At 34.7% G+C, this 139,202-nt stretch overlaps 14 protein-coding genes, 1 long non-coding RNA gene and 4 other non-coding genes across 30 annotated transcripts; 10 read left to right on the forward strand and 9 right to left on the reverse strand.

Moving 5' to 3' along the window:
* Positions 1-2,207: 2,207 nt before the first annotated feature.
* On the forward strand, positions 2,208-13,719 carry LOC122297405 (RNA-binding protein 42). The gene is made up of 7 exons (XM_043107457.1): positions 2,208-2,508; positions 2,705-2,936; positions 4,078-4,255; positions 5,736-5,833; positions 11,545-11,641; positions 13,196-13,281; positions 13,382-13,719. Exons 2-7 carry the CDS (start codon positions 2,715-2,717, stop codon positions 13,433-13,435), a joined length of 735 nt encoding a protein of 244 aa, XP_042963391.1. The 5' UTR covers positions 2,208-2,508; positions 2,705-2,714; the 3' UTR covers positions 13,436-13,719.
* An 8,872-nt stretch (positions 13,720-22,591) lies between these two features.
* On the forward strand, positions 22,592-23,377 carry LOC122301618. Its single transcript, XM_043113023.1, has one exon. The coding sequence runs from the start codon at positions 22,592-22,594 to the stop codon at positions 23,375-23,377; it is 786 nt and encodes a 261-aa protein (XP_042968957.1).
* Positions 23,378-26,729: 3,352 nt separating this feature from the next.
* On the reverse strand, positions 26,730-33,318 carry LOC122297413 (probable methyltransferase TCM_000336). Its single transcript, XM_043107465.1, has 4 exons — positions 33,194-33,318; positions 32,672-33,082; positions 32,290-32,562; positions 26,730-27,172 (listed from the first exon to the last, which is right to left on the reverse strand). The coding sequence occupies exons 1-4, from the start codon at positions 33,266-33,268 to the stop codon at positions 26,813-26,815; spliced, it is 1,119 nt and encodes a 372-aa protein (XP_042963399.1). The 5' UTR covers positions 33,269-33,318; the 3' UTR covers positions 26,730-26,812.
* Positions 33,319-41,589: 8,271 nt separating this feature from the next.
* Positions 41,590-45,582, forward strand: LOC122297422. 6 transcript variants are annotated; one of them, XM_043107491.1, is made up of 4 exons: positions 41,590-42,642; positions 44,475-44,556; positions 44,638-44,857; positions 44,976-45,582. In XM_043107491.1, exon 1 carries the CDS (start codon positions 41,682-41,684, stop codon positions 42,594-42,596), a length of 915 nt encoding a protein of 304 aa, XP_042963425.1. In that variant the 5' UTR covers positions 41,590-41,681; the 3' UTR covers positions 42,597-42,642; positions 44,475-44,556; positions 44,638-44,857; positions 44,976-45,582. The 6 variants fall into 6 exon arrangements, with proteins under 6 accessions (XP_042963425.1, XP_042963439.1, XP_042963433.1 ...); XM_043107505.1 differs by having other exon boundaries at positions 44,475-44,532; XM_043107499.1 differs by having other exon boundaries at positions 44,494-44,556.
* Positions 45,583-46,501: 919 nt separating this feature from the next.
* LOC122301619 (protein PELPK2-like) lies at positions 46,502-46,993 on the forward strand. The gene has a single exon (XM_043113024.1). It carries the CDS (start codon positions 46,502-46,504, stop codon positions 46,991-46,993), a length of 492 nt encoding a protein of 163 aa, XP_042968958.1.
* A 2,416-nt stretch (positions 46,994-49,409) lies between these two features.
* LOC122301620 (protein PELPK2-like) lies at positions 49,410-49,931 on the forward strand. Its single transcript, XM_043113025.1, has one exon. It carries the CDS (start codon positions 49,410-49,412, stop codon positions 49,929-49,931), a length of 522 nt encoding a protein of 173 aa, XP_042968959.1.
* A 439-nt stretch (positions 49,932-50,370) lies between these two features.
* Positions 50,371-57,755, reverse strand: LOC122297458 (ubiquitin carboxyl-terminal hydrolase 17-like). Its single transcript, XM_043107517.1, has 12 exons — positions 57,069-57,755; positions 55,326-55,462; positions 54,439-55,244; positions 54,248-54,336; positions 53,813-53,898; positions 53,559-53,712; positions 53,330-53,444; positions 53,009-53,166; positions 52,167-52,251; positions 51,870-52,079; positions 51,157-51,218; positions 50,371-51,057 (listed from the first exon to the last, which is right to left on the reverse strand). Exons 1-12 carry the CDS (start codon positions 57,338-57,340, stop codon positions 50,373-50,375), a joined length of 2,859 nt encoding a protein of 952 aa, XP_042963451.1. The 5' UTR covers positions 57,341-57,755; the 3' UTR covers positions 50,371-50,372.
* A 2,110-nt stretch (positions 57,756-59,865) lies between these two features.
* TRNAS-GCU lies at positions 59,866-59,947 on the forward strand. The gene has a single exon. It is a non-coding gene; the product is annotated as a tRNA-Ser (tRNA).
* Positions 59,948-64,813: 4,866 nt separating this feature from the next.
* Positions 64,814-66,342, forward strand: LOC122297467 (mitochondrial uncoupling protein 5-like). The gene has a single exon (XM_043107526.1). It carries the CDS (start codon positions 65,219-65,221, stop codon positions 66,203-66,205), a length of 987 nt encoding a protein of 328 aa, XP_042963460.1. The 5' UTR covers positions 64,814-65,218; the 3' UTR covers positions 66,206-66,342.
* A 682-nt stretch (positions 66,343-67,024) lies between these two features.
* Positions 67,025-71,888, reverse strand: LOC122297490 (protein CURVATURE THYLAKOID 1D, chloroplastic). The gene is made up of 5 exons (XM_043107564.1): positions 71,625-71,888; positions 70,597-70,829; positions 67,584-67,688; positions 67,401-67,472; positions 67,025-67,321 (listed from the first exon to the last, which is right to left on the reverse strand). The coding sequence occupies exons 1-5, from the start codon at positions 71,776-71,778 to the stop codon at positions 67,250-67,252; spliced, it is 636 nt and encodes a 211-aa protein (XP_042963498.1). The 5' UTR covers positions 71,779-71,888; the 3' UTR covers positions 67,025-67,249.
* LOC122302103 lies at positions 68,132-68,216 on the reverse strand. The gene has a single exon (XR_006240348.1). It is a non-coding gene; the product is annotated as a small nucleolar RNA snoR128 (small nucleolar RNA).
* Positions 68,526-68,619, reverse strand: LOC122302102. The gene has a single exon (XR_006240347.1). It is a non-coding gene; the product is annotated as a small nucleolar RNA snoR128 (small nucleolar RNA).
* Positions 69,542-69,679, reverse strand: LOC122302093. Its single transcript, XR_006240340.1, has one exon. It is a non-coding gene; the product is annotated as a small nucleolar RNA snoR83 (small nucleolar RNA).
* Positions 71,889-73,098: 1,210 nt separating the features above from the next.
* On the forward strand, positions 73,099-77,977 carry LOC122297474 (14-3-3-like protein GF14 kappa). 3 transcript variants are annotated; one of them, XM_043107537.1, is made up of 4 exons: positions 73,100-73,699; positions 74,612-74,734; positions 76,572-76,688; positions 77,664-77,977. In XM_043107537.1, exons 1-4 carry the CDS (start codon positions 73,214-73,216, stop codon positions 77,682-77,684), a joined length of 747 nt encoding a protein of 248 aa, XP_042963471.1. In that variant the 5' UTR covers positions 73,100-73,213; the 3' UTR covers positions 77,685-77,977. The 3 variants fall into 3 exon arrangements, with proteins under 3 accessions (XP_042963486.1, XP_042963471.1, XP_042963477.1); XM_043107543.1 differs by having other exon boundaries at positions 77,670-77,977; XM_043107552.1 differs by lacking the exons at positions 76,572-76,688; positions 77,664-77,977 and adding an exon at positions 75,057-75,413 and having other exon boundaries at positions 73,099-73,699.
* Positions 77,838-81,786, reverse strand: LOC122297498. Its single transcript, XR_006238799.1, has 2 exons — positions 80,569-81,786; positions 77,838-78,730 (listed from the first exon to the last, which is right to left on the reverse strand). It is a non-coding gene; the product is annotated as an uncharacterized LOC122297498 (long non-coding RNA).
* Positions 81,787-83,410: 1,624 nt separating this feature from the next.
* LOC122297502 (cyclin-D4-2-like) lies at positions 83,411-86,122 on the forward strand. Of its 4 annotated transcripts, none has more exons than XM_043107592.1 (7): positions 83,411-83,591; positions 83,729-84,081; positions 84,505-84,615; positions 84,726-84,824; positions 84,897-85,098; positions 85,228-85,349; positions 85,539-86,122. In XM_043107592.1, exons 2-7 carry the CDS (start codon positions 83,749-83,751, stop codon positions 85,779-85,781), a joined length of 1,110 nt encoding a protein of 369 aa, XP_042963526.1. In that variant the 5' UTR covers positions 83,411-83,591; positions 83,729-83,748; the 3' UTR covers positions 85,782-86,122. The 4 variants fall into 4 exon arrangements, with proteins under 4 accessions (XP_042963526.1, XP_042963517.1, XP_042963531.1 ...); XM_043107583.1 differs by having other exon boundaries at positions 83,412-83,570; XM_043107597.1 differs by having other exon boundaries at positions 83,412-83,570; positions 84,526-84,615.
* A 5,810-nt stretch (positions 86,123-91,932) lies between these two features.
* On the reverse strand, positions 91,933-101,426 carry LOC122297523 (ATP-dependent 6-phosphofructokinase 5, chloroplastic-like). 2 transcript variants are annotated; one of them, XM_043107619.1, is made up of 13 exons: positions 100,967-101,423; positions 100,526-100,616; positions 100,157-100,230; positions 97,974-98,085; positions 97,294-97,389; positions 97,046-97,147; positions 96,872-96,946; positions 96,132-96,272; positions 95,855-95,971; positions 95,676-95,780; positions 95,046-95,126; positions 93,710-93,838; positions 91,933-92,333 (listed from the first exon to the last, which is right to left on the reverse strand). In XM_043107619.1, the coding sequence occupies exons 1-13, from the start codon at positions 101,263-101,265 to the stop codon at positions 92,166-92,168; spliced, it is 1,590 nt and encodes a 529-aa protein (XP_042963553.1). In that variant the 5' UTR covers positions 101,266-101,423; the 3' UTR covers positions 91,933-92,165. The 2 variants fall into 2 exon arrangements, with proteins under 2 accessions (XP_042963553.1, XP_042963560.1); XM_043107626.1 differs by having other exon boundaries at positions 92,157-92,380; positions 100,967-101,426.
* Positions 101,427-102,644: 1,218 nt separating this feature from the next.
* Positions 102,645-103,898, forward strand: LOC122301967. The gene is made up of 3 exons (XM_043113307.1): positions 102,645-102,799; positions 102,906-102,985; positions 103,077-103,898. The coding sequence occupies exons 1-3, from the start codon at positions 102,772-102,774 to the stop codon at positions 103,632-103,634; spliced, it is 666 nt and encodes a 221-aa protein (XP_042969241.1). The 5' UTR covers positions 102,645-102,771; the 3' UTR covers positions 103,635-103,898.
* Positions 103,899-134,193: 30,295 nt separating this feature from the next.
* Positions 134,194-135,761, reverse strand: LOC122297534 (zinc-finger homeodomain protein 2-like). Its single transcript, XM_043107637.1, has 2 exons — positions 134,629-135,761; positions 134,194-134,492 (listed from the first exon to the last, which is right to left on the reverse strand). The coding sequence occupies exons 1-2, from the start codon at positions 135,338-135,340 to the stop codon at positions 134,467-134,469; spliced, it is 738 nt and encodes a 245-aa protein (XP_042963571.1). The 5' UTR covers positions 135,341-135,761; the 3' UTR covers positions 134,194-134,466.
* Between the last annotated feature and the right edge of the window lie 3,441 nt (positions 135,762-139,202).

Consider the following 139,202-nt stretch of genomic DNA (forward strand, 5'->3'; position numbering starts at 1 on the left):
AACTTCAAATCCAAATATGATATTGTACATATGTTATAAAAATATGTGTTATTTATACATTGATCCTATATACTAATATAAAACTCATATAGTTAAATTCAACATTATACTAATATGATCTAATTATTATAAAATTATATACTTATAATATAATATAAATAGACTAATAATTCAGTATATATAAACATGATAGTATTACTCTCATACATAATATAATAACATGTAATTAGATACTATAAATAACTCTAGCATAGAATTAAGTTAGACATTAGCTAAATATGTAATTAGACACTATAGTATAAGCCTAGCATAAAATAAGTTAAATGTTATTATAGAAATAAGTTTAGTATAATAAGTTCATAATATATAAGTTGTAATACTATAGCATAATAACATTTAATTAGACACTAGTGAATTAGTATTTATGAATAAAAATATTAAAAATTAAATTTAGTGTTGAGAAAAATTAATAAAAACCATAAATAAAAACTTTGTGGCAAAAAAAATTAAAATAAAATTTAGGGTAAACAAAAAAGGATTTGGTTTAGAGTTTAAGAAAATAAAAAGCCTAAAAAATGGTTTAAGAAAAAGAATTTGGTATAAAAGCCCAAAACCGCAGCAACCCAGCCCAAAACGCCTAATCCAGTCCATATTTAGCAAAATGACATCATTTTCAGGGGCACACAAGTTAGAAACCCTAACTATTCAAAATTACATGGTGTTAAGAGTAAAACATGACGCAATTCTCGGTTTCTAACCCCATTTCCTCGATTCCTTACACTGACACTCGAGTCTCTCAACTTCTCAAGTCTCAACAATCATCACCCCTATCGCCTCTGTCTCTTCTCCCACCATGCTGTTGTCCCTTCACTAAAGTCCCGACGCCTTGCACTCACACTCACTTAGGGCAAATTTAGTAAATAAGATGAGAATTTTAAATTTAGATAATAATTTAAAATATTATTTTTTAGTATTATTATTATTATTTTAGAATTTAAAAAAATTAAATTGAAATTTAAAAATTTTAAATTATTTATTATATTTTGTGTAAAAATTTGAAAAAATTATAATAAAAAAATAAAAAATTTGAATTGAGATATTTTTACCAACCTATTCTCACTCTTTCAAGTCTCAATGCCTCACAAACACAACACCCCCATTACCTCTCTCTCTCTTCTCCCGTCGTGTTGTTGTCCCTCAATTGCTCTCTCATCTATTATTGGAGAAACTCTTCAGCCTCACTCACTCTTGGATCTGTTAATTTCTTCTCCTATAAGTATCCCTCATAAGGTTTTAAAATCAATTCTATTATGATCAGAACAACTAGAATTTTCATGCCATAATAGTAACTAGCATGGTGTATGCGGGTATTTCTTCCCAAATAGAATTTCGAGTGTTTTGGATGAATTTCGATATTTGGGATGGAATGGGCATTTCTTTCTAGAAATTTAGGCTTGGTTTGGATGGTAAAACTTTTTTTTATCTCAATATTCAAATACTACAAGTTTACAAATACAATCATTATTCAATTTTAAATTTTTAAAATTCTCATCTAATCATTATAATTTGTCTAAACTTTTAAATAAAATAGAAAAATAATTTAATTTTTTCAAATGCCAAGACAAAAATTATATTTAAAAATTATATTCTCATGATATTTTAATTTTAGAATATTTTTATTGAATATTTTCTTTCTCATTTTTTAAAATCCATAAAATTTAGTAACTCAAATCATTTAACTATTATTTACGAATCATTTTACTACTATTTATAGATTATCTCATCTCATTTTTCTATTTAAACTAGGCCTTAACATGTGTCATTTTTTGTAAATAAGTTGAAATAGATGGCATTCTCATAATTCTAATAATTTCTAGGCGTCTTTTAGATAATGAATTGGGATGAAATCACTTGAGATGAAAGTTGAATAATATATTATAAAAATATTATTTTTTAATATTATTATTATTTTGATATTTAAAAAAATTAAATTATTTATAATATTTTATGTTAAAATTTAAAAAAAATAAAATAAAGAAATGATATAAGATAGATTTATAAATAATAATGAAAAGCTTTAAAAAAATTATAATAATGTAATAATAAAATATTAAATAATAATAAAAAATAATAAATAATTATAAAAAATAAATAAAAAATAATAGAATATCTTGAGAATGGATGAAGTTTCTAGTACCAAACCTAGCCTTAAAATACTTTCACCACCCCTTTGTTTCAGCCTGTTTCCTTTCAACTTTCCCTCAGATCTCTAAAAATATTTAGCTCTCTGTGACTCTGTCTCCGAACTCAGACGACCGGCGCCGACGCTACCTCCACGCCGTCACAGCTCCAGCCTCGTGTTGCTCCACACTGTCGCAGCTACTGTTGCTCCATCGAAATTCGGTGTGCTCGTGTTGCGCGATCCGTCCCGCCGCAACTTGTGTTCCTCCGCCGCAAGTCGACGTCCACGGTCCTTATCCACACTACACCGCACACTCCACACCGCAGGTATTAAAATGTCAACAGTAACTTTATGGATTGGAAATCCCCCTTTTGCTCTGTGTATTGAAAATCTGATATTGATGTGCATGCTATTATGGTTTTGTAATTGATCAAGAAACCCACATAGAGCCCCTTGATAATTCCTGAGATTACTTCTCTAATCCGACTCCGCTGACAAAATCTTTTCTCTGACTCGATTTAGCTTCCAAAACATGTCGTCGTCCCAATTTAACTACTCGAACGCAACGAGCAGCAGCACCACGGGCTCCTATTTTCCTATGCCCTTTCATCTCCAGCAATCTGCCGCAACGACGCTGTCTCAGTACTCCACGCCCAGTGTGGGCCCTGCACTCCCCGTAGTGGCCCCCGTCTACCCTGCCGCCCCGGCGCCGGCCCCCGCCCCCGCAGTTTACACCCTCCCTCAGTACCATCAGGTTGCCTCTCTCTCTCTCTCTCAGACATGAATGTTGTGAACGTCTATGTGTCCTATTTAAGGTTTGAACCTTCTACTTTTCCTTTTGGTGATACGGGTTTTAGTTACTTTGCTTAGTTTCGGTGTTAGGGTGTCTTTGAATCTACATAAATTATTTGTAATATGTGATTTGCTGTTTTTTTGGCTTTTGTGTGAGAATTTTTATGCGGATTGCTAGGATTTGATTAATATTGTTAGCTTGTTTGTTTGAAGATTCAGAAATATTGAGTTTTATTTTGGGGTTGAGTGGAAAGTTAGGGTTATTGGATTGGCTTGTTTGTTTCGAAGATTCATCCTGAAGTATGTACTGTACAGGCTCATAAACACGCAAGAAATTTACTGGAAGCAATTTTATGGTTGTAAAGAATGCTAGTTTCTCAATAAAAAAGTTAATAAATAGAAAATAAAATTAGCATTTTGTCTGAGAGAGATAACGTGAAAGTACTTATTGAAGATGGGACCTTGCAATTTGTTTGTAACATAAAGAAAGTGAAAAGGTTAAATGCTTGTTTGGCAACACAACTATTCTAAGTATTCTCATATATTTTCAGATATTCTTAGATATTTCCTTCTCAAATATCACTCAAACACTAACACTATTAATTTTAAATTTTTAACTTTTTCATCTAATCGTTACCTAATTATCATAACTTTCTCAAACTCCCAAATAAAACACAAAAAATAATACAACTTTTTGAAATTTCAAAACAAAAATAATATGAAAATTTTATATTCGAACAATTTTTTTTTGATAATTAATAAGAGATTTATTATCAAGAATAGATATAGCCCAAATACATGGGGTATACAAGAGGGAATACTTACATACACTAACATATATTCAAACAATTTTTTAACTTTATAATATTTTTATTTAACTTTTTCTCTGCCTTTTTCCAAAACCTAATAAAAAATATCTTAATTCAAATTATTTCACTATTATTTTCAGATATAATGAGATATTCTAACTATCCAAAATGAGCCTAAAAACGAAAACATTTGTTTGGGATATGAGATATTTCTAGTATGTGGATTCCGATCTTTGTTTTTTAATATTAAGTAAGGTTTGCATGTTTATAATTTGTTTTAGCATTTTTGAACAGGCCCAACAGTTGTTTCAAAGGGATGCACAGACTATTACACCAGAGGCACTGGAAAGTGTAAAGGCTGCTCTTGCAAGCAGTGAGATTGAGCACAAAGCAGAGACCAAGAAGAAAGCAGTTCCTCGTAAAGCTGCTGGCCAAACATGGGAGGACCCAACACTTGCAGAGTGGCCAGAAAGTATTAATTATTTCTCCATTCTCTTGTTCAATTACCTTGTTTAGTTAATCAATTTATTTATCAGCATCCCAGCTTATAAAATTGGCATGACCCTAGTAATATTTATTTGGTTGGGTTGTTTTGTAAAGAGTGCTCCGTTATAGCATGGAATAATGTCTAATTGCATGTTTTTATAAAGGAATGCTTAGGGAATGAGATGAGATGAGAATTTTGTGAATAGTAGTAAGATAATTTATGAATAGTAGTGAGATAGTCTGGGTTAAGTATTTAGTAGGTTTTGGGAAAGGAGAGAAAGAAAGTTGAATAAAAAATATTATAAAATACTATTAGAATATAATATTTTAGGCCTCGTTTGTTTACACAGTTCAAATGAGATGTTTTGTTGAAAATTGAATAAAATATGTTATAATATAGTTTTTTAATTTTAGTTTTGTTTTGGGATTTGAAAAAGTTGAATTATTTATTATATTTTGTGTGGGAATTTGAAAAGGATGTAATGATTAGATGAGATGAATGAGATGAGATAGTTTGGTTTTGTGTAATCAAACCAATCGTTAATATTATTTTTGTTTTTTTGAAAAAGTTGAATTGTTTTTTATTTGGAAATTTGAGAAAGCTGTACTGATTAGTTTGAAGATGTTTTTGTTTGAATATTGTTTGGAAAGGAAATGAGATGAGATGAGATTAGATGGGATGAGATGAAACATGTTTCCAAACATCCCCTAAGTAAAAGTGGCTATACATGAAGGATGGATTAATTCGGTTTTTATTATTTAAACTAATGCTTTCAACCTGTTTCAAATTATATATTGATTTTTTTATTGGAAAAAGTAATCCTACCAGTGAAATATGATACTAAGCTGACTGGTCATATCTCTATCCTGGAAATAACTGGTGTTGATGTAATTAACATGAAAATTCGAGAAAAGAAGTGGAAATTAACCAAAAAGAGCCTTTGGATGAAAGAAAAAGTCTTGGACAACATCTAATGTTATACCATAGCAATGAATCTAATTTAATTTTAAAACATGTCTTGCAAAACTGAAGGTACTCAAATATACTGTCTAAAAAATAACTCCTATTGAGCATGCTAACTTTGCATTCCCAAAATCTAAAAGCTTGTGATGAGTCTGACCATTCATGTGTTCTTGAATGATGACAGCTCTCCCCATCTTAAATTTAGGTGCTTGAGATTTCTTTTCTAAGTATTTAATTATCTTTTTGCTTTTTCCTTTTAAAGTTTTGTTACTTTTATAGAGATTTTGGGTAGGAGGGTCTCCTCTTCGTGGAGAAAATCCTTCCTCTCCTCTCTGCCCACACCCTCTCCCCATTAAAGAATGTAATGTTCATTTGTTCTTTATTTGGATGAGTGTTTTACACTGCTTGCATTTACTCCGCAAGATTTTTATGTTAGTATAGATATTCTTATTGTAGCCAGATTACATCTCTTACATCTTTTAATTGTGTTGGTGTTTTGCAGATGATTATCGCCTCTTTTGTGGAGATCTTGGTAATGAGGTTAATGATGATGTTCTTTCAAAAGCATTTTCACGATTCCCTTCCTTTAACATGGCTAAAGTAAGTTTCTATTTCATTCTATTACTGCAATTATTTTCAGTAATCTTTGTTGTGTGAACTTGCATTTTCTTCATAGATTTTTCTTTGAAGTGCTCACATCAGTTATTGATACATGTTTGCTAGGTAGGTCTTGTCTATGATTCAACATCGGGTTAGACATTTAACCTCGTTGTAGCTTTGCAAGTTGCAAATTGAATGCAGTAGTTTATTTTATTGCTTGTTCACTGTTTTTGTTTTAGTTGAACTTAAGGTGTTGGTATTTGTTCGTTAATTTCTTGTCAAATGTGATACTCCATATGATAAGGATATGGGTAGGTGGTGTATAGGATCTGACATTGCTTGGAAATGAGAAGTTCTTGCTCTTTATAATGGTTCCAATGGGCTTCTAATTGTATCATTGACGAGTCTTTTTGGAGTATAAGACATGTGGCTTGGGTGTTTCATTGTGATCTTACAAATGGTATCAGAATCTATCCAACAAAAAATGTAGGACTTGAGCTTTGCCATCTACAATGGATTGGCCCATTGAGGACATTGGGAACTTTTTTTTTTTGGGGGGGGGGATATCATATGATAAGGACAACCGTAGGTGGTGTATAGGATCCCCTATTGCTTGGAAAGGAGAAGTTCTTGCATAATTGTTCTAATGAGGCTCCAATTGTCCCTTTTATGATGAATAAAACTTGATTACCGATAAAAAAAAAATGAGGCTCCAATTGTATAATTGACTAGTCTTTTTGGAGTATAGGTCATGTGACTTGGCCTTTCATTAGGGTGTTATAGTAGCAGACACCTTAGGTTTCGTAGTCTTATATATATATATATTTTGATTGGTAAACAAAGTTGTTTTACACCCTCTTTGTCATGCATGAACCTGAAACTGGTTATGGGTGAACTTTTTTTTTTTTTTTTTTTGATAGGTAAAAAGAATTTATCGATCCACATTATTAGGCCTGGCCCAGATACACAGGAAGTATACGAGAGATGAACCTAATTACAAGCTAAGTGCTGTGAAAAACAGCATAAAAGTCATTAAACCTAATCCCGTTAAATACAATAGCTGAAGCGAAGTAACAATGTATAAAAGAAAAAGTTCCTGAACCCTTCCATCGAACGTTCCCTATTATCAAAGCAGCAACCATTCCTTTCGTTCCAAGTGCACCACATTAGACATAGAGGCACCATCTTCCATACAACCGCTATTTGACGATTGCCCTGAATACCTCTCCAACATGACAGTAAGTCTACCACCCTACTAGGCATGACCCAGGCAATACCAAGCCGAGTAAAGATTTCATCCAATAAAGCCTTAACATCACAGTGAAGAAGAAGAAGATGATCTGCCAATTCTCCATTTCTCTTAGCACCAATCCGCTTTAAAGGGACTGCGCTTTCTCATCTTATCTATAGTTAGTATTTTCCCATGGGAGGCCAACCAGCCAAAGAAAGGAACCTTGAGAGGATCATTACTCCTCCAAATGCTCTTCCATGGGAAGACAATAGTAGAATGGATTGACATAACCTTATTATAATAGGATTTGACCGAGAAGTTCTCCGAATGAATCCAAAGCAACCTGTCCTCCCCTCCAACTTTTAAGTTCAACACATATAATGCGCTATAAATTTATGTAATATCTCCCATCTCCCAATTCTGGACAGCTCTAATGAATCTCGCAGACTAATGAAGAGAACCAGGAGAAATGTCCATGTTTTTGGCCATTGAAGCATCCTTATCCAACCCAATCCTGTAAAAAGAAGGGAAAGTGTTCGTCAAGGCAACTTTGCCACACCAACTGTTGTACCAAAAACTGATTTGTGTTCCCCCTTCCACCTCAAATCTGAAATTGTTGAAGAAATCTTCTCATCCATTCCGGATAAATTTTCAAATTCCCACACCATATGTCCCTTTTACTTCATTTGAGCATTAACCTCCCCAAATGCTCCCATATTTGACATCAATAATATTCTTCCTAAGAGCATCGCCTTCCCTATGATACCGCCATAACCACTTCCCTAATAGTGCAATATTGTAGGTTCTCAACTTTCTAACCCCAAGATCACCACAAGATAAAGGGGTGTAGATCTTATCCCACTTAATCAAATGGAATTTTCTCTCATCCTCTAAGCCTCCCCACAAGAATTCATGAAAGATCTTTTCCAATCTATTTGCCACCCCTATAGGCAAAGGAAATAGAGATAAAAAGTATGTTGGGAGGTTAGATAACATGCTCTTAAGGTGATTCTACCATCTTTGGATAAATAAATCCTCTTCCAACTCGCCAATTTACATTCAATTTTTTCAACAATCCAATCCCACATTGCCTTGGATTTATGAGGAGCCCCCAAGGGAAGACTAAGATACTTCATAGGCAAGGATGACACATTGCAGCCCAAGATAGCAGCCAATTCACTTAAGTTATGAACCAAGCCAACAGGAACCATTTCAGATTTTGATAGATTCACCTTAAGGCCGGAGACAGTTGCAAAGCAAAGCAAAGCAAAAGAGCCCTCATGGAGCGAATTTGATCGGGATCCAATTGACAAAGAATCAATGTGTCATCAACGAAGAGAAGATGAGATACATTTAAGCAACTATTCGATGAATTGCCCATCGAGAAACTTAAGATAATGCCCCAGTCTACCACCGCCTTCGACATTGTACTCAACAGATCCATTACTAGAACGAACAGAAAAGGAGATAAAGGGTCATTTTGTCTCAAGCCCCGAGAACTATTCAAGAAACCTGTAGGAGTACCATTTACCAAAATCGAGAATTTGACCTTTGTGATGCAATGTTTCATCCACTGACACATTCTCCTCCTAAAACCATATCTACCAAGAATATACACCAAAAAACCCCAATTGACATGATCAAAAATGCCTTCTCCATATTCAATTTACATAGAATACCTGGGGTGCAGGCTCTGAGTTTACTATCCAAGCATCCGTTAACAATGAGTACCAAGTCTGGAATTTGTCTTCTTTTGACAAAATCATTTTGTGACTTCAAGATCATCTTCCCCATGACTTCACCCATCCGATTAGCTAGAACTTTTGAAATGATCTTGGATACCCCACTCACTAGATTTATGGGACGAAAGTCGTTCACCTCCACCGACCTTGCCCTTTTAGGAATAAGGGCAATGAATGAAGCATTAAGACATTTCTCAAATTTCATTAGCATGTGCAATTCAAGAAAAACCTTCATGATGTCCTCTCTAACCATATTCCAACGAGTCTGAAAGAAAGCCATTGTGAAGCCATTTGGACCTGGTGCTTTATCTTTTTCCATTCCTCTTAACACTCTAAACACGTCCTCCTCTTCAAACAATCTCTCCAACCAAGTTGCGCTTGATTGATCAATTGAATAAAAAACCAGCCCGTCAACCTTAGGCCTCCAATGGTATTGCTCCGTGTGGAGCTAAACATAAAAGTGAACATCAGCGCTGTCCGTAAGTACCATACCTTCCAAATGAAGGACCTCAATGGCATTATTCCTTTGATGGGAATTAGCTACTTTGTGGAAAAACTTTGTGCTCTTGTCCCCTTTCTTTCTATGACATCGGTGAGGTGGCCAGAGCGACTGTTGGTGAGCTTGAGGTTATCGAGCCTGAGATAGAAGGTTCTCAAGCCTGAGATAAGTTTTGGCCTGCCACTCAAGATGGACGAGCCTGTGTGTTGACAGAGCTACACCCTGCCGAAGACCTCAAAACCAAAGCAAACGAGGCACCTTTGTAAGGTAAGGACATCCCCGCATTCAACCCACTACCAGGCTCTCTCCCCCCCCCCCCCCCCCCCCCCCCCCCCCCCCGCGGCCCTCCTCCTCCTCCTCCTCCTCTTCCTTTTCCCTATGTCTAACACCAATAATTTGGCTACACTCTTCGCATTCTAAAAAATAGAGGCTTTGGAGCAAACAACCTATCTAAGGTAATACACGAAGCCTTCCCATCCTTTATCCTTCAAACCTTTAGGGATAGCCAATAAACCATTCCTACCATTCCCGAACTCAGCCAGTTGCAAAAAACAACCCCTGGAGTTGACTTGGCATTGAATGATGAGAACTCCGTTACCCATCCTTAGTTTTATGAAGTAACATTAATGCCGGGAAGAGGCTTGGCATTCCTCTTCCATATTTTCCACCCATAAAGCCGATGTCCCAGTTAAGGAAATAAACATAACTAGTATACTACTACTTTCAGTCATGCAAATACTGTAACCACCCTTTTTCGAGAAAATGAAGGTTTTTGATTCCATCGTTAAACACTTATCATCCTCCATTAGAGAAATTCTAAAGATGAAGGGATAGAAACAGAAAAGAAAATAAGGAGAGGGAGAAAAGGGATGGGAGAGAATTTCCGACGAGAAGCGTTGTGAAATTAGAAGTGGATTAATTGGAGTTGCGTATGGTCACGAGGACTGAGAGAATTAACGGTGCACAACTGGTGCCAAAAAAAGGTTTTATGTATGTAAATAATGTGAAGCTATCAGATTTTAAAGTTAAAATAAATATGGGTATTGATTGTAGAATGATCGCTAAATTCTACAACAAAATAAGCTAAACCTAAGGACAATATTCTAAATCTATATACAATCTCTTTTAATTTCGCTCCTCTAGCATCACCCATATACTTTTTAAACTTTTTCCTCATCATGCTTCTTGTTATGAAAAATGGGGAAGGACCGCGGGTGAGTTTCCAGACTCAATGAGCAGAGGAATTATATGTGTGATTTGTGAGCGATGTTGAAGGAAAAATAATGCAACTTGCACCGTTCTGATGAAGGTTATAGTCCTCTTCTCTCTTCTCTGTTGCTGCTTCTTCTCGTTCTTGCTCCCTTCTCCTTAGTTTCTTCTTTGCCTTTTCTTTAGTTTCTTCTTTTTCTTTTCTTCTTGTCTTCTCTTCTTCTTATTGGTTCCAATCTTTTTCAACATTGTGGTTATCCTGCATGAAAAGTCCAATAATAGTTGGGCTGCTTAATTTGGGCTGGCTGGGAATGACCCATGTAAATTCGTCCTTGGGGCTGGAGTGGAATCGTGTCTAGTGCCACTGATGTATTTGTATTGTGGTAGAGTTTGCTAAGAAAGGTAGTGAAAAAATCAAAAGAAGGATTTAATGGTTAAAACACGATTTCCTTGCTATTTAATCGTTCTTTATTTTTCAGTACTTTACTTCTATAGACCATAGCTATAGATTTTAATGGTTTGAATGTACATGATTTCCTTGTGACTTCTATAGCGACCTAAATAGGTTTTTATCTCTTGTATACAATCTTGTGTACTGGGGCTATGCCTATTATTATTAATACTACTGTTTACTTATCAAAAAAAAAACAAAACACGAGAAGGGGGTTTAAGACTAAGAACTTAAAAGGGCATTTTAATCATGACTCAGGTGCTTGTGATATGGGGCATTTTAATCATGACTCAGGTGCTTGTGATATGGGACTGAGGCAATACACTATGATACTTTGACCGTGTTTTTATTTTTGGTAGGAGATGGTTCATTTCATATTGCTTGTGAGTGGTGACATTAGGCTTTGATTGTTCGGGCTGTGCATTGCTTCTTTTGTCCTTTTATGTTCCTGCGCAGCATATAACTTATCAAGTTTGTGGCTTTTTGTTGCCTGTCATCCTCTTTTCCTTTCATCTACTTTCTGAAATGTGTGATTATTTTATTACTCATGCAAAATAATAATATATTTCAAATCTCCAGGTTGTTAGAGATAAGAGGACAGGCAAGACCAAGGGCTATGGATTTGTCAGCTTTGCCAACCCCTCTGACCTTGCTGCTGCCCTCAAAGAAATGAATGGTATTGTTCCTCTAACAAAGAATGCGCACTTGATAGTTGATTGTCTTTGCCTTAAAGTATGCTTTTATTGTTACTATGCCTAAGCCATGCTTAATAGGCCAAACCCTTGAAACAGTGGTAGCACAATGGTCTTCTTTGAGAAAGTGAGTTGTAGTCTAATGTTTTTTTTGTTGCCACCGGGTATAAGGGATCAAAGTCCCAACTAATCCCGGGTTGCACTGGTCCTCATCAAGAAATTTACTGCAAGTGGACATTGTGTAATTCAAAAGGGAAATCTCCAAGTCCAATGACCTCAAGGGTGTGAATGCGAAGTTTTGAACTTATAACATCCAGTTTTGAACCCACAAGGCTGTCTTTTTGTTTGGACAGCATCATCAGAGAAGATTCTGATTATAGACAACCTAAGGAAACATGGGTTTATCCTTATTAATTGGTGCAGTATATAAAAAGGGTGGTGAAACAGTTTATCATTTACTTGTACATCTTGAGTTTGCCATGGCCCTTTGGTATGGGTTTTTCAGTAGAGTGGGATTAGCATGGGTTATGCCCAGGAGGTGGTTGATTTGCTAGCTAGTTGGACAGGGATGTAAGGGTATCCCCTAAATTGTAGCGGTGTGGAAAATGGTTCCCATATGTTTACTTTGGCGTATTTCGAGGGAAAGGAATGACTGGGACTTTGAGGATCCAGGGTGCTCTCTGGAAAATAGTTTTTTCTTAAAAGGCTTTGTTCACATGGGCCATTGCCGTAGATTTTGATACTCTCACCTTTCATGATTTCCTTGCATCTATCTCTAGTTCCTAGCTAGGTGTGCTCTTCTTGTATACTTCTTGTGTACTTGGGTTTTGCCTATTTAAGTCCTAATAAAAGATCTTGTACTTGTCACAAAAAAAGTATTTATATACATTTGCAAATATTTTTTGTAATTTTTTTTTTTAATGTTTGAATCTTAAAACTATTTATGTTTTTAATTATTTTTGTAATAAAGTGGGCTGATGTTGCATTTATATGCCATGTATCAAATTCTGATTGGTTGCCAGGTGGCAACCATGCCGTTAGTGAATTTGATGGAAGATGGACAGAGGGAATTAATTGCAACAGATTGTAAATTCAAGGAGTTAATTTTGTTAAAATTAGAAAGGAGAGCTTTCACATCTGTTAGGACTGATTTTGCAATTAACTCTTGGAGTAGTCAAAATATCTACACCATGTTTAGCATGACTTAGTTTTGCATTATGGAGATGCAAATAGGAATATTTGGATAAACTTTGCAATCCAGATCGGTGCCTGAAATGAACCCTTGGGAGCTCTAGGATTTGGAATTGCTTATTTTAGGAGGTATTCTTTTTTCGTTTCACGTAATGAAATGTTTATGCGTCACGGATTGTCCTGGTAGTATCGAAGCAGTTTATATGATTTTATATGAAATTAACATTTTTTAATGAGTTGTGGAAGTTGGATGGGACCATGTTCTGTTCACCACAAGTAGTCACCCTTTATCGGTTGGACTATTTATTGAGTTGGTGTCTTAATGTTAATTGATTACTTGATGTCAGGTAAATATGTTGGAAATCGGCCAATCAAACTACGCAAGAGCAATTGGAGGGAAAGGATAGACACAGATGCAGTAGAAAGACAAAAAGTAAAGCAATTTTACTCATGGTTTGCTTTGCGGTTGAAATTTTCTTTTTTGCTTAATTGCTCAATGTGTGGTTCTAACTTGTGTGGAGTTTTCTTGACAGAACCTAAATCAAAAGAAACCAAGGCTTTCGAAGAAGAGTGTATTGCACAAGTGAACTCAAATGGCACTCAGTGCCATACCGGAGGAAGAATTAATGGAAAGCAGCTTTCGTTGGAACGTCTTCCGGTCAACTGCACGGAGGGATTCATGGTAAGGCTTGGCGGTGGCTGTTTCCAGGAGGAGCTATTAACTGTGATATTGTATATTTTTAACAACATAGCGTAAAAGAAACTATTGATGGAAGAAATTAGAAGGGATGTAATGGAAAGAAATTAAGGATTAAGATGTATCGGTACCTTGTTTCCGTCTTGATTAAGGGACTATGTTTATTATATGTTATTTTTCCTTGTATTCTCCTTTCTCTTTTGCATTCTTTTTTGTTTTTTTTTTAATGTTATAAATATTCTTTCAATATTCGGCCTGCATGTGTTCATCACTTCCCCGATGCCATGGCACGTAGGTATTCTCCACTGAGATTCGGACGAAAATATGATAAGACGACCTAAATATGAAAAACGTTCGTGTCCATGTTTAATCGTTTTTAGGGGTGTAACTGGTTTGATTTTGGATAAAATTTAGGATTATGTATCGGTTTTGTATTTTTTAAAACTGATTATAAGTATTGGTTTCTTTTTTAAACTAGTAGTTCGGGTTTGTTGGTTTCCGATTTGGTTTGGTCTAATTTTATCGGTTTTAATGCACTATATTATATATTATATAATATATATATATATATTATAGTATATTATTAATATATAATACTATAATGATAATATATTATAATATATAATAAAATATATATATATATATATAGATTTTTTAAAAGAAGAGCTAGAAGCCATCCATATAGCAGTTATGTTTCAAATTTATTAAAAAAAAAAATCTTCATTTATAGAGGAGGAATATTGTGGTAACAAAAAGGACACTTGGAGACATACAATAAACCGTTATAAATTAGCCCAAAACGAAGTGTTAAAAAAATTAAACAAAATTGAAGAAACCAAAACACAAGACATCGAACCTAACGCCAACCTGCAAATAACCAAAAAAAAAAAACTAAACACAACTAAACTGAAACACACAAAGTCTAAGAAAAACCACCTTAAGCAAGCCTATAACTGAATAGCCTGAAAATCAAGTTTATCCACTTTCAAAATTCCTTTTAGCAAATGCAGCACATCGTTGTATGAACTTTACGTACCATTTTTCTGATCAAACGCCAGATGGGCCAAGAAATTTGCTCCTGCGTCGCCGTCTTTGTAAACATGTTGTACCTTAACCTTCAAGGTTGCAACAATATCTTGTATCTTTTTCCAATAATCTTTAAGATACCATATACCACATCTCCTCTTTTGCAACCAATGAACCACTAGCAGCGAATCTAATTTAATCTCCACTTTTCCAATATCTAAATCCTTACAATATTGAAGACCATAACAAAGAGCAATGAACTCAGCTTCATTATTAGAGCTATATCCCAAATATTTGGCAAAAGCCCAAATAAGATTCCCCTTATCATCTCTAATTATGCCCCTGCACTCATGTGATCTGGATTTTCCAAAGAACTCCCATCCACATTTAATTTAAACCAGCCCGGGTTTGGTTTCATCCAATTTACAAAAAGAAGTTTTTTTCTCTTCACATGTTTAACAGGAATAGAGAAATAATTTAACACTCTTTCGTCTCCATCAGTTATCTTTCTACTAGCACGTAATCGGACACCCATCCATACAATGGCTACCTTAATTGAACCCCAAAGAGAGCTCACAACAACACGTTTACCTTCTATACATGCTTTACATCTCCACATCCAAAGGGATCAATTCATAATAATAGGAATAAGAGCAAGCAGAGTACCTTTTTGAGTCGAATGAGCAGCACGCCGAAACCACAATTCCATAGTTGCTCATCATGATCTCTGCGAGTCATAAGGTATCCCGAACTGTAGAGAGACACACCTCCAAATATTTGCAACAATTCTCCCATAGGCGAGGACATGGTTTTGATATTCCACACACCCCTACGTACAACATTCACATCGTGAAATCAAAGGAATGCCCAACGAGCTAATTCGACTATCAACAATAAGGCTAAAGTTAAAAGCCTTCCTAATGATAACCGAATATTTTTTTGGGAGCGCTGAATGCCAAATCCAAGTAGCCCATTCAGATTTTGGTGCATGAACACGAACACAATATCTCAAGCCAATTTTGAGGAACACAACCTCATTCAGAGTTAGCTTCCAAATCAATAAGTCTCCACCCTCTTTTTGTTCACCAAGGTAATTTAGAATTTCTTCCATTTTAGTTTCCCCCACCAATCTATGTAACAAATCCACATCTCAACCATTTTAAAGCCGACAATTCCTTACTTTCAATAAAGGATAATCCGATATTTCACAAGAATTTAAAAGAGCTCCCGATTTTAGCCAAGGATCTTGCCAAAAGGACACATTACCATCCCGCACCCGCTACCAAGAATTGCCTAAAATCTTTGGAATCATACCCACAATATGCTTCCAAAATAATGTTCCTTTCCGTTGATCTACCAATGTCACATGTTGATTTTCACATACTTCTGCTAGAAAAAATTGGCCCATAAAGAATCACCTATCAATAAATTCCAAGCAAGCTTCATAAATAAAGATTCTTAGACTTCCTCTAATTTTCAGGGATCCAAACCCCCTTCCCGAATCGGGAAACAAATATTGTTCCAATTAACCCATTGACACTTTTGTTTTCCATTCCAGGAACCCCAGAAAAAATTACTCATAAGCCGCTTTAAGGCTACCATGACAGCCTTAGGAGTATGCAAAACGGAGAGCAAATGAATTGGAATACTAGCAAGAATATGTCTCAATAAAATAAGACGGGTACCAGAAGATAAAAACCTATTTTGCCATCCTTCCAATTTTCGTCGAATACAGCACAATAAATCATCAAAATACAAGATTTTCATTCGACCTACCATAAGAGGGACACCCAAGTACTTGACCATGAAAAAACCTTCCGAGAACGATGTCAAAAGTAAATATCTCTTTTTCCGAGCATTAGTAGCATGCTTAGAAAAAAGATTGAGGATTTTTCTTTACTCACCACTTGACCAGACCAATCTTTGTATAACGCAGAGGTATCTCTAATTTCTTGAAGAGAAGATCTTCCACCATTAACAAAAAACATAATATCATCATCATATAATAGATGAGAAACAAGAGGTATACTTTAGGGATGAGAGAACGGAACAATATATTATAATTGTATAATAGACTATAATAATATATAGTGATATAGTATTAGTATAACTATTAATATGCACTATATAATATTTGTATAACTATTAATACAATAAACAAAATGATATAAGATTTTAAAATTTAATATTATATTAATTGGTAATTTATTATATAATACAAAACTATTTTATATATAGTTATAAGTTATATATAAATATTATATAAAATATAAAAAATTAAAATATATATAAACCGGTCCGGTCTAGTTTTAGAAAAAGAAAATTCGAAACCAGATCGATTTTGACCGGTTTTAAAAAAAATAAAATCGATACCAGACCGAACCAAACTCGGGACCGGATCGATCCCACCGATTTGGTTCGGTCCAATATGGTTTACCGGTTTATCAATTTTTTTTTACAACCATAATCTTTTTACAAAAATCTCACTCTGGTAGGTTTTAATTTTCATATCTTAATGGAAACGTCAATGGGGGCATGCCAACACGAATACATAAAAATAAATAAATAAAATAAAAAAATGTGGTGTGTGATGGGTGGATTTATATTTATATTTTATTATTATATATATATTTTCTAACATAAACAACAACAATATAAATTACTCGACTTATCTAAATTAGATCTTAGAATGTAGGAAAAAATTTCATATATATATATAGAAAAGAAACCATCACAGCTAACATATCCAATACAGTTGATTTAATTTTTAAAAATTAGACATATATATGGCTAACGTATTACAGTAATATGGACCGCAACTGGAAGTATGTGTTACCACACGTCACGACATATAATTTTATTGTTTACAGAGGAAAATAATCCCATATATAAAAGAAAGATATGAAAGGTTTGCTTTTACCCAAATTGGTCAGACCTTATTCAGCAGTGCCTTCAGATTTGCTGGTGTGCTGTAAGCTTCTCTTTGGTGTTCAGACAAAACTCAGAGCTTTACATTATAAGGAAATATCAACTACCAGCCAAAAAGTTGAAAACGTACACTGAAATGAACAAAAATACAATTACCTTTGCTGAGGCACATGTGGTTTGTTCTTTCAAGTCCTCTCCGGAATTTAAAAGTTTTAAATTGCTTCCCGTAAATTTCTTGCGTGTTTATGAGCTTCTACTGTAAGTACTTCAGGCTTTATGTCCACGTACACTACATGCCCTGTCAGTGCTGGGATTACCATTTGAGCTATAAGAGCAAGATTGAATAAATTTTAACTAAAATTTAATTAAAAAATTTACTTTTATAAATTTTAACTAACTATTTTTTACAACATCAAATAATAAATTTTTTATTATTTTATTAAAATATTAATTTTAAATTTTTTATATATTTTAATTCTAATTGTAATTTAAATATGATTATATTAAATATTATGGTCTGTGATGGCATAGGATAACTTCTCTCTAATGTATCAAACAAAGCAATACACCGCTATGTTTGGTTTCAGTTTCAGTATACCACTATGTATTTTCTCCCTCTATGTTCGGTTTCAGTATAATATTTTACTCTAAAAATAATATTTAGCTAGTCTCTTTGCCTTAATAAATTTAGTCAGCCAAATGGTTGATAGTCAAATTTATTGTATATTTATTGAGTCTATTGTAGTACTTTATTTCACATTTTAACTATTCTTTAGTTATAATTTAACTTTTCTACCAGTCGCGTGGTTATTGATATCCTAGCAAAGCCTATATAGCAAGAGATGCTTTCATGGCTCATGTAAGGAAATTTAAGACTGTGTAGATTGTAAATATAATTTATATTTCAGCTAACATTGAGATGTAAACTTTTCATTAGGATATTTATGCAATATGATTTTATTCAGTTCATCTTGTCTATTATATTATTTTTTGATTGTGAATGTAATTTATATTTCAGTTGACATTGAAATGTAAACTTTTCATTCGGATATTAATGCAATATGATTTTATCCAGTTCATCTTGTCTTTATTATATTATTTTTTGATTGTGAATGTAATTTATATTTCAGTTGACATTGACATGTAAACTTTTCATTCGGATATTAATGCAATGTGATTTTATTCAGTTCATATTGTCTTTATTATATTATTTTTTCAGATACACATACAAAGTTTGTCAACGGGCTTAGATTGGCTAACTCACACTAGCGATTGCCTTTGGAGCTTGAGTAGTGAGCGAAAATGAGACATTATGTCTTTAGGTACTTGTTCAAAGGGATAAGTTGGTTAATACAAAGATATGTCATCTTAGTGGGAGTCAAGATGCAGTCCATTGTATTGAGATGACCATGCATGGATACTCCATAATCTATGTAGCATGTAGTTAGCTAGATGTAAGATCCTTATTTACGTCTTGGAGGCGAGCAAATTGAGAAATTTGCCTGGAGCCATGCCCACTGTGTGGTAATGGGAGATGTAAATTGGAGGGGCATCCACTTGGGCAAGTGTCTCCTGTGCAATTTTGTTACATGATATAACGCATGGCCCTAATGGCCATCCGTTATGCCTGAAAATTAAAATGGCTAATGGCCACCTCATGAGGATTAAAAGCAGGCTTTTAAGGCCAGTCGTGAGTGGTGCGCTAGGAGGGTTATATATAGTCCCTTCTCAGTTGGTTTCAAAACACCATTCTTGATAAGCACAACAATCTCTCTCTATTTTCCATTCTCTCTTGAGTAAGTATTCAGGTTGTGGATTTTTTTAGTGTTATTCTAAGTAGTACACTTTACCATCAAGAAGAGTTGCTTGAAACTTGCTGGAATGTTGACCAGACTGGATAAACTCACTAAGCAACTTGGAAAAACTGTACTTGAGCTATTCCATTGTGCCCTCTAACATAAACAAATAAGCTAACAATATTAATCAAATCCTCGCAACCCGCATACAAATTCGCATTCGCACACAAAAGCCAAAAAATACAGCAAATCACATATTATATATCACGATGAAAGTGCAAATGTATGGTGTCAGAACGTGGGAGAAAGGCAGGGTGAAGGAGGAGTCCATCATCCTGTCAACTCAATCTAACAAAGCTTAGAAAAGCAAAAGAGAGGAAACACAGCATGCAGCACCAGTCTTTCTTACAAATTTAGAACAAGTTCACGGGCAGCACCAATTCCTATTTACTTCAAAGTTCACCCACCTTCAAAACCCTGTTTTTTTTTCCACTGTTTCTCTCCTTGACTGCATCAGACTGAAATGAACCCAATTCAATGTGCAAGTGGCCGTAGTACACCCTAGCTTTTAAAATCTGTCCCTTTCAACTTTGAACTATATCATAATTATAAAAAAAAAAAAAAAATTAATATTTATAATTATAAAATAGGTAAATATAGTATAATTCATTTTAAAAAAATAAATATAAAATACATATAAAAAACTTAATTTTTTGATAATAAATATTATCCTTTTTTAAAAGGGTTATTTAATAAATAAAAGGGTTATTCTTAATAACATTATAATGTTATTAAGAATTTTACACCAATGATGTGTCAATAAATAGATTTTTTTTTCATATTAAAATATATCAAATTCAGTCAATATAATCACAAATCATAAATATAAAAATGGAATACTTGCCATGAATAAATTACAATTCAATTTTTATATAGTTATATTTTAAAAGGAAAATATTTAAATAAAATGAGAAATTATTGGAAACAAAAAATAATAATAATAATAAATAATTGTAAGTCTGCCATTGTTCAGTCTCTCCGATCTCAAGCTAAACTAGATCATAAAAAATCTTTAGTACTGAAAACGATGATGTCTGTCTCATTGGATAAAAATCTCTGTGAAGTTATTGACCACAGAGCATTCAGCAGTCTCTGTTACTCAGTTTTCAGAAAATCTATCAAGGATTAAGAACTTATATATATATTATAGACTTGTTAACAACAGAAGATGTACTCTTTAAAAAGAGTGATGTAATATATAATTATAAAGTATATAAATATTGTATAGTTATTTAAAAAATAAATAAAACTTATTATTAAAAATTAATTTTTTTATGAATATTTTATATTTATTTATTTTTTTAAATAATTATGCAAAATTTATTTAATCACTATAGTAACTATTATTTTTTATTTTTAAGTGGTAAAAAACTGGCCGTTCCATGAGTTTAAGGAAGGCGCACGTGACCTTTCAAAGATTGTTGGCTACGATTCACTGTTTCTCCGTACCTCCTGCACGCCCATCGTAAATGACAAATTTTTTTTCAATAAAAAAAAAAAGAAAAAAGAAAAAGAAAAACATCGTAAATGACAATTACTAATGTCCTGGTCGTTGAAAGTTTGAATATGAATTTTGTTTAGAATGAGGAAGGTGGTAGTGTAAGAACAGATATGTGTCCATGAGTTGTCGTGGTGAATCTGGTGATGGCAGTAGCAGCAGAGTGAAGGATGAAGCAGCCTTTCTAGATTTTTAAGATTTTCTAAAAGTTTATTTGCAATGCAATGAAAAGTGCAGCGCTCAACCTGTGTCCTTTCTATTTTTATTTGATTAAATAAAATGACATGACAGATTGATATTATTTGCCACGTCAGCAGGTTATTAAAAATAATAATAAATTATTTATAAATAGTAATAAAATAGACTGAAAATATTTAAAAACATTTATATTTTTAAATAGACTTGAATTGCACCAAAAATACATTGGTGCTGATGTATGAGTAGCCTCGTGCCAAAAAAAATAAGGGATTGAATTCATTTCTCATTTGCCATTTGGCACTTAAAGAAAAATAATAATAAATGCAGTTTGTTTTAACTTGTTTGACGTATTTGTAAGTCTCCTCCCCCACTGTTTGTACTCCCCGTTAGTTTAATTTAATTATTATCTTAACCATAAAAAATAAAGATACTTGTTGAAAACGTATGTGATTTTCATATCTTTTACCAATGCGTTGTAATTTAATAAAGAATAATACTGTAACCACACTTTTTATCTTAATTTTATTATATTATATAAAATGTGATATATTTATATCTAGTTAATGATCATCTAATAGTAATAAATGTATCATATCTTATATAGTGAGATTGTAGTATAATATATATAATTTTCCTTTAATAAAATAAGTTTTCCTTGTTGATGACGTATTTCGTATACCTAGACTAAACTTAAACAACTCAAGCCAAGATCTTTCTACTTGCAATCACAAAGGCAAGAATGGGGTTGGTGGTGGTTCGAGAGCCTCCGATGTCAAAGTCAGTGGAATCCCGGTCACTTCTCATCCCCATTATTAGTTAATGGAGGGTTGTATGTGTTCTCCATTTACTTGCCGTCGTAGATCTTTTAATGCTAAGTGTCATAAGTTGGTGTCAGGGTTGGCTTGTCTCGTCTTCCCCTTCGATTTGTTTCTCACCACAACTGGTGGTTGGGTTATGTTGATGGCCCTTGGCCCATAAGAGAGGAGCGATCCAGGCTAAAACGGGCTTCAGTGTCTTGCTCAGGCCCAACCCAGTGGACCGAGATGGGAATATCGCTTCCATTCTCCAACTCAATTTAGATGAGTGCAATATTTATTTTAAATGATTATGCGACTTTTGCACACTTATAATTATTAGGAACATTTTTCTTGTTGAATTACCACGTATAAGTATTTAATTTTGTCTTCTTCCCTCTACGATGCCCATGTAATCCCGACGTCTCCGTCTATCTATAAAAGGGAGCAAGCTCTCTGATCGGTCCATTCAACGCAAAATAAAGGGCGTTCAGTTCTCCAAAGCATTGGAATTTTTGTTGATAAAAACTAGCCAGCCGCCAGAGTCCACAGCCCAGACACCGACTTCTCACTGTCATTGTATCTCGCTCTTCAATCGAGCTCTGTCTCCATGCTCTCTTAACTCTACAATACTGTCCCTCCCTTTTTTTCCTTTCAACTTTCTCGGAAAATCATTTCCAATGCCCTAGAACTCTTTCAACTTCCGCCCTCCCTTCGCTCCTCTTTCTAATTTGTGTGCATGTGTGATGGATTTCTTCGATTATGACAACCACTTGGCCGAAAAAGAATCCTGTCAAACTTACCCCTCCAATCAAGAAGCTAGCGTCATGTTTCGCATCGCTAAGCTCTTCCGCTACGTGGAGCTTTTTCTGGCTCTGGTTTTCGTCTCGTGGAGCTTCCTTCGGGTCCCTCTCGCCGTCAGAATTTCCGGTGAGTACTTCTGGAAGCTCTTGAGCTTCGTCGCCAGCCCTCTCTTCGTTTTCATGCTATGCAATGTCATCATCGTCATTCTTATCACCAAGTCCGGCCGGTTCCCCGGCCATGAACAGCCCGGCGACAAAGCAGATACCGAACTCTATGAAAAATTCATCAAAAACAGCGATGACTCCACGAAGCCGGAGTCCGAAACCGATCCCCCGGTTCACGCGCCGGAGGTAATCGAGTACCAGGACAAGCAGATTATCTGTGAGGTGAACAGAACTGCTCGTGCAGATGACTCTCAAAAGTACTCTGACAAGGGCACGGATCTAATGCACCCGAAAGCGTGCCAGAGGACTCAGTCGGAGAAGCTCGAGGGAGAGGGTTCGGAGAAGTATGCAGGAAAGCTCCGGCGAACGGAGACGGAGAAGTGCCTGAAAGCTGCGAACTCCGAAGAGAATAGGCCAGAGAATCCATGCCCGGAGGATGAGATGAGCAACGAGGACTTCCAGCGCACCATAGAGGCCTTCATTGCTAAACAGCGGAAGTTCCGTCGCCAAGAGTCACTTCCCATCGTTGTTCACAACCAGATCGGCGTCCCCGTAGGCAATTAGCGGATGAAGTTTAATAAATCTACAAACACTATATAGATAATGCTTTACAGTTTTATCAAAAATTTAGGTGCAAAGTTAACTTCCGGCCGCGGATTTTTCTTGTACGTTAATTTCTGGTCGGAAAGTGGCGTTCATTGACTCGAATTTTGACATCTCCGATTACGAACGCAGTTTTAATTTATACGATGAGTTATGCTTTTGCTCAAGCAATGCAATGAATTGAAGCTGTTCTCTAGTGGAGATTAGTACCGATCATCACAGAATTATGGTATAATTATTTTCAAATTGTACTTCACTTTCACTATTCCCCTAAGATTTTTTTTATTTTATTTTTTTTTTATGAAATGTGAATTCATTTATCATACCGAAATTACAAATATAAATTATTAATACAGGAAAATTCAGACTATAAGTCAACCTACGCATTTACACTGGAACATTCATGCACATAAAATTACTGATATTGTCTTAATTTCTAAACCTCTCCTAAGAAAGAGAGCTTTGTATAAACAAAATGACCAGCCCCTCCATCCTCTTAAGGAGGTGGAGTATGGGACAATAATGCTATGGACACTAAGTCCAAAAGTCTATTCCTACAAGTTGAGAAATGAGAAATGAGAGAAATTGATATTATAATTGAAAGTTGAATAAAATATTTTTAAAATATATTATTTTAATATTATTTTTATATTGAAATTTGAAAAAGTTAAATTTTTTATTTTATATTTATATTAAAATTTTAAAAAGTTATAATAATTAAGATGAGATGAAATGAGTGTTTTTTGAAAATGAACAAGGCCTAAAATCTCCCAAAAGTTTCTATAATCTTTTTCATTTTATTTATTGAGTAATGTTAGATGTAAATTACAACGAGAAATATGAATATAATTTTAAGATGGATAAATTTTATGCATTTTCTTTAAAAAAGAATGGAATCATTAACTATTATTTCATGCGTTTAACATTTATTTATTTAAATATATGTTCCTTGTTTATCTATTGTTTTTGAATGGAGTGCATATCTTAAAACTATGTAAGTTATTTCTCGTTCATTCATTCTCGAATGATAGTTACAGTTGTTATTGTATAAGTGTCGTAAATCATTTGAAAAAATTAAAAAAATACAAAATTTAGATAAAAAAATTAATTTTTTAATAGTAGATTCTATTTTTTTTTTTAAATGACTGTATAATATTTGTGTAATTGACGATTATACGTGATATTGCTCTTTTTTAAATTATTTATCTTCTTTTTTATTCGTCTATTTGGGTGGATTAGTAATGATTATCTCCGCAATAAATGACCGTATATGGTGTGGTTGCATTCTTTATACCTGAGGGGATTCTAATGATACCCCTTTAGCTTTTCCTTAATGCTGATCTCCTAAGGAACATGCCATGCACTTTGTCTTCTTTTCCTAATTAATTTCTCTTATGTCGGGTTTTTTATGTTTTTTTTCCTCAGTTGTCATTTATTTATTGTTTTATTTGTACCAAACAAGAGATCGAGCCAATTAATTTATTCAATCTGAGATTGTTTGAATTGGAAGAGGTAGGGGAAGATGTTTGAACATGTTTGTAATGGAGTGCTTAGTGGTGGGTGCCAACAGGCAATGCCTTTCTGTGAAGGAATATGCATTATAGGTGTAGCTTAAGAAGCTTGTTCTTATCCATTCCTCAATTATTCTGGCAAAAGTGAGACCTTGCTGCCTTTTTCTATTGGAGTAATGATCAGAGGCCATTCCCTTCGTTGATTATTTGTTTTATTTCTTTCTAGGCATTTGTTTCAACATATAGAGAAGTTGTACTCATATTTGTTTATAAATAAAAAAGTATTATATGCTATATATATCATTGTCTATGATTGATGGACAATGTCACATAAGCATAACTCTATAATTATTGGGTCAAATCAAATCTTTATAACTTTATATTGGAAATTGAAAATCATTGGCCACATTCCTATTCTCTCATCTTAGTATCTTACCTCGGATTTTGATGCATGACCTTTTGTGTGGAAGATCCTGGCATGTTTAATCTTTACATGGTTGTTTAATTAGTAATCGGAACCCTTTGATTTGCAGCTTAGAAGAACCCAAATTGACAAGAGATAAGGTGCCTGAGAATTTGAAGAAGACAGAGTGTGGTTACTAGTCAAAATCAGTATTTCTATGATCATAGCTGCCAATGGATGTTGGAATGAGAACCTCTCTTGACAAGACTTGGGGCATCTTATTCCTCTGATCCTCCTTCTACTCCTAATTAATTTTATTATGCCTATTTTCTTTCTAAGGTCCCATACATTGGGGACATTGAACTCTCTCTCTCTCTCTCTCTCTCTCTCTCTCTCTCTCTCTCTCTCTCTACATACATATATACATATATATATATATATCAATTACTCCTTCTGTGAACTACAGATTGATAAAACAAATTGCATGTCTTATTATATGTGGCAGGACCAATAACTTATGCAAGCATGACAATATATATATATATATATATATATATATATATAATTGATAAGAGTAGTATATATGTGGTTCTCCATGTTTCAGCTTTTCAGAACAATAAAAGCCCCCGAAGCGGGGCATGATCTTTACCTTTTGAACAGTTCGCGTTTGGATGGCAGAGATTTTGGGATGAAAAAAAAGACATAAAATGATAAATCGTGATTTAAATCACCTGCCATTTTTTCCCCCAATGGATGATAGGACCACCACCCCTCTCCTCCGATCATTTCAAAAAAATCTCAGAGACAAAATAGAACTCAATTGTGTTCCCAATCTCAAAATATTTTATCAGAATTTGTGTCAGATGTGACCACTTTCACCGTGGACCTGTTTTCAGCTGGAAACATTAAGAAACTTTATGCTGTAATATGAGCCATGCATATATATATATATATATATTTCAAACTGAAAAACGAGGAGAATTATAATATGAACAGAGGGCTGATAACTTGTTATATTGCAAATTAATAGTTCACTAATTAAATGTTGTAGCCTCCATGTACATAATTAAATGTTGATCACCATAGGCATAGTGTACGTGGATTCTAACATTAAATACAATACTAGGATTACTACAAGACAAACAAGCATTTCTAACGGATTATTTGCGATGAAAATGATTATTTGTAATAATATTCTCATTTTAATAGAAAATAGTCATTTTTATAAAAAATAACTGACAAGATAATTAGTAGAATATACGATAATAGTGAGACAGTAATAGTATATATATATTTTAATTTCTACCGATATATATTTTCTATTGTGAATTGAACGTACTAGAGCCCAAAGATACACAATATATAATTTGCTGCGATATATAATATGATCCCCAGTCCATGCATGAGTTCCTAATTCCAATATTAATGATCATTATGACATGTTCGTGCGTGCATGCATGCATGGCTTATAAATTCGGTTCATTATAACTTTCTTAGAACAATAACAAAGGTGATGGGCTCAATTTTTTCTATACCCATTTCTTCATCCACCAATCTTCCATAGTGCTCAAACAAATGGTCTAAAATCCCCTCTCCAAAATGGTGGCAAATCATGGATTCTTGGATTGCCCTCACTGTCCTTCCAACTTTTGCTCCATAGCTGATGATCTTACCATGATCATCATCATGATCCTTTTGATCTTCATTGCCCTCTATTTGAAACATCTCCAGACGGTCCAACCCAAAAGAACCTTCCTTTCTCACTTCATCTTCTATTTCATTCTTCGATGGTGCATAGAAATGCACATCGTAAGAGTCGAGCTTCTCTTCCTCAACTTCCCCCTTTTACATTAGACACAAATAACACAAAAACAACCATCTATTATTAAAATGTTATTTATGTATAAAAATATAATTTCTTTATGTGCATGAGGTCCAAAAAAATGATAAATATGTTGTCATGTTTCTTAGTTCATTCTCGCTTGTTAAAAAAGAGTATCTTCCCTTAATAATTAGTAGCATATATATAGGAAGACCACTAAGGTGGGTGATGGCTTGATGGTCATTACATGGATTACTTGCAAGTGGTTTGGTATGTACTAGCTAGCTAGGCTCTGAGTTCCAATCCAAATCTGAATTCAACTTAGACTATTAATATTAGCTGCCTAAAGATTCATTGAATTTATTAGTGGGATTGGAGTTCAAGCTATGACTCAAATCCAACTAAAGGGAGTGCCTGCAGATAATTCTCGTCATCGAGGCCGGTAGGATGCTATTATAGTCACACCCAGATAAGAAAGCCCCCTCTAGTTGTCTGTCTGTATACTTTGATAACCTGTATATATATATATATATATCATGCTCCTTATAAAAAGTTTAAAGCCATATCATCACCTTATGTAAACACTAATATATAATTTGTTGTAGTACACAAAGTGCAAATCACATCTGCGCACTATGTCCAAAACTATAAATCATGATAATTTTGTTTAACTACTGTAAGTTTCTAAAATCATTTATATAGTCCAATTTCACCGAGTTAACATTAACTTTGTAACTGCAAACACCATCACAATTAATCCTTCCATCTAATCCGGGGCTTAATTATCAAAATCTCACAATCTAGGATATATAGCACAATATGGATCTTGCTAGTTGCATATATGTGTGTGCGTATTTCCTAGATCAGGTTTCTATAATCATATAAATCAATATTCATTATTACTAATGATGGGAAAAGAAGTGATGAACGATATAGGACTATAAAAACCTACGATGGTTTCTAGAAACCACAACACGATGATGCAATCAATAAGGGTCCGTTTGGCAACACAAATGTTCTCATATATTCTTAGATATTTTCTACCTAAACATCACTCAAAGTGGGGAGAGAGAGAGAGAGAGAGAGAGAGAGAGAGAGAGAGAGAGAGAGAGAGAGAGAGAGAGAGAGAGAGAGAGAGAGAGAGAGAGAGAGAGAGAGAGAGAGAGGTGTATGGGGAAAGAGTTTTGCTACATACAAGCACAGTTGCGCACTAATCTGTGTACCAACACTGATTTATTCATACTTAAAATTTAAATTAATACTGTTTTCAATAAAATCTACTTTTTGACCAATCACATCACATTAGTACACAGATTAGTACACAATTGTGCTTGCAACTATACTTTTCCATGGGGAAATGAAGAATGGCATAAGGAAAAAAAAAAAAAAAACTTGGAAGTGCCGTGTAGAGGCTGCTATATAGCAGTCCTATTTTCACAAACTCCTAAACAAAACATTAAAAAAAAATACTACCTTTTCAAATTTCAAAATAAAAATAATATAAAATTTGACTTTATAATATTTTTATTCAATTTTTTTCTCCCCTTTTTCAAAAACCAATAAAATATTTTTACTCAAACTATTTTACTGTTATTCACAGATATACTAACATATTCTAAGTATTCATACGGGTCATGAATCTACATGATATTCTGGACATAAGCAAAATAAATTGGGTGGGTTAAAAAAGAATTTGAGAGATGCTCCTACCCGAGGATAATCCACCAAGTGATAAAAAAAAAGTAGTACTTTATTTGTCCAAGAATTTTAACTCTTGGAAATATTACCAAGAATCATGTTTTCCGCGGGAAGGGTTTCAAGGCTCAAACGAAATCAATGAAAGTGAAATTGTTTCATATTTTCATTTCAAAGATGTGCTAAGATATATAATTAAAGAGCTATGTATGAATTAGATACCATATTTTAAGGAACAATGAGGCTATATTTCTAATAAGCCAAACTTTGAAGCATGCAACCATTACAAATATCTAAATTACTCGATCTACATCGATGTCTCATGAGAAGAAGCTTCCAACGTAGAACAAGGAAAACCATCATCGGAGGCATCAACCATAAGTAAAATTGATATACACACGCACACGCACACACTAGGATCAATAAGGAAACTGATTAAAAGATGGCATCTGCAGAGGAAGAGGATTAGGGCCATGTTTGGTTAATTAGTGCATGAGGTTAGATCATCTCATGTCTGTTTGGATAATGAAAGTGTTTCACCTCATATTATCTCATCATTACAATTTTTCTAAATTTCTACACAAAATATAATAAAAAATTTAACTTTTTCAAATATCAAAATAATAATAATATTCTAATAATATTTTATTCAACTTTCATCTCAATTCACTATCTAAACGGCACTTACCTCACTACTATTTACAAACTATTCATTACTTTTTTGCTACTATTTATTACTTTTTCATTAATATTTACAGATTATCTGAAATCATCTCAACATTCAAACATAATCTTAGGGTGAAAAAATAGTAAATAAAAATCATGTATCTCTAGTTCCCTAGCTTGTTTCATTTGGAGGGGGTAAAAGGTTAGCTAGTCTCTAGTCATGCATGAATCTAAATAATGCCGAGAGATGAAACTCCTAATCTGGTTAAGTCTAGATAAAAAATGATGTGAATTTTGAAAAAGAATATCAGTAGAACCAGTTCTTTAAAATACCGAAGAAAAAATAAAATATGAAAACATTAAGATAGAAGAGAGAAATTAAGGAGATCGATCAGGACAATAATTTAATTAAGCGGTTTGGTCCTAGAGGCTTATGTTGACCATATACAGTAGAAATTAAGCCTAGAATTAGCTACATCTTAATTTACTATGTTGTGACGTTCATCAAATCATTTATATATATATATATATATAGTGCGGTTTATGATCATGTAGTAATTAGCAAGTAGTACTGTTGGTGGATTGTTGGGTTCTAGCTAGGGTTTATATATATGTTACCATATATCTCCGGAAACTCAAGGTGTACGCTTGATTTTGGAAGCTAGAAAGAGGTCATAGACTCAGAGTCGACGATTTGAAGAACTTGTTCAAAACTCGATTATTAGTACCGTTTTAGTGAAATTCAATGTAGGGATGGATTTAATTACTGTTATCAATATATATATAAATACACAATATTCAAGTTCAAATAATACCATAGATAACCATGCATCAGCCAACTACCTAGCTACATGACCATCCAATAGATCACCGGATACCCTAAATAACTGATCACAAGATGACAATATTGAGAGTTAGCCCACAATCCTGCCCATAGAAAAGTAACTGCAACTGAACGAAAGATTAACCTTAATTAGAGTTAAAGAGATTCAAATTAAGGATGTTACAATCATTTTCTATTCTGTCAGCCCTGTTTTAAGATCAGAATCAGTACTTAACCATATAAGAAATTAACCTTATCATACAGCAACAAAGTAATTGATCACTAATTGCAGGGCACAATGAAGCTAATTAATGGAAATTGTTAACAAGAAAGAAATTCAAGCAAACTTGGTAGCTAAGTTTTTTTTTTTTTACATTGTTGATATTGCACGCTATATGATTATATATATATATATATATGTATGTATGTATGTATTCATGAGAAGGCTTATCTGAATACATGATTTATAGCAGCCATATATATATATATTGATGCTACATGCATGTCAAGTTGTCTGGCTAGAACCTTAATTCGTAGATGATCAGGCTTTATATATACCATAACCCTAAGATTGCAGATTATAACTAATAGAAAGGAAAAAAAAGTAAAGTTACAGATTGAAAACTCTAAAAAGTACATGATCTTGACTATATAATACCTATCCTACTGGCCAGGAAAACCAATCCAAGAGAGTTATTATTAAGTTAAAAAAAAAAAAAAAACATAAGAGATTTAAAATTATTAGGAAAACCTAAAACAAAAGTACTATTCCTGTTGATCATTTTTCCTACTCAAATTAAGGTGATCCCTTTTACGTGGGAGATCATAATTAAGAGATATGTTGATATGTTAACTATCATGATCTTTTCATCATCTCTTAATCAGATAGTATTGAATGATTTATAGATATATAAAAAATTCAAACTAAACTTTCAAGATATATGCTAAAGTACATAGCAATGATGAAAGGATAATAATTAAGAGGATGACGAATAGCATTACTAATCTTTGGATACATTACTTACTACTCATAATCCTCAACGACCTATGGATCAATATCATGATTTTAATGTATGCTTCATCATTATCCAATATGATCTCTCACTCGTATGTTCTTTTTATATCGTGTCGTTCATATTAATTAACCCTTGATCTATAGACCATGAACATCAAAACTTGTTAAACGTACGTTATTAATTATCGATCATCACGACCTGATAATTCAATGTTTGTCTAAAAATCAGACAAAATCTGTTGCAAACTTCTTTTTTGCTAAGTTACGTCCGAGTTGAAATTCATGATATTCTCGTACGTTCCTAATAGCTGCCCCTCTCTCACATTAATTATTGTTTTCTAAGATATTTCACGGGTTTGGGGCTGTTTCTTGAATTCATGACGAAGACAGTACGAAAAGTAAGAAGAAAAACTTCATTCCAACACTCATAATAAACCCAAAATTTCAATTATCTCGTGATGAAATCATTAGAACTACCACGTACGACAACCTACGCATGCACCTTTGACGTACTACGTACGTACAATCCGGCTACAACCCTAATTCTATGAATGCTACTAATTAAAAATTCAAGAAAAGAAATAAAGCAGAAGCTTTAAAGAGGAAACAAATCCAATCCTATCCTAAAGGAAAGCACAAAATCAAATCCTAGAGTTTTTAACTTGCGCAAAAACGTGTGAAAAAGTATAAAAAGTGGTCCTAAAGTTAGTAAGAAAACCCTAAATCAAGAAAAAGAAAACACCCTTGCTCTTTCTAATTGAAAGCACGTACGTACTTGCCCTACCCCGACATATTTTTTTGTTTTTCGTTTGTTTATTGAATAATATATATATATATATATATATATATAGTTAAAGTGACTGTGACTTCAACTGCTACTGCAACTTTTGATCATATTCTGGATTACTCTTAACACACGCATGATCGATCAGTAGTACCTTAGCGATCAATTCGGCAAAGGACTGTGAGAGCAGTTCCCAGAAGAAACAGTTGCCTCTATCAACATGATCTGGACCTCTCCTTCCAAGGAAGATTAGCACCATTCTTCCTCCAACAATGAGTTCCTCGGACCGTGACCGGAGAAACAACGTGAAGTCCTCCTGGAATTGCTTGTAGTATGCTTGAGAAACCTGTGGAGGGCTGGATTCAGAAATGTAAACGTGGCCTTTGTTTATTGACCCACCCTTCTCATCGTAAAGACCCGGAGGAACCTGCATCAACCAATGAATGATAAGCATGCACTAGATAAAACTTGAGAGATTGAAAAAAAGGGGAAAAAAAGGGACAGCTAGAGATCAAAAGATCAGTCTCAGTATATACCCTGGAGAGCCAGTGCAAACTGTAGGATGAATAGACAAAGTGCAAGCAATTGTTGGGGAAAAGTCTTCCATAAAAGGAGCCAGCATAGCCTCCAATGAAAATAGAGGGAATACATGATCCACCTCTTTTTTCTTGTCTAAGCTCCCTGTAGAATTCTGGCAAGGCTTTGAAGATTGAGTTGAAGTCATTTGTTGGAAGATCATTAAGGTAGACACGAAATTCTGGTGGTGGATGCAATATTTTATGGCTACTTCCTTCAACAGCTTCGACAATATCTTTAATGATGGTTAAGGTATTGGGTCCAGAAGAGCAACCCAAATCAGCTACTCCTATGCTCTTTGGAGTTGTTTTGATGAAAAGTTCTTGGATAGTATCTGTCGTGATGTGTCTCACCATATCAGAGGCCTTCTTCTGTAACCATATTCAAAATTGAAAAAAGAAACGAAAGGAAACAGTCATGAAACTTATAAAATTGAAGAGTTTCAAGAGATCTAGGCGCTAGATCAGATCAAGTGGGAAGACCTGAAGTGAGGAATTTCTGGCATAGCTGGTGACACCAACCCCTCCAGTCATGTGGAACACTTTCTCTGGATCCATGTTTGGTTGAAGTTCTTGCTTTTCCACTGCCCTTGAACATCGTGCTTGTTTCTTTGGTTGGTCTCATTTTAAAGGCAGTTCTAATGATGTAGTTCTTTACCTTTTTGGCTTCTACTGTTCTTAAAAAAAAAATATATCTCTCAGTTGTCTTGGTAGATGAAAGCGCATCTAATGTGTAATCAATGATTATGGGATTGAACTTAATTACTTGTAATGCATTAATGCTGAGAATAGGGTATGCCATTCTAAGTTTAAAAGTACCATGCATACATGCATGCATACATACATACATATATATATATATATATTATATATGGTTCATGAGGATCATCTGAGTTCTAGCAATATATATATATATAATTTGCACTAACTGCTAGCAAGGACGTTATAGACAATTAATTATGGAAATTAATAGCTAGCAAGGTTAATTAATTACATATATATATATATGTTTGGGATTAGGGTACTCCGATGATCTCATGATTGGCATCTTATTCTTTGGGCCAATCAGTTAATTTTACTTTAGTTGGCCGGACTCATGAGATTCTTATCTATCGTCTTTGCAATATTATATTTATATATATATATATATATATAGCACTGGTGCAGGACACGTGTTGCCTGCCCGAAGGACAGTTGAAGGACCTGGCCTTTGTGGGTGCCACGATAGACATGGCCGTGTTCACTATACATAATATATGTATATATATGCATACATGATGAAGGTGATAATTAATCTTGATCGATGATGAGGATTACATATATATATATATATATAGCTGCCATTGCTAGCTGCTATATATATATATGATCTTAATTCCAAAGATTACTGTTGAAGTGCACGCGTATCATGAGTTGTGTGTTAAGGTGGGTTAGTTGCTTGGATTAAGAGTCCATTAGTATATGCTGTTTAGTAGATGTCATTTTCAGATCATGAGATAAATGCATCTACTTTAACATGTGCAGTACTACAAGTGCATGCATGCACTTATATATTATATAATTCCCAATTTAATATATATTTACCTAAAATAAAATACCTGAGTATTTAATTAATTACCTTGATGCAATATATATATATATATATCAGTCGTAATGCATGCATGAATTAATCTTAATAGTTTTATGGGGTATTAGCACTAGTGGCTAATCTAAGGACTAGAAAATATTATATTTTGAAGTAGTACTCCTTTTGTACTTATGAATCCATCTATATCTAATCTTGATTTGCAATCGCTCTATCTAATCTTTCTCTGATGAGTACCATTCCACTCCTGTTGTTTGTCTATGTGTATTTTGGGCCTGTTTCCTGATGCATTGCAACATGATCTAGCGTCGTCAGCCTCAGATCATCACCCTCTACTGCTACAAACGACCAACAAACAGAAATCTGTCACCTCTTTCAAATTTGAAGAATTATAGATCCATGAACTACTTAATCAGAATATCATTCTAGAAGCCTGGAGTAAACTTTTTCAAGGAAACCTAGCATATATACTATGCCGAAAAATTCAAGCAACAAAAGAAGCCCTCAAACTCTGGGAAAAAAATTATTTTGGTGAATTCAAAATAATATACAAAATCTGGAAGCAGAGTTATTGGAGGTGCAAAGCAAATCCATGAGCGAATTCAACGAGGAAAGAGAAAATTACCTTCAACACAACCTTCACAAGCAAAGAGAATATGAAGAATCACTATGGCACCAAAAGTTAAGGATATCATGGCTTACCTCAACAGACCTCAACACCAAATTCTTCCATTTATCAACGACGATCAGAAGAAGAACAAACTCAATTGACACCATAAAACTAAATCCAGGTAATTGGTTTTCAAATCCAATACTCACAAAGAATGCTTTCATTAATCATTTTCGGTCAATATATACTTCTATAAATCCAAGCTTTCTGGAAACTTTGAAAAATTTATTTGAGAAGCAAATTATTGATCAAGAAAATGAGAACCTTCAAGCAGTGCCAAGTGAGATAGAAATTTTCAGTGCTCTCAAACAAATCTCAAACCATAAAGCACGTGGCCCGGACGGTATGACCGCACTCTTTTACAGACATTACTGAAATATTATAAAAAAAGAGGTGGCCGGAGCAGTACATAATTTTTTCAGGAGTGGTAAATTGCTAAAGCATATTAACCATACCAAGATAGCCCTTATTCCAAAAATTCAAAACCTAAACAATCCGAGCCACTACCTCCCAATTAGTGTCACAAATGTCATCTATAAAATCATTACCAAAATAATGGCCAATTGCTTTAAAGCCACATTAGATGTCATTATTTCTCTTCTACAAACAGCCTTTGTTCCAGGACGCAATATCAAGGAGAACACTATTATTGCTCACAAACTCATCCATCATCTCAAGAAGAAAAAAGGAAAAAAAAAAAAAAAAACCTCAAATGGCAATAAAGCTTGATATGGAGAAAGCCTTTGATTTAGTAGAATGAGATTTTTTATTTTGAGTAATGAAGCAAGTGGGATACAGCTCAAGGTGGATAAATTTGATTAAAGAATGCATTACCACAACAACCTTTTCCATCTTCATTAATGGATCGCCCCGTGGATTCTTCAAAGTACAAAAAGGACTAAGGCAATAAGATCCAATCTCTCATTTCCTCTTCATTCTAGTTAGTGAAGTGTTATCTGGAATTCTTTAAAAGAGGAAGCAAGGAAGAAATTAAATAGAAGGGATAAAAATTAGTAGACACAATACACCAATCTCTCATCTTCTGTTTGCAAACGACATGATCATATTTGTAAAAGCAATCACAGACAGTGCCCAATTAATCTCTGAAAGCCTAGCAAAATTCCAACAATGGTCAGGAGAAAAGATCAATATGCAAAAATCTACCATCTTCATCACAAGGAATGTAAACCTAGTCATAAAGTCAGAAATCCACCAATGGCTTCCATACAAAGACTTCAGAAAAAATGAAATATCTGAGCCTTTCAACGTCTATTGGTAGAAACAAAATAGAAAACTTTCAAGAATTACTAAATAGAGTGGAGAAAAAGCTAGAAGGGTGGAAATTAAAACTACTCTCCCAAGCGGGCCAAGCAATGCTAATCAGAACTGTGGTGAGCACCATCCCCACTTATTTCATGTCTACTTTTTAGCTCCCCAAAATAGTGTGCAAGACATTAGATACGAAAGTTCAAAAATTTATGGTGGGACTTCACAAAAGAAAAGACACATAACTTGACCCTCAAGTCATGAAAATCAATATGTTAACCAAAAATCAACGGGGGTCATGGAATAAGGCAAATGACAAACATAAACCAGGCACTACTCACAAAAACAGGATGAGACATGAGTGAAAGCAAGACTAGTCTTTGGTACAATCTACTAGCTACAAAATATCTCAGCAACTTAGATTTTTGGCAAGCAACACAAAGAAAATCATACTCTTACTTACGGAAATGAATCTTACAAACAAAAGATACACTCAGAAAATGGAGATGTCTACAGATCAACAATAACCTCACGACTAATATTTGGGATACACATTGGATACCAATAGCAGAAAACTTCAAATCAAGACCATTGCAAGATATAAATCAAGCTCACTCAGAGCTTAAAGTCTCAAACATCATCATTGGCAGCCCAAGACGCTGGGACCTAGAGAAAATGCATAATTTATTTGAGCAAGAAAGCATCAACAAAATACAAAAAACTCTACCAATCTTCTCTCAAAATCAAGACAAAATGATCTGGTTTCCATCCAAGAGTGAAAAATTCACTGTCAAATCGACTTATCAAGTGATAGTAGAAGAACAAGAAATGAATCAACAAAATGAAGTCCAAAACCAAAACCTCTTCAAGTCAATCTGAAAGATGAAAATTCATGAAAAACACAAATTATTAATGTGAAAGCTGCTTTGGAACATCCTTCCAACAAAAACTCGAGTGAAAGAAGTTATAACAAGCTCAACTTTAGAAGAATGTTATCTCTGCAATCAAGCTAAAGAATCCACACTTCATCTTTTCGTCAATTGTCCTATAGCGAGAATATTATGGAGTCAAAGGTCATGGCCATTAAACTTAGGAAATTTGCCGATCCACTCAATTTCAGACTAGATAAGAATGATAATCTCTCCCAAGGAAGAACTAGGACTTCAAGACACAGAGATACACCTTTTTCAACTATTTACAGTCATATCTCTAGACTACATGTAGAAGAAACAAAACGACATTGTACACAATCAACTCATTTTCTCACTGGATGAAGCCAAATCTCAACTGAGCCGCATTTATCTCAACTATCAAGAAGCTTGAAAAGGAAAGAAAAAAAAAAAAAAACAAATCCGAAAAATGGAAACCTCCACCCAACAACCACCTCAGCTACTCATTTGATGATGCAGTCAGAGATTCTTTCTCCACAATTTATGTTCTTTACAAAGATCACCATGGCAACATCCTACAAATTCAAACCGAAAAAGTCTCCTCGACAAATCCTCTAATGGCTGAAGCATTGACAACTCTCTTAGCTGCAAAGTTGAAAGCCTCATCTCAACACACTCGAGTAATTTTTGAAGGAGATTCTTAACAGGTTATCTCAGCTATAGAAGATTCCCCATTAGAAGCAAATTGACAAATTTCTCCCATCATAAAAGACATCCAACACTTACTAGCTCTTCATGAACACTGAAAAATATCCAAAATCCATCGAACTGGAAATTGATGTGTGCACTCAGTGGCGCAATGGGTAGCAACCAATCTTGTTTTTGGAAGCATACCCTAGATAGATCTTTTAGTTTTTTTCTATTTGATCCACCTTAAAATTTGTACTCCATAACTTTTCTTATTATATATACTATAAGCTTGATTAGAAAAAAAAAAAAAAAAAAAAAGAAAGAAGAAAATCCATCTTTCTCTGTTTCCATTGGCCTCTTAAATTAATAATCCATATTCAAATTAAACACATACACTTTGCATTCTTAAGGCTATGTTTGTATGTTGATCTCAAATGATTTATAAATAGTACAAAAATAATGAATAATAATAATAATAATAGTATGTGAAATAAATATAGTAGTAGTGAGTTAATCTGATCACTAAGGAAACATAGCCTTTTATTAAGAATTTGATTAGACGTAAGTACTTGGCAACCAAATCTATTAAATCTGAAAATTTCCATGCATGATCAAAGCCCAAAAGGTTTATACTTTGTAACCTTGTTTAATAGCTTTGACAGTAGTTAAGATATTAATTAATCATTATAAGAAAATTACTCAGTTGTGGTCAGTTATTTAATGTGGAAATGATTATTTTCTATCAAAATGAATTTGTTTTTATCGCAAATAATTATTCTCGTCGCATATAATCCATCACAAATGGTCATTTGTTTTTATACTGAATCTAGAAGGTCGAATCTTAGTATGGCGTGTACTAGTCCAAATTGCTAATTTTTTTTTCTATATAATTTAATAGACCAATGTATAATTAGTTTTATAATTTGAGATGTAAAGTGCAAAAATCTAATAGTTTTTATAACCTGATTGTGGTGTCTTTTTAAATGTGGCATTATTCGATTACTAGCTCACGTAATAAATTAAATTAAATAGAGAGAAAGATGTTGAAGATAATAGGATTTTTATAATGTTGAAAATATTTACTTTATTTTATCTCAATGTAATTTTTCTATTAATATGAATCGATGTATGCTTTGTATTCAGTAACAATTGAGAAAGCAAAGACATTACCATCAAAGTCTCTTTTCGGCCTCTTGCTCTCTTCTTTATCTTCTTTTATATTATATTTTATTTTCTATCATGGTATGATCTAGAGCCATTCATGATTAACATCATCGTTCTTTATTTTTTTTCCCTGGCATCTTCTTCAACCACGGTCTCCTAATCCCTTGCTTCCTTGGTCTGATCACCTCTCCCTCCGATCAATATTAATCATCTTATTACTGTTAAGCTTAATTGATTTGATATTATCTTCAACAAAAGAATATAAAGTATTGTAAAGGAAGAAGTATCATGAAGTAATGTTTATGTTTATAATTATTTTAATTTCAATGATATATCAGAATTCATGATCGATCATTTAATGCAAGATTAATAGATGAAATGATTCGACAAAGAGCTAGCAAAAGTACTCCTACTTCAAAAATTATATATATGATAGTGAAAATATATATATAACTTATATATATATATATATATATATATATATATGGTAGGATGCATGTTAGCTAGCCTGGTAGGCTGGTAGGGCATAGATCAGACAAAGCTAGTGTGGGTAAATTCATGAAAGAAGTATAGAAGAATGGGAATATAGTCAAAGTTTTTTAGGTCATGAGCATGCAAGTAGCTAGGATTAATGGGAAAAGCGAATTAGAGATAAGGTTGCTTTTTTCTTTTTGCGTTAAGTTTTTCAATGCACCACACCAACACGTACGGCTTTGGTTATGGTTCTCTTCGGCATTGGTTAATTTAATTAATTGGAAGATCATGATCAATGAATCCAATGATTTTCTTTTGGTTTTGTTTTCTTTAGCTTTTGCTAGCTTCTCCCTCATAATGCGTTTCGCAATCATGTCTTTGCTATTGCTTTGACTTTTATATATATGTGTTTGAAGTCCTCGTCAATATCGTCATGTCAACCCAACAAAATAAAACTTGGAGGAAACACTTTTCTTTCATGGAGCCCAAGTTATCCAAATTAAAGAAGGAATTATGATAGCTAGCTAGCTAGCTCGTTTTAATTCTTAGAGATGAAAGCATTGAAATGTGTTTAGACAAATATAAGTGAAAGGTTAAAGAAATTTCTTGATGATGAGTAGTGTACCATTAATCTGATTATGCAATGTCTTTTACTATAATATCTCGTGTTTAGCATAAGATCGAATGTGGTGAATGATCAGATCGATCTCATATTAATAATACGATCGAGAGAAGAGTTTTTGTTTTTTTATAATAATTTCAAGAGTTTGATTGTAATATCGATTAATCCCTTTTAAGTATTGAAGACAATCTCAATTGTAGGACATTAACAAGCATACATATATGACAATGAAGTGATGCCCAACATATCGATTAATCCCTTTTAAGTACTATTGAAAACAATCTCAATTGTAGGAAATTAACAAGTATGACAATGAAGTGATGTCCATCCGGAGAAAAAGTTTGAGAGAGAGAGAGAGGCTTGCACTCTTAAAAAGCAGAACACGCCGTGCCCTCACCTTCCCAGACACGATGGGAAAGGGTCGTAACTCGTAAGCCCTACAGAATGGACTATTACTGCTTAATTCTCAATCTATGGGATGGGATGGGATCACGGGAGGTGATGTACTAATTTTTTTGGGTCACCCCTCAAGTGCCAGAATACCTAACTCAGATTGCAATGCCACTAAATTAAAAGAGGGAAGAAGGAGATAAAATGCATGAGTTCACAAGTTTTAATGGATTATTAATTAATAGATTACTAAAGGATCTAAGGAAGCATTAAAATGATTAGACTTATAAGTAATAATTAAAGTGCAAATCAAATTAATGCATTATTTTAGCATTTAACTCAATTAAATTTTCTAGTTAATATATATCTTTGATACGTAAGAGAAATACTTTAGGCATAAAGAGATTTTATAAAAATAAATTCACAAATTAATGTAACTTTATGCAGTATGTTAGATTATAAGATTAATATAACATATCATATAAAAATATGTCAATTTATAAATTTATTTTTATAAAATCTCGTTGTGGTTTTGAATTTATCTGGTAATAGCTCTTATGATAGCAAGTTGAAGAGTGATGATGGGCCAAAAGAAGTGGGCCAACTTGGGGGCATCATATCAAAAACTTGGGCCTTCAAAGGGCTTGACAAAAATGGACCGCATGGGTATGTTTTTTTTCAAAGGAGTTAGCTGTCATTTCTTTCCCCGATTCCAATAGTAAGGTCATTGTGCGCATTGCGCACACAATTTAAAAATAAAAATTATTAGATACTGTCCAAATACAAATAACGTGTTACCTATCACAATCTATTATAATATTAAAATTATTTATATAAATATTTTATTTTAATAATATTATATTTTATAATAGATTAATTATTTAATAATTACTAAAAAAAAGACTTGATTTGCACGTCTCCGATACACCTATAGCTAGTCCTTACTCCTTAATATTAAATTACACCTCATCGAAATGACCAAAAACATCTCCTACAGCGTCCCCACCAACCCCAGTTCCCGATCGCAACCGTACACGTCTCTCGTCCATCGGCATTGTAAGGTCCAGATATGAGGAGATACCACTACATTTCTTCGTGGCCATTTTCGTCCACTCATTAAATAATTTAAATCCAGCCATTCCATTGAATTAAAAAGACCATTGCCTCCCTCTTCCCTCGGATCTCTCTCGGTCTCCTCCTCTGCCGGATAAAGAAACCCCATGGAGCGAGCACCAACCCGAACCGAATCCGAATATTTTCTCGGACTATCCGCACACTTCTTGACCCTCCGGAACCTACCCATGTGCCGGCAATACGCCCTCCGAGTCAGAGAATCCGGCACCGACAAACACTCCGTCGCCGAGCAGATCCTCGCCGTCGCCGACGTCCTACTCTCCGCCGAGAACCGCCTTTGTAATAGACATCTTGACTACTTGTCCATCCTCCAAATCCGACGGGCCGACTCCGGGAACCGCCACCTCGTTCAGAGCCAGTACGAGAAGCTCGCGGCTCTCCTTAACCCAAACGTCAACAAGTTCGCTTTCTCCCAGGACGCCATCGGACTCGTCTGGGAAGCTTGGTCCGTGCTCTCCGACCCAGAAAAGAAGGCCCGGTACGAGAAGGAAATCGGCTTGCCGGAAAAGCGCAACGAGCACAAGGAGAAGAAAGGGACCGAGAGCGAGGGTACTGACACATTCTGGACCTTGTGTCCGTACTGTTACTGCATGTACGAGTACGAGAAGAATTACGAGGGATGTTGCCTTAGGTGCCAGAACTGTAGGCGGGCGTTTCATGGGATGGCGGTAAATGCGCCGCCGACGAGTATATTGGTGGAGGAAGGGACTGGGAAGGAGCGTTACCATTGTTGCTGGGCCTATTTCCCTCTGGGGTATAACAAAGGAGCGGCGAACTGTAGGAAGGGGAATGCCGGAATCGATGTGGGAGGGGAGAAGAGGAACGTGAATACTGTGGCTAGGAAAACCAATAATATTATGAGGAGTAGGAGGAATGGCTTGGGAAGAACGAATTCGAACTTGGAATTTGAAGAGGCAAGTGGGAGTGGAAATCGTGAGGGTGGGTTGGAATTCTATGAGGGGGATGATGATGTCTATATTGGTATAGTGGCTACGCCCTGACGCTTGATGATGAGAATTGGAAATGCAGAGGAACTCAACTCAATAGGTTTGTAAAAGTAGTTCCTTTCTTCGTATTCTTGTCTATAGGATTTAGCATGACTTAGCAAGTAGTGCTGGACAGGGGATTTTGTGTGTTAGTTGCCTCTTCAGTTGGAAAATGAAAGGTAAATTACCATCTTATAGTTGCTTTTGAGTAAGATTGCTTTCATTTTTGAGTTCAAAACGAATGCTATAGTTATGATATATGGTTGAAGATGAAAAAGGTGAGGAATTGTGTTGGTAATAGTTTTCAATGATTTGCTTCCTGTTTGTTTACAGTAATTTATTCATGCGGTTGTAAATTATGCGTTACTTTTGAGAATTGGTCTGATCCTGTTGTTGAGCAATGCTTGTAGTGAATGTTGTCGAAGATCTACTCAATGCGTTCAGCAAAAACAAAATTTTCAGACATCGGTCTTCTCTGAACTTCTTTGAAACCTAGAAATTTCTTTTACACCTGTCCCACACCAATCATTTTTCTTTTCCTATTCAGATTCCTGAAAGTACTTGCTTCCATTCCATTTGTTCTTCTCAGTTGTTGAGCTCGTCAATATATTGTAATTGGTTTTGGAAGATGCAGTCTTGGCTATCGGTCATCCACTCTTCTTCTTCAATATAACCGAAAATGTATAGACTACTGGTTTTTTAGTGAGATGGTATTTGTAGCACCAATTTCCTCTCAAAATAAAAACTATTGATGTACACCATAGGAGTTGCTTGTTGTGCCTCTATTCAGGATGTTTTGCACAGAATCCGTATAATTAATAATTTGCTTTCTAATGAACTTTAGAAGCTTGCACTTGGGGTTGAGTTGTAGCACGTACTTTTACTAATCATAGCTTTCGAGTGAGGTGTCATATCTTACAAGTGGGTTAATCATCAAATAAAATAAAAAAACAAGTGGATTGTCCAGCTTCTGTACACTTCCTACTTCATGTATGCTTGCGTTCATTTTTTGCAAAGGTTTCCAACTACCAAGAGCATCGGCTTTCCTGCTATTTGGTCAAAATGCTTAACTAAATCATGTATTTGTGTTAGCTCAAATTATCACTATTCGTCACGTAAAAGACGCTGTTAAAGGCACTATCAAAACTAGATCACATCCTGCCAGCCTTTGAACAAAGCTTTTTTTGGGCTGAATCAAGCAGAGTATTGAATATTGAATGTGGTGTTTATGGTTGGAAAGCAATGGGCCGTGCTTTGAAGATAGAGAACAGTCGTTGAGAGGAATTAGAGGGTTTTTCTTTTGTACCTTATGTCTTTGTGCGAAGGTTATTGTTTTGAATGGGGACAACTTTCATGATCTTCTTTTAGCTTCTACCAGTTCCTAGCAAGTGTTTTTTCTTGTATGCTTCCTGTGTACTTAGGCTATGCCTATTTACTTGACTCAAGAAAACTTCTTATTACTTATATATATATATATATAAAGAGTATTGAATATTGAAGCTTGGTTTGCTTAATAATTTTAATACGAGTCGAATTTGAGCTCATGACTGAGCTATGTTCTACATTCAGTCTGTTCCTTAGATTCTTTTAGCAAGCATAATCTCGAGAATATAGAAAAGGAACCTTGGCTTGTCTTTTTCAATCAGTTGTCTAAAGATTGAAATCTGATTTCAGATTTTTCCTAGAGGAAATATTGGATTATATCAACCATTTTAGATTATATGATCTTATTTTTAATCATAAAATCCACAGGTTTGTTAAATGCCATTTTTTTTATAAGTGTGTTAAATGCCATTGATGAGGTTTAATACCCAATCTCCCTGACTTAATTATAAATATCCTCGTTAAATTTGCTTCAAATGGCATCACGAAAGCAAATATTTTTCTTCATAGTGGAAGGCAAATTCTGTAGGGGCAAATTTGTTCTCACTCCATGGCTCTACAACAACAGGTTGCATTTCTTCTTACTGTTTAGGTGTGCATCATTTCATTTTTAGATTCTTTGATCTACTATTATTTTGCTTCATTTTTAATGTTACACTTACACATGCAACAGTTTCGAAGTTGCAAGTCAGGGACGTGTACATACAAACTAGCATTTCTCGAGGACTTATCTCAACTGATTCCATGGGCAGCAGATCATTCTTCAAACCAAAATCAAAAGTCAGACCAAACAACTCAATGCCAAGAAGCACAGCAAGGCAGAGAGGAGACATAGGAGGCGAATCAATGATCAATACCACACTCTTCACAAGATCCTCCCAAACTTAATCAAAGTAAGAAATACAAACTAATCAGAGAAACAGTACTATTTGCGAATTCACGAACTTTGTTATTTATGTATTTATCTCAACTATGATTCCAAACCATTAACTAATATACATGTGCATGGAGGATTGTGTGTAATTCAAATGAACAGACAACAAGGCAACGGTGCTTGCGGAGATGGTGAGGCAAGTGAGGGGGTTGAGGAAGACGGCCTCAGATTTGGAAGCAGTATGCGATGGTACTAGCAATAAGGACTGCATATTCCCATGCAAGGCAGACAAGCTGAGTTTGGAACACTGATGATGATTGGGAGGCAGTTAAGGTCATGTTCAGCTGCGAGGATAGGCCAGGATTGATGTCAGCCATGGAAAGGGCACTCAGGTCAGTGCAAGGGAGGCTGGTGAGGTCTTAGATGGTGACAGTGGGGGGGAGGACCAAGAGTGTGTTGTGGGTGCAAGGGCTAAGTGGTGGCAATGCTGAAGGGATTGTAAAGCTAAGGAGAGCTTTGAAGTGAGATCATAGACAGGCCCATCTTGCCAGGGATCGCGAAGAAGCGACAGCTCGCTCAATGAAAACCTTCAGTTAATGCATGAATTCCATAGCTCTAGATACATCATAAGATGGGTGGTTTAAAAAACTGATGGTTTCTCCAGTTCAGATGTTTCTTGTTTTATTTTCATTTTCATTTTCAGTTTAGTAATTCTATCTGAATCCTGATAATGTTGATTGGTAATGCCTCTAGACTATATTACTAATTCCGTTATTTAGTCATTAACTGTGGGCTAAACCCCGAGGCACCAAGATTTCCCATCGCTTGCAATGAGTTACCCCTCCCCTAGCTTACCCTTTGACTTCAAGTGTTTCCTGTTAATAGGGGGGATTGTTGGGTTAGCCCATGAATTTGAGACTTCGTACTTCCTCCCACTACAACATCCCGCTGCAAAAGAATTGAGTATGCTAATTTACCGCTTATCCACCTATCCAAAAAATGGTATATATCATAGTGTTGGATGAAATGTAAGATGGGCTCTAATGTGAAGATAGATTTTCATTCCCTAGAAGGCTGAAAGTGTAATAGTAAATTGGTCATGGTATCGCAAAGGGCTTGGCTTTAGGTTTGATCCTCGAGAAAAATTATTATGATGCAAAGTAGGGTGTTTAGATTGGCTTAAATGCTAGTTTAGTTGTTTAAGAAAGAAGAAAATCGATCAGATTGTCAATTTTCATCAGGTTAAACGTGCTGGCCTGGCCTGCTGATACCAATCACTGCTTGCATGTAGATTTTCCCGATTGTGCTATAACTTGAAAGAATTGATTGGTAAAATTGTGAGAGGTAGTGATTCGGCAAAATGCCCACAAGTGGGGAGGTGGGTTTGAATTTAGAGGCTTCCAAATCTTGTTGAGGAAGTGATCTAACTTGAATTTCTTCTACAAGTCCCCAACTACATATCATCAAACACTTGGAACCCTGCAACAATCCACGCTTTAAATACCAATCAGGATTTGTCCTGCCTTCAACTCAAAACAGAACTAGAAGTTCCCAATATATTGAGAAAGAACTAGCTCTCTCTCTCTCTCTCTCTCTCTCTCTCTCTCTCTCTCTCTCTCTCTCTCTCTCTCTCTCTCTCTCTCTCTCTCTCTGTGTGCAAACAATGGCTGGTTCCAAGCATTGTTTCACATTGTCTTTGGTTCTACTAATTTCATTGTCAAGCATTGATATGAGCTCGGCAGCTCAGCACCTTTTGGATACACCGGCAGCTCCACCGCCAGCATTGACCCCGCCTACAATTCCATCTCTTCCCAAGGCTACATTGCCTCCTTTGCCCTCTGTGCCACCACTGCCTAAAACCACTTTGCCACCACTGCCTAGCACCCCCTTCCCATCTCAACCAACACTGCCAAAAGCCGCATTGCCACCATTGCCTACGACACCGTTGCCAACTCTCCCAACTCAGCCCACACTGCCACCATTGCCAACCTTACCAAAGCCAAGTTCACCAACAGTTCCCAAGGTGACTCTACCTCCTCTGCCTGCCACTCCATTGCCCACCATCCCAACTAGAATCCCATCTATTCCTACCATCCCAACGATGATTCCAACAATTCCGACACTTCCTTTCCTCTCCCCGCCACCATCAAATTGAACTAGCAGTCATTGAAACTCCATGGGGCCATTCAACTTCTCCTACTGATCTGGTTGTTGGATGGTCTTCGCCTGCACCACTGTTTGAAGCATTTCTTGAGTGTGTCGGAGCCTGCCTTTACTCCATATATACGTTTTTTCTTTATAGACTATAGTGGATTTTTATAATATTTGTTTGTATGTGTCATTGTAGAGTGATTAATTTCTCATTTTAATCACTCAGTTGTTATTATCATTTTTTATGTTTTATCCTTGCGAATATGATTTCTTATTTATTTAATGATGAGTCTCGATATTATACTGACTACTAGCGAGTCTTACTTTCAATAGTACTAAAAGAAACAAAGGAAAAGAACAAGAACAAAAAATGAAGGAAAGATTATCATGTGCTGCCTTAGATCACTCAAACTAGAATAATCTCGAGGGCTGCAAAATCTTCCATCCATGCAATGTCAGCCCATCAATATAAAGATGATGATGATGACACGAAGATAATGCCAACACTGATTCTTTGAAACAACTTGACAAACGCAAATAGTAGTTGCTTTTTGGAAAATAATAATGTTCTACTTTAAAGAACTGTTGATTCTCTATAGAGAAATGATTGAAATATGCCTGGGTTAATGTCTTGATTTGCACAACAGACCGGAAGGGAGGAAAGAATCATCCCCGGTGCACGATGATGATTCGGGCTTTGATACGGTGTTCTTTGCATTCATCTATAAAATACTTAATAAATAAATAAATAAATAAATAAAAGTAAATAAAGAGAGACGCATGAATTTACGTGGTTTGGCATAATGCCTATGTCCACAAGTTGTTTGGAGGCGAAATTTATTATAATGGGTGATTTTACAATCTCTCATGGTCTCACATGTCGCTCAATACAATGGAGAAATTTAGCTAGTTTAGGCATAGAGCAGATGTACGTAGAGAGCTTATAGAGAACCCCCTTATTTGTAAAGATCTCCTTCTTTTATAGAGATCTATTTTCTTCCTTGAAGTGATAGAGTCCAACTTGCCTTGTAAAGCATTTTTCTTTTAAGAATCTAAGCCAACTTCTTCTAATTTATCTCTTCCTTACCTTATCTCTTTCTTGCCTTATGTCTTGGCTTTATCTCTTCCCTTATATTAGTAATAAGTTTCCAAAAGGTCAAACCCAGTCAATTTAGTCCCTAACAGCCTGTAATTGATGAATATGATTAAGTTGTACATTAAAATCTTGATGAACTAGACAAAGATTTGTAAGTGGATTCCAAGTGAAAGATGAAGCTTGTTCATTATAGAACACCATCTTTAGGCCATAAGGTTTTAAAATGTCTGCAATTAACCAATTAAAAGACTGGCCTACCACTCGGAATTGATGGGTTAGCGGATGAATTTGAGATTGCCTCCTATATAGCATTCAGCATGCCCTTTGGCTTCAGAGTAAATTGTCGCAGATTTACTTGGTAAGATTGACATTTTTCTTTGCATTTAATGTCAATACAGCAAATTGAGAGGTTTACCGGTGAATTTGAGATTCCCTCCCACCACAACATGAATATTGTGAAACCAAAAAGAAAAATCAGAATATTTACCCCCTCATTGTAAAATCACCATTTATCCTAAAAACAAATAGGAAATGATGAATTTAATTATTTGAATTATATTCTCTAATACTCCCCTGAAAATCATGAGGACCCACTTATTAAGAAATGAATTTGATATTTTAATATGGAGAGAGTAAAATCAGAGTTTGAACTCGTAACCAATATATCATGTCCCAAAACTTAGACTGGTAAGAAAAGATGAATTTTAATCATATGAGTTATATCCTCTAATGACCTACAAAAATGAAAAATTTTCTCGTTAAGTTTGATGTCAATATTAGATGGGCTCCATTCTTGAAAAACAGTTAGGATGGAACCTAGACAGTCTAGATTGGCTTCATACCAGTTCAGTTTAGGGAAAAAAGTGTATATCGCATCAGCCAGTCAATTCAATTCTCGTAAGGTGGAATAGCTGATGGAATGTTGATTTTATTTACCATGTACTATAATTTGGAGGCATTGATCACCATAATCGTATAGAAATTTTACTTAATGGAATTGTCAAATTTTGAGAGATAATGAGTCATTAAGTTTCAATGTTTGTTTCCATAGCACATTGCCTCTGTTAAGCAATCCCAAAGTAAATAGGTAGGTTAGAATTTTGCCTGCTTCCCAAGTCTTGTTGAGAAGGTGAACAAACTAGAAATTTTCCAACACTTTCCCCAACTACATCTCATCAAACACTTGGAAATTGGAACCCTTCAACATTCCCCCCTATATATACCAATTTGGACTTGCCTGCATTCAACTCAAATCACAGATAGAAGTTGTTCCCTTTTTATTGATATAGGGCTAGCTCTCTCCTATCCCTACGAACAACAAACAATGTCTTGTTCTAAGCATTGTTTCATATTGTCTTTGATTGTGGCCTTGTCTTTGTCGAGCATCAATGTGTGCTTGGCAACTCGACGCCTTGTGGACACACCGGCAGTTCCACCCCCGGCATTGACCCTGCCTACAATTCCATCTCTTCCCAAGGCTACACTGCCTCCTTTGCCCTTTCAGCCAACACTGCCAAAAACCACGTTGCCACCGTTGCCATCCTCTCCTTTGCCAACACTTCCAACTCAACCTACTCTGCCAAAACCCACACTGCCACCACTTCCCAGCACCCAATTTCCCTCTCAGCCAACACTGCCTAAAGCCACATTGCCTCCATTGCCAACTCTGCCAAGCACCCAAGTCCCCACCTTACCAAACCCAACTTTGCCATCAGTCCCCAAGGTAACTCTACCTCCTCTGCCAGCCACTCCATTGCCCACCATCCCAACAACAGTCCCATCTATTCCTACCATTCCAACAACGATCCCAGCAATTCCTTTCATCTCCCCACCACCATCAAATTGAATTAGTAGTCAGCTAAACTCCTTGGGGCCATTCATTTTCTCCTATTGATATGATTGTTGGATGGCTCTGTATCTGGATTCTGCACCACCATTTGAAGCATTTGTTGGAGCCTGTCTTGGCTCTACGTTCTACATTCTAGCGCTTGCATGTTTTGTGTGGTTTTATATGATTTATTTACATGTATAAATTATAATTGTAGTCATTCTTTACATAATTTCAGCGCCACTCGTTCGGATTGTTTTTGTTATTGTAATATTTATCCTTGCAAATATATATTTGTTTTCTACTATTACATTCAAGAAACTCGGACACAAATTATATTTTTATTTTCTTAGTAATTGCTTAGCATTTCTTCAAAAAATATTGATTATTGATTTGTTTTCTTTTCTTTTCTTTTCTTTTTAATAGCATAAATACCAATGCCTACTTTCAACTCAAATCTCAAGAAAACGTTTGAGCTGATCTATTACCACCTATTCTTCTTAATGTTACACCAGAATTTACAGCAAAATGGTTAGCTAAGCCAGATTGCTCCAAGTCCGTGCCTCTACAAGCACCACTACTACTACCAAACTGGCTGCTAGACTTTCTAAACTGTCTAGATGTGTTAGGATACAAAATTGCAGGGTTGCCATTCCCATCCAAATCCTCTCCCCAGTCGTTCCCTCGTCGGGATGCTAGCCTCGAAACATTTTTGTTCATTTCTGAATCTACATCTAAGTTCCCATAGGAGGATGATGGAACCGATTCCGATGAAAGCCCATAATGGTTGTTGTACCAATGGGGTCCCATTTCACCGAATATATAATCAGACAAGTCTCCTGTGCTTGCCGAGTCCTTGGTGCTTGCAGTGCTGCAAGAACTCGCATCTGAGCTGCTGAATAGGGAAGAACTCTCACTCAATGAATCCACTGCTCGAAGTCTTTGCATTGAATGAAATCTCCAATCATTTGGATGGAACGATTGATTATTATATCTTCCAAGCTTCTGCTGTGCGGCCACAGAATTAGACTGTGTCTTGGATGTAGTAAGGCTGGAAGGAACAGCTTCAAAGTTCCTTTTCTTTGACTGTCCACCATGAGACACCCCATTGTTCCTTATGAAAGCTGGGGCTCGTGGAGAGTGCCTAGTAACATAAGATAGTGTCATTTAGAAAAGCTGTGATTATTCCAAAACGTAACTCTATGATTCTGAATATGTAGGCTCAGTTACACGGCAACGGTACCTGGCATATAGGAGCATGTACGCCCCCTCCAGCAAGACCCTCTCCAATTCTACAGGTTCTACCTGCATATAAAATGCGTGCTGCCAATCAGCTCCAAAATCAGAGAACATAACTTAAGCCAAATACTCTAGATAAGCAAGTAACGCTGGGTTTACTTATAAAAAGGATAAGCAAGTAAACACGAACTTCTATTTATCTGGCATTAGACTACATACTTTCGCAACACTCCCACAAATACACCACCCAAGAGACTATTTCTTAGGAAGTTTCATCCAAAGGAATGACGTGCAAGGTGACAAACAAAGTACATAAATGTATCATTGAATAAACATAAGCAACGAAGGTTTTACTTCAGAACACGGTAATAAATTTGTCTCTTCATCTAAGATGCAAGAAGATTTTGGCCCTTCTTCTTTCTTTCTTTCTTTCTTTCTTTAATAAGAAAATATTTTGGCAGTTCATATGCACAATGTTCTGATAACCAGTCAAAGGTTCAATAAAACTTGAAGAACCCGGCTTTCCAAGCCAGAAAGTAGAAAAGGGGTTTCTTAAATAAAGCTTATAATAAACAAGAGCGAGCTTATTGTTTTTGGCAAGTGAGATAACAAAAAGAAAGGAAGGAAACGGAGTGTATATATAAAAATAAATAAATAAATAACCAGGAAACCAACTTGATAATATTTGTACAGCTTAAAAGTACACAAACAACTTACTGTGCTATCATCTATCCTGAACCACTCCCCATTATTCTTCACATAACACACGTAGTGACCAGAAAACGCAGCATTCATGATATCCAAATGAACGACCACTGCATAGAGACTGTATAAAGAAGATTTTTCATTCGTTCCATTTATATAGGGGGACATGTCGAGAACCTCAGGAAACCGAATGGATTTGTTTAGCTTCTCGAGGTTACCAGACTGCAAGGGATTGAAGAAAAAGCATTAGGATTTGTTTTTGAAGGATGAATCACAGTAACAAATCAATTTTAATTTTAACAAACTTACCCGAAATCGCTTCAACACAATCGTCAAAATATTTGGCAACTCCAATATTGTCAACTTCTTTTTTGCCTTCTCATAACACTTGCACCTAGATAAAAACAAGTGCAAAAAGTGTGCAATAAAAATTAAAAAAATAATAATACCCAGAAAAAAGCTATGCAAATCTCAACCAAAAATAAAAAGATGGCTCGAATCACCAACACAACTCAAAGCTTCAAAGCTTCATTCTTTACAACTCCTAATAAAAAGTCAAAAGTTTAGAATACATGAGAATGCAGAAACAGTAACCAGTGAGTTTCGCTTATAGATTGTTTCAGTAGTTATTGGTCTCGAATTCAAAAAATGCTAAGATGGTCTTGCAGTGCAATTAAGAAAAATTAAATTTAAAAAAAAAACACTCAAAAAGTTCTGGTAAAATGTCCACTATCGATATTCAACCAACATCCATCTAACAGAGCCTCATCCAAGCTATTACTGCTTCACAATATAAATCCTACTCAAACCAATCTTCAACACCTGTGCACAAGCTGAAAGTAGAAAGTGAGATGGACAAGATGAATGAACACAACCTATAAAAGCTTAAAACTTACCTTATTAACAAAGACTCAAACAAAAATATTGGACACAAACACAAAATTACGTGTCTAACTATCTCGCACACCAAAAAAAAAACCTTCATTGTGCCAAGAATAATCGTGAAAAGAAAAATGAAAAATACTGAAGTTGTGTTACAAGAATAATCGGTATACAAGATATACTTAGCAGAAGGCAATACTGAAGTTGTCTTGTTTAAAAGAAAAATGAGTTTACTGAGCACATGTTACAAATGCGCAAATGAGTCCAACCTGTTGCAATAGTACTTGTTATCTCGGTCCAACATCTCAGTAGCTGTAAATTGTGCGAGAGCCTCTTCAAGAGTTCCAATGTCCCCATCTATCTCAACAGTAAGATCCATCATCTGCTCACACCGGACAGATTTGCCAAGGCACTTCATGCATTTTATCTGAAAACACCAACCATGGCAGTCCAAAACAGATAATTATTACCAACACAGAAAGTAAAGTTGGTGATGGAAGTCTTCTTTCATCTCTTGGCAGCGAAAAAACTTGTCCTTTAGCAAGAGAAAAAAAAAAATTACTCAAGTATCATCAAAAATAAAGAACCACCTTAGAACGAAGGTAACCCCCAAAAGTCAGGCCTACTAGAGTTGTTTCTTCTGCCATTGGACCCATACTCCCAGCTTCCTTGAGGCAAACAGATTGCATTGTATCAACAGCATACCTGCCATCTTACTAACTGATCATGTGATACACATGAGGGGCAGAAAAGGAAAGAAGATAAAAACTTGGATGAAAATTTACAAGTCCAGCAGGTTAAGTTTTTCAGATAGCTCACCTCAAAAATTCATGGGCATCTTCTTCCCTCCCATGACCAAGATTACTTCCAATTTTAGATAGTACCCCAATGGGAGACAAAGGAGAATAGCCTTCCTTTGCCTTCTGAATTAGACATTCAAACTCACAGATAAAACACCACCCCTTCTTTCGGCCTGGGACAGATGACAAACATTGTAAAATGAAGTCATCAAGCACACTGTACAAATAATTGAGCAAGACATAATTCCACACAAATCGCGAAAAGAAACTTGCATGATTTAGAATGATGCCCATGAAGAAGATATGTAGTAAGAGGCCGAGTAAATGCGAGGCACTGGAGCACAGCATTAGCATAACAGCTGCAGAAATTCAAATGAACAGTTCATTATATTAGCAAAAATAAATATGACAAATAAATACGCATTCAAACTAAAAAAGATTGTGGGAGAGAGAAGGAAAGGATGTTTCAGTGTTCATATCACATAATAAATAAAGTAGAAATCAGAGCATCAAATTCCAGCAATGAGATGTCATATACCAATAGCTACTGACAGAAGTGCAAGACTTTATGCCCAACCTCATAAAAAGACATAGCCTCTCAACATTTTTTTACTTGAGTATTGGTAAATAACAGCACGGCAGCTTACAATTTAGCATTCGTCAATATTATATATTCATTAGGTCAGAAGCTGAAAGAAATCTTCATACCTGTTCCCACAATTTGTAAGGCCAAATGGACACAGTTCCACCTTATCGTAACAGTAAAGTTTCATGAACATTTCGTATGGAAAGACTATCTGTCAAAACAGAAAAGTTTTGGGAACAAGAATTAGTACCAAGATCATTACAATGAGAATAATGAAGTTATTAAGAATAAACTCTAATATCTTGCCAAAGACCTTGCAATTGTACTTTCCAGCAATATCATTCCCAAGACCTGAGAGTTTGTGCTTTGACTCTTTTGAAGCCCTAAACTGCTGTACAACTTTCTGCACTGAAATTTTCAAGCCATTATGAACATCTTGTGGCAAGCTTGGGGTGCTACCAACTTTCGCAGGAAAGACATGATAATCATCAAGTTTTCCTGACTTGGAATTGGAAAGGGGATGCCTTCCAGGGGCTGAAGATGGATGATCACCAGATGCTTTAGAAGACAGAGACCTGACTTCTTTACACTTAAATAACTCGGTATCTTCTATCCCATCATCACCTACAGAATCTGACCCCAAACAGCTCAAGGATGGCGGGCACCTAAACTTTGAGGCATCTGCAACTGACTTTCCTGCAAAAGCAGATCCTCTGGGGAGCTTGATATTGCTCAGATTTTTTGGCTTTGCATCATTGGTTACAAGTGGCTTGGGCTTAGAGAATTGTGATTTGAAGTCAACTTTTTCATCAATACGACCAGATTTCATCTTAGTTGGCTTACTTGCCCAAGAAATACCATCAACAAAATTTTTCTTATTAGTAGACTCTGTGGGTAGCAATGTAGTTAGCTCCATTTCATTAAAGCTAGAGTTTGCAGTAAGCATATCAGGGGCAACATCATCAGAAAGGCATTTCTCTGATCTGTCAATTGTGCCAGACCCAATCGACTGATTGGAAGAAATATCATCATATGATTCACTTCCAACACGAGATAGGGAGAAACCTGCAGATGATGAGGCACAAGAAGATGCGAAACTAGCATGTAGTCCTTTCGTATCTGCACAAAGGCAGATGAAATTATCATCAGTAAAGATTTAGCAAAAAAGTTCAGATTATCCTACTACCCCAAAATTATTACCATATAATTCAGACCGTTTTGCTGGTATTGCGTTCTCACTGAAGTCACTTCTATCTTGAAACTCCATGGTACCAATTTGACGACAACATTCATCTCTATGACCATGTCTCCAGTGCATAATCTGGCACTTGCCAGAACTAAAATTTATAAAAGGAAAAAAAAAAAAAAAAAAAAAAAAAAAAAAACATGGTTAATAACCGTTATACCTATCCAACCCCATAACACGGGAATGTACTTTTTTGTAGAAAAAACTAAGGATAAATTTAATAAAATGTTCTTCATAAAGGAATTTTATCAGAGATAATCGCCTCAGTTTCAACATCTAATCAATAAGTTTCAGAGTGTGCAGTGTAATGCTAACAAATCTCAGAAGAATAGAAATCCACAGAGCAGGTTAGATTACATTGAATGATCCATGCTAACTGCCACAACATTTCTAAGATTGAATCAAAGAAAATTTTCCAATATATATAATGGTCATATGTGTATTTGGGCATGTACGTGCCTGACAAGTCAAACGGGGTACCATTAAATATAGACCGCTTACCAGAAAACCAATCTCCCTCCTCTTGGGGAAAAAAAGAAAAAACGAAAAAAGGAATGTGTAAATATAGTTTTCCCCGAAATAAACTATCGCCTTATTCTCACTTAAAACCATAAACTTTGATTTAGAACAACTTAAACCCCATTTTAAAGTTTTGGTGTCAGTCATCCTCCCCCCCACCTTTCACACCCATTACTTTATTAAGGGGTAATTTTGGGATTTTTTAAATTTGTGTTTTATTTTTTTAATTTTAAGTCCATTTTATGGGTGGATTTAAATAAGTGAAAATAGTTGTTTAGGGCCTAGAATTAAAGAGTAACAAAGCCAAATCCATGTATTATGAGGTTAACCCAAAAAAATTCAAGAAGAGTGATGTATGGGAGCAACTACAAGGTAAAGATGCTGAATAGGAACTTATGAGAGAAAAATGAGTAGGAAAAAAGCGGGGAAACCAGGCTATAATATGCCTCCTTCGTTTCAGAGGTTGCTCAAAATTCCTGTTTTTGGTCCCCTTTTCAGATGATTGGTGAATCACTATATCATCATTTACCAAATTTTCTACTTGTTAATTTCACTTGATTCATATGTGTCTATATTTTTAAATCCACGCAATAGAATTGGCTTATTTTTAAATGCCTTTAATTAATTTTTAACCCGTGCTATCCTAGTAATGGCCAACCTCTACAATTTTATATGAATATTCCTAGGCTTTTCTTATCACAACTTTTTTGCAGATAATTTAGTGGGTTTTTGACCGTTCACCCATCTGAAAGGTCAAACAAATGGAAATGTTTTTGCCAAGCAAGTAAGAGCCGGAAATGAGTGATCGAAGGTCCTAAGTGTAATCCAATCACACGTCCGCCTATCAACTTTACTTAGTAAATCTTCCCTCACTCCAAATAAAGAAACTGTTGGTCAAATAATACAGGAGGTCAGATTCTGACGTTAGTAACGAAATTTTCAAATCAAATCAAACCCCCTAGGTAACAAATTGGAAGCGTTGTGACTTCTGGATACTTGCTACAAACAAACATAAAAATTCAATGTATGGATTCTAAGGCCCCCAGAAACCAATTCAGTGAACCACTTCAAGGTTCAACAAAATACACAAGTAAAGTAGTAACCGTACAATTACAAGTATATAGTTTAATATTGCCGAAAAAATTAACGTGGGCAGGAAAAATTTTGAAAGTACGAACCAGTATCTAACTGTTTTGCACCGAGAGCACCGCATAGTGGTGTCGCTATAGCAGACAGCACACTGGTAGCGACGCACCACCGGCATAGAAGTGTACTCAACAGTGGCTTCGACCTCGGCCAGGGCGGCCTCCTCGGAGGCCATAGCTGCCAGCCTCATGATCTCCTCCTTCTTCGCCGCCGCATCCTTCGACTTGTGACGAATAACGAGGCAAACAAAACAAATCAGAAAGAAAAGGACGGTCTGAAACCCTAAGATTCCGGGAACCAGCATTAGCTTTAACCAGCACCGAGGATCAATCCAGAACAGAGAAACCCTAGGATCGAGAGTTTGCTATACATAGATTTGGTAGTGGTGCCGGCTGCGGTGGTGTGGCTGTGGTAAACGGAGTGGTGCGTGGAGGACAAAAACGGAATTTGAGGTTATGGAGGTCGTCGTGACGATAAGCATCTGCTGGATGTTATTGGAAGATATTTCGGACAAAAAGGGTCAGGAAGAGAGAGATAGAGAGAGAGCGGGGGGGTATGGGGAATGAAATGCCGTTTTGTCGTGTGATTCACTCTCTCTCTCTCACTCTTTATGGTAAGGTGATCTGTACTGTGTGCACATGCAGAAGAGGCAGGCATGTCCTTTGGCTTTGATCTTTGTGTTTCCTCGTTCTCTCGATTATTAATGTCGGTTCACCCCTGTGACTTGGGTTTGGTGCACATTTGCCAATGTTTTCTTTTTCTTTTTCTTTTTCTTTTTCTGAGCGTCGAGTTCAGACGCCCTTTTCATTTGAATGAGTTCAGACTTGACGAGTTTTCGGGTTTCTAACTCTTACGACGCATATTGAGATTAGGAGGATTAATACCATTTAAAAGTTCTAAACATATATAAGTTTTTTTTAATTTTTTTAAAAAATTATGGATTCCATAAAGAAAAATTAGATTTTTCACTTTTTCTTATAATAAATCTATTTTTTATATACGAGATTTGTATATTTTAAAATTATATATATTATTTCTCATTGAAATTTTTTAATAGAGATTGCTACAGCTACAACTACCAAGAGTGGCTACTGAATGTGTAAATTTTTTATTTTTTTTTAAATATTTTTAAAATCATTTTAAATATTTTTAAAAAAAATTATAAATTTATTAAAAAATACTTTTTTAGTCATTAAAAATAAAAAAATCAAACCAGTAAAATCTCTCGGTACATTTTGTCGGTGGGTTAAGCATTTTCCATTGAGCATTTATGTTGTTTGATGAGTTTATTTAAAAAATTATCTAACTCTCATTCTAGACCATAAAATTGAAATAAAAACTTTATAATAAAAGAGTTTTGTTACGTATAAATAAAGTTGCATATTAATTTATATATTTAATATTAATTCTTTCGTATTTAAAATTTAAATTAGTATTATTTTTAATAAAATTTACTATTTGATCAATCACATTAAATTAGTACACGTATTAGTATACAATTATACTTGTAATTAGATTTTTCTATAATAAAAAAGATTTTTCTTTTATCATGAAGTCTATCATCTCAATAATTCCAGTTAACGTGCCTAGTCATCTTTATAATAGTTTTTAATCTAAATTATTGACGTAAAGTAATTTAGAATGTGCTACATCTACCGATATAGTACAAGGATGATAAAATAGGAATAGAAGGTAGCTTGCTCCTCTGAAAATAATGGATTGGTATTGTCCTTAGAGATGAGATGGATAACGTCATAATGTCAATGATAATATTAAAAAATAATATTTTATTTAATTTTTAATTTTTATTTAAAATTATTTTATCTCATTTCATTATTTAAATATCTTCTGTATCAGTTTGGTGGTATTGAAAATTATGGATTGGTGATTTCCTTTAAAATGAGATGAATAATGTGATGATGGCAATGAATAAGCTTGGGAATGAGGTTAAATGATGATTAGGATATTGAAGCTTTTGACAACTAAAGGAGTTGTCACATAAGAGTAAATGCAACGAAATAATTATTGAATGTCTTGATTTGATTGAGACTATAGAGTTTTGCATGTTATGATGTTTTAGTAACATGCTTTGGGTAAATATAGGTAACAAAACCAAACTCATAAGATACCTAAACATGCCAAATCTCATTAGATTATAACATTAATGGTTGAGTCTATGCTTTGCTTTACTTTTCTGTAATATAACTTAGAGGTCTTATTCATAAGAGAAGTGTTACGTGCATAAAAAATTATATAAAAGTAAATTCATAAACAGACGTCTAATCTGTTAAATCTATTTTATAATAAAATATTTTTACAGATTGATGTAGTTTGATAATTTGTCTGACAGCAGCAAGCTACTTAATGCATGTGTGAATTTATTTTTATATAATTTTTTTATAGTTAAAATATTTACATTTGTTTCAAGGGAGACTTTTTAAAAAAATAAAAAAATAAAAATTTATAATGTACTTACTACTCATTCGAAAACTCACCCAATCAATGATTAAGGAAACCCGTGATAAAGTGTAAGGGAAGGAATAAAAAACAACACGAGGCAGGATTTAATAATTTTATATGCTATTAGGTAAGATCCATATATAAATAATTTATATTATTATGAATAAATAACAAGTAGTTCTCTAATAATTATTTTTATAATTTCTATGATTTTTTAATTATTAAATTTTATTAAAAAATACACAACTCAATAGGACAGCTAATTTTTTAATCAAAGATAAGTTCACGCTCGCAGAAAGATTATATAAAAAATTCAAAATTATATATTTACAATAATAATATAGTAGGCAGCCTGACATGACAACAAGCGTCGCTTTGGCCGAGTGGTTAAGACGTGTGCCTGCTAAGTACATGGGGTTTCCCCGCGAGAGTTCGAATCTCTCAGGCGACGAAATTGAAGACTAACATGTCTTTTGTCGTTTTCCTGTCACACTTTCAATGTTGCAGCTCGCTCCTTTGTGGACTATTTTTTATTTTTATTTTTTTTTTTAAGCTCCTTTGTGGACTATTCAGTCAGTCACCTCCATTTTCTAAGTCAATATATTAATTAATTGTATGGCCATTTGTACATCCAAGGGACGCTTTTTGGTTCTCTTCATCCATTCATTGAACACTTCTAAATTCATAGTTTAAATGATCATTTAATTTAATTTAATTTAATTTAAGGTGACATCTACCTACCTACCCCTTTCGTTTTTGACATCCTACATTTAAGATTTTAGCTAATATTATTATCAGGCCCGTGCAAGAAATCCAATAAACCAATCAACATGAGACCTAATTGAATATGACCGATAAAGGTGGGTTGACATAAGAATCGATTTGGAATCAATTTGACCCAATGAATATCGGACAGTCATTTGAAACGCGCATATTATAACTCTTATTTAATTTTTTCTCACTTTTGTATCAAACCTCAATTCCTATCCCTTGTCATCTCCTTGTCGTGCTCCGTATAGTTCTCTTACCTTGCCTCTTGGTGACATTGCAGCACGAAACAAGCAAACAAAGCACCTAATTAGCATTGAGATGTGTATCAAAAGCTTCCTGGTGGTCAGGTTCCAGAGCAAAATTGCCAACAGAAGAGGTTGGAGGGGGAGAGGGAGTTTTAAGGCATGCCATCTTCAAGAAGTATCTTGACAATGTGGAGTCCGTGCTTGGACGCATGCATGAGTGGAGTGAGGCCTTGCCTGATAAAACCAATGCTCGATTGAGTATGAAACCCAAGCATATGAAACCCTTGGTCCATCTCTTGCGCGATTGAGTGTGACCATGCATATGAAACCCTTAGTCCATCTCTCGTGAATACTCGAATAGCTAGAATCCCAGATTTAAAAATAATAATAATAATAAAAAAATAAAAAATCTAAAGGATACCTATGCTCGCACACCATCAATAATATGTTATTGATGTTTTCCCCCGAGGTTTCTAATACTACACTTTCTTCCATGTATGTTTTTTTCCTTTGAATATTGACTAGATTTGTCTGGGTTTTACTTTCTTGTAGTAGTACTAAAGATGTTTCATTTTCATTTGTTGTGCTTTTAGCCTTCAATTTTTTTTTTTTTTTTTTTGGCTTCTAATTATTTCCATTTTCCTTTGATTTCTCCTTGGAATATGGTGGTGTTCAAGAAAATCTAATTGCATTCTTCTTCCTAGATAGTCATTCTCTTAAACTAAACACAGATCCGACCTGAATGGTTCAGGTCAAATTGGCACGCTTTTAAGATTAGTCCGGATTTGGTCGAGTTGGGCCTAAATCTACCTTGGGCTAGTCGGGTTGTAGGCCTTATTATTATTATTATTATTATTATTATTATTATTATTATTATTATTATTATTATCATTATCATCTGTCAACAAAATAAGTCGAGATAAGCATTAATCCATAAAATAATTTATAAAAGTAATATCATATTTATATATAATTGTATAAAGATGGTAAAAATGAGAATAGCTTTATCATTACTCGTATGAATATATATCTTCATCTTTTATTCTCTATCAGACACGTTGAAGCCCAATAAGGAATTCTAATGCAATTAATGGGCACAGTAAAGAGGAAATAAACTTTAATGCAAGTAATGAGCCCAATGAACGTGATATGCAAGAATGTTGGAGCAAATATAATATAAATCAAAGTCTACTCAAGTTGTTGTTCAAATTTAAGAATCTCAAATGAGATACATACGAAGTGGGTTCTAAATATGGTAGAGCCCACTTCAAGTATATATCTTTCACTCTTGATATATCTTCAAGTTCTTATCCAAACTCAAGTGGATATTTTTTCATATACTATATATGAATTGGTCAAGGATTATTAAGAAAAACACACACACATAAATGTTACCATAGAGTATAGAAGAGTTGGACAAATTTCTTCTTTGAAATGGCAAATTACATATAGATGTTATACATATGAATGAAATGATAACTTTATTATCATAGAAATGGACATTAAAAAAAACTCTAGATTTTATTAGTCATGTTGAGAGATGGTCCCCCCCCCCCCCCCCCCTCTCTCTCCCTTCCGAATATTTTTCATAGGATTTTCCTTTGGTATTATCTCTTCCATAGCAGTGTTTACTTGGGTACTGATTCGGATAGCCATCTATACTCGAATCTAGGCTCAGGCATGTAATTAGGCTTAGATACTCGCTCAAGTTAACTTGAGTTATAACTCGGGTAAATACCCAAAAGAATTTAGCTTTTTAAAAACTTGACTAATCAAATTTGTGCAAGTAAACTCAGGTTACGAGTATTATTGGTGGGTAGCGGGGCCTTGTTGCCGGTCCCTGGCCCCCTATCTTAGTCCGACCCCCGCCTGTCAATTGTAGGTTGTGGGGCATTTGCCCCACATGGTGAAGCCATGTAGGGTCCGGGCTAGGCCTTGTCTATTGGGATATCCCCCATTTGGCTCTCGCACGCGTGCACACACACATACATATTAGGAGTGTAAACCAATGCGTTAGAGTCAATTTCGGCACCAAATTGAAATCCCATCGACGTGAAAAAAACGTTGCTTACAACTAGCCGAAATCGATCGACTGGGGAGAGAGAACTGATTCCATCGATCTCGACTAGTGTTGGCGCGGTCTTCGATCCGCCGTCGACGTCGTCTGAAACGGAGGAGCAGCGTCTGCAACTTTGCCATGGGAGTGCGACGAAGCTCTGGTAGATGAAACCCTAGAGCTTGACAAAGAAGACGACGAAGAAGGAAGGGGGGCAAGTTGGTTTAATGCCATTTTAGAACAACGCCGTAAGCCAAACGGTTTCACTAAAATTTTTTCCCATCCAAGGGTATTAAACGACGCTGTTTCACTCATTAAAGTAAAACGGCGTCGTTTCTTTATAGGTAGGGGAAAAAAAAAAAGGTTACCCCTGGCGTCGACCGGTTCAGCGGTTTTCCCTGGGGTCGAACAGCGAACCCAACTGGTCGACGTCAGTTCCTATATTTTTAACTCGAACGCCGATCGATTCTTCGCCAGTTCCGGCCTTCGGCAGTCGGTTTATCAGTTTGGTGTACAGCCCTAATACATATAATAGGTTTTATCTCCAATACAATGTCGTTTCATTATAGGGTTACAAAACCTTGCATATAATTATTACATTCTCTCTCTCTCTCTCTCTCTCTCTCTCTCTCTCTCTCTCTCTCTCTCTCTCTCTCCTCATTTTTCTCATTCCAAACTTCCTAACCACCTCCCTTCCCCCTCCTCTTCCTGGCTATTCTCTTATCTTCTCTTCTTTTCTAAGTGTTCTCCCCCGCCTGTCAGGCTTTCATGCCTCGATGCTAGTGGCCACAACCCACCATCCTTGAATTATTTCTTCCCTCCTTTTTATTGTTCTCCCTCCTTCATTCTTCTCCTCCTCCTCCTCTAAGCTGTTAGAGATGAGAGAACTTCTCTTTGTAACTTTGTTTTCATGGGTTACAACTGACGACTGTGACTTTGGAACACTGTGAGTCCGTGACTGGTTTTCGAGTTTAATGACTCACAATCACGACCATGGAGACCACAGGCCATACAGATTTGCCCATTGATCTTTAAATTTTTGTACATAGGTCTGTATGACCCACAATCGCGTCCATGGCCCGTGGGTCTATTGTTCAATTTGTTAGATTTTTCTAATTTGTAAATTTGTTTGGTTTAATCTGTAAGTTTATTTTTTGGTTTTTGTTTGTATTTGTAAGTTTTGTGAGGCTTCGTATGCTTTTGATCAGATTTTTTTGTAAGATTTGTAATTTTGTAATATTTATATTATGTAATGTAGTGTTGGACGGGGTGGCAAACAGACTAGGGGCCAATTCGCCCCTGGCATCCGGATGGGGTCATTGGGGGTCTATGCTGAGGATTAGGGGTCCAAACTGTCTCCCCCCCTCCTCATGCATGAGCGGGGGGTGTGACAAGGGTACCACTTGTCCAGAAAGTGCGAGTTGCACCCCTAGTGAGTATCAGGTTGTAAACTCCGTACCCATCTTATATACGTGTACCCGTCCTTGAATATAGGCAAGTGGGTAATCTAGTTATCGATTTGTGTAACTGGATTTCCGGCCGGAAGAAACAAGCCCGGATGAACTGTATTACTCTCCCATTGGAGTTATTATCCTTATGTTACTTTCCCATTAGGTTATTCTCATTAACTGAGGTGTTCCAACTTGCTAGCGATAAATGATTCTGCAGAAATGGTTCTCCCTTTTCTAACTTCCTCTTGCACATTGAGACACGCTTTTGTTGTAATTTTTAGATCTACACAAATCGGGTCTAGCTGGGCACGCCCCATGGATACGATATCCACCACCAACTCCAGCTTCGACATCGATTTTAGGGTCCAAACCACCATGCATGTGAGGGTCAGAAACTACGTCGATGACTAAAATATGCAATAAAATGGGATTGCAGCATCAACACACTCCCTCAATCTCCGCAACAAACTTACCTTCTACGCGTTAATCTAAAAATTTCTATCTTTGTAATCTAGCATCATTAATCTAATCAAAACGCGTTCCTGTCTCACACACATATACCCAAAAAACACGTGACAGCTCAATACGGTGAGTTCACAAAACGGTGCCTACAGTTGAACAGCCAGGCATGAATTGAAAGCACAGTAAGAAACAGCTACAAATTAGTCGGGCCACTTGGCCTGGACTAACCTAGTCAAGTTGATTGGTTCGCGGCAAGCCCAAAGCCATCTTTGGCGACTTCAGAAGTCAAGCCTACAAAAAGCTATAGAAAGCACCGCGTAAGTGAGTTGACATTCTTGTGAAAGAACCTTCATTTCCACCACCCTTCCTGCACTTTTTCTTTGTATAAATTCTCTTGCCCGCACTGTCTTCTCCAAACACATCCGAGTAGTTTTCGTTTCCTCACCCAAAAAACAACCTTTTTATCTGACAGCATATGTCTCAGAGGCCCAACGTTCCTCACTCTTCCTCCGTAGCCTTCTCCCTCCATTCCCATCTCCTGGTTTCAAGTGAGATGAACCCTAGCTCCAACTGGTGTTTTAATTTTCATTAATTGAAAGCTTTTTACTCCCAGTTCCCACCTGATTAATTACTTAATTATTCTAAACCCATTGTTTCATTCTTTCAAATCATAGCAAAGTTCTTTCTGTTCGTTTGCCGAGGGAGATAACAAAAATAAAGGTTCAGCAGATTTCAAGATGGGTCTGACAGGTTTTGTTGAAGGAGGCATAGCTTCAATTGTTGCAGGCTGTGCCACCCACCCTCTGGACCTAATCAAGGTCCGAATGCAGCTCCAGGGCGAAACCAACGCCCCAAAACTGACTCCGTACCCTGCCGTTCAGACTCTCCGCCCCGCTCTAGCCTTCCACGACACTATACTTACTGCTCCGGGGTCGCTTCGCGTGCCTGTTCCGACTCCGCAAGCCACGCGTGCAGGCCCAATCGCCGTCGGTGTCCGTATCCTCCAACAGGAAGGTGTCGGTGCCTTGTTCTCGGGCGTCTCCGCCACAATCCTCCGCCAGACTCTCTACTCAACGACCCGAATGGGCCTCTACGACATCCTCAAAAAGAAGTGGACCGATCCAAACTCCGGCACCTTGCCGCTCGCGAGCAAGATATCGGCGGGCCTCGTAGCTGGCGCAGTCGGTGCGGCAGTGGGCAACCCGGCCGACGTGGCCATGGTCCGCATGCAAGCCGACGGGCGGCTCCCCCTGGCTCAGCGCCGCAACTACACGAGCGTGGTTGACGCCATAAACCGCATGGCACGCCAGGAAGGGATTGCCAGCCTATGGCGCGGTTCGTCCCTAACGATAAACCGCGCCATGTTGGTCACAGCCTCGCAACTCGCTTCGTACGACCAGATCAAGGAGATGATACTGGAAAAGGGAGTGATGAAGGATGGGCTGGGAACCCACGTAACAGCGAGCTTCTCAGCAGGATTCGTGGCAGCGGTGGCGTCGAACCCGGTGGACGTGATAAAGACGAGGGTGATGAACATGAAGGTGGAAGCAGGGGCGGAAGCTCCGTACTCAGGCGCTCTGGACTGCGCGTTGAAGACAGTGCGCGCGGAGGGGCCATTGGCGTTGTATAAGGGGTTTGTACCGACCATTTCGAGACAGGGACCTTTCACGGTCGTGCTGTTTGTGACGCTCGAGCAGGTTCGCAAGCTGCTCAAGGATTTCTGATGACCACGAAGATTTTTAGAAGTTGAATTCCATTTTCTCTCCTCTAAGATCGTCTTCTGCCAATCTACAGTGTGCGAGAGAGATGACCTATTGTTTATTAAATTGAGGATTAACATTTACAATGAGTTTTATAATAATTTTATTAGTTTATTTTTAAAAATACACAAACAGCACCGTCACCAAGTTATCGATCCAACTTGGTCACCAAAAGATCTTGGGTCAGACTCGTTTCAAGTCCCATGCAACAAACTGGTGGAGATCGGCATCACGAAAGAATGAACGTTAAACAAAAGAAATGCAAAAGATGATAATTAGCGAAGATTCACACGTGCAAAACTTATTACTCTTACAAAATAATTCATCAAAAAGCCTAGATTCCATAAACCAGGACTCCCAACCGTGTCAAGGATTTTTCACGTGTTATTAAGTAGATATATCCCATAAATAGTAGTTTTAAACCTTTATAAGCATTTACAATACAAATTTTGAGGAAAAAATATAGTTTTAAGTACAATTGTGCACTAATCTGTATATCAATATAATGTAATTGATCAAAAAGTAAATTTTATTAAAAATAGTGTTAATTTAAATTTTAAATATGAATAAATTAATATTGATATACAGATTAGTACGCGACTGTGCTTGTATATAGCAAAACTCAATTTTAAGTGCTGTCCAAAAGTTCAAAACTCGCATATCAAAAAGGGCACCAGATATCTCATCTCCTGCAGTGCCTCAACCACAGCATCTCTCTCCCCCATATTCAAGAGGTCTTGTGTGCTGTATGCACTCTTAACTTTAGAACCCTTTAATTCAACATTGGCAAAACAATAATTCGTACCACTCAATTATCATATAATAAACTAAACATTCATCCCTTCATTGTAAACCAAATAGGAGGAAAAAAACTACCTGTGTAGAAACAAAAATTATTTATTTACAGGCATATTAGAAAACTAACAAGGAGACATGTGTGACTTATCTAGATTCGTAATAACTCTCCAATGACTACTTCGCAAAGCAAACAATCAAATGACTCCTGTATCACTCATCATTTAAACCAAGAACCTCTCGATTAAACTCCTCAATTTTAGCAGCCAACTCTTCCCTGTTTTTCTGCAAGACAGTAGAAATAAATTAGCATGATTCCTCATACAATTGAAGTAATTGCACATCCAATCATAATATTAGGTACCTTAAAGATCAGATAGCGATAACTGAACCAGAGTGTGTAGCCAAGACCCACTACTTCCATCAACTTGGGGAACTGATTTCATTACATTAAACTTAATTAAGCTTGCCAGACTATGAGAAAATAAACCTTGTTCATAATTCAAGGAACTACTAACTTAACACAAAAACACATATAAATACGCACCAGTGGAATAGAATCAATAGCACCAACAATGGCCGATGCAAACCACAGGGCAACCAAGGCACCACCACCATATAAAAGAATAATATTCGTATCATCCGAGTCAAACTGCATGATGTTAATGAGCAAACCATCAATATAGCTACAAAAAGTGACTAACAAATATGAGAATTAAATTAAAACCACTCAGCTAAACAAAAATGCAAGTTCAAAATTACTGAAATTAACACATCATAAATATGCAGCATGGAGATGTACCACTCTAATGGATGAGCAAACCATAACCTTGTGAATATCCTCCATTTTTTTTTTTTTTTTGCATAAATACATGATTAAGACAATCTCAAACCACGAAAAATTATGATGTAAAAAAGAAAGAAAAAATATCGTGACCATTATATATAAGTGGAGATGACTTTAAGATAAGTTTGAGCCCCACTAAAAGTTGTATAGTTCAACGTGCAAATGGGGGAAAAAGAATAGATGGAGGTGAGCTGTTGTTTAAAGGAAACATTTGTTACAGGGGAGATTTTGCTTAAAGTAACCATCTGTTGCTCAGGTAACCGCTCAGGATTGACTTTCATCAACCAATCATATCCAGAAGGTTTCGTATTGTTTTATCCTTCATCACAGCAACTTATTCCTCTTATTATTATAAATCATGAAGTTAAAAGGAGAATTTACATGGAAAGTTATATGATAACAGGATGAGCAAGTAAATAATCTTTTACTAATCTATATTGACTCCAGTCATTGTACCATTGAAAAGGAGCAGGAATGTGCGTGATCCTCATCATTCTCAACTATTACATACGAATTAATCACAGAAAAAAGCCTGATAGACAATAAACAAGAAGTTGGGACAATGGAATACATGGAAGGAGGGAGAAGAAAAAGATAAAAAATGGAGTAATGACAATTTATATAAACGACTGGTATTCAAAGTTGCTCAGGTAACCGCTCAGGATCGACATGGCTGTCGATGTTTCATTCAATGTTCAATGAACACTGTCAACCATTTAAAGCATCATCATAGCAACCAAAGTCACATTTTCCTCCAACGATTTTGTCTAAACCTTGGAAGTAAAAAAGTAAAGTAAACAAAGATTCACAATTGACTTGTTACAAAAAGGAAAATGGAAGCAAATAAGCACAATGAGGCCAATGCAAACAAAATTATTAAAAGTATAAGAACAAACTACCCATTATTATTCATGAGAAATATATTATCAAACAACAAAAGAGAATAGCTGCTAGAATCAAGCATGGGCAGTCACCTACAACTCTATCTCTGTCTCTCTCCCCAAAACAAGTACCTAGTGCTATATATTCCACGCTCATTTAGTCACGAAAAATACCCCATACTTAAAAAAAAAAAAAAAAAAAAAAAAAAAAGAACATTGTTTTTTATAAGATAAATTTATTAATGCCTAATGGAAATGAAAAAGCTATAATCGAAGTTTAGGGGGTATACACCAAAACTGCCTATTGAGAGAAGAAGAAAAGTGCAAGAACATCCTAAAAACAAAGCTACAGAGACCAATTCGCTGCCATCCAAAGGCAACATGCATTTGGAAAAGAAAACCTCATGGTCTTCACCATTCCTTGTTATGTCTTTGGAACTCAAGTCTTTTTTGGTGGCCATCTTTCAAGGCTTCTCAGCAGGTACCCATAATGAGGTACCTCTTATTTCACACTTAATATTTGCAGGTCACACACCAATTTTCTGTTAATAAAACCTTGAAAAGATTATTCTTTTCACCGTTTGTTCCTATGCTTTGAAGTGGTTTCATGATAACCTAGTTTAAGAGCCTCATTTGGGACAACCCAAAAGATCGAGCAAAGTAAAGTGAAAATAATAGCATGATTGAAACTAAGAAATGCTGACATGATTCAACTCATTTCAAGAAAGATTTTTGGATAAGTAAACAAAGAAAAAGAAAAAGAAGGAAAATTGAAATGCATGTGTGGAAAAGTTACTAAGTAGACACCTCAAATTGATAAAAAGAGAAGGTAGGCGTCAATCAGCGAAACTTCCAACCTTGCTTTTGGCCTCCCATGAATCAGATAAGCACCCGATGCTTTAGCTTATCTGGGATTATGAAGGCACCAAGAGAGAGTTTAAACATTAAACTATTGCTTCTTTTAAGCAATTTCATTGGAAGTCGGAGTTAAAAAGAGAACACTATTGGTCCTACAAGAATTACCACCTAATTAAAGACTATCAGCAGAAAATCACCCCACTTGTTCAACCTCCATTCAATATAAAAAAAAATAAAACATTGACAACTGTAACAGAGTCACCACAACACAACTATGATCTGAACTTAATCATCTCATGCCTTTCTTTGTTTATGGTACAATACTCTAGCATCCTAGGCGTAGAGGAACCACTCCAATCCATCCCAAACATGGTGTTAAACTAAATGCTAACATCACATAACTATTGACAAACTTGCCATTTCATTTATCATTAAATTAATTTTAAAGTCTTCATGAATTACTCATGCAGCATAATAATCTTTCCTGGAAAAGATGGGCAAAATTAAGCATTCCAGCAATTTTTGCTCCAATTAACCAAGCATCCTTGTATTTCAGGTAATGCCACCAATGCCTACCAAATTAATTCATTGTAAAAAGATACACAAATAACTCAATTGAGGCAGATTCTGCATGTTTCCTAGTCAAGTTGATCCATTTGAGATATGGTAAAAGATATGGTAAAATCTTTAACTAAAAAAAAAAAAAGATATGGTAAAAGACATATCAGGCCCAATACAGTATGTCCTTAAAGAAGGTTCGAAAAGTTTCAGAACTAGTTTACACATGATAAAGACAAGGTTTGTAATGGGCGAGAAAGTTGTACCATTATGCCACAAGGAAATACTATGAAGTACATTATTTACAAATTTCAAATGGATTTAAATATTTAAACAGAGAATGCCTTGTCATAATATATCTGCAGTTTGACAACACACAATCATAAAACTCAAGTTTTCTAAGGATTTGAAAGGACCTTTATATTAAGCTTATCCAAAATATCAAATGACTCTGTTTGCTCATCCGCAAGAGACTCTTCTTTAGGAATTTCTCCTGCTACAGCTTCATTAAATGTCTTCTTCTCAGCTGGTGGAACATCTTCAAGGGTTATCATACCATCGACATCTTTACCAGCGTACGGATTTGCTCCACTTGATGTTTCTTCAGATGAGGATGTTGCTCTGGGCGATAGACTAATAAAAACCAACCCTGAAAATAAGTGAAGGTTGAAAGTGCATCGGAAGATATACTTGGAAAACGAGGAAAATAGCATATACAAGTGTTTCAAACGTTCTTAAAGCATGCCTATGCAAAGTACAGATAAATTCCGTTCAAAAAACAACATTTTTTATTGGCACTAGTGTCCGAAACGAAATCCCGACAGGCTACGGTAGTGAGGTGATTCATATGATTGGTGAATAGTAATGAAAGAAAAAGTGGTAAAAAGATAAAATATTGAATAGTAGTTTCCGTTCTTAGTAAGAAGTTTTCGTAAGTGCACCTAGGAATTTTTTTTTTTTTGATAAGTAGTAAGTGCACCTAGGAATTCCAAGAAAAGTTTTCCTAATCCGATGCCCCTAGATATTGTTTACACCCAAGGATTTCGAACTTAGATCTCGAGACAGCATGCAGACCAAGGCTCCACTTGAGCCAACCCGGTTATTGGAAAAGCAACATTAATTTACTACTATAGAGCAAAAGGTTGAACAGTCAAGAAAACACCACAATAAAGGTTTAGAGAGCTGAGCATTATACAATAACGTACAACAAAACTGCAAAAGAGAAAAAAGAATGAAAAACATATAAACTCAAAGAAGCATATGAATAAATCATCGGAAAACGGAGAGAACAGGAACGTACAGTGAAGATAATAAGTAAAATAGATGTACTCAAAATACAAAAGCCCTTCTTAAACAGCGCAATGGGAACAAAAAAACAAAAATCAAATGAGAAACTAGAGTCTCGTCTTGATTTGGGACGAAATATAAGGGATGGAGAACGTACGGGAGTGAAGGCCCCTGGCAGAGCGAGTGAGTAGGGTTGGTCTCAGAGGGAGAGAGGTTTTGGAGCGGAGAAGGCGGGTAGGGGTTGGAGAAGAGAGCCTGCTGGAATACTTCGGAATAACTGAGATAGCTCGTGTCGTGGTACAGAGCACCATATCTGGAGGTGGAGGTGGAGGCTGCGGGTTACTCGGGTCTCTTCTGCTGCGAGACGCTTCTAGGGCTTTGTCAGTGGTCTACCCTTTTTAAGGAGAGCGCCTCTAGCGCTAGGGTTCGTTTAAGCGCTCGGGCCTCATTTCTTCAGTTATATTTAGAGTTTTGCTACGTACAAACAAAGTCGCGTATTAATCTGCATGTTAATATTAATTCTTTCATATTTAAAATTTAAATTAATATTATTTTTAATAAAATTTACTTTTTAACTAATTATAATAAATTGATTCACATATTAATGCACAAGTATGCTTATAACTAGACTTTTTCTTATATTTAACACTCTGGGACGTGATAACATATTTGGACTTATTTTTTATCATTTTATTTTTAAATATCACTTACATATAAAACGTTTTTAATTTTAAAATTTAAAATTTTTTATTTAATCAATATTCAAACAAAAAAATCAATACCATTTTTAAAATTTCAAAACAAAATATAAAAAGCAATACAATTTTTAGATAATTTTAAAATAAAAATTCTATTAAAAGATTATATTCAAATAATTTTTATATTTTATAAGATTTTTCTTTTATTTTATTTTTAAAATTTAATAAAATATCTTTATTCAAAACTATTTTATTATTATTTATAAAATTTTAGTATATTTGAAAGTGCCTACCACCCTCAATTTATCTTGAAAATAAAGTTTAAAGAATTCGAGCTATGATGTACCAGAATTTTAATGGATACCTAGGAGTTTTCAAAGGACTTGAATAAGAGGATTTTTCTGAGATTTTTTGTTTTGATAATTTTTGTGACATTTTGTAACATCTTATAGGTATAAATAAAGTCAACAATTTAATCTGTTAAAATTTCTAAGAATGCAGTACACGAGATCAAAATTTACTTTAATAGATAGTTTCAAAGGACCTTACCTTATGGAGGTTATGGCAAAAAAAAATATATGGTTAAAAAAAATCAGATTTTAGGAGTAAAAATATCATTGAACAGTAGAGTTAGAGTAGCCCAATCGAATAATTAATAGATAGTTTCGAAGGACCTTACCTTAGAGAGGTTATCGCAAAAATAAATATATGGTTAAAAAAAAAAAAAAAATCAGATTTTAGGAGTAAAAACATCATTGAACAGTAGAGTTAGAGTAGCCCAATCGAATTGGGCTTTTGGTCCTAGACAAAACTTGCACTGATGGAAGAACTGATGGACTGGGAGCGGCCCAAATCAGCCTTCGCCGAAATTTGACTTTGGACCGGAATTTCACTCTTATCCATCTCAGCTTTTATACCCCGTTCTCACTGTACACGCGCTCATATACTATTCGCATCTATACTCGCTGCTTGCCCGCGAGGGAATCTCTACTCCTCACTCTCTTCTTGCAAAATCCCCCCGTCTCTCTCTGTCTCTCTGGTTGCTCCAATGGCTTCCTTACTGAGTAGAGACCAGTACGTGTACATGGCGAAGCTCGCGGAGCAAGCCGAGCGCTACGAAGAAATGGTCCAGTACATGGAGAACCTGGTGACAGGCTCCAACCAGGTCTCCGAGCTCACAGTGGAGGAGCGCAACCTCCTCTCCGTCGCCTACAAGAACGTTATCGGCTCGCTCCGTGCCGCTTGGCGCATCGTGTCCTCGATCGAGCAGAAGGAGGAGGGCCGCAAGAACGAGGATCGCGTCGCGCTTGTCAAGGACTATCGCTCCAAGGTCGAGTCGGAACTCTCAGAGGTCTGCGCCGGGATTCTGAGGCTGATTGACTCGCATCTGGTTCCGTTGGCTTCGACCAGCGAGTCCAAGGTGTTTTACCTGAAGATGAAGGGGGACTACCACCGCTACTTGGCTGAGTTCAAGATCGGAGACGAGAGGAAAGCGGCGGCTGAGGATACTATGCTGGCTTACAAAACAGCTCATGTATTTATTTATTTATTTTATTGAGATTTTTTTACTGTGTCGTATAGATTATAGTACTGCGTAATTAAAAGAGTTCATTATTTGGGAAAGGGAATTTGCGTGCGTTTTTTAGTTTTTCCTGAACAATTTTCGAAATCGGTATGCATTTTTGTAAATGACTAGGAAAATCCAGGTTTGTTCCAGAAATGTCCGGGTAGGTGTGCATTGAGATTTGAGTATGTGCTTTGATGTTTTTTAACGTCTGGGTCTGTGTAGGTGCCCTTTTTCGTTCCAAGTAGCCATATGTGATATGGTTTTTTTGGATTTGTTTCTCCGATTTTAAATTTTATCTTGAACTTCCCGATATTAATTTTCTATATACCAAAGAAAAATTGAATACGGATGATTGCGAAATTTTCAGCTAAATAAGAAAAAAAAGATTTTGTTTGCTGAAGAAGACATAAGATAACTTCTTCTGTTGTTAGAAATCTGAAAGTCACTGTGCGCAAGTGTCCATGACAGTATCAACTGGAAGTGCAAGTTTTAATCCATGTTCCAATAAATAATAAGTAGGTTTTCAAACTTAGTATTGTAAGATAGTGAACTGACCTCCTACAATTACTTGATGAATTTACTTTGTCATTCAGTTAATATTCACATAGCTCAAAATCCGTGAATCTCCAACGATAAGCCTGAAGTTTCAGGCTTGCACTCCTACAACGTTGTTGAGTTTTCTTCAATCTCTCTGTAGCTCTCTCCATGTCTCTCTGGTCAGTTGTTCTGTAGGGTGTTTCCTTTGCTAGTTTTTGCACAAAAGGGAATTTTACGTGGGTTTTGGGGAAAAAAAATCTTTGTGCTCTGTTTTTCAATTGAAAGAGTTCCATTGAGGGCTGCTTTCATTATGTACTTATATAGTTATTTCTTGGTTTGAAGGATCTAGCACTTACCGATCTTGCTCCGACACACCCTATAAGGCTCGGGCTGGCGCTTAACTTCTCAGTTTTTTACTATGAGATTCTGAATTCGTCAGAGAAAGCTTGTAACATGGCAAAGCAGGTTTTTATCCTTTCTTATGCACTGCATGTATGGTGGAGAAGAACAAAAAATTATACACATTAATTTTGAATTAGTAAAGAAGCAAATTATGTGCTTTACCTGGATTGGAAACACAAATAAGAATTTTGTGGATATGATCATGAATACTTTTGCTCTGATTCATTATCCCGACCATGCCTTTCAGTCTGCATCCTTCTCTATTGGGAGCTATCTTTTGTTTCTGATATAATTTAATGGATTCTTACATGTGGGTAATTGCCTATTGGACCTTCATTTGCACATTTTAGTAATTACCTAATGGTGTTATGTGCATCAATTGCAGGGCTATATGGAGGGAGCTGTCCCTAATTTAATGAAGCATGGTGAAAATAGTTAAAATTGATATGACAGGATAAAGCATTTTTTGGATGAGATTTAGTATTTAGACTGGACTAATTGACTTCGGTTCTGGACCATCTTTTCTATGTAAATTTGGATCCATATCTGGTTGAGTCCTAACATTTGGATCCATATTTGGTTCAGTCCTACTCCTAACAATAGGGATCAGCAGCATATGCATAGTATTTCAATTCCAAAGTGTGATCTGGTAGAATTCAGGAAGATGTGATACCTATCCAAAAAAAAAACTATCAAACAGAATTTGGGAAGATGTGATCATCAAGGCCTCTTAAGGATCTTTCTCTTGTGGCAGTTCTTTTGCTTTGAGTCCAAATAGGATCAGGATTAATTTTAATTGAGCCTATGAGTAACTTCAAGCACATGAGATGGTCCATAAGCAGGATACATTTAACCAAATCAAATAGGAAATTTGGGACATCATCTTGGGATTACTCAATTAAATGGTGTAGGGAAACATTTGTTGAGTTGCAATCCTAATACAAATGCACTTTTATTGGAACAATGCATTGTTACCATTTTGAACATACCCTCCTGCTGTGGGATGCATAGGTGGACTGTTGGGAAGAAATTGGAATGAGGGTTATGTTGGTAGTGAAGGGATGTGCCTTAATATCAACAAAGGTTTGGAGATTTAACATCTTGTGGAAGATCACATGATATCAATGATTCACTGGCTTTATTTTCTGAGGTATTTCCTGTCATAAGAAATTCGTTTAACATACTGTTTTGGTAAAATGTGGATGAAAACTGTTCCGTTCAGGTTGGATAGTGAACAACTTATGAAAGATCACATTATATGCTTTGTAGATCGGCCCCTTTGGTGGTGTAGTTCAACATATAAAAATGAAGGGTTGGTTTCAGGGGAAAATAGAAACTATTCTTGCCTTGAGGTTTCTCTGCATTTATTTGACATGGATGATCAATGATGGTGCTGGAAAAACATATAATGGTAAATGCATTGATTCTCTGTTTTCAAATTTCGGCTGCATTTACCATATATAAGTTTTTGAGCTTGCCTAGCTTTTATCTAATAAAACTCTCCTTAGAAGGATAGCTGAGGTTGATACTGAGTCCCTCAGTTGCTATGGAAACAGCGACCAAGTGAAGCTGCAAACTCTTTTCTTGACGAATTGAGTGAGAGGCTAGTGGAATGTAATAAAGTTATAAAATTCATCAACGCTTCCCACTTGCCCTGGCCACCCAAGAAAAGGGAAAATGATCACCAAAAAGAACAAAAAAAAGAAAAAAAAGAAGAAGCTGCATGATAAATAATACATGGAAGATGATGTTGGTCTATGGTAGATATGTATGCACCCCCATATTTCAGTACTTTTTTCTATTATTAGTTTGAAAGTTCTACTAGAGATGTAGGTTATGCCGTTTTGACTAACATTTAATATTACTTATTTGGATTTTTGAACCTGTTCTTTATCCACAGGCCTTTGAGGAAGCTATTGCTGAGCTGGACACATTGGGTGAGGAATCCTACAAGGATAGCACGCTCATCATGCAATTGCTGAGGGACAACCTTACTCTTTGGACTTCAGACATGCAGGTGAGTGCAACTAGAAGTTAGAGGAGCCTTTGGTCATCCTGAGGCAATATACTTGTTAAACAATTATTTGATAGTAATAGAGGCATAAATCAGACCTGCAAAGAGATACAGAATAAAAAGTTATGGACCATCACCAGAATATGGCTTCTCTTCAAAATTTAGAAAAGAATACTGATAATGTTGTGAAATAGTACTTATAAAAAAATATTATGCTGTGAAATAATATTTAAATTCAATGAAAAAGATAACCTTCAGAACCTTTTTGTTATTGAAACTACTCCTGGGAAATTTCAACGAGCATTGCCTTAAATGTGCATTCACATGAAGTAAACATGCTGGAGAAAAGGAAAAAAAAAAAAATTACAATCAATAGGAAAGATTATTGGAGCAATTCTGAAACTGATAGCGCAAATTGAAATAGAAGTTATGCAGCCATGGCAACCCGAAAAGTAAAGAGTAAATGCACCAAAGCTAGAATCTTTCCTTCTTTCTTTTTTTTGGCTCTCCCATCAGTATGGCCTTTGCTTCTATACAGCTTCAGGCTTTAGCTGTCAGACATGTGCCACTTCTCAATTGGTTCCTCTCTTCATTTACTGCCCCTGTACTTTTCCACTTGTTTCATGATGTGTGTTCTGCCTTTTCACCATCTCCTCCTTTACCTTGTGGCCTCAATTTCGTCTGAGTCTATCTAATACTTAGTTGTGCATATCCTCCTGACCATTTATTGGCCCTGTGACATCTTCAGCCAAGATGTGTGGATTTCCTTGCTTCTAAATCCAAAGCTTTTAATTGGTCGGGCTGTTGAGTCTCTCTTGTCCTCGATTCTTGAGTCAAATTTGAATGGTTATTACATCTGCCCAATATAGAGTGTAAACAGATGCAAACCAGCATTATACGTTATCAAAATATTCTAGCTTGTGAAACTTGGGATTTTTTAAGCCAAATTCTGATTTATTTTTCTAAACTAATATGCAGGAGCAGATGGATGAGGCATAACTAATGAAATGTTGTGCTTCTCGGAGGAGGTGGGCTTGAATGTCATAAATTATCTGTAATCTGTGTAATGCTGATGAACTTTGTCTTTCTATATACACCATGTTCATAGGATGATTTGTTTTAATTTTTTTTTCTTTTTTGTGATTTTGTGGCTTAAATCACACTCCTGATAGTTTTCTTACACTTGCTTTATTTTTATTTTCTTATTGATTCCAAATGTCTCTAGTAGTATCAACTGGAGGTGTGTAAATGACTTCATCAAAGATAATTTGTAATACCCAGTTTGATTCCCATTGACTGTATTAAATTTCTTTAGGAGTGTAGTTTTAAAGTAAGTTCTTTGGCCTGGAACTAGTATAACCCTTCTGAGATCAAATGGGGATACTTTTTTCCCACTGTAAAGCTTGTGCATCTTACTGGAAAAACAACTTAAGATGGACCGGGTTTTGGCTGTTGATTTGGTGTGGCTGGAAAGGATATATCACTATCAATTGGTTAAAGTTTATTACTAGGACCCAAGAACCCTCACCAAGTAATGCAATTCAGGTATTATCGTCTATTCTGTCGGTTCTAGTGCAGTATGAGGTACCTGACAAAAGTTTAGAAGTCATAAGAATGTAAAGTGGCCTAATTCTAGGTTCATTCTTTTGAAGCTGCATCTGGAACTTCCTCAAAACTAGCTTTGGTCAGCAATGTTCTTGCATGCACCTATTCTAGGGGGAAATGATCAGGCACCTGTTTTGTGGAAATTTGAATTATAGGTTATCTAGACTTTGGTAATTATGGTTGTGTGATAGAGGCCGAATTTTGCAGTGACAATTGACAAACAAGTCCTATCAGTGTGATACAGAAGGTTTGTGTTTGAAAATCATTCTTCTTCAGTATTCTTTTGTCATCCATCCACCAAATTGCTTGAAATGATTGCTTTGCAATTGGGGTGCAACTTGGAGTTGCTGTCAGGCTGCTTGGCCTTCTGGCCTGCGGTGTTGGTGCCATTTGCTCATTCAGAAATACTTTTCATCATCTTTTTACTCGTCTCCTGTCTCCTGATACAAAATCAAATCATTGGATAATTATTTATTATATTTTACTTATCAGTTAATTATTTGATGTCAGATCAATAAATGATGAAGGATGATTAATAGCATATTTCTTTTGCATATTTGACTAATAACATAATTAAATTTTTACCTCAATTTTATGGACCTCACCGTTTCAATTGTTTCTGTAAGAGAACTTCCTTCCCTTTCAAGGCAGGGTGGGGTTTTCGAATGGCAAAGACAGACTGACTCTTCATTATTTTCTCTAGGAACTTGAAGCAGCTCAATTATGAAGACGTATATATAACTAATTTAAGTTCTACTGAAATTCACATCCATCTCATTCATGTCACATAGAAATAGATTTCTTCCCCAAGTGTTGCATTGTCTACCAAAATAAAAGATTTAACTGCTCCATTAATTTTTGCTCTTAAGTCCTAGCACATTCTAAACAACCCATGTTTCAAGAAGTTGAAGAAATTTTTTATTGAACAGGCTTGGGAAAATTAGCTTAATCACTGTTGATAAAACCAAGAAACAGTTCATGATCTTTAGCTGAATCTCCAACAGAATCATTATTTGTAGAAAACTACTACAGACATAAAGAAATTATATAAAGTAAACTTATAAACTGATATAACTTTTTATGTAATATATTATATCTACTTTATAAAAGAAGTATACCATATTCGTTTGTAGATTTCTTTTTATATAATCAAACCATTTCTTTATTGATATTCCCTCATCTGACATCCAAATAGTCATCGACGCTCTCTAAACCTTTTTATGATGAGCATGAGGAAATATTATGCTTTCAAATTGGTGTGAAAGATATGTAGTCAACACCATTGATCTTTTAGGGTTTAACTTATAAAAAATTAAAATTTTAATTCTCATGTAAATCAAATCTTGCCACTTGTAAAGTGTCGTATCATGCACACCTCTCTAATGAGTGCTAGATAATTAAGGATAGATAATTGACATTATTATGGTGATGACTGACAATCAGAGAGAGAGAGAGAGCATGAATGGAGGGTGTGAGAGGGACTGAGGAAAGGCCTCGAATCTCAAATACGAAAGGGTAATGCTACAGCCACCGTTTTTATATCCCGCTTTCGGTTACCGCTTGACGTGTGCATGCCACAGTGGCATTTCTTTCTTTTTCTTTTTTTCATTTGCTTCCCGCGAATGCATCCCTCTAGCCCGTGACCATTTCATTTTCCCCCCCGCACCCATTTCATTTTCCCCAAACCAGTGCCCCCGATTGACTGCCCCCAAACCCCGACCATCTACCCTCGCCTCCATCGGACCCATCTTCGACTGGCACAAGAGACCCATTTCCGGCGCCGGTATCTTCTTTAGACCTCAAATCCGGGAAACAAAACCTCTGCATTTTGTCTCCTTCACAATAGATTTCTTCATTTCTGGCTTCGTTTACGCACCCATTTCTGCACCCTAGATTTCTTGATTTCTTTCTTATTTATCACTGGTCTAGATTTCTTATTTTTCTGAGAATTATTTCGGTGGACCACTATTGTTAGGGATGAATATATGCACTTGGTGCTCTGCAAATCAGTTTATTGAACTCTTCTTAACCAAATACAGATTTCTCAACCACAAGAAGTTCAATAATTTTCATGCAAAATATTTACAACACTCGTTTATTTGAATAAAAAAACCATGCATAAAATCATAAAAATATGAAATAGTCAAGAGAGCAACAGAGAGATCAACTTGAGAATCATGGCAGGTGAGGGGAATGCAAGAAACGGGATTTATGGAATCTTGCAAATATGCAAGAAACAGAACAATTACCCTCTAAATTAGAAGACAACAACAATTACCCGAAGGAGGGGGCGAATCTGTCGGGGTTTGTGGAAGACTGTACACGAAGCTCCCTTCAGGTTATGATATTTCAGAACTTGTATCAGATTATTCCCCAATAATAGCCCTTCGACGACTGGATATATTGACCTATCGGAAGTCGGATCTAAAATTCCGGAAAATCTTTTTCCGTTTTCGGTACGTGAGTTCCAGAACTTGCTATTTTCTTTTTGGGATAAAGATTTGGATTTTATAGTCCTGCGTGAGAAAGCAATAAATCATTTTCTTATGTTCTCGATCGAGCTTTGTCTCTTTGCTTTGATTCCAAGATGAGAGAGAGTTCCGCTACATGGCTACAGAATAAAGTGGAGGGGAGACAAAATGCAGAGGGGAGACGAAGTGAGCTTGTTTGAGGGGAGCTTGACGGCGCTAGAAATGTGCCAGTCGGAGTTGGGTTTTTGGGGTGGGGTGGTTGGAGGTATGACGAAGTGCAGGGGTTGGCTATCACGAGATGCAGGTATCATGAGTTTCAAACAAGAAAAAAAAAAAAAAAAAAAAAAAAAAAAAAAAAAAAAAAAAAGAATGCCACAATGGAATAGCCATGTCAAACGGTAAGCAAAAACGGGAAGATAAAACGGTAGCAGTAGCATTTTCCAATACGAAAAGAATAAAAAGAATGTGTTGTGGACCACCATGGCCATGCTGGTACCAAGAGGGGAGACTTTATTTAACCTTTGCCAATGGGTATGCATCTCAACAAAAGTGAGCAAAGTAAGGCTGCGATTAGAATTTCTAATACACGTGATTTGGGAGGTGTAGTAAAAAGCATTATCATACTTTGTTGTACCAGAATTTTTTGGGAGAGCAAACCCCTATTAAAGAGGTGCTGCTGGAAAGGTTAAGTACTTGGCTGCATCCCTCAAATGAGAAAGACAGAGCATCTCTAGGAGAGGAAAAGGGGTTAGAAATTTAATTTTTGTTGCAGTTAAAGTCTTACTAAAGAGACAAAAAGGTTTAAGCTATGATTTCTTAATTTCATTCATGCAGGATAAAGCATCCCTTGTGGCCATTAGTTTTTAGACTTCCCAATTCACCTCAATGTACTTAGTTTTTCTCACTTCTCTTCATCTTTACTCTCTGTTGTAGCGGCTGCATTATAAGATTTGAGAAGCTGGGATTGGCCCTCCTTCGTGCTGATTTGTGTATAAGCATGCTAAAGAAATGAATGTACATCATTTTTTTTTTTGTAGAAGTTAAGAAATATTCACTAATATATACATTTAAAGCTTTCTTTCAAAGTGAAACTACTCTTTATTTTAAATTTTATCATTTTCAATCACACGTGAAAATGTAACACAGTTTAAGTAGTTTGATATATCAATCACTTAAATGAAAACTTAAAATATATTTCGTCAGAAAGTGTAATTCAGATGACAAAATATTGCATTAGGGGGAATATTTGGTGGATACATTTGGAGTCATCCTAGCATTGTCCCTCTTATAATCAATAACAAATATCATGATTTTTCTTACATGAATTATTTTCTTTCTTCAAACCCCTTAAAAAAAATAAAAAATTGCTCCAAAATAAGCAATAGACGTAATAGAAGTAGTTCGTTACATGATTTACTATACATGTTTCTATTGAGTCCCTCCCACTAAGAGCCTCCTCTTAAGATCTCGGTCGTTTGGGAAGGTCTTGTTCCTCGATCAACTTGACTCCGCGATCAAAGACTTAACCAAAGAAAAAGATAGAGAATGGAGTTAATTAAGACTCTCAAGAAAGAGATGACACTATAAAGCCACCACACGTAGGATTGAAAAAAAAAAAACTAGTGAATCGATAAACCAGACCAAACTGAATTAGGTTCGGTCCGACTCTAAATCAGTTCAGTCTGATACTGAGTTTATTTGTTTAAAATCGATCAAAATCAATTCAGTTCTGTTTTTTTTTTCTAATACCAACCGGACCGGTCCAGTCCATATAAATATATATATTTTTTAATTTTATATTTTATAAAATATTTTTATATGATTTTTTATATTATATATAATTTTTATATCTCATATATAAATTAATTTTGTCTTATATGCTAAATTACTAATTAAAATAACATTAAATTTTAAAATTCTATATAAATAATTATATATTATTACTATAGTTTATAATATTAGTAGTTATACTAATAGAATATCACTATATATTATAGTATACTATAATATATCACTATAGTTTATAATATAATTATACTATAAATTATAATATATTATCACTATATTATTATAAACTATAATATATATAACTATTATATATACTATATATATAATATACCAGAAAAATTTATCATAACGGGTATGATTTTAATTCTTAAAATTTCAAAACTAATATATATCAATTTGGTATTAAAATATATCTAAAATTGGATTGAAGCGGACCAATTACATCTCTAATCACATAAATCCAAGTTGGCAAAAGAGAAGCTTGTATCTACTCAAGCGATTAATGAGAATCTTAAGATTGCAGTCCTCAACAACAACCTATTCTCAATCATTCTTCTCATAATCAAACAACGCCGATCTCAATAAACATATAATCACATGCATCTCGGCCCCTTTTGACTTCAGTAACTGTTGCCATTCCTGTAAATTAACGTTCTTTGTATATCTTTTTTCTTTCTTTACTTCCAAAAAAATAAAAAATAAAATCTACTGCAAAGTACCTTCTAAGTAGGAAGTCTCTGATTACGAAATTTACCTTCTTTATTTATTTTTTTATTTTTTTAATGTTTTGGCCGATGAGTACAGCCTTCTCCCGCCAGTGCTTCGTACTCGCTTACCCTAAAAGCAAATATTCATTTCCTACATAAAGCTCCCCTCTTTACCACTCTTACTAGTTACTAGCCCCGCGTTCAGGCCATTTCCCTCACTCGGTCACTGTCCTTGTACAGGCACAGACACTGGGTATCTAAAAATATTTCACCAACCTTTTGGTTTACCAAAAGGCCATTTCTCTCTTGTACTTGTACGTTCAGTCATTCACTGGGTATCTCTTAATATACATTTCTCCTATTGGTTTTATTTGTAATTTTCTTTATAAATAATGCTCATACATGCAAGCCATTATCTTTGACAATCCCTTGTTCAGACCTTTCATTTGATTTTATTTTCTCTGATTTTCAGAGACTTTTGAGGTCCTTTCAATGGCCGGAAGTTTTGACCGTGCCCCCCCAAATCTTCTGTGTTCAGAGAACTGTAATGCTTGTTTTGATGGCTTTGATTGCAACGCCAATAATGGGGTTGGGATTTCACCCTCTTGGAACAAGCTAAGCAATCACACACGAAATCAAGACCCGATTTTTGATATAATTAGATCCGAATCATTGATGGGTTTTCCACTGGAAAGCGAAGAGAGAGTCAGAGAAATGGTAGAGAGGGAGAGAGAGTATTTGCCCTCGGATGATTACCTCAAGAGATTGCGCAGTAGGGACTTGGACTTGAGTGCTAGGATAGAGGCTCTTGATTGGATTTGGAAGGTTGGTCTTGTTCGTTTCCATCCTCTCTGCTTTTATGATCCATCCTTGATTATCGGTTTAGCTCGTAATTACGAGCTAGCTCTAATTCTCTTAACCAATTTTTGATGATGGGTTAAATATTCTAATGTGTTTCGTCTTTTCATTGAGTTTCCTTTAATTTATGGCAGTGGTTTTCTGTGATTTCTTTTCTAAATTTTTGATGGATCAGGGTTGGTAATGTTCATTCCTTGATAAGTATTTTTGGCAACTCGATCAGATAATTTTGCTGGATTTGAGTTTTCTTTCAATCTTTACCGTGGTTTCCTCCAGTTTACTCGTTTTAATGAATTTGTGTGCTATGTTTCCATCTTTTCTGATTAATATTTTGAGGATTAAAGGTGTCCTCTTTCTTGTTATCGGAAGAGTCACTTCTATTGGTGACAGAGTATGGTGCAATGTGATCAGCAGGCTCGTGCATGTTTCAGTTTTGGAGCATTAAGTGCTTGTCTATCCATTAACTATTTGGATCGCTTCCTATCAATTTATGAATTACCAGTAAGTTTCAGACATTGAAACCAAGTATGCGTCTTTCGTGGTTTATCGTATTATTGTCTTTACTCATTGATATCATCGACATTTTTTTGTCACTTTTCTTGGGCGAATAGAGAGGAAAAAGTTGGGCTGTGCAGTTGTTAGCTGTGGCTTGTTTGTCATTAGCATCCAAAATGGAGGAGACTAAAGTGCCTCAGTTGGTAGATTTACAGGTATGAAATTAATGCTCGGTAATTCAAAATTTTGGTTTGCACTTTCATATAATCTGATGGGTTTGCGGGCAGGTGGGAGAACCCCAGTTTGTGTTTGAAGCTAAAACTGTACAAAGAATGGAGCTTCTGGTGCTGAGCACATTGGGGTGGAGAATGCAAGCTTTTACCCCTCTCTCTTTCATTGGCTACTTCCTCAGAAAGATTAACGGTGTTCAGCATCCATCAACATTGTCCATCTCTAGATCAGTACAACTGATACTGAGCATAATCAAAGGTCTGTCCCAAACCGTGTTTGTGTGTGTGTGTGTTTTTTTTTCCCCTCAGCACAATGTGTTTGTGTCGTACTTGGATGTTCTTGGGGATTAATGGGGTTAACGTACAGATAGTTGGGTATTGAATGCAGGTATTGACTTCTTGGAATTCAGGCCTTCTGAAATTGCTGCGGCTGTGGCTATTTCTGTTTCAAGGCAAATGAGAGCAGTGGACATTGATAGGGCCATGACTTGTTTCGTATGTGTTGAAAAGGTAAAATTGGTGGTGCCCACGGGTACAACGGATACAGACGACAGGACAAAGTTGCTTTTGCTCTTAAAAAGGATATGCTTTTTTAACCACTCCAAAGTTCCAAACCACACACAACCCACCCCCAACCCCAAAAACAACAATCTGATTATCTAATATGAAAATTGATTTTTCTCTCTGTGGAATGTGCAGGGAAGAGTGTTGAAATGTCTTGATCTGATCAAAGATCTGTCATTATCACTGATTAATGGATCTGCTAATGTGGCTAGTGCCTTCGCTCCCCCTGTACCCCAAAGCCCCATTGGGGTTTTAGATGCTACATGCTTGAGCTATACAAGTGATGAATTAACAGTAGGATCATATGCAAATTCTTTACATAACAGCCCAGATATAAGAGGAAGAAACCAGGAAAGACCATCTGATATGGACATCTAGTCATGAAATGTGAATTTTTCTCCTCCACACCCAAGTCCAATTAATTTGGTTGAATGAGATTGGTTTCGAAGAGAGATAGAGAGAGAATTTTGAGCAAATAAATTAAGATGGAAAGCAGCTCAGGCAGAAGGTGTCATATTTGCAGCAGCATGAGAAAGGAAGTCACTAGCTGTCTATAATCAGAAATTATGAAGCAGCCATACCAAATAAATAGAGATGGTGGTGGTTGTCAAGCTGTATGTTGTTGGTGCTTAAAAACTCCAGTTTTTATTTTTTTTTTATTTTTGGTTGTAACTTTCATTTCAATTTTCAAATGAGAGAAAAGGAAGTGAGAGTAAGTATATACACGGAGCAACATATTAAATCTCGTACAGTTCAGAAGAAATAAAATATTTTGTTGAAAGTTGAATAATATATTATTATAATATAATTTTTTAATATTAATTTTATTTTAAAATTTAAAAAAATTAAATTATTTATTAAATTTTAGAGAAAGATTTTAAAAAATTATAATAATTAGATAAAATAAAATAAAAAAGTTTAAATTTGAATAAAAAAAAAAGAGTCTTAATTTCTCTTTTAGATTTTGTTTTCTTCTTTTATACAAGAGTAATGATAGGGTAAGGATGAGTAGGAGCAGAGTAATAACTTATCAGAAACGATGTCGTTTTCTTCTCGAAATAAGTGCAATCTTTTATGTTTTTAAATTGACCTTGTTGGGCTGATGTCATGCCCACGACTATTTTGTCTTATACGTGACCGGTCAATATTTGCAATTGTAATAGTTTTGAAAAGACGTTCTAGGAGTAATGAAGCATAATAAATACGGCGAGAATCAGATTTTGAATGTCGCGATGTGATTGTGATTTAAGGATATTTTAATATAGATACAAATCATTTATATTTATATAAATTAATTATATATATAAATTATACTTTAAAATAATATGAATATAAATCTTAAAATGTTAAAATATATATTTATAAAACTTAATATATATTTTTAAGTTTTCAATCTAATTATTAAAGAAAGAATCACTCATTTTCATCATAAAAATAAATAGGAGTTTAATTTTCAATTCTAGAAAAAAAAGGAGATTAAAAAAGTAAAGAAAATAATCTTTAAATATAAGAATTGAAGTGAACAAAGCTGCTGCAAAGCGGTCCAGCTATTAAAGTTAGAAAAGCAAACATCCATTCACACGACGACACGTAGGCAAAATATAATAAACACATTAGATCTCACCACAAGCAAGTCAAATAAATCGTGTTCTCCAAGTTCTCGGGCTCTTCTCGTCTTCGTCTCCAAGCCCGTCTCTTTGCATAGCCACCAAGCCTATTGCCCAAGATGAAGCTCAGTTCCACAACCATCATCTTAGTCCAACGCTGACCATCCATTGTTGAGCTTGGTTTTTCAGACCACCTGACCCATCTCACTCAGAAATTAGTCCTTAAAATCTCTTCCTCCGTATCTTCTAAACTCAGATAATTTCTTTTTCTCTAGATGCACCTCAAACAACCCATAATCATCTTTCGGGATCTTTTTTTTTTTTTTTTTTTTTTTTTGTGTTTGCAGACTCCTAACTTACCCAGCTTCCAGATATTAAAATAGATTGACAATAATAACTACCAAAAGCCAACAATGAAATAAGTACCTTTTGCTGGTTGTATAAGAAAGTTTCAGATTTTAGAGTTGGATGAGTTTAGACATTATGCATATGACAATTCCAAATTGTCAAAGGAGCGCATGAAAATGTTACATGATAAGCACATCCAGAGAAATAATTTTGAGTCCAATGAATAAGTTTTACTTTACAATTCTTGCCTCTACCTATTTCCAGACAAATTAAGATCGAGGTAGAGTGGTTCTTATTTAGTTAAGATTGTATTTCTATATAGAACTGTTGAGATTGCTAATTCTCAAAATGGAAATATTTTCAAAGTAAATGGCCAATGACTTAAACATTTTTTTGGAAAAACTTTCACCTGAGGATATTTCCATTCCTTTGGAAGATCATCCTACTTATTCTCATGACCCTTAGTTTATTTATGTTTTGCTTTAATTTTTTCTTTCTTTCTTTATTTTCTTTTTTTGTTCTTGTTTAAAAAATGATGGAAACTGATCTATAGCCAAGATCTACAAGCACCACAAAAAATCACATAAACTCAAACTACACGGAAGATTCAGCATCTATAGATACATTCATCATCTATAAATCTGAAAATGAAAAAGAAAAGAAGATGCCAGATTTCCAATCCTCAACCCATCAAGCGCTTAAATTTTTTGAGAATGTCAGAGATTTGTAGCAGATTGGTGAGTGATAACAAAGCTTCTACTCCATGTGACTGGGGCTTTTGAGCGGCATGTTAAAGGAGAATGGAGATCAGAAGGTTCAAGTTTGTGCCCTCACCAGAGATGGAGGAAGGCCAGAAACGTCAAAAGCTATACATAATTTATTGATGAAGACGTAAGTGGAGAGGGGGGCTTGGTTGCGAGAGGTGGGGCGAGGGGGATTCGCCTGAGGGGGGTTTCATCTGGTATATCTTGGCCCAAAGGGGGAGCAGAATCTCCTAGAGAGAGAGAGAGAGAGAGAGAGAGAGAGAGAGAGGAGGAACCCATTACTCAGTGGTGCGTGTCATTGGTGATAAAATGATAGGGTAGTATTTAGATGTAGACGAAGCTCAATAAACCTCTTACATGATGCAGGGCTATTGGGGGATTGCTTTTCTAACATTAATAGCTAGATCACTCCCCAGGTTACTTCCGGAGTGAAAATTACGAAAAAATTAGGATTTTTAAATTAATTATAAAAATATATTAATTTTGATCGGTACACTGAAAACTGGTCAATATATTAAAAATTGGCCGATATTGATCAAAATGTATTGATACAGTCGATATTTGGTTCAGTACAAAACACATACTTTTACCATACCAGTTATTATCTTGGCACGGTAAATATGGATCATACCAGCCATTTAAGAATGGCATTCAAAAGCTTGGTGCAAAGCCCATTGGTTGTGGACAAAGATGTCATTTAAATTTTAATATAAAAAATTCTATTTATACCCATGTATGTCAAACATAGATTGAGGCGACAAAATTTAATCTATAAGATAAATTTAAAATCTAAATTTAGTACAAATCAAATTTTATCATATTAACGACATGGAAAATATGCTTTATATACTAATTTATAAGTAAAAGAACTCTTTGTGATAAAAGATTGATATACTTTTTTTTGGATCACAAAATTAATATGATTAAAAAAAAGATGTAGAGGAGGGAGTAAGTCCCAAAATACAAACTCTATCTAGGTTGTATAAATGCCTAAATTGCTTCGAATATTTCTTTTTAAAATATGAGATAGAGTTATCATAAAGTGTATGGAATATATACAATAGTTTTGAGATTTTAATCCATGTCAGTGGATGGTAGAAGGTAGATTTGTAGGAGAGGAGCCATGGAATTGAGGCGGAACATGGAAGTCACAAGTTCTTGACAATTGATGTCACAGCTTATAATTGAGAGATGACAATTATTTGATAAAAATTGTAACACAATCTTGATAGTCAATCTTGATGAAAGATGTTAATCTCAACAAATGAGCGCTCGAAATGAAAGGTTAAAATTAGGAGTGGCAATTCACATTAATGGATCGTGTTCGTATTGTATTAAGTTATGGACTCGACTATATGGGTTAACCTGAACACAACCAGTTATGTTAAATGTGTCAGATCTTCAAATTCTAACACTACTTATTTAAATAATAAGTAACACAACACGACTCATTTTATATAAATAGATTGAACTAACCCATATAATTTATTTGACCTAATTAATATAATTTCATATTAAAGTTAAAATTTATATTTATTAGTAGTCACAATATCTCAAATAAATAGATAAATAATATTACAATCTAATGATAATAAAATTATAATTTTGAAATAACATTTAAATAGTTATTGCGGGTTAATTTTGGGTTAAGCGGACTGTCTCGTTATTGATCTATTTATTAATCATGTCTTAAAAGAATAATCCATTTTAACCTGAACCCATTTATATCACTTAAATCTACTAATTTTGTGTCGTGTTGTATTCTTGTTGAGTTCACATGTAATGTCACATATTGCTATCCCAAATCAAAATTTGCCTTCAAAAGTGACATAATTTTCACACACACATAATATATAAATATATATATATACATATATGTATAAAACAATCGAACTTAAAATTAGCATCAACCAACATGAGACACCCAAGAGACAGATTTTCATGTTTAGTTTCTTCTCAGACATTACGTAGTGATCATAACAGGAATAAAAACTATAAATAAATAATATATTTTTTTCAAAATATAAACTATATATATTGTTTGAGATAATTTAAGGTTTTTTCACTCCCAATGTTCAAGCCCTCTCAATGAGTGTTGAGAATAGTTGTGAATAGTAGTAAAAAGTAGGTAAAAAAAATAATAAAGTAATGAATAATAATAAAAAGTAAGTGAAAAGTAATGAATAATAATAAAAATAGGTAAAAAATAATCATAAAATAATGAATAGTATTAAAAAGTATTGAGAATACCTCAGATACTCATGTTCCCCAAACGTAGCCGGTGGGTTTGGGTGTTGAGAAGTGTTGAGGAGAGTTGTGAATAGTAATAAAAAGTAGGTGAAAAGTAATAATAAAGTAATGAATAGTAATAAAAAGTAGGTAAAAAGTAATGAATAGTAAAAAAAGTAGGTGAAAAGTAATAATAAAGTAATGAATAGTAGTGAGAAGTGTTGAGAAGTGTTGAAGAGACTTCAACACCCAAACACACCCTAAATCTGACGCAACGAAGCATGAGGCAACAATTTGCCTGAAACCAAATCTGACGCAACGAAGCATGAGGCAACAGTTTGTCTGAAACCCTAACTTTTCATATCAATACAATTTATGTAATTAAAAATTATCAAAAATATTTTTGTTCACTTAATAAAAAAATAAAAATGAGAATTTGAATTCTACCCCTTGATGTAGGACGGGTGTTTCTTGTATCCGGTCATTGAACATGTGTAGTTGTGTACCACATCAAATCAAAACCAGTACAAATCCAACACCCAAGCTAAATTCAGATCATCTTCTCTTCATTTCATTTCATTTGAAATGGATAACCTCTATTTAATGTAAAATATGAAACATTTTTATCATTGTATTCGGAAGTATAGTGAGATTCATACGTGAAACGATTATGTTTTTGTAAAAAATGGCATCCATTTCAGTCAAGATGCAGAGCACCTTTACTCCCATCTTACCCACATCCATATAGATGCCATGTGTATCAGTTGCAAGAAAATTCACACTTATTTTCTTTGACAAGTCGGGAGAACTGTTGTCCAAACCATATTTTAACGAGTTATTCATGTTTGTCATGCGCATTAGCCTGCTTTAGGACCATACCAGGCTGTTTTCTTGGTGGACAACAAAGCATTCAGAGCACACATGAACACCAAGACAAAGAAACGAACCCAACAAATTATTCCTTGGTTTACGTGCATTTGCCAGGCATATATAGGGACAATTCCACCATTATTCATTGCCTAGTGCTAGATTGCAAACAAAAGGGAGGAACTAGCATTATAAACACATTTTTACAGCTAAAACCATGTAGGCACTGCAATTGATATTATATACTATACTCTCATCTCATTTTCATCACATGAACTGACATGACATTATACATAAATCATTAGATCAGTCCTTATTCTTTAATAGTTAATGTCACGTCATCACAATAAGATAAAAGTGGAATTTGAATGTACAATATAGCATTTTCCAGGCATCACTGCTCATGCAAAAATATGATCAATGTCTTGTGGGATCAATATACAGATCATGTTAAGCTGTATGCTATAGAACAGTAGAAGCCGACAGTGACCAAGATATACCTCCGTGGATTTAATAATCATGTTGTTCAAACTGTTCTTACAATTGAGCACTCTACGTGATTTAGTACTACTGAAAACCATTCAACCTCTCTGTATCTGAAACTGGCAAGTGAATTCTATGGACGAGATAATTGCAGCTGGTAGTTCGTATTATTTTCAACATTGGCAAACATATTTCAGAGCTACAATTTAATGTTGTAAAAAACATTAAAACTATGCATAAAATGCTTGGTGGTTCTTCAGGAACTTTATTATGAAAGGAATCCGAGAAAAGTAATGCTCTACACTCTTAAACAAAAATTCAATGGTGGAGGAAATGCCATCCTCTGGTATTATTGCATGGAGTGTGCAGAGTAACAATGAACCTTCTGAAGTGTTCCTAAATTCTACTCTTTGGAAGCTTATATTTTTCAAGCCTCTCAGCGTAAATAAGACTAGCTTAGTTTATCAGATAAAGTCAGGCTGGCCTGTTGAAGTCAAGCAACGATGCCACATTCTACTGTTGGGGTCCACCAACCTGGGATAAGAAATGACCTCAGGAATTGGAAGGTAGACATAATGAGTGTTGCATATGCCTACTGTAATGCCGCTATATCCTGCAAATGCGCCATGAACCTGCCGGGACCAACAATCCAGATTGAATACCCATCAGCACAACTGAACTGTTAAGAAAAAGGAAAAAATAGAGGGCAAATGCAAACAATTAGTTAAAACCTGCTTCACTGAGGAGCACTTGGAGAACAACCCAATATATGCCATGGTAGCTGGCAAACCCTAAGTGGTTTTAAAGGTTGGTTAAACCTAGGCCAAGACTCAAAATGATCCAAGTTTGACCAATCATTGAAATTAGCACATCTGGGCTCACCAGCTGTCTAGACTTGCGTACTGAAAAATGCGGCAAGTTTGAGGTCAAGTGAAAGAGCTTAAAGTCTCAATTAAGGATAAAATTTCCTAACTGGAAAGTCTCAATTATTTTCTAAGGGCTTAAAGTCGTCTTCTTCAACACCTTGCTCCTTTGGGCAGTGGCAATAGATTTTAAAGGATCAAGTGTCCATGAATTTCTTGTTTCGGTTGTAAATCCTACTTAGGTGTTACTCTTGTATACATATTGTGTACTTGGAGTATGTCTATTGCTTTATTTATAAAACCTCTTGATTACTTATAAAACAATCTTTTCTAAACAAAACTTCTTTAGACTTTGATATTTATCCGTAACCAGCCTTTTTAAACCTTAGAACGTTTCATAATCATAACATAACGTATCTAATCATATCATATTCTTCATCAGTAAACACAATATGGTAGTTAAGGCAATATTCCATATGAACTATATATATATATATATAGACTATATATAGACAATTCTCCATTGAAAGTTAGAAGGGTATGGCACATAACTTGCTCTAACATGTATCTCAGAGGTCACTTTTCTAGGGTTGCCAATTATTATCAAATAGGACCCAACCAAACTGCTTCGATCCTTGGTTTTGATAAATCATCCCATTTAGCAATTAAAGGCTTTACCTTGGCTCATCACTTGGTAAATAAGCCAAGCATTAGATGTTTATTTCTGCTCAGGTGATCTACTGGCTAATCACTTGGTAAAAGCCCTGTTCAAATGCCATGTTAGTACAACTAAAACGATAGTGAGGTTGTTAAGAAATGACATTTGGTTTAATGGCATTCGTGGTTTTAAAGATTTATTTCAAAAGAAACTCGTACCACTTTTTGGCCTATATTTAGCCACGGTATTCCTGTGAATCGTGTCTAAACAAGATGAAGAAAGAGATGCCATGCTAGAGGCTAGTGTCAGCCAATCAGGTTAAGTACAAAAACTATTCCACAGGAAACCTGGATACTGGCCATCACCTTGAAATCCATACCTGAGAACTGCTGCAAACCAAGGCAGCAGAGACTGTCTTACTCTCCCACACACACAGAGGGGAGAGAGAGAGAGAGAGAGAGAGAGAGAGAGAGAGAGAGAGACTAACAGCATTTTGCCCTAGTACAGTGCATAGAATTCCATCTGATGCATTTGCACGTCCACAACGGATCATGTACGTTGGATCAATATACTTCACATCAACTGGAATACCAATCCCCTTGAATTTTTTTTTTATCTGACAGAAAAATGGTTATCATATGTCAGCATCCTATAGGATAGTTGCAAAAAAAACTCCACCAATGAAACCATTTAGAATATGCATTAAATGATTCAAAGTCATTAATTTTATGGGATGCTTTCCACAAATGTTAGCAATTCTTCAAAAGCAAGAGAATACATGATATCGAAAAATATATTTTTGTGAAAACTCAAATGCGCCTAGCTTGCTGAAATTTTATTTAACATGACACAAAATGCAAAACTTGTTAACGTGCAGTTCAATACTAGAAAGAATATATGTCATTGGATTAATAAAAAATATAACATCATAGCTATGTCATCACTGAAAGTTATCCCATTATTTGGTGATACAGCCTTGAGGCAAATTTGTATCCAAGAAATAAGAACACTCCAATTGCATCCAAAGCCACATATGGCTTATCCTAAAAAAGAACTAGTCAAGATTACAATTTCAGCCCTTGGAAATCATTAAAAATGCCAACAACCTCCCTCCCAAACATTCTGGGATCTTAAGATTTTATAATTCCCCCACTCAAATCTCTAATGCTCACCAAGCCATTCGGTTGTAGCATGGGTTAAGACTTGGAATGGCTCAAGTTTCACACCAATAAGATTGACTCCGATCCCATTTGAAACAATGCAAAGAAAGTCAAATCACATTTGGAATTATATTCTAAAAAGATAGTTAAAGTTACAAATGGTATCAAAGTCAATCTCTACTATAAGCGTAAAACTTCAACCACGCCAAGCCTTGAATCATGCTACAATGGGATGGTATAATGAGAATGTTAGAGATTTGAGTGGGGGAGATTGTAACACCCCATATCCATAGGAAGGTGGTAAAAAAGAGTTTGGTGCATGAAATCTCATATTGTCTGGGAAAAGTTTTTGACCTTTATAATGAATTCAAAGGGCTCTACCTGTAATGTTAATTAGTTCTTCCAGAGAATAAACCCAAATGTGCCATGAACTTTCCTTGGATCGTTACAACAAATCTTTTCATGATTGAATTCATAGAATGAGTGCAATGCCCCACATTTAATAGCAAGCAAAAGTTGCATATCCATCAATAGAGATTTTAATTGGGGAGAGAGAGAGAGAGGATAAAAAAAATTTCAGGAAGTAGTGATGAGATAGGCTCTACACAAATTCAGCACAGGCTGAATGTTTCAAGATACATGGTAAGTATTAAAACCACCAACCTCTTGCTGAATGTGTACACCAATATCTCCGAGTACAGTGTTCCCAGATGCATCTTTAGCATTAGTTTTCTGAAGAAAATCCTGCATTAGAAAACAACAGAATACAGCATTTTACCATATTTTTAGAGGATAAAACATCAGGAAGAAATTAAAAGATCTATGTAATGTAGTGGAATGAACAGAAGCAGTTATTCATGGAATTCAACAAAGCCAAAAAAGAAGGAAATGTAGGCCAGCTGGTCAGTTAATAGTATTCAACCTTTATGGTACATTTGGATATATAGATTGGAATGGAGGATTTGGATTTGAGTCAATAAATTCAAATGCCCCATTAGGGGGACATTAACTATAGATGATTTGAATTTAGATCAGATTACACCAGGATTTTAGTCACTCAAAATCTTGAATTCTGGATTTTATTTATGCAAAAGGAATTTCAAATAACAAATAGGTTACAATAGATTCCAAATCCATTAATTTCTAAAATCCATCCAAACAAAGTTTTTTTGAAATCAAAAGTTCTTGAACCAATACATTTTAAATATCTCGATTTAAAATTGAAATACAAATCCAAATTCTTTTATCCAAATGTGATCTTGAGTGGAAGTATGAATTCCTTATGTAACTCACCTGCCCTGCTCCCTCTGCAACACAGATAACAGCTGAGCCCTTTGTCTCAATCAGGTATTTCAGATGCCGCAGAATGCCATGAGGCCCGTGCAAATTAAAATGTACCTAAGATGTGAATATCAGTAGGATTAATAAGGGCTCACCAAATAACTACTAAATCAGTTTCTAGAAATAAGTACCTCGGGAATCAAGCATATATCAACTTGGCCACTAGCTAGTGATGCATGCATAGCTATAAATCCACTGCTGCGACCCATCAATTTCACAATGCCAACTCCATGATAAGCACTGTGTGCCTATATAAAAATTTGAAGCAAAAAAAAAAAAATTATAATAAATAAATAAATAACAGCAGTTCACCATGAAGAAACCAACAGCAGGAAAGAACTCATCAGAAGCCTTATGTAGAGAGATATAAATATCCACACATGGGCAACTAAAAGGCACGTGGTGTACCTCTATGTATGCAGAGTTTATTGCTCTTTGTGCTTCTTCCACAGCAGTATCAAAACCAAAAGTTTTATCCATCAGCAGTATATCGTTGTCTATAGTTTTTGGCACACCAACTACAGCCACCCTCATCTGTCTTTTACGGCACTGAAAGCAGAAAATATACAACATTAAACTTTGGGAAGGCAATCCCTACAAAGGAATAGGAACACATTAGCAACATACAAAAACAAAGTTTTCTTGTGTCCTCTTCTCTTTCTAGATAGCTGATTCGCTTGTATTAGTTGTATATGCCCTGTGTACTTGAATTGCACCTTCTTGTGCTTTTAATGATCCTTGTTTTCATTACATATAAAAAAATGCAAGAACAAAGAATGGAGCCACAAATGTAGACCCTGTAAGATACCTGATGTTATTATCTTAAAGATATAGCAGCATACTATTATCTCACTTCCATTGCCTTGAAGATGAAGATAACAGCAATATTTACAGTATTTGGCACTCAAATAATGTCTGCCATTATTTATTTATTTATTTATACATGCATCCATTCATTAATTTATTTTATAATGCATAATTTTGTAATTCAACTAGATGAACAACTTCAGTAGCAAATTTTCACATTTAATATTTTTCTCCGTTGCAGGTTCCATGCAGATTTATTCTGGCAAGATAATCTTACTAATGACCAGAAAACTACATGACACAGTGAACCGAGTTACTAGGAGGGCCACAAGATTAACAACCTCATTGTGTATCGCATTGGCCCCAGCATGCGTGCCATTCCCACCCAACACAAAGAGCATGTTGATTCCTCTTTCCTGACATCAAGATGCAGAATAAAAAATCAGATAACTCTAACTATCAGGAATCATGATGCATTCCCAACTTAATTGATCAAAGGGAAATGAGTTGAGCACCTCCATACTGTCCACGATTTCACTTATGGGAGGTCCTCCTCGTGAAACGCCTAGCAAGCTTCCACCAGAAAGATGGATGTTCTGAACCACTTTCCTCGACAGCTGATGATCAAAGCCAGAACCTAAACAAATTAATCTATAACTACAACAATAAAGAAGATAAAAAAACATGCATTTATCTTAAGTATGCAGCAGCGTTGTTGGATGAATTAATTAATGTTTAAATAACTGTGAAGGCACAGAAATACCGGCATTTCAGTTAATTCTTTGTCAGAAAATCCACGATAACCAAAGGGAATCCCAACAATCTTTTTCACACCATATATTTCGAGTGTGACGACAATCTGCAAAAAGACATGGATGAATTAGTTATAAAATCAATCTAAGTCATGATGAATTAGTTTTTTCCTTTAGCCTCTTAAGTTCTGTAACTCCATTACCAGATCTAGTAGTGAAATGTTACATAAAACTTGAGGTCACAAAGTACATAGGCGGTCACAAAGTACATAGGCTTCAAACAACGCATCGCTAGTGAATGCTAGGGTTATACTTGTTGTCAGAATGCAGAATTATGAAATTTCTCAACTCAATTTTACTTTCAGTAGAATGAAAGTGCAAGTAAATTCTACAAAATTTATTTGTCTGAATTTTACTTTCATTAGAATTTATTCGTTTACTTATAATAAAAAAAACTTTACTTTCAGTGGAATGCTATGAACAATGGAAATTTGTGTTTAATATTCAAGCATCATCATATAAAGAATACTATTTACAAGCAAAATTGTCACAGGTTAGGTTCTATACTGTTCTTCTTAAGCAGGAATTGTTCTTTGTAAAGCACCCAAGCTACAATCAAGTAACTGCAGTTTTGATATGAGTCAAACAGAAAGAAACATAGTAATGTCTAATTTAGAGTCAAGACAATTACCTGTCTGATGACGTCATTGAGACCAGGGCACAGCCCCCCACAAGTTAAAATCGCTGCTTTCACCTCTTCGGGCCTGAAGTATATCTTCTCCCGAGGCCCAGCACGATGAACCCTGAAAAGTTCCATTTCCGTACCACCACATTATGAAGTAGCAGTCAAATTGACATCTAATCTTATATAAACGAAAGCATACATGCATACAATTGTGAGTTAATGTGAGAAATTTGATGAGATAAGATATCACTAATGTGAAGTTGCACTACTTTTCAACCAAACTGAAGCTGATTTGCATAAACTTCTTCTCCAAGGTGCCCAGTTATTGTTTTGTTCTTACCGTGATTGGACATGTAAGAAACTAATATACATATATAAAGTACACCATAACAATCTCCCTTAAAGTTTCCTTTTATTTTCAGAAACAGTACTCCATCCCTGAGGTTAGGGGTAAAATAGGAAAACCGGTTGAACCGGACAGATTCGGTCCAATTTGTAAGCAGTCTAGTGTGGTACCGGTTTTCATATTTTGAAAACTAGTTTAAACCAAACTGGAACAGTATATATATTTATAATTTTTGATATTATATTATATATATTATATGTTAAATTGATAATTAATATAACAAGAAATTCTAATCTTATTATTCAAGTCTATTAATCTTATAACATAAAATTAATATAACATGTGATATAACATAAAATAAATCTTATAATTTTTAATATAACATTTTATATAACATATAAATTTAAGTCTTAAACATAAACATTAATATTAATTTATTAATATAAACTTACTTTTAATATATATATATATATATATCAAGGATAAAGACATTTTTGGCATGATAAATTATAATATATATAAATATATTCTTTTTGTAAATACACTTTTACACATTTGATCATATATACTCATATAAAAAGTCTAGAACTTATAGAGACTATAGTTAAATTCAATACTATACTAGTATGCGTTAATTATTATAAAATAGTGCACTTACACTATAATATAAAGACTAATAGTTTAGTATATGTAAACATCATATTATTACTAACATAGATAATCTGTAAAACCAGAAAAACCAGACAGGACCAGACCGAAACCGAAACAACCGGAAGTTCCAATTTCGGTAGTGAATCGTCCAATATCGGTGCTTAAATTTTTAAAACCGGTGTATACCAGTTCGATTCTAAAAATGTACAAAACTGGACCGGTTACACCCCTATCTAAGGTTTGTGATCCATATAACAAATACACCTTACGTAACCTTACACCCACAGTTTGTGACTAATTGTGAAAATGTTTTTTTTTTTAACCAGATTCCCATCCAAAATAACCTCAGTTATGAATGCCTTGATCTCTATTTAGATGAGAAGGAAAATTAAGGAAATATATGGTTATCTCAAGGGGTGGGAGTGTCATCAACATAAAAGATAAGCACGTGACATTTTTCTTTCTTTTTTGTTTGGATAAGTAATAAGAAGTTTTATTGAGTCCAGTAAATAGGCAACATTTTTCCAAATATCAAGGGAGGTAGGTTGTGGTTATATAAATACACACATATACATGTGGGTATGAGTATGTGTGTGTGTAATTTGTATCGAATAGCACATTTTCTCATGCAAATTCAAAAGGCTGGTTGGCCCAACCAAACCCACAATTTCTGGAGCTTCTTTTTCGGTTGAATCTCCTCAAGGCAGCCTAGTCCAAATCAAAGAATCTTCTCGGAAAACCTTGATCCTTTTGCATGCCTCTCCAGACCATGTTAATCCTTCACAGTTTTCTCGTGGAAAAAATTGGCATGTAATTGTTACACAAGTCAGAAAATAAAAGAAACTTTCATGGAACTTTTCCCTATGCTTGATTACACTTGAAACCTCCTCGTTTGTGTACAATCACCCACCCTTCTGGTAGTTGATTCATTATTTTGCAAACACATAGAAATAGAGCCATAAACCTTCCAACACCAACCATAATCACTACTTCCATTTTTCTACACCAAAATCTCACATTGGTAAACCTCTATGGATCTCCATGCACTTTAGGTTCTACTTCTTATAACAACAATATCCCAGTTCTTTTCTGAATAAAAAATTAGGAGTTTAAAAAGTCTTCTACTCATTGCTAATAGTTACGTATTCAAGGATATCACAACTCCTACAAGAGGTTGAAGATAGATATTTACCATTGTTCTACCCAAGTACAATCAGGATCAATGCACACCGCACCGGCAGATGTAGGTGACGTGTAGTTAATGACCTGAAATATTGAATACAAAGGCAGATTACAATGAATATATCAGTTTGCAACCTCAAATATTGAGCACCATCTTACGCAATTACATTTTCTGCATCATGTAAAATGAAACAGAGACAAGTTTCTCCAGAAGAGAGGAACAGGCGCAGACCCAAATGATCCAAAATAAAAGAAAAAGAAACTTTTTATAGAGATTGATAGAATGGTATGAGCTTGAATGAGAAGACTAATCAAATTGAAATTACAAAGAGTTCCAGAATAATCTTAAACATAAAAGTTTCCTAGAAAGAAAATATACCTTAAGAAGAACCCTGTCGTTATTATTTATGTAACCATGCCACTCCTCGTCGGATGGATAACCTCCTGCAAAGTCTTCTGACACCGGTGTCCTGCCATCATAAAAAATAAAAATGAACACGAAAAAAAAAAAAAGATTCAAAAAGACAATACTTTTTTTTTTTTTTTTTGGATCAAGTAATTCAAAAAGACAATACAAATGGAGTTTGAGTTATTTCCAGTTTTAACTAAAGAAAGCAATGCGCCAAACATTCCACCAAAAAAGAAAAGAAAATAGTTTTGAGTAATTGCTTTGATAAGTACGATCATGCAAAATATCTCAGTATCTAATACTCAAATAGTAGTATAGCACCAATAAAAAGGAAAAAAGAAGGAAAGATAAAAAAATTTAACATGCAATTCACAATATGCTTTTAAAAAAGCGAAACAAACGAAAGCGGACCTCATTTTGAGGCAAAAAGTGGATGGAATTGAGATGGCATCGGGGAAAATGTCCGTGATGTGAGGAATGTTGAAGCGCCTCTCGAAGTCCTTCTGGAACTTGGACTTCCAATCAGGATCGTTGAAGTCGAGGTCGGGGCCCCGCTTTTCGGTCGCAGCAGACACAAGGAGTTTCTTAGCGACATGGGCTGAGTTTGATCGCCGGCAAGGAGAGTTCAAGCCCGGAAGTCCATAAGAGGGGTGAGAGTCGCGGCGCGGGAGAGCGAAATTGGGGGTGATCGAATGCAAGAGAGCGTCCATGAAATAAAAACTCGAACAATGCGGGGATCTTTGGATTGCAGAGAAAAGAATCGAATTGCAGAATATGAAAGGAAAAGTTCAGGGGAAACAGAGACAGCCGTGTGTATGCGTGAAGCGGAAACGACAGAGTGAGGCCTGCTGACTTTAAAAACCACGAAAAGGTCGCTTTCCAATGTTCAATAGAACACCTTTGTGACCAAAATACTCTTGATGTATTTCTCTAATTCTATAATTTGTTTATTAAAAATTCAAAATAATAAACCAAGCTGGAACCTTTTTAATTTTCTCTGGTTTCGATAATTTAGAAATAAGAAAGATATATCATTTAATAATATCTTATAAATATTAAGTTTACACAAAAATATATGATATAATATATTTATATCATATAAATATAAATATTAAGATAAATTACATATCTTTATATGATACAAAGACACGTAATTTTATGTAAAAAGAATTATATAATGACGTAATTTAATATAATATATTATATTTATTTTAGAATAAAAAACTTAATAATCTGTTCAATGATATTAAATTATGTATAAATTATTTTGTATAAAATTTCTATGCCGAATAAATATTTTTTTTAAAAAAATTATTCATATAAGATTTTTATAGGTTTTAGAGTTAACATAAATTACAATTATCTCTCCTACCATTTAGCTGAAACAAATTATATATAAAGAGTACGATGATCTGATAGCATATAATTTGATTTTTCAAACGAAAAACTTAGATCGGAACTTTATAATATGAAATTTGTACTATATTATGAAGTATAAGTACTATTCATGTTTTATTTGGCGTATTTTTATTAAGTTTGAAAAGAAACATTTAAAAGTTAAAAAAACAAACAGCAGCCGGACTAGGTTTGGTTGGAAGCTTTGGCGGTTTGGCAGTTGGCACCTTCACCTACTTCAGAATCACGAGCACCAGATCCGCATCAAGCCAATACCTTTCCGAAGTCTTTTTCCTTTGAAGGAAAAGTACTCCATTTCCAAAGAGAGTCTTGAACCAAACATGATAACTTTGTCTGATATGGGCCTAGGAAGCCCAAATGGCCTCGAATCGAGAAGACGCACTGGCCCCCTCAGCAAAGCCTCTTTAGCCCAATGGAAGTGTTACTATCCATAGATTAGGCACACACATGAAACATGTGGGTATGGTACCCTATATTGATTGTGCTTTAAGGGCAACCCACCCCTAACCCAGCAATTCCTTCCGCGTAAAGAAAAAATACCAATTTTTAGAATTGTTATTAATATCCAAGACATCCTAAAATCAATGTCCCATTAATTCAAGCTGAAGTATTTGGCGCCTGAAGTTGAATAAGCCAACTAAAATAACGTCTCTAACGGTCATTCGTTCCTTAAAAACATCCTCTCTTATGTCCTCTTCGTTCCAACTCTACAGCAGGTCCCATTCTCAGCAGTCCCAATCGTTCAACTAGGATTTAAGGAGGATGAATTTGCTGTGCAAAGTGCAAGCATACAGCAGAAAATGGATAACAAAGCAGATATATTACTAGGTTAAAAATCTGATTTTTCTCTGATCTGTTTTTGGTTCTCTGCCTCGATCTCTCATAATATTTAAAAGTTTCAGCTCTCTTATTCAACCTTTTAATGGTTTTTCAGATTTATCTCATGTTGATCTGCCGTCATTAGGGGACGAGTCTGATCATCTGAGTTGTCATATCAATGCATATGGATCATTGGTAAATCATTACAAAGTTTGCATTTTTTTTTTTTTTCTTGACTTACTGATCATATATATCATGTACTAAGACAGGTTTAATTCTGGTACAGATTGATCTGAGGGAGACCCATTCAAGGACTGATGTCCTGAAAAGGAAAGGCCTGAGATCAGAAGAAGAGCTGGGAATTCGCAGAGATTTGGAGGAAGAGATTAAAGAGGGAATATACCATCATGCTCTCAGGTTGCACCGACTCTATCAGCAGCAAAAGGAAAGGAAAAACAAAACACTTCTCGAAGTGAACATAAGCATAAGAATGGAAGGAGGAGCCAAGATTGAAATAAAAGAGACCAAGAAAGATCACGGTGGTCATGATCATGAGAGGGGTCGAGTACCTCGGACTGCTAGGGCTAGATCAGAAAACAAGATGAAGCTGCAGCTAGCAGCAGTACCGCAGGTGAATGCCAATACCAAGAAGTTCGATTGGGTGAAGTCTCTACGCTCCAATGCAGGTCCAGTTGGAAACTTACAATATCAGGCTAAAACATTTAGAACCAACCGTTGCTGCTATCTGAATCTCGACGGCCCTAACAATGGCAGGAGAGTTTGCGGTGCTAGTACTAGCAGTACTTCGGAGAAGCCGGCCGGCCAGGGTCTACGCAAACGTTAGAGGACAAATTGCTTGAACGTCTGGGATGGATGGATGAATTGATCAGAGGATCATTTGGTTGGTTTGTTTGTTTGATATGAAAGTGGATAATAACAATAATAATAATGATCGATCATGTTATTACGTGTGTTTTGTTTGAAACATGATGTTGTCGTACGTTCTGGGATTAAGCATATATAATAAATACATTTATTTTGAAACGATCGAGTGTTCTGTTTGTAAAACTCTGATTAAAAGTTGCCAATGAAAACCATGTTCAGCTGACTTGTTGGGTATATATTTAAGACTATAAATTTGTAAATTGTTGGATATTTGTGATCTTAATAAAGTACTGATCAATCAATTTCGTTAGAGCGACATATACTTTATCATCTCTCCTATAAAAAGTATCAGAGTATCCAACGAAACCATTGAAAATTATATTTTTCCATCTAACCGAACTTTGAAAAAATCAATAAATATAAAACTTTACTTCCTATAAATCATTGTCAAATTATGTAGTGTCACATAATTTAATAGATGAAGTGGACGTTATAATCTATGAAGATTAATAAGAATCTATTTTATATCCGCCATTGTAAAATATGATCTTTGATTTGCAATATATGACGAAAAGTTGTGTTAGGAAAAATTTGACTAATGGGATGAGCAAGCTGATTCTAATGCTGATCATTGTTTTAAGCTAGATATAAATTGTATATACTTTTTTAAGATAACTTTTTTAAGGAGAGGTTTAGATTGAGTTGATATGAGATGGGTTGAAATGATCAAAGAAAAATATTGAATAAAATATTATTATAATAATATTTTTTAATATTATTAATAATTTGAAATTTGAAAATATTAAATTGTTTATTATATTTTGTGTAAAAATTAGAAAAAAAATTATAATGATTAGATGGGATCAATTGGGGGAGACTTTTGTATCCAAATTGAGCCTAAAAAAATAATTTTTACATAATCATATGACAATAAGCTATGGAGTATTATTTGACTATTTAGGTTTTTGTTACATTATTCTAGGGGTCTAAAAAGAAATACTAGTTAGGAAAAAAGCATCATGCTTAAATAGGCATTTTTAATGTCATACCGTGTATGTAGTACTAGGAGAGATTCATGACTTGGTCACAGACGGGAATTTGTGGTGTTTTGCGCGGGCTGTTAAATGCTAGTTGGGGGCAAAAGTGTCAAACCGTGACTAAAAAAATGGGCTATGATCGGTACCACAAGTCTTCTGCAACACACCTGGGTACATTTCCAGCTTTCACACAAAACTCATCCCTCTTCCAAGTCGCATTCAGCAGGTAACATTTTCGAGTTTCAGTTTCAAACAAGCTATAGTTTTTATTCTTCCATGTTACTGATTGGAAAAGTAAATATTCTTGCAGATCATTGATTGATTGTTAGATGGAAAAATCTACACCTTCGACAGTCGATTGAGTGTTGGATTGAGAAGCTGCATGATGGTCCATTGAGGTCATAGTAACCCTCTTCAACTTCTAGTTTGTTTTGGAGATTTTTATTTTTTACAAATAGATTGGAATCTTTGCCGCATATGATTTTCACTGCATCATATTTTCATCTATAAAAATGGGTAGGATGAATAAAACCTTAGAATTAGGTTTTGCTCAAATAATTTCCAGTTTGATCATTTTGATTATTGCAGCTAAATTCTTTTCTTGATTTTGACAAATCTGCTATCTTGGCATGGAAATAATTTAGTGGAATCATGGTGCTGTGCCACACGCCAAACATGCACTTAAATTTATGGTGTAGATTTCGAATCATAGTAAGGTATTAACACAAGCTTTGGAAAGAAATATATAAACTGCTTGATCATCATACTTGTCTTAAAGTGCTTCCAACCTGTTTGACGAGGACTTGTTAAAACTTGTAAGTTTCCATTCAGGTTTGAATTGTATTTTAATTCTATGAAACATTGAGTTAGTAACTGCATCTTACTGGTATAATTTTATTTATAACCACAACTTGAGTACCGATCTAATGACCTCCACGGTGATTATGAATTAGAAGTTGTATGATTTTCATGGAAAATAATGATTTTTTTCGTAGAGGTATGCAGTCAATAGTTTTCAATTGTCAGCTTACATGAAAAGTTGTATAATGCTTGGCTAGGTTATGTGGAGGATTTTTGACTCCCTCAAAAATGAGTAGCACAAAACCTGTTTAATAATTAGTAATAAAATTTTTAGATCGTCTCATCGGAGAAAGTTGTTTAACTCCAAACTCGTATAAAATGATGAAAAGTTTTGCAAACAAAAGTGGTGGTATGTACAATGAATGGAAGGATGCAATGGAAATAAAAATGGCACTAGTCATAGACTAGATTCATACTTTTGAATTTTTTGAATGTCAAAATGGAATGTAAAAGACTAACAAATTGAAATTAATAATTAAGGATTCAACTACGCTAAACAATTTTAATTAATCTAAAAATTAAATAATAAAACTGAATTTAATCTAAAATGTAATAGGAATGCATATTTAATGGAAGTTTAAATAAACAAGAAAAATAACTAATATAAAATAAAATAAATAGCAAATAAAATGTCTAAACTTTTAATTCAAAAATATCAAGAATGCACCATAAATTTTAAATTGAAATTAAATAAAAAGTAGGGAATGAAAAGAGCAAGTCAAATGAACGGAGATGGAGATTGAAAGCAGTGGAGGAGGCTGGACTGTAGTAACAATTGGACCCCTCAATGAGCTCTTTAACGGCACTGCTATAGCGTGAGTGAGTGGTGGTGTGGCTGTTGGAATGAATGCCCCAGAGAATAAGAACGTGCGGCGTGACTTGAATTTGCCTAAAAAATGTGTTGCCGTGTGAATGAATGCGAGAGAGAATATCGTATGCCGCGTTGCGTGAAATAAAATGATGTCGTGCAAGTCTTGAACTCCCCCAAATGCCAAAAGTCATCCATGTCCAATTAAAAAGCGTGTGACATTGATCTCCACTAAAGAGAAAAAAAATATATGCAGCTAGAAAATACCCATAGCAAATATGTGTTGTCCTTGGTCAAAGTCAAAGTCCCAATTAAATAAGTAGTGTGCAGCGTCCCTTGTTCCAATATGTGTTGCCATGCCATTGACCTTTCAAATGAAAGTCATGAATTTTGAAACCTCCTATGGGCCCCTCAAGCATGTGACTTTTAAAAGCTCAAAACTCAATTTCTTTTGGCCCATGAGTGCATATAAAGATTAATAAAATAAAATAAAAAGAATAGAATATATATAAAAAAAATATATGTTGTGCATATAAAGGAAAATTGTTCAATTAAATTACATATTCTAAAATTAAGCATAAACAATGCTATTCACTAGTTTAAATCACAACTCCGATTTATTCATCATAACATTTTTTTCATATAAAATCAATAATAATATAATAAAACAAATAAAATATATTGGTTCTAAATATATAAGATATGCAATAGTTCAGCTTAATCACACCCCCTAACTAGCGTTTTGCTTATTATTGATCAAAATAGTAAAAATTAATTGAGATGAATATTGTATAAAGATCGAAATCCAAACAAAAGCAATCAAACATAATTTTAAATTTTCACAAAAGGTGATCCATGACTACTCAACCCCAAGAGTTATATCCACCAAGACTGTCTCAACAATCATTCATATAGAATTGGAGAAAATATCTCAGAACTCAAATGTGTGTGTAGCTACAAGGTTGTGTATTCCTCATTACTAGCCAAGATTTGTCATAGGATTTTTCAACATTAAGATTAATCATTGCTGATTCTAACCACCTCAAAACCCAAAGGACTAGCAATTTTCACGTCAACTTTGTTTAAAGGCTGAACACTCAACCTCCAAAGTTAGGGTAACTGTTTCTAACCCTTTACTTATGAAAGTTCACTAAGCTACCTATATCTTCTTCTTCTTCTTCTTCTTCTTCTTCTTCTTCTTTGTCTTTTTTTATTTTTAGCATGGCTCGATGATCCTACAGTTTATTTCTCCTGTGTTAAATCAGTAGATAATAAATTATAAATACTACAGGTGTAGGCATGTGCAAAGTGTCTTTTAAACTTTTCCCTTCGTTCTATATAAATCTTACCAAGTTTCATTTTAATAAGTATAGAAGCCTGGTGTTTCAAACCATATGTCAACAAATATGATGCATAAGAAAGCAACACAAACAACCAATCATGTGATATAAAATGAAAGCAAAACAACAAATATAAATAAAGATAAAATTCAATTAAAGAAAGCCGTAAAGGGAAGAAATAAATAAATCAAAATAAAAAAACTTCCCCAGGATCTTGCACTCTTCGCTTAGATCAAAGGTAGTCATAAACGGCTTTAGACAGACGTTGCCCATTGATAGTTAATCTATTGTCATTTTTTGGATTAACAATGTTTACCGCCCCGTGAGGATGAACCTCATTTACAATGTATGGCCCACTCCATCGGGATTTCAGGTTTCTGGGAAAAAAATGTAGTTTTGAATTATAAAGGAGCACTTTCCGATCTGGAACAATATGTTTATCATAGATTTTCATGCAAGGCCTTCATTCGCTCATTTGCCAAGTGAGAATTGTCGTAAGCCTCCCTCCTTGCTTCATTAAGCTCAAAAATCTGCAACTTTCTTAAACCTTTGGCAGCATCAAGTGAAAAGTTAATTTACTTAATAGTCTATAAAGCACAATACTGAATCTCAACAGGTAAATGACAAACTCAATCATAACCCAATCTATAAGGTGATATTTCTAAGTTAGTTTTGAATGCAATCCTATAAGCCCAGAGAATATCAACTAGTTTTTCAAACTAGTCTTTCCAAGTGGGATGGACTGTTTTTTCAAGAATAAATTTGATCTCTCTATTGGCCAACTCAGCTTGACCATTAGTTTAGGAGTGATATGGAGTAGAGACTTTGTAGGTCACTCCATATTTCTGTATAAATTTTTAAAAATGTTTGTTACAAAAATGTGAACCACCATCACTAATAATGACCTTGGGCATGCCAAAATGTGCAAACAATTCTTTCAAGAAACTGATGATAACCTTATAATCATTTGTTTTACAAGGTATGATCTTTACCCATTTTGAAATATAATTCACAACAACTAAAATATAAGAATTCACAAATGAATTTGGGAATTATCCCATAAAGTCAATCTCCCAACAATCGAATATCTCAAGTGTAAGAATAAGAGAAAGAGACATAATGTTACGTGCTGTGATTTTTTCAAGTTTTTGACAAGGCTCACATGCCTTACAAAAAGACTCCACATGTTTAAAAATAGTAGGTAAGTACAGTACACTTTACAAGATTTGGGCAACAGTTTTCTTAGCTGTACAATGACCTCCACAAGTCCTAGTATGGCAAAAGTGAAAAACAGAGGTAAACTCATCATCAGAAATACATCGACGCACCAACTGATCAGCACAATACTTAAAAAGATAAGGAGTGTTGAAGTAATAAAATCATACATCTGCAATGAACTTACGCTTGTTCTGAGCTGTCCAATGCTCCGTCATCTGGTTAGTGACAAGGTAATTCACAATGTTCGCGAACCATGGAGTGCGCAACACTACAAAAAGATGCTCATCTGAAAAATCTTCATTCAAGGGAAGAATGGATGTAGATACATCAGATAGCTGCAGTCATGATAGATGATCGGTTACCACATTCTTGACTCCCTTCTTACCCTGAATAGTGATGTCAAATTCTTGGAACAAAAGAATCCAACAAATCAATCTGGGTTTAGCATAATTTTTTGCCAACAAATACTTAAGAGCAGAATGGTCAGTAAAAATGATAACATGAGACCCAACAACTAATAACTCATTCTCAGTGGTGGTGTAATTTTTTTGTGCATCATTCAAAGTACGATTTGCATAATAAATGACTGAAAGCTTATTGTCCACTCTTTGATCAAGAACGGCACCAAGAGCGAAATCACTAGCATTGGTCAGAATCTCAAATGGCAAGTCCTATTGAGGAGTTTGTATAATAGGTGCAACTGTTAAGTGTTCCTTCAAGGTCTCAAAAGTATGTTGACACTCATCAGTCCAAACAAAAGTAGTATCATTTTGCAACAAAATACATAATGGTTTTGCAATACTATTAAAGCCTTGAATGAAACGCCGATAGAAGCCAGCGTGACCAACAAAGGAACGAATATCCTTCACTATCTTAGGAATAGACAATTGAGATATTAATTCTATCTTAGCCCTATCAACATCTATGCTACGTTTATAAACTAAATGTTCAAGTACCAAACCACTGGTGACCATAAACTAACATTTATTCTAATTCAACAATAAACTCTTTTTCTCACATCTTTTTAACACTGCAGCAAAATTTTTTAAATAGACATCAAAAGATTTACCAAACACAGAAAAATCATCCATAAAAACCTCACACATATCATCAAACATATTAGAAAAAATGCTCATCATACAGAAAAGTAGCAGGTACATTACATAAACCAAATGACATTCTTCTAAAAGCAAAAGTACCAAAGGGGCAAGTGAAGGTGACATTCTCTTGATCCTCTAGTGCTATGGCAATTTGATAATAACCAGAGAAGCCATCCAAAAAATAATAAAAAGTATTACCCGCTACTTTTTCTAAACCTGATTTAGGAGAGGTAATGGGAAGTGATATTTTCGACTGACCAAATTCAACTTTCGGTAGTCAATACACATTCTCCAATCTTACCTTCCTAGTCCAGATCAACTCACCATTAGTATTTTCAATAACAGTTAAATCATATTTTTTTTGTACTACCTATGTCGGACTTATCCACTTGCTGTTAGAGATAGGATAGATGATGCCCACAGCTAACAATTTCAGCACTTTATTTTTCACCACCTCCTTCATGGTAGGATTCAACCTCCGTTGTGCATCACGAACTGGTCTCGCATCTCCTTCCAGAAAAATGTTGTGGCTACAAATTAAATAGTCAATACCTTTGATATCTGCAATAGTCCAGTCTATCGCTCCTTGATGATGTCTCAACATTGTTAATAATTCTGCTTCTTGTTTCAAAGTGAACTGAGAAGAAATCACCACTGGAAATGTATCCTCAATTGGTCCCAGAAAAATGTACTTCAAGTTCTCGGGTAGTGGCTTCAACTCTAATATTGTGATTTCTTCTTCTGATGACTTCGTGACTCCTGATAAATCAAGAGCTTCAAAAACTGGCCTATACCGATTACTCGTGTAACTCACATCTGATAACTAAGAGACTCAGTTGTCTCTGTCAACTGCCCATTTGATTCTGTCAACTCTAATGATGTAGGAATTGTCTCAACAAGAGCCTCAGACTGCTCAGGAAAGCCATCCTCAGATTCAGTCTAGGAATCAAATACTGATAACAATTCTGAAACATCAAAATCATATACCATGCCAACAACATGCATATCTGAATCGTCGGATCCACTAGCCATCTTGTAAGCGTTGAACATATTCATCTCCAATGTCATATTCTCGAAAGTGAGCTTTAGTACTCCACTTCGACAATTGATAAGTGCATTCGAAGTAGTAAAGAATGAACGTCCAAGGATGACAGGCGCTTGGTGAATAGTGGAGACTGGCTGCTACATGTAAAGAACTACAAAATCTACTGGGTAATAAAATTTATCCACCTGGACTAGCATATCTTCAACTATACCCCTCGGCACTTTAACTGATATGTCAACCAACTATAACATGATGGAAGTCTTTTTCAACTCACCTAATCCCAACTGCTCATACACTGAGAATAGTAGCAAGTTCACACGACTCCCCAAATCAAGTAGAGCCATCCCAATGGTGACTCATCAATCATAATGGAAATGTGGGGAGAGCCGGGAGCTCCAAACTTCTAAGGAGTCTCGCTCAATATCAGTGCACTAACTTGCTCTGTTAGAAAGGATTTCTTCTTCACATTCAGCTTCCTCTTCACTGTGCACAAGTCTTTCAAAAATTTTGCATACAAAGGCACTTGTTGTATAGCATCCAAGAGTGGAATATTAATCTTTACTTGCTTGAAAATCTCTTGAATCTTAGTATGATATTTTTTCTTTTGGCCAGTTGCTAATCTCTGAGGATAGAGAACCACAAGTTGGTACCCTATACTAGTTTTAGCTTCTCCACTCACAGGCTTCTTTGATTCTAGTCTCACTTCCTCTAGTTCTTTCTCAACTTCATCTGTCTCTATTACATCTTCAGGTTTAGAAGCAACTACTTGTCTATCCATGGTCATTTCAGGTTGAGGAACTTCTTTCTCACTTCTTAAAGTAAGAACGCCTTTGCTGTCTCAATAATGTTTCCTGAGACATTATACACTTGCTGTTATTGTTGCTTGTATACTTGAGGATTAGGCTGAGGCTGTGCTGGAAATTTCTCCTTCTTTAGAGTGCTCAATGTCGTGCTCATCTTATTAATAGTACCGCGTAACTCATTTATGGTCTTAGTGTTTTGATTGTTTGTGGTAACCTGAATCTGTATGAGTTACTGAAGTGTATTGGCCATCTGTGTCATATTGTCGTCTAAAGACTTCTTTACAAATGATTGAGGCTGAAAACTCTGTGCAGCGACATGAGGCTGAAATCCAGGAGGTGCTACAAAGAATAGCTCTGAGAACTCTGATATGGCTGATACTGGTATTGAGGAGCACCCTGATGAAATGGTTGTTGCAAAGATGTTCGATACCGGCCAGGCTGATCATTTCTTCATGAAAAAGTTAGGTGATTCCTCCACTCCGGATTATATGTGTTAGAAAAAAGTTGATTTTGTGCTCTGTTAACCCAGTTAGCTGATTGCATCTGCTCAGACCCACTTTTTTGAAATACTGGCATAATTGGGCAGTCCTGGGTCTTATGGTTCGAATCAGCACATATAAAACATGCCTCTACTACTTTCACAGCCTTCACTTTTTCCATCTCCATGACCTCCAGTCTTCTAGTTAAAGCAGCTATTCAAGCTTGAACATTAGTGTCATCCTTAAACTCATATCTACCCCCTTCAGAAATAGCTCTTAATGGCTGTGCTGTTAACGGCACTCGATCAGTACGAGTGTTTCAATGTTGTGAGCTCTTGACATGATAGTTAAAAAATGATAGGGTTTCATCGGGTTCCTTTCTAAAGAATTCCCCATTACACATTGTCTAAACAAACTGCTTGCATTCTGGAGTGAGACCAGTGTAAAAATAGCTCATCAACCTCCAAGATTCGAAACCATGATGTGGACAGATGTTTACCAAATCTTTAAATTTTTTCCAACTGGCTTAAAATGTCTCATCAGGTTTCTAATTGAATTGACTGATTTGCTCTTGCAAAAACTAATTTCTCTACAAAGGAAAATTTTTTTGTAAGAATTCACGCTACATATCAGACTAACTAGAGATAGAATTAGGCATCAAAGAATTAAACCAAATCTTCACTTGATCTTGTAAAGAGAAAGGAAATAAATAAAGTCTAATAAATGCATCAGTGATGGCCTTAGTAATAAAAGTAGTGCAAACCAACTTAAAATCTGTCAGGTGCTGGTAAGGACTCTCAGAATTCATCCCGTAAAACTGAGGTATCACTGACATCATGTCATGTTTAATAGAAAAATTAGGGGCATCATCGGGTAAAACAATACATGAAGGTGTAGTGGTGTGAGTAGATTGCAAATAATCCTTAAGAGTGCGTGGTGCAGGTGCAGTCATGGTTTGTTCAATTTCAATATCCTCGCTCATAGAAGAGACATAAGAGTTATCTATCTCCGAGTTGTGTATACTACTCCCAATGCTTGATGTAACTCTAAGCAACCTATTTGAACTATCTCTCACCCATGACATGAAACATCAGTTTAAATAGTATAAATAAGGTTCAAGCAACTGAATAGTAGATGCAAATGAAATGTGTAACCAGAGATAAGATAGTGACAAAAATAAAAATAAAAATAATGAGTTTAAATTTAAATTAGACAACTATCCTCAACAATGGCGCCAAAAACTTAACTCACTCAAAAATGAGTAGCACAAAAGCTATCCCAAGTGCAGGAGGATGTCGTGTAATAATTAGGAATAAAATTCCTAAATCGTCTATTCGGAAAAAGTTGTTTAAATCCAAACTCATATAAAAGGGTGAAAAGTTTCACAAACAAAAGTGGTGGTTTGTACAATGAATGGAATGATGCAATGGAAATAAAAAGGACATTAGTCATAGACTAGATTCATACTTTTGAATTTTTTTGAGTGTTGAAATGGAACATGAAAGACTAACAAATTGAAATTAATAATTAAGGATTCAACTACGCTAAACAATTTTCATTAATCTGAAAATTAAATAATAAATCTGAATTTAATATAAAATGTAATAGGAATGCATATTTAATGAAAGTTTAAAGAAATAAGAAAAATAACTAATATAAAATAAAATAAATATCAAATAAAATTCTCAAACTTTTAATCCAAAAATATAAAGAATACACCATAAATTTCAAATTGAAATTAAATAAAAAGTAGGGAATGAAAAGAGCAAGCCAAATGAATGGAGATGGAGATTAAAAACAGTGGAGAAGGTTGAATTATAGCAGCAATTGGACCCCCCAATGAACTCTTCAACGGCGCTGCTGCAACGTGAGTGAGTGGTGGTGTGGCTGCTGGAATGAATGCCCCAGAGAATAAGAACGTGTGGCGTGACTTGAATATGCCTCAAAAATGTGTTGCCGTGTGAATGAATGCGAGAGAGAATATTGTATACGGCGCTGCATGAAATAAAATGATGCCGTATAGGTCTTGAACTCCCCCAAATGCCAAAAGTCATCCATGTCTAATTAAAAAGCATGCGGCACTAAACTCCACCAAAGAGAAAAAAAATTATATGCGGCTGGAAAATACCCATAGCAAATATGTGTTATCCTTGGTCAATGCCAAAGTCCCAATTAAATAAGTAGTGTGCGGCTTCCTTTGTTCCAATATGTGTTGCTATGCCATTGATTTTTCAAATGAAAGTAATGAATTTTAAAGCCTCCCATGGGCCCCTCAAGCATGTGACTTTTAAAAGCTTAAAACTCGATTTCTTTTGGCCCATGAGTGCATATAAAGATAAATAAAATAAAATAAAAAGACTATAATATATAAAAAATATATATATGTTGTGCATATAAAGAAAAATTGCTCAATTAAATCACAAGTTCTAAAATTAAGCTTAAACCATGCTATTCACCAATTAAAATCACAATTCGGATATATTCATATTAATATTTTTTTCATATAAAACTAATAATAATGTAATAAAATAAATAAAATATATTGGTTCTAAATATATAAGATATATAATATTTTAGATCAATCAATTATCTGTGGTATTTCAAACTTTGTGACTAAATAAAAATATTGGCTTTGACATATATGGAAAACAATACATGTGGGAGTCATATGCAAAGGAGGACTATATGTGTAAAACATGGGTCCCCCCCACCTCTTCCTCAGCTTTAATGACTGTGGAGGAATGAAAGTGATTTGCTTGCAAAATGCAAGTGTCTGCATTCTTTCCACGATGTTACATGATTAAATGAAATTAATATAATAGTGTGGGGTTTGTTAGACCAAAAGCGCGCACACACACACATGCTAATATATGTAGTATATGCATATAGCTTGTTGTACACATTTCCCTAAACTGAAAATGTATAATTAGATACACTTTTAAGATTCAAGTAAACTGGGCACAAAAAGCAAACCAGTTCAATATTCTGAAATTGGATTTGATTTAAATAAGCTTATCAATATGTTTCTTTTTTGACTAATAAAATATACAAGTTGCAAACCATGCCTATAACTAGACGAAGTAGAGGATGATCAAATAGTGTATGCAATACTAGACCAAGATCTTTGTACAAAAGTGAACCAAGTAATAGAATACCCATTGCTGCATTGAATCTCTGAGATGATTGTTCTTCAAGGTCGGATGAATCAACACAGCCTCCCGATGTCGTCCCCATCTTAGAACCAATCGAGAATGAGGTCAATTCACCTACAATCACAAATGGTATAGCTATTTCCAAATTGTCATCAATACATAGTATGGTCAGTGATGGTATTTTATCATTTAGAATAGTATGGTCAGTGATGGTATTTTATCATTTAGAAAAAAATGAAGTTATCAATTTTTATAATAATATGGTCGTTAACGTTACCTTAGTACCACCGCTTACTCGGAAACATGGGTGTGGACAAGCTGAGAGCACATTATTTGACATCCTAAGTAAGAATAGAAATATATCTTTAAAAATAAGGATGGGAAGATAAGACCTCGTTGTGAAAACAATATGATGTTTACAACAAGGGTTACATAGATATTGAGGTACCATGCCGACTTGAGCCACACTAACTGGCGTGAAGTACCAATTCACGAGAAGGGCGAATTGGTTACTTGCGTTCGGGTAAGAGCACAAAATCTTTGTAATTTCAAATTAAGACTTGCATATATATTATGCCTTATTTAAATGTTAATTAGTACAGACATTTGTGTACTAAAATTTCATGTGGCATTTCAATAGGCTAACTTTGTCTTAGATTAGTCAATAAAGAATCATCGCTCAATGGTGATGAAAACACTTCGGAAGAGATTTAGCTCTGTTGCCCAGATGACTAATACAAGAGAGGGGTGAATTGAGTTATATTTAAAAAAAATAACAATTATAAATCAAATATACAATATAAAATATAAACAAAATGTGAAACAATAATAAATATAATGAGTAAGGGTAAGAGAGAAGCAAACTCAGTATGTTAACGAGGTTCGGCCCTACTGCCTACATCCTCGCCTCAAGCTACCCCTTGAAGATCCCCAAATTCACTATTTAACCTTCTTCAGGTGGAGATAGAAACCTATTACACCTTTGAACAACACCGCTACAAAGGATCCATGTAGAACACCCTCTACACTTGCAATTACCTTACAAGTGGTGATTCAACTATTCCCCATATAGAATACTTTCTACACGCACAAGGGTTATACACACCATTTTTCTGATACAAAAGCTGATAGTGGGTGGGTTATCAGAAAACACTCCTCAATGAGTAAAATAAGAACAATACAGTGCAAACTATATTTCTCAAAATGAACATGGATTAAGGCTCAATGCTTAGAGAAGAGAGAATGAAAGTTTTGAATGAATGTTGTATGCTCTTGGTGTTGTAAATGTGAAGCTCTCAAATGATCTATTTATAGGCATATGAGACTTCATATTCAAATTTAAAAAGATTCACATGTCAAAGACAACATCATTCACTTTTTCAAAAAATTCAAATAAAAGGTTCTTCTTTTTCAATTGTCAAAGACAACATCATTCATTTTTTTAAAAAAATCAAACCTAATATTTTACTTTTGACATATGACAAAATGAGCACACTTTCCTTTTCAAAAAATTCAAACCTAATCTTTTACTTTTTACATATGACAAAATGAGCAAACTTTACTTTTCAAATATTTCAAACAAAATCATCTACTTTTTATATAAGTCTAAAAAAAGCATCAATCACGTTTGAAAATATTCAAATAAAACATGAACATGTGAAAGATGACAATCAATCATCTTTAATATTTTCAAAATTCAATCATTTAATCAAGGCATGCACATGCAAAAGATGACAATCAATCATCTTTCAAAATTTTCAAATTTAATTTTAAAAAATATTCATGCACATGTGGAAAATGTATTTTAATACTTTATGATAAAATATTAATTTTGAACATTAATCCTAATTTCTAATTTTAAAAGATTTACAACATTACTCTATGACTTTAATGTGAACTTGTTTCCTTCTTGCTCATGCTTGGTTCTTTGATGTGCTTAATTCCATTGTGTGAACAACTTGAGCTTGAAACTCCTTTATTCTTTGAATTCATTTGTTATCATCAAAATCCATGTGTAGATTTATAATCACATGAAACTTGAAACCTTGGGTTTAACAATCTCTCCCTTTTTGATGATGACAAATACTTGATAGAACTTGAAATATGTATTAATACTTAAGCTCCCCCTGAAAATATGCGTTAGTTTTTCAAGCAAAAGTATAAATATAATTCCAAGCATATATAACAAGTTTAGCAATTTAAACAATGTTAATGTTCTAGTCTAAAACTTCTCCCCCTTTTAGCATCATTAAAAAGGATCGGCAGCAAGTAAATGGACTGAAGAAAATGATGCGTTTAATAGTCACTGTAGATAGTTGAAAAAGGAGCCGTCCGTGACCCGACAAATGCTGCAAAGTCTCGAGGCCTAACTCTATGAATTTAGTGTGGCTGGAGATTTAAACAATCACCTGATGTTGTTGACAAATGTGATTGAAGGCTCTGAGTTGCTATAAAAAAATGATCATTTTCATCTATCGGATGCCAAAAAAATAATCGCTTCTTGACTTGAGTTCTGTTTTTCCACAACGATAGAATGGCTGAGCAATTCTCTTCTACTAATGTTCCAGACTTGAATTAGGAACCCTTGACGCATCAATCATCAATCTTCTCTCCTAAGTCCGTCAATACCATGATAGGAGCAGAGAACCGTTTTTCTAGTAAGGCTGATTCTGAGATTATTGCAGAATCAAGAATGCTTAGTAGTCAATATGTTGCCTCTGTTACGATCATGTCTCAGAGGTTAATGGCGAGGGTGAGTGAGATTGATCATCTTAACATGCAAATATTTGAGTTACGACAGAAGCTTGCTAATAAGGATAGTGAGAATAAAAGGCTAAAGCAAGAAAACCAAGAGTTGAAAAAATTTGCAGATTGGTATGCTCATGATCTGCAACCACGAATAGAAGAGCTGGAACGAGAAAGGGTTCAGATACAAGGTCAACATCAGCAGATAACAGCAGAGGTTCATCGTTTACTAGAAAAATAGGGACAATCTATTGTTAATCTCGCTGGCTTAGTAAGAAAACTTTTGACAATGTGTGTCCAGCATATCTTGTATTTCTTTTGACTAAATAAGATTTGAAGAGACAATAGTTTGTCTTATTCTTTATGCTATCTCTATAAAATCAATCCTGAAGTTCATCCAATCCGTATCAAGTTTTCATCTCATCTCTATAACTCATCTGCATTCCTTCAACATTCTCGTTTTAAGCCTTCTATTCTTTTCTCAATGGCTCATTCTTCTAATATTTCTCTAGATCCATCCATGAGGCATTCTGCATCTCAACCTCCTGTTCTTTCTGCAGCTACCATTGGTGCCATGTTGCAGCAACAAAATAATAATCTGACTAATAAGTCAGATTCTGATGCTATTTATGACTTGGTGAGTCTTGGGACTCGCTACTCTTCCTCTATTGTTGCTTTTTCTCAGCGACTACAAGCTAAAAATCACGAAGTTGAAAAGCTCAAAGAACAAATTGTTGTACTTCAACGAATTGTTCAAGAGTCTCACACAAGGGAAGGAATTATTCGGCAGAAGAATAAATAGTTAAAATCTTTATTAGATTCTTCATTCCGCTTGCCGGTTCCCATGGATAAGAATGACATGATATTGTATGAAGAGAATGAGCGTCTCAAACATAAGGCTAAGAATCTCAAGTTTATGTAAAAGTATTTAAAAAATCTATCTCTATTTTTATTGACTCTGGTCTATCTTTTAAGAGATATTTATAGCATGCATCATACCTATTTCTCTTCTGATCATACATAGTCTATCTCTGGTAAAGGTTTTGTGAAAATATCTGCTAACTGATCGTGTGTGTTTGTGAACTCTAATATTATATCGCCTTTTTGCACATGATCTCGAAGAAAATGATACCTTATTTCAATATGCTTAGTTCTAGAATGTTGTATTGGGTTCTTTGAAAGATTTATAGCACTTGTATTATCATATTTGATTGGAATTTGATTATACATGAGTTTAAAATCTTCAAGTTGTTGCTTCATGTAGAGAACTTGAGCACAACAACTACACGCAGTAACATATTCTGCCTCAGCAGTAGATAGTGCAACAGAATTTTATTTTTTACTAAATCAGGAAACTAATGCATGACCTAAAAAATGACATGCTCCACTAGTGCTTTTTCGATCTATTTTACAGCCAGTATAATCTGCATCTGTGTAACTGATTAGATCGAAAGATGTGTGTTTAGGGTACCATAACCCTAGGTTAATTGTACCACTAAGATATCTAAGAATGCGCTTAACTGCAATTAAATGTAATTCTTTTGGAGATGATTGAAAGCATGCACATAAGCACACACTAAACATAATATCTGGTCTACTGGCTGTTAAATATAATAAGCTACCAATCATACCTCGATATATCTTCGAGTCAACTGCCTTACCGGATTCATCTTTATCAAGTTTAGTTGATGAGCTCATTGGTGTTCCAATTTCCTTAGCATTTTCCATCCCAAACTTCTTCAGTAATTCCTTAATATATTTTGATTGATTGATGAATATCCCAATTTTTTCTTGCTTAATTTGCAATCCGAGAAAGAATGTAGGTTCTCTCATCATGCTCATCTTAAATTCTTCCTGCATAGTCTTAACAAAAACTTGACACATATTTTCATTAGTAGCACCGAATATTATATCATCAACATAAATCTGAATCAAAAGAATATCATCATTTTCATATTTAATGAAAAGAGTTGTGTCAATTTTTCCTCTTGAAAAACCTTTTTCAATCAAGAAACCACTGAGTCTCTAGTACCAAGCTCTAGGAGCTTGTTTAAGTCCATATAGTGCTTTTCTGAGTTTGAAAACATGATTTGGGGAAATATGATTTTCAAAACCTGGAGGTTGCTCAATATATACCTCTTCATTTATAAAACCATTTAAGAAAGCACTTTTAACATCCATTTGAAAAAGTTTGAAATCTTTATAACAAGCATATGCAAGTAGCATTCGAATAGCTTCTAATCTTGTGACAGGTGCATATGTCTCATCATAATCGATTCCTTCTTCTTGATTAAAACCTTGGGTTACAAGTCGAACCTTATTTCTAGTAATGACTCCGGACTCATCTTTCTTGTTTCTAAAAACCCATTTTGTTCCAATAATAGTATGATTTTTGGGTCTAGGAACAAGTGTCCAAACATCATTTCTTTCAAATTGATTCAACTCTTCTTGCATAGCTAGAATCCAAGATTCATCAAGAAGTGCGTCATCAATATTTTTGGGTTCAATTTGAGATAGAAAAGCAGTATGATTGCAAATATTTCTAAGAGATGATCGAGTACTTACACCTTGTGAAGGTTCTCCCAAAATTTGTTTCACTGGATGATCTTTCACAAATTTTTACTGTTTGGTTACATCTTGTATTAAATTTTGATGATCTTTCCTGATGGCTCCATGTTGAACTTCCTCTATTGTTTTCTCTTTGTTGAGATTGAGACTTTCTGTGTTATTTATACCTCCTGTTTCTTCATCAATAGATTTCTTGGAGAGTGGAGAATTAGATTCATCAAATAATACATGCATAGATTATTGTACAGTCAGAGTCTTTTTATTGAATATTCTATAAGCTTTACTATTAGTAGAATACCCGAAAAAGATACCTTCATCAGATTTTACATCAAACTTGCCTAAATTATCCCTGTCATTCAAAATAAAACATTTGCATCCAAATACATGAAAGTAACCAATGTTGGGCTTTTTCTCATTCCAAAGCTCATAGGGGGTTTTATCTAACTTAGACCTTAGCATAACTCTATTTATAACATAACATGCAGTACTTACCGCTTCGGCCCAAAAATAACTAGGCAAGTTGTTCTCATTGAGCATTGTTCTTGCTATCTCTTGAAGAGATCTATTTTTCCTCTCTACTACCCCATTTTGTTGAGGAGTTCGAGGAGCAGAAAAATTATGCACAAAACCGTTTTCATCACAAAATGTTTTAATATTTTTATTAACAAACTCTTTTCCCCTATCACTTCGGATACTTGAAATAGTATAGCCCTTTTCATTTTGAATTCTCTTACATAACTTGGTAAAGTCATTATGTGCCTCATCTTTATGAGCAAGAAAGATGACCCAAGTATATCTAGAGAAATCATCAACAATAACAAATGCATAATATTTTCCTCCTAGACTTGCAACTCTATTTGGTCCAAAAAGATCCATGTGTATCAGTTGCAATGGTCTAGTAGTGAAAATATGTTTCTTAGTTTTGAAAGAAGTTTTTGTTTGTTTACCAAATTGACATGCATCACAATTTATGTCTTTAAGAAAATTTGTTTTTGGTAAATCTCTCACAAGATCATTTTTTGAAAGTTTGAAAATAAGTTCCATATTGGCATGACCTAATCTTCTATGTCATAACCAACTAGTTTCATTTTGAGCTGAAAAGCAAATAGCATCTTGTGAGGTAATTTTTTCAAAATCGATTGTATAAACATTATTGTTTCTAAAAGCAATAAAACAAATATTACAATCATGATCATTCAAAATAATGCATTTATCCATTTTGAAAGTAATTGTAAATCTTTTATCACATAATTGACTTATGCTTAAAAGATTATGTTTTAAACTTTCAACAAGTAGAACATCTTCAATTATGAGAGAAGATTCATTACTAATTTTACCTATTCTCATGATCTTCTCTTTCGAGTTGTCTCCAAATGTCACGTGTCCTTCTTCTTTAGATCTAAGATCAAAGAACTTAGTATTGTCTCCCGTCATGTGTCTTGATTATCCACTATCTAAAAACCACTTGTTTTTGCTTGTGGATGACTTCATGCATACCTATAAAAACAATTAAAATGATTTTTCTTGATACCCAAGTTCTTTGGGTCCTTTATTTATTAGTATTAAAAGAAACAAGATTTTTAGGTACCCATATGGCCCTAACAGTCATTATATGATTTCTTCTAATAGGACAAGTATGATAATTATGACCATTTCTATTACAAAAATTGCAAATAGCATGTGACATATATGAAAAACCTGAATGATTATAATAATATCCTTTTTTGACAAAATTATTTTTATGAAAAGAATTTTGAATATTAGTCTTTGATGTAGAATGATTATCAAAGAAATTTTTATAAGGTTTGTATTTTTGTTTTGACATATATCTCAAACCTGCCTTGTCAAAAACACATCTTTGACTACCAAGAAGTTTTTCAAAATTTCTTTTTCCATTCGTAAAGTTTTCAACAATATTTTCTAAATCGGTTTTCTTCTTATTCAATTCAAGATTTTCATTTTTCAAAATGATACTTTCTTTTCTTAAAATTTCAATTTCGTTTGTTAAATAAGAATTTTTCTTTTTCAAAGCAATATACTTGATACCCAATTTTTCAAATTCCTCATATACCTCTTCTAAAATATTTTGCAATTCTTCATATGAAAGATCTTCAATATTATCAAGATTTGTTACCTCAATGTCATCTTTAGCCATAAGACAAAAATTTGCTGATTCTCCATTGCTTGCTTCACTATCTGAACTACTTGAATCATCATCCCATGTAGCTTTCATTACTTTCTTGCCCTTGTTTCGATCTTTCTTTAGCAGAGGACAATCTGGTTTGATATGACCAGGTTTATTGCATTTATAACAAATTAAAGTGTCATTTTTACCTGAATCTTTCTTGGAAAACTTTTTGAAAGATTTTCTTGGAGGAGTTCTATTTTTCTTCAAGAACCTCTGAATTCTTTTTGTTATCATCGCAACTTCTTTATCTTTATCTTCATTTTCCTCATCTTCATCACTTTCACTTTCATGAGGAACAGCTTTAAGTGCTAAGCTCTTCTTTGACTTTCCTTCTTCTTCTCATCTTTTTAATGTGTACTCATGGGTGATAAGTGACCCGATGAGTTCATTAACTTCGAGTTTCATGAGGTCTCTACCTTCAAGAATCGCTATAACTTTTGATTCCCAACGTTTTGGTAAAGAGTTGAGAATTTTTCTTACTATCTCTACTTTAGAATAAATTTTGCCAAGAACTGTTAAGCTATTTATGATGTTAGTAAAACGAATGTGCATACTAGAAATAGATTCATCATCATTCATCTTAAACATTTCATATTCATGAGTAAGAATATAAATTTTTGATTCCTTGACTTGCGAAATTCCTTCATAAGTTACTTCCAAGTTATCCCAAATTTCCTTTGCTGTAGCGCAATTCATTATTCTATTAAACTCATTTCCATTAAGAGCATTATATAATAAATTCATAGCAGTTAAATTTAAAGTATAAAGTCTATCGTCTTCACGATCAAACTCTTCTTCTTCCTTTTTGACCTTTACTCCATCAACCACTTTTGTTGGAATATAAGGTCCATTTACAATACATTTCCAGATTTCTCTACCTTGAGTCTGAAGAAATATTCTTATTCTAACTTTCTAAAAAGAGTAATTATCTCCACAAAAGAGTGGAGGCCGACTGCTAGATTGACCTTCACCAAATGAAGCTGCAATGTTAGCCATACGATCTTAACTCAAAAGATAGTTAATCTTATAATAGAGTTCTTAACTCTGATACCAATTGTTGCCCAGATGACTAACACAAGAGGAGGGTGAATTGAGTTATATTTAAAAAAAATAACAATTATGAATCAAATATACAATATAAAATATAAACAAAATGTGAAACAGTAATAAATATAAAGAGTAAGGGTAAGAGAGAAGCAAACTCAGTATGTTAACGAGGTTCGGCCCTACTGCCTACGTCCTCGCCTCAAGCTACCCCTTGAGGATCCCCAAATTCACTATTCAACCTCCTTCAAGTGGAGATAGAAACCTATTACACCTTTGAACAACACCGCTACAAAGGATCCGTGTAGAACACCCTCTACACTTGCAATCACCTTACAAGTGGTGATTCAACTATTCCCCATATAGAATACTTTCTACACGCACAAGGGTTATACACACTCTTTTTCTGATACAAAAGCTGATAGTGGGTAGGTTATCAGAAAACACTCCTCAATGAGTAAAATAAGAACAATACAGCGCAAACTGTATCTCTCAAAATGAACAAGGATTAAGGCTCAATGCTTAGAGAAGAGAGAATGAAAGATTTGAATGAATGTTGTATGCTCTTGGTGTTGTAAATGTGAAGCTCTCAAATGATCTATTTATAGGCATATGAGACTTTATATTCAAATTTAAAAAGATTCACATGTCAAAGACAACATCATTCACTTTTTCAAAAAATTTAAAATAAAAGATTCTTCTTTTTCAATTGTCAAAGATAACATCATTTATTTTTTGAAAAAAATCAAACCTAATCTTTTACTTTTGGCATATGACAAAATGAACACACTTTCCTTTTCAAAAAATTCAAACCTAATGTTTTACTTTTTGCATATGACAAAATGAGCACACTTTACTTTTCAAATATTTCAAACAAAATCATCTACCTTTTATATAAGTCTAAAAAAAGCATCAATCACTTTTGAAAATATTCAAATAAAACATGCACATGTGAAAGATGACAATCAATCATTTTTAATATTTTCAAAGTTCAACTCTTTAATCAAGGCATACACATGTAAAAGATGACAATCAATCATCTTTCAAAATTTTCAAATTTAATTTTAAAAAATATTCATGCACATGTAGAAAATGTATTTTAATACTTTATGATAAAATATTAATTTTGAGCATTAATCCTAATTTCGAATTTTAAAAGATTTACAACATTACTCTATGACTTTAATGTGAACTTGTTTCCTTCTTGCTCATGCTTGGTTCTTTGATGTGCTTGATTCCATTGTGTGAACAACTTGAGCTTGAAACTCCTTTATTCTTTGAATTCATTTGTTATCATTAAAATCCATGTGTAGATTTATAATCATATGAAACTTGAAACCTTGGATTCAACAAGCTCAATTCAGTATGATCTTCATAAAACCCACATGCAGTACAAGACTCATGAAGAAGCATTCGCGAATTGTTCGAAAATGGTAAAACCAGTTAGTTGGGAGAAGTTATGTACATGCGAGATAGTCAAACAATGGCTTCAAGGTAAGGAGAGTTTGTTAGAGTTGTCTAATATTGGGGTTTTAAAGAAAAAATATTTTGTATTTTTTCCTAATGTTGTGTTTAATAGAATGATTGGAATTTATATGATAAGCTCATGTACTGGGTTGTACATTATGAATTGCTGAAGATATTTAGTTGAAATAAATGTAACAGGTAGAAGCAACAAACTAACCACACTACTGGAAGAGCCTCATTTTGCAGTTAATGGAAATGATGGTAAACCATTAAAAAGTATGTGGGTAGATGGCAGTTATGTTCTTAATACCGTACATCTGACATTTGGGTTGCTTTTCCCTTTTTGTATTTGTAGTACGATTCTAAGCCCAATTTGGTTGATTTCTTTATAGATGTGCAGTGGTTAAAAAAGAAAAAGAAAAATTTGTGACTCCCATGACTAAAGAGCATTATGTGAATTGGAAAGTTTTCTAAGAAGAAATGAAGCAATTCACTTCCATTTTATTCATATTTCTAATCATGTTGGGGATTCGTTGAATAAAACTTGATAGTTGCAAAGTTAGACCAGTTGGAGCCTGAGAACTGCACTAAGAAGGCCGCAACAGAAATTTTTAGAAAGGTCTTGGACCATAGGCCAGGTATGTAACGGGTTAGGAGAGATGGTTATACCTGATTCATGTAGAGATAATATTGAAGAAATGATTATTTAATTAGCAGTAGCTGTAGAAAAACATGAGAAAGATGTCCAGTATTACGAGAATGAATTAGAAGAATTGAGGGGATGTAAGGGTATTCTTGGAAAAACAAGTAGAGTACGATATGTTTATGAGTACAAACATGTCCAAAAGGCAATCCCAATGAGAGTCTCATAGGGAGACTGTTTAGATGCAGCTCCCTGTTTTTGTGAAATAATAATCTTTTTTTGCTATTTTGGGTTTGGTCCTGACCTAAGTTGGATATATACTTATTCTATGTAAGATCTAACATTCTTTTTTGTCTACCAAGTGTTCTGGGGCAGTTGGCACTTTTTTGGAATGGTCTTTTGGAGCTGCTATATATACTTCTGTGATGACATGTGTACGTTGTGTTGCAATTGGAAGTAAACAAAATGAAAATCAAATTCGAGTTGGCTCAAAATAGGTAAACATCTCGCCACTACTTCCACCATGTTAGATGCAATGCATTATATACCAATTGTTAGGGCATAAATATTACTATATGTGATATAACCTTATTGTTATTGCATAAACTAAACTCTAAAGCATTGGATAATATGTTGTTTGTTATTTCTCATTTGTTTCCTATAAAATCTTTCAACCAAGCTAAGTAGAGATTGTCAGATGATTGAGTAAGTGATATGAAACTAATTTCATATAATCAAATATTCATTAATAATATTGAGCGTACATATAACTAAGCTAGCATGAATATTGAACTGCTTTCATGTACATACCATTATTAGAAATCTGTTTTCTCTATCCAAAGAAGATTGGTTATCAAATTGATATTCTCGCAATAATTGTTTTGTTTTTCAGGTCTGTATGAGATTTTTTTCTTAAAATAATTAGTTGGTTGTGTTTTCATGTGCTGTAGTAGTGAAAATTTATTAACTTAATTGTCTCATGTTCAGTTCCTTTAGTTGCTAGAAGTTTATTAACGAAAGTCATTAAGTTTGTTGCACCTTCAGTTTAATAATATTACCAAAAAATTTTGATGTAGAAGAAGCGTTAATAATGGTTAATTGTTCGATATGATTGTTAAACTTTTTGATAAATTCCTTGTATTGCTTTGCAGCTTTATATCATTATCACTGTCATTTGATGGACAAAGTCATGATTTTGGTTGCTGCACGATATTTAAAAATATGGAAACAAATAACAACTTTTGGTTGGAATATTCATATTTGGATTGATAGATTGGTTGGTTTGATAAACTTAATTATATTTATGATGTTGTGATTTGTGGTGAAAAGTGCTAATAATAGCTAGCAATGTTGTTATTTGTATTCTGCACCAAGTTTACATGAGTAGCACTAGAACTAAAGGCTTCCAAAAATTGTCAGGGTATATTAATTAAATGAACTAAAACTAAATATCATGCGATTGTTACTGTGTAGCAAGAAAGATATGTGCATAATTACCATAGGGGGATTAGATTAAGGTATGATGTAGATAACAATATTTTTTTGATATAGGGTGTAGATGGGTTTATGTAACAAAATATATATGGTTTGACTTTTATTGGTAACAACAATGTTTAGGATTAGTAGTATATATATGCACGATCATAATACTATAAGTTCATATCATAGATAAATTTAATAAAGATTGGTGGGCCTTCATCAAGAAACTTATATTAGTATTGTTATCATGCCAATATCCACAAGCCTTTAAGAATGTAAAGGAAAATATAGAGCTATAAAGATACTGGTTTTGGATATTACATGGAGAAGCTGGGTGGGCTGGTAGACACCATTGAGAAGCTGGTAGATATGGACTTCATATGGATCATGAGTAGCATGTGGTTAGAAAGAATTATTAGCATGGTATATATACATATATATGTATTCTGGTTATTTGGAATACTTTTCTGTACTTAGATCAAATGGGTTGTATCTTGGTGACATTTTCATGAATGAATCTTGTTACAATGCTTTTATGATTATTTGTCGATATCATAATTAATGTATGTGTGGAAAGACAAGGATTAACAAAAATATTATTTATTGGTTTAGGCAAATGAATGGAACTTTTGAAAATTCAATTGGAATTGTTTTAGAGAATGGCAAAATCTAAATGATATTACAAGTATTTAAAGCAAATTTACATCAATAATTGCATAATAACAAGAAAAAAATTACACCAACTTTATTTCTAGCACTTCAAATCGTCGGAAGATATATCTGTCCAAAAGAATTATCGTCACAAAACCAATAGCAACAATCATTAGTTGTCGGTAAAATATTTGGTTTGTTGTCCCAAATAACTTTCAATGGTGAACCCATATCACGACACAAATATATTAGCTACGACCTAAAACAGAGGGAAATATTATTTACTACCACTTATATTCACCACAACTAAGTGCCAACCATAAAAATTTATTTGCGTCAAGAAGAAGTTGATGCAATAAAGTACTAGTAACAATGTGTCGTTGCCTCTGTTTTCTATTAGTGGCAAGCAATAATTGTCAGAAATTATATTTTATGGATGCTTAGATCGCCACAAAATGATTTTCCTGGGCGATTTATGCCTCACCTAATGCCTTATTTGCGACATCTTTTAGGATTAATTACTACTAAGGTAAGAGTGAGAAATAGTTTCGCAACGAGACAAATTTGCTGCAAAAAAGTTATAGCAGCTATAAAAAACAGTCGCATATGGTATTTTGCAGCTATTTAAATTGCCGGTAAAATGATTATCTCAAGCAATTTATGGCTCACCTAATGCCATATTTGCAACGTCTTTTAAGATTAATTGCTACCAACATTAGCATCGGTAATAGTTTAGTATTTGCGACATATTTTGTAAAATCTTCGCAGTAGAGTAATTCAAGAACTTTAACAGTGGCTAAGAGGTGACGCTAAAAAAATCGCCGCAATTGACTTTTTCCAATGATTTGGGCTTATATTCCCAGAGAAAGAAGTCGTAGGTAAAAACCATTTTTTTGGTAATGATGGATCCATCTAGAACACACACACACCTCGACAAGAGGCAAACCCCTCCCAATCACCCCTTCCAAGTATAGCATTACTTAGTAGGGCTGTAAAATAACCGAATCGAGTTAAATTTGAACAATGGTACTTGAGCTCGATTAACATGTTTACTCACTTGAACTCGAATAAAAGTCGAATATCTTTGCTTGAACTTGGTTCGCTAACTATTAATGTTGTTCGAATTCGACTCAAGCTCGACTAAAAATAAACAAACGACTCAAACTCAAGCAACTCGAGCTTGAAATCGAATTTTTATTTTGAAATTTCTAATCTTATCTTTTGATTTAAAAAATAATAATAATTTTACAAAAAAAAAAAAAAAACTCAAACCATTTAACTATCCAACTAAACAATTTTGACTCAAAGTTCTTATGGTGTAACTTTTTTTTTTTTTTAATGACTTATAGTTATAATTTATAAATTAAAAGAATAATACACAAGATAAATGAAAGAAACTAAACTATTTAATATATATAGATAATATAATAAATCAATAGTTGTAGTTGTATGATATATTATTATGCAAATTTTCATATACACATTTTGGAAACATAGCATAACTATATTAAATAAGGAAAACTATAAATAAATTAATAATATATAATTAAATATATAAAATATAACTAACATGTAATATATATATATATATAAAACACACACACACATATATATATATATAAAAAACATATTACATGCCTCAAAACGAGCTCAAACTAGTCAAGCCGAGTTTATACGAGTTTTGTTCACGAGTCTCTCCCATTTGGTTGCGTAATTCAGATGAGATAAGATGAGATATTTTAAATAGTAATAAATAAAATATTATTATAATATAATTTTTTAATATTATTTTTGTATTGAAATTTGAAAAAATTGAATTGTTTATTATATTTTGTATAAGAATTTAAAAAAGTTGTAATGATTAGATTAGATAAGATGAGATTATTTGATTTTTGGTAACCAATTGGGAGTTGAGCCGAGTTTATACGAATTTTGCTTATTTAATATTCGAACGCATATTAGTGTAAACGAGCATCTCATTTATTAAATGAACTGAGTTTGAATCGAGTATACATGAGTCATGCTTGAGCTATTCATGAGTTACTCTATGTATTTGCAGCCTTATTACTAAGATAAGAAACTAAATGAACTGATAAATATATGGGTACTCGATTAACTGTGACTGCAACAGCTAGAAGAGCCCGTCATGCCCGAGCTGTACATACGACGTTGGTTCAATGCATGCAAAACTAATTATGGAATATTGGTTTGCTAGCTTGAGGCAATTAAGGCACGGTCGAGCAACCCAATGGAACCTGTTGAATTGTACTCATGAGTTCATTGATCCTTCTCTACAATTTCTCTCTATGCAAGCTAGACAATCCGCCCTGTCTATCTTATATATATAAGGTCCTATATATCTACGTACAACTAGAGAAAATATATAGGTACGGCGTTGCTATATTATAATATAATTACCACACTGCGCGTATGCAGGAAGACACACTGCCACATAGCAATCTGCCCCATCAATATCACTACATTGCATGCATGGCTAATAATTGATCATCAGAAGGTGCCGAAAAAATAGATCATAAAGAGGAGAAAAGCGTGCATAAGTTCGCCAGGCCACTCAACCAGCTGAACTGCTAGCTTTCACCCTCCACCCTTTAATTAAGAAAAGGTGAGCCGCAAATAAGTTGGTGCAACATGCATGTTCCTGATCATATCAAGCTAGAAGCCTAGGAGGACTGCTCATGGTGAGTGTACGTACAATGAGCAGCGGCGCCAATGGAATGGAGGTCCAATAATCACAAAGGAAACCAAAGAATTATATATGTTTGTTGAGGAAGAAAGGATCCACCTCCGACTCAATGACCGGGCGCAAACAAAGTGCTTTAAAGACTCAATGAAGGAAGAAGAAGACAAGTGGTCATCTATATGGTTGTTAATTAAAGCTATATTTTCGAAGTTGAAAGGCATTATATGATTGGCATTTTCCGAGATTTCCCTCGATGACATTGGCCTTGTCAATTATAGGGGAGGAAATGATCATACGAGCATAATATTCTTTGATTTCAGTGAAATAATTTTGTAGCATTTTTGCTTGATGTATGGAAGATGGAAAATAGATCATGTTAGGAATGACAAGAAGTTAGGCATGTGACGCCAAGTGGTGATGGCTATTTTAATAAAGGATATTATAAGTTAATTGATCTTCACTATATATGTACATAGTCCTAGATTTCGAATAATGTATCTAGCTAATGCCTTAATGGAAAGTTCAAGCTACATGACCTATATTTGAAAAAGACTAATCCATAATACAATTGGAGTCATATTGGAATATCATAAAAAATAAGAAAATCTCATTTTCAAGCAATGTGAGATCTTATATACCATGCACCTACCCTTACTAATCATATATGGTACAACAATCTCCCCCTTAAATTACTAATGTCTTCGTTGTGCTCGTTCATTGTAAATAGCACGACTCAAATCTCACATTTTTTATTAAGATTGACTCCGATACTATTTATATGTCTTAATAAAAAGCTTAAGCCACATCGCGGCCTATATTTTAAAAGAAAGTCAATGATACAATTTATTTCCAAGCAATATATGAATATCTCATGGAAAATGCTAGGATGCCCCTTCCCTATGCCCCCTCAAAGTGACCGCTGGTCACAAAATTTTTTTTTTATAATTTTTTTTTTTGCTTAGTGATTAAGGAAGTGATTTTAAGTGTATTGGTATTTTTTTTTTATATTTTTTAAAAATGTTTAAATATATTAAAAAAATCTGAAAAAAAAAATGAAAAAAAAAAAAAAAAAAAATTTTGACCGTGCGGTCAAATGGAGCGGTGCACTCTGGGCGGCAGAGTAGCACCGTCCATATCTCATGTATCACCTACACATACTGCTGGGTACGAGGTATCACAATGTAATACTCATATCTTATCACATAATGTCATGTAATTAATGATAATTTGTACGTTTACCTATACTTCAAAACACTAAATAATTATCCAATAGAAATAGCAGTTTCAAGGATGGTTGACTACACTAAAAGCCTGACCATCTCCACAACCCAGTACGTACGACCACCAATGATGAGCCCAAGGGGTGATTTCGACCACCCCGTGACTTATGGGTGGTCTTATTCATCACAGTAATCATTCTTGTGGGCCATCGCCCAGCCTTAAAGGGTGGGTCTGGCCAACACCAACCACCCTACATGGGCGGTTAATGAGCAATCCAACCACCCTAGCTACATGGGGACTGGTTAATGAGCAATCCATTCTCGATCCATGCACCATTCTATACACCTATATATCATGCATGGGTATCCTGCATATGGCAGCACTCTCTACTTGGTTGATCAATCTATTTTCTTCTCTCTTTTTTTCTCAATTATTTGTTAATAATTAGATTCATTTTTTAAAAATATTAAAGATTATTCACATGACATGAAAGTGTCTCACAGGGCCAACCAAACCAATATGATAAAAATGTAGTGTGTATATATATTAACATTACTTCCTAAAACAATTTAATTAATGGCTCCCATTGGATTTCATTCATATAGCATATCTGAAAAATCTATCTATCCTCACAATCCCACTACTTCCAATTTGATCAGGTGTACAGTTAGTTTTACGTATACTTTGTGTACTTTATTAATATTATTGATCAAAATAATTATTTTATATTAAAAAAATAATATAATCAATCTCATTAATAAAGTGTATAAGAAATACATAAAAGTGATTGTATATAAAATTTTGTTCTTTTAGAGAGAGTAAGGTAAAATATATATTACATTTTATTTTTCTAAGCAAATAAAATATTACAATCGCTAATACCATTGTCTTCCCCGATATGAAAGAAGAAAAAAGTAGCCAAAAAAAAATACCCAATGAAATCAAACGAAGCCCATCTGCAATTCAACTCTTTAGTTTCTTCCCAAGTTGAGTATCCATTAATGATGATAAGACATATGGGTTTCCCTTCTGGGCTACCAGAGAAGGTGTGCAGAGATCATACGATGATAATATATGTACAATAAAACTAATAAAACTATATATATATGGTTGATTCCATATAGTATATATGCTTAATGTCTTAATTAATGGAATTGATCAGGAAAACGAGGGATGATCAGTGTGTGCAGTACTAGTGACGACTGAAAAAAGTAAATGCAATATATGCAAGAAAGAGCAGAGTCTTGGCAACAGGGACAGACCAGAGAGGCCGGAGGTGTGTCTGAGTGACAGTGATCGGCCTTTGCTTCTTCCATGATCATTTAAAGTCGGGCCAAAGAATCTTCAGCAGATCGAAAAGATGAATAAAAAGGAGAAGTAAAGAGAAGAAGAAATGAACGCAAGCAAGCAAGCAAAGGTACTTCTGGAAACGCATCGTCAAGTAAAAGCCCAAAGCACATGCATCCCTCATTGAATGGAGGTCGACGGATCTATATATATGTTGGAAAAAAGGAAAAGTGGTGTGTACCCATTTCTTACCATCAATAATGCTTCTAACATAAATCCTCATACTCTCTCTCTCTCTCTCTCTCTCTCTCTCTCTCTCTCTCTCTCTCTCTCTCTGTCTCTCTCTCTCCCTGTGTGTGTGTATCTGCCTACACATACAGATCATTCGACTACACGTAGAAAGGGATGTGTAAATGCAGTTTGGCACACGTACAGTGGGATCAGCTCCTTCCAAATGTCTGAAATATTTACGCAAACTTACAAATAAAAGGTCAATTTCTGAGATAAACAAAGGAAGCCGTCAACTCCAGTGCATGCTCTCAATATTCTTGGTATAGCACTAGATGATAGAACGAATGAAATTTGAATCAAAACCCAGTAAAGTCTACTCTTGGTATAGCACTAGTACCATCTCACGCCAATGACAGCATGTAGCGGGTGTAAGAAGGCAAAGATTCTTCATGCACAGAAATCATGAAAATAAAATTGAGCTAACTAGTCCAACAACAATGCATGGTCAATTCTAATCCAAGTTGACAACATATTCCATTCCAACGCCAGCACCACCTAAATCGAAAACCCTCCAGACAGACTTTCTTATAAAAAGAAAAAGGTGAGAGGAAACAAGACGAGAAGGAAACCCTAAAGGCTAAAACCCAACTAAAATCCCGAGAAAGTCGCAGAATTTCTCAGCAAAGTCAGCAACACAATTTCCTCACTCCCAGTTCCTTCAAGTCATCCCGTACCACCAATCTTTCTTTCTGTGCAGAGAGAGAGAGATATATATTGATAGACAGAAAATCGAAACGAGGCCCTTAAAAATCCTTCTTCAATGCCTAGGCTTAACTACAAAAGAGAGATTTTTTTTTTTTTCTTGTTCTTGTTAGGGCTTCTTACCAAGGGTGTGCTTGTTGTTGTGCATCCACACCTTAAGAACGTGACGCTTGACTCCGGTATCGCTACAGAACTGCTGCACCACGGCCTCGTCGTGCTTCTGAATCCTCCACCCCAGCCTCTCCGCCAGCTCCAACATTCTGTCCTTCTGCTCCTGCGTGAACTTGGTCCTAAACCTCTTCTTCGACACTGACCCACCAAGCCCACCACTCGGATTCGACACGTCCTCCTCCTGGTCATCCCTGCTGTGACCTCCCGAGGTCGACGGCAACGCCAGTGGCCTGTGCAGCTGCGGGGCCACGTGTAGGTACCCGGCCGGGGTCCGATAATACGGAGAGAATTGCGGATGGTTTGGGACCTGCTGGTACGGGTCCACAGAGCCGACACCGACGTGCAAATCGGTCTCCTTGCGGTGGAAGTTGCGGTGGCAGTTGCAGGCAGCACATTTGAGCGCGTCGAGGGTTCCCTCGGCTCCGGCGGGCATGAATTCGCAACAGCCGTCGAGCGCGTGCCCTCCGATACCAACCGCATGGTTCTTCAGACACTCTCGGTACCTCGGCCTCTTTGTCTGCTGCTGCTGCGCCACGGCTAAGTCAGGTCCTCCTCCACCTCCCGAGCTCTGTATTTTAAATCGACCCGTGTTCCCGAGCGAGTCGTAGCCCGTGCCGTCCAGCTCCATCTCCTCCTCGTGCTCCTCCTGTTCCTCGAACTCCATCTCAGTAAAAAAAACTTATCCCAGACTACCACGGCCACCAGAGACGAGAACTGTACGTACTTTGGCTGGGTTTTTCCTTCCAATCGAGTATAACTGAAACTCCAAAAAGAAAGATTAAGCGGAAGAGAGAAGATAAGAGGAGTGAGAGAATGTGGCCATGAATCTGCCTCTCTCTCTCCCTCTCTCTCTCTCTCTCTGCAAAAAAGAGCTGTCTTGCTTCAAAAGCCCTTCGTATACTTTCCCCGTTTCCCGTTTCCGAAATCAATCTTTAATTGGGAGGCTCTTTCCTTATCCGCCTTTAAATCAACTCGGTAAACAAGTTAATTTTTTTTTCTTTTTACCTTCGTTACTGTGACGTAAAAAGCAAAAAAAAAGGAAAGATGGTGAAATTCAGTTTGGGGGAGGGGAAGAGATGATGCTGATGCTGGGAATTCTGATAATTCAGAAGTGGTGGAAGTGTCGTGGGAGATACAGTTGTCTGCACACAGAGAGAGAGAGAGAGAGCAGGTAAAGGAGAATCCGAAATCAGCCTCCCTTTTTCACTCTCCAGCACCACGCGCTCTCCCTCTCAAAACCAACAGACTCTACGTTTTGGAAAATTATTATCTATTTTATTATTTTCTCATTATCTTATAATATAATATTAAATTATTAAAATTTATTTATTATATTTTATTTATAAATTTATTATTTAATATTATTTCAAAAATTATTATAAAGAAAATAATAAAAATAATAGTAAATAGATTTTTTCTAATTATATATTTTCTTGACACATAATAGCGCTTTTACGAAAAAAATATAAAAATTTTATATTTTTATTTTGAAAACCATTATTTTAAAAAAAAACTACTTTCGAAACTTTTTCAAAGCATTACTCTTACGCTTATGTTCTACAACGTTATTGAGATTTTTTAGACGAAAATTTTGAGTTTTAAAATTAAATATTAAAATATTATATTTTAATATTATTATTATTTTAGAATTTGAAAAAATTAAAAAAAAATTAAATTGTTTATTAAATTTTGTATGAAAATTTGATAAAATTATAATGATGAGATGAAAAATCTCAATGGCCAAACCAAATCTAAATCTTTCATACTCTTCACTGGGAAAAAGTTTTTGAAATTTAAATCGTTATTTTGCTTATTGACTTTTGTAAAAATTAATAAAAGCTTTAAATAAATTTTCTTGAAATATGTATTTAGAGTAGAAAATTTGTTTGAATAGAATATTTTAATAAAGATAAAAATTAATTTAATGTATTATATTTAGTCAATTAATTTATAAATTTTAGAGATTTGTTTTAACCTATAGCTTCTTTAACGTTTTAAAGTAGGGTTTTGTTACTCATCATTTTCATGTACTAAACTTATTTTAATTTCTTTTTAATTTTTTAATATTTTTTTATTCTTTCTAAATTAATTGAATTTTTCTATTCATCATCTATATACTATATATTTTATAAGAAAAAAAATTGAAAAATGATGTATAGTGTATGGAGATAATAAATAGAATTTTTCTTTAAAGTAATCTTGATTTTGGGTTTTGTAGAAATTATTCTGATTTTATCTTCTTCTTTATCTATTGTGCACCAAAATTTAATTAGACAAATGATTAGAAAAATAGACATCCTTTTCAAATTTAAATATATTTCAATTGCGGTTGAAAATTCCTATACTTTCTTAAATGTTAACCAATCACGGCTTTGCCTTGGATTGTTAATTTTTATAAGTTCTACTTCTCCATTTATCGAGGGTGAAGCTTGAGAACTAGTCTCAAGAAGGCAAATCCTCTTTTTTTCCATAGATATTTTTATATCTTTAAATATTTTTTAAAATAACAATTCACAATATTATTAAAAGATACATCCTTAATCACTAGTAAAAAAAAAAGTGTCTGGATCTATGTCGGGACCCAACTCTCGACAGCTCTATCATTTTATATTTTATTTATAAATGTTGATTGTATCTACACACAAGTACTTTGTTTGATTTAGATGTTGATGTGAAAAATATAATATATCTTATGAATTAAATCTAGCAATAAGAATATTGAAAGATTTATCCCTCATACTAGTTTATAATTAAAATTAATTTTAGCACTAATTAATGTAATAGTATTGTTTTAATTAAGTTGGAAGTAAAAATGATGAATGAAACAAACTAAGATGTACACTGGGTTTGGATATAAAAAATATTTCACCCCATCTAATCATTATAATTTTTTTAAATTTTCACATAAAATATAATAAATAATTCAATTTTTTCAAATCTCAAAATAATAATAATATTAAAAATAATATTCTTACAATATTTTATTCAACTTTTAACTTTTATCTCAACTCATCTTAACTTTGTAACGCAAAAATTACTATTTACTGATCTCAAAATATGAATTATATAGTATTCTCATCTTATCACAATATATCAATATATATTATGAAATTATTGTCTGTTCATACTAAAAAAATAGCCCAATAATTCTTTAGACATAAATGTAAATATCTCTATTTGACAAGTGAATTGTTCTCTAATATTTTCATATATTTTATTCTCAAACGTCACTCAAATATAAATTTTTTTTTAATTTCAAATTTTTTATTTTTTTGATTTAATTATTACCTAATCATTATAATTTTTCTAAACTTCTTAATAAAATACAAAAAATAATGCAATATTTTTAAATTTTAATCTAAAAATAATTATTTTTTTAATTTAAAATATTTTTTTCAAAATTTTCTATATATTTATCTAAAATATAATAAAACATTTTAATTTAAACTATTCTTAAAATATATGGAGATATTATTATAAATATTCAAACGAGGTCTGGGTGGAGGCGCGTGTAGTGTTTGGGGGTGGTGGTTTGAATTTAATATTTTATTGTTTGGATCAGTGTACGGGGGAGACGTGGGACAATGGACAATGGTACACTCGACACGGACACTGAATTACTTGGGAGAAACAAAAAACCCAAACTCCAAAAGAAAAAAAAATAATAAAAAAGGAAAATAAAAAAAATTGTCGGTATTTAAGGCTGCGACTGCCTACGTGCACTTCTCCAACTCCGACATGGCTGACGCGTTGCTGGCGTCACTTCAACCATTTCATTTAATATTTTTGCTCTGTCCGTAGAAAACCAGAGGCTAAACTCACCCCATCCTAAAACAACGTCGTACTTCGATCTCCTCAACTCTTTTCTCTTTCTTTTGTGTTTCTAAATTTTGAAGAGCGGGAAAGCCTTTAAATTCATTTTTATTATTTTTGCATTATTCACCACGCATGCTTTATCCATATATCATGATCAAGTTTTATTAAATAAAAATTTTATGTATTCTTTATTAATATGATTGAGTATATCATTTTTTTAAAATATAAAATAATCATTTTAACCAATCACATTAATAAAATGTATAAAAAATAAATAAAAGTGATTCTATGTAACAGTTTTCTTAATTGAAATATATAATTAAGATTACAGGAATAATAACTAACAACAAAATTTATGATAATTAAAGTATTTTGGGATTGACTTGCGGAGATGTTAATGTTATTATTGACCACAAGTTTAAATAATTACGTACAACTCTAATCAAAGGAGTGCATACTTCCAATCAAATTAGGATCAAATGCAGCCTCTTTTTGCCAGTCATGTATGCATGCGCTTAATATTGTGCTCATACTATATATATATATGTAGAAGTTGAACGTGAAACGTTCATATGTTGTTTAATATTGCTGAGGTTTGCCAATGAGTTGCTTGGTGTGGCTAGATGAGGGCGAACTTGATGGATTATTTTTGAACCTCTCTTCATGATATTTGCCTGTTTGAAGTTGAGTCGTCGATCGGTGATCTTCTG

This window comes from Carya illinoinensis, chromosome 2 (genome assembly GCF_018687715.1).
Source record: "Carya illinoinensis cultivar Pawnee chromosome 2, C.illinoinensisPawnee_v1, whole genome shotgun sequence".
NCBI classification, from domain to species: domain Eukaryota; kingdom Viridiplantae; phylum Streptophyta; class Magnoliopsida; order Fagales; family Juglandaceae; genus Carya; species Carya illinoinensis.

Bases quoted from the DNA above. Each gene is read 5' to 3' on its own strand.
- LOC122297413 (XM_043107465.1), bottom strand. From the start codon at position 33,268: ATGGATCCAGAGAAAGTGTTCCACATGACTGGAGGGGTTGGTGTCACC. The intron at 33,083-33,193 runs GTCTTCCCACTT...ATATGGTTACAG, and splicing joins CCAGAAATTCCTCACTTCAG to AAGAAGGCCTCTGATATGGT. The intron at 32,563-32,671 runs GTATATACTGAG...TGGTTGATGCAG, and splicing joins GTTTGCACTGGCTCTCCAGG to GTTCCTCCGGGTCTTTACGA.
- LOC122297458 (XM_043107517.1), bottom strand. From the start codon at position 57,340: ATGCTGGTTCCCGGAATCTTAGGGTTTCAGACCGTCCTTTTCTTTCTG. The intron at 53,713-53,812 runs GCAAGTTTCTTT...CATCTGTCCCAG, and splicing joins TGGGCATCATTCTAAATCAT to GCCGAAAGAAGGGGTGGTGT. The intron at 51,058-51,156 runs GTACCGTTGCCG...TTATGTTACTAG, and splicing joins TACATGCTCCTATATGCCAG to GCACTCTCCACGAGCCCCAG.
- LOC122301620 (XM_043113025.1), top strand. From the start codon at position 49,410: ATGTCTTGTTCTAAGCATTGTTTCATATTGTCTTTGATTGTGGCCTTG.
- LOC122297490 (XM_043107564.1), bottom strand. From the start codon at position 71,778: ATGGTGCTCTGTACCACGACACGAGCTATCTCAGTTATTCCGAAGTAT. The intron at 67,473-67,583 runs GTGCGTATTTAT...TAATGAAATCAG, and splicing joins CTATTGATTCTATTCCACTG to TTCCCCAAGTTGATGGAAGT. The intron at 67,322-67,400 runs GTACCTAATATT...ACTGTCTTGCAG, and splicing joins ATCGCTATCTGATCTTTAAG to AAAAACAGGGAAGAGTTGGC.
- LOC122297405 (XM_043107457.1), top strand. From the start codon at position 2,715: ATGTCGTCGTCCCAATTTAACTACTCGAACGCAACGAGCAGCAGCACC. The intron at 4,256-5,735 runs GTATTAATTATT...GGTGTTTTGCAG, and splicing joins ACTTGCAGAGTGGCCAGAAA to ATGATTATCGCCTCTTTTGT. The intron at 5,834-11,544 runs GTAAGTTTCTAT...TCAAATCTCCAG, and splicing joins CTTCCTTTAACATGGCTAAA to GTTGTTAGAGATAAGAGGAC.
- LOC122297534 (XM_043107637.1), bottom strand. From the start codon at position 135,340: ATGGAGTTCGAGGAACAGGAGGAGCACGAGGAGGAGATGGAGCTGGAC. The intron at 134,493-134,628 runs GTAAGAAGCCCT...CTCTCTGCACAG, and splicing joins CAACAACAAGCACACCCTTG to AAAGAAAGATTGGTGGTACG.
- LOC122297474 (XM_043107537.1), top strand. From the start codon at position 73,214: ATGGCTTCCTTACTGAGTAGAGACCAGTACGTGTACATGGCGAAGCTC. The intron at 74,735-76,571 runs GTTTTTATCCTT...CTTTATCCACAG, and splicing joins CTTGTAACATGGCAAAGCAG to GCCTTTGAGGAAGCTATTGC. The intron at 76,689-77,663 runs GTGAGTGCAACT...ACTAATATGCAG, and splicing joins TTTGGACTTCAGACATGCAG to GAGCAGATGGATGAGGCATA.
- LOC122301618 (XM_043113023.1), top strand. From the start codon at position 22,592: ATGGATTTCTTCGATTATGACAACCACTTGGCCGAAAAAGAATCCTGT.
- LOC122297502 (XM_043107592.1), top strand. From the start codon at position 83,749: ATGGCCGGAAGTTTTGACCGTGCCCCCCCAAATCTTCTGTGTTCAGAG. The intron at 84,616-84,725 runs GTAAGTTTCAGA...TTGGGCGAATAG, and splicing joins TATCAATTTATGAATTACCA to AGAGGAAAAAGTTGGGCTGT. The intron at 85,099-85,227 runs GTCTGTCCCAAA...TATTGAATGCAG, and splicing joins GATACTGAGCATAATCAAAG to GTATTGACTTCTTGGAATTC.
- LOC122297467 (XM_043107526.1), top strand. From the start codon at position 65,219: ATGGGTCTGACAGGTTTTGTTGAAGGAGGCATAGCTTCAATTGTTGCA.
- LOC122297422 (XM_043107474.1), top strand. From the start codon at position 41,682: ATGGAGCGAGCACCAACCCGAACCGAATCCGAATATTTTCTCGGACTA.
- LOC122301619 (XM_043113024.1), top strand. From the start codon at position 46,502: ATGGCTGGTTCCAAGCATTGTTTCACATTGTCTTTGGTTCTACTAATT.
- LOC122301967 (XM_043113307.1), top strand. From the start codon at position 102,772: ATGGATAACAAAGCAGATATATTACTAG. The intron at 102,800-102,905 runs GTTAAAAATCTG...ATGGTTTTTCAG, and splicing joins CAAAGCAGATATATTACTAG to ATTTATCTCATGTTGATCTG. The intron at 102,986-103,076 runs GTAAATCATTAC...ATTCTGGTACAG, and splicing joins TCAATGCATATGGATCATTG to ATTGATCTGAGGGAGACCCA.
- LOC122297523 (XM_043107619.1), bottom strand. From the start codon at position 101,265: ATGGACGCTCTCTTGCATTCGATCACCCCCAATTTCGCTCTCCCGCGC. The intron at 96,273-96,871 runs GTTGTTAATCTT...TTCTGCTTTCAG, and splicing joins CCAATGCGATACACAATGAG to TGCCGTAAAAGACAGATGAG. The intron at 95,127-95,675 runs GTGAGTTACATA...TTTCTAATGCAG, and splicing joins TTGCAGAGGGAGCAGGGCAG to GATTTTCTTCAGAAAACTAA.